Consider the following 114,755-nt stretch of genomic DNA (forward strand, 5'->3'; position numbering starts at 1 on the left):
TTCTTTTGCAATAAAATGTATTTGTATAAGCTATTAGGCGGGAAAGACGCTACTTGGACTTCCCCATTAGGTTCAACAGAATATAATGAGCTGGTGCTGTATCCAGTGTGAAATAGGTGTTGCATGTTGCTACACAAGACCACTTAATCTGCAAAGAAACTTACAATCATATTTTAAATATGATTAACAAATACTATACAGGACCACCTAATCTGCAAAGAAACTTATAATCGTATTTTAAAGCTACACAAGGCAAAATTATTCCAATTTAAAACATGAAGAAACGGGGTCATACTTACCCGGCAGGGGAGATATCGTGATCACGAAGGTGGTTTTCTCAGGGCGAGGCTTATCCATTGCACTCCGGATGTGCTGACCCCTGCAATTTCCCCAGATAAAAAAAAGAAAGAAAGAAACAGGGTCATCATGAAAACCAAAATCAACTGAGGATACGAAAAGGGGTACAGGACAAACGTGAGGAAAATCAGCATTTGCTGAGTTACAAATACAGGTTTTCTATATGACAGACATTAAAGAACTCAGTGACATAGCTTGAAAATACAAAGTAAAACCCAAGTCAGTGGTCATAGAATTCAAAATTTACCTCAGAAAAAGCAAGGCAAGCGGGTGCAGTGGCTCATGCCTGTAATCCCAGCACTTTGGGAGTTCGAGGCAAGCAGATCACTTGAGTTGGGGAGTTTGAAACCAGCCTGGCCAACATGGTGAAACCCCATCTCTACTAAAAATACAAAAATTAGCTGGGCTTGGTGGTGGGCACCTGTAATCCCAGCTACTCGGGAGGCTGAGGCAGGAGAATTGCTTGGACCCAGGGGCGGAGGTTGCAGTGAGCTGAGTTTGCACTACTGCACTCGAGCCTGGGCAACAAGAGCAAAACTCTGTCTCAAAAAAAAAAAAAAAAAAAAAAAAAAAAATCTTTAGTGGGTAACTCTAACTAGTCGGGGCAGAGAGGAATTTATCCCCACCAGAATTGTTAAAAGGGCTGAATAAGCAGGTCCAGGCAAAGCTTCCAGAAACAACGCACTGGGTAATTGCCGTGGTGAACCCCAGAAACACTGCTGCTGCCGCTTCCGGTACCAGCAACAGACCACCTCCGCCCAGCCTGCTCCACGTTGCTTCCAAATCAGAGCCTCCTATGGGTGCATCTTGAAAGCATTATGCCTGTGTTTAATTGCCTTCATTTCCTCTTATTGGTCCATAAAATAATTGTGCCTCTTACAACTGATGGCAACTTCGATTTAATGAACTACCTGTCAACAAAGCATGGGAAGAGCACAAAAGATTCTAGGCAACCCTGGCACGTGCCTGCTGCATTCACGAATAAGGCAATGAGGAATGGTATCCTTGCCCCTGGCTACTGGAGGCAGCTGTGGTTCTCTGATCTCAGCTGGGGGTGAAGGCGATGTTTCTCCAATATCAGACCATGCTCAACAGGCAACAGACAGACACACCGTCCATGCTTTTGGGTAGGACTGAACCCAGGGAAGAGAAGCAAACATTAACAGAGTACCTAGTGCGTGTTTGGTGCTGTACCGGGCGCTTCATTCACAGTCTCTCCCGTGAGCCTGAAAACTTCCCTGGAAAGTAGTCCCGTTTCACACGGAAGAAAGTCGAGGGTAATGAGGTTAAGACTCTCATCAAGGGTAGGTGCAGTGGCTCATGCCTCTAATCCCAGCACTTTAGGAGGCCAAGGTGTGTGGATCACTGGAGCCCAGGAGTTTCAGACTAGCCTGGGCAACACAGTGAGAGCCTATGTCAGGAGTCTCCTTACGTTATGTTCAGTAGTGTACGGGAGGGGGTGTTGACATTGGCACGATAGGGTGATCTGGCTGTGCTCTTTCACTGGGGAGCCCCGAGTGTGTCAAATTCTTCAAGAAAATTCTTCCAGCTTCTTGTCTGACCTGTCCTTTCAGCAGATGGGGCCTGGGTTTTCAAGCCAGCAGACCACCCTGGGCCCCGTCCTGGCTCTACCGCCCTACAGCTGTGCAAGTCTGGACAAGTTGCTGGATCTCAGGGGCCCAGTTTTCTCATCAGTGAAATAGGTATGATGACATCTACCGCCCTAGGATGCTGAGGGTTAAATGACCCGATGAATGGGGAGGACTTGTGTTTTCTCCCTCCTTGGCCTCAGCCATGCCCGCCGCAAGAGTCTCTCTGTAGTCTCACTCACTGCTTTCCTCCATTTCTCTGGAGCAGCAGCCCTGGGTTAGAGGTGCTCCCCATGACCCCTGCAGAGACTGGCACCTGTAACAGGGCGGTTTGCAGAAGGAGCTGTGAAGCAGATAACAGGGTGCCTTTTTGGCCCTAGAGGGAGGGCACCGTGCCAAAGTGCCTGTGGGCGACTCCACCCAGGGCAATTCACCAGGACTACTGGGCAGGGAGCAGGGCAGCCCTTATCCGAATGAGAAAACTTGACTGCTGCCGGAAGGACTGATGGAAGCAGTCTTGGCCAGAGAGGGAGCAGGTGGACAGTCAGAGCAGGGTCTTGCATGGGAGGGACTGGGGTTCAAGGCAGAAACGTTGCTTGAGGCCAGGTGTCAACACCAGCCTGGGCAATACAGTGAGACCCCATGATATGGTTTGGAGCTATGTGCACACCAAATCTCCTGTCAACTTGTAATTTCCCCGCACCCCAAGGTTGGAGGTGGGGCCTTGTGGGAGGTGATTGGATCATGGGGTGGAGTTCTCAGGAATGGGTAAGCACCATCCCTTCAGTGCTGTTCTCGTAAGTGAATGAGTTATCACGAGACCTCTTTGTTTAAAAGTGTGTAGCAGCCGGGTGGGGTGGCTCATGCCTGTAATCCCAGTACTTTGGGAGGCCAAGGAGGGCAGATCACAAGGTCAGGAGTTCGAGATCAGCCTGGCCAACGTGGTGAAACCCCATCTCTACTAAAATACAAAAATTAGTCCAGTGTGGTGGCGTGCTCCTGTAGTCCCACCTACTTGGGAGGCTGAGGCAGAAGAATTGCTTGAACCCAGGAGACAGAGGTTGCAGTGAGCCAAGATTCTACCACTGTACTTTGGCCTGGGCGACAGAACAAGACTCTGTCTCAAAAAAAAAAAAAAAAAAAAAAAAGGATGTAGCGACTCCCCCCTCTCTGTCTTCCTCCTACTCTGGCCACTTGAAACGTCTCACTCCCCCTTTGCCTTCCAGGATTGTAAGTTTCCAGAGGCCTCACTGGAAGCCAAGAAGCCATTATGCTTCCTGTACAGCCTTTGGAACCATGAGCCAATTACACCTCTTATCTTTGGAAATTATCCAATCTCAGGTATTTCTTTATAGCAATGTGAGAATGAGCTAACACACTCGATCTCTTTCGGGGGGTAATATATACATACAAACATATGGCCAGGTATAGTGGCTCATGCCTATAATCCCAGCACTTTGGGAGGCTGAGGCAGGAGGATCATTTGTTTCCGGTAGTTTGAGACCAGCCTGGACAATATAGTGAAACCCCATCTCTAGAAACTAAACAAAATTAGCCAGGTGTGGTGGTACACGCCTGTAGTTTCAGCTACTCAGGAGGCCGAGCTGTAAGGATTGCTTGAGCCTGGGAATTTGAGGCTGCAGTGAGCAAGCTCACCCCAGAGTGTACTTCACAATCCAGTGCATTCTCTCTCTCTCTCTCTCTCTCTATTTTGTCATGCACCAAATAGCCCAGACTATCTCTCTCTCTCTCTCTCTCTCTCTCTCTCTCTCTCTCTCTCTTTCCCTCTCTTTCCCTCCCTCCCTCCCAATCTGGGAGGAGTTGCTATACCCCCAAGTAGGTAGGGGTATATATCTATATATGTATGTGTGTATATAATACATACATATATACACATATATATGTACGTATAATTTATATACATAAAGTATATATAGGCTGGGTGTAATGGCTCACTCCTATAATCATTTATATAAAGTATATTCATACACACACACACACAGTCATATATATAAAGCATATATAGGCTGGGCATGGTGCCTCATGCCTATAATCCCAGTACTTTGAAAGGCCAAGGTGGTCAGATCACTTGAGGTTAGGAGTTCAAGACCAGCCTGGCCAACACAATGAAACGCCATGTCCACTAAAAATACAAAAATTAGCCAGGTGAGGTGGTGGGCCCTTGTAATCCCAGCTGCTCAGGAGGCTGAGGCAGGAGAATCATTTGAACCCAGGAGGTGGAGTTTGCAGTGAATGGAGATGGAGCCATTACACTCCAGCTTGGGCAACAGAGCAAGATTCTGTCTTAAAAAAAAAGTAAAAATATTAACTGGTAAAATTAATTTTCATAATATATTGTATTTAACTGAATGCATTCAAATTGTTATCATTTATTATGTGATCTGTATAAGAATTACTGAGGGGTGGCCGGGCATGGTGGCTCACACCTGTAATCCCAGCACTTTGGGAGGTTGAGGTGGGTAGATCACGAGGTTAGGAGTTTGAGACCAGCCTGACCAATATGGGGAAACCATGTCTCTACTAAAAATGCAAAAATAAGCCGGGTGTGGTGATGCATGTCTGTAATCCCAGCTACTCAGGAGGCTGAGGCAGGAGAATTGCTTGAACCCGGGAGATGGAGGTTGCAGTGAGCCCAGATTGCACACTGCATTCCAGCCTGGGTGACTGAGCGAGACTCTATCTCAAAAAAAAAAAAAAAAAAAAAAAAGGAATTACTGAGGGCCTATGTTCCATTCTTTTGTCATATACAGGTTTTATATCTCCAGCATGTCTCCAGACCAGCCAGCTCTCAAGTGCTCAACAGCCATATGGGCCTCGTGGGTACCCTAGCGGGTGACATGAACTCTGGACTTCTGGAACTTGAGAGAGAAACAAGCCTCTATCTCTTCTTACTTACAGAGAATGTGATCCTTAGCAGCACACAGGGCTTTTGATGAACCACATGCTGTTGGACAATCAAGAAGAAATTAAAGTGAGATTGCCGACCCAAAACTGAAAAGTGAAGTGCCTTCGAGAAGCCAGGCGAGCCTGCCTTGCACGCCCTATCCTGTCTCTCTCAGTGCTCTCAATGCTCCCAATGGCTCCATGAGGGAGGCATCATCTTTATTCCACCAAGATTCTGAATTTGGACAGTGTGGTGGGTGCTGTCATGTCCAGCCAAGCTGTTTCCTCTCCAGCCGCAGCGCTCAGGCCCCTGCTGCAGGGAGCTTTGGCAGGTGACAACACTGATAGGTCCCTCTCCAGGACTCAGCTGAGCCGCTTTGCCCAAAGTCATGTCCCTTCCCCAGGGCAACCACATCTGTCCATGACTGGTCAAGGTGATCTATAAAGGCCTGAACCCAGCAGGGCGTGGTGGCTCACGCCTGTAATCCCAGCACTTTGGGAGGCCGAGGCGGGTGGATCACGAGGTCAAGAGATCGAGACCATCTTGGTCAGCAAGGTGAAACCCCGTCTCTACTAAAAATACAAAAATTAGCCCGGCATGGTGGTGCACGCCTGTAGTCCCAGCTACTTGGGAGGCTGAGGCAGGAGAATTGCTTGAACCCAGGAGGCGGAGGTTGCGGTGAGCCGAGATTGTGCCATTGCACTCCAGCCTGGGTAACAACAGTGAAACTCCGTCTCAAAAAAAAAAACAAAACAAAACAAAAAAACACAAAAATTAGCTGGGCGTGGTGGTGCGCACCTGTAGTCCCAGCTATTCAACAGGCTGAGGCAGGAGAATCGCTTGAACCTGGGAGGCAGAGGTTGCAGTGAGACGAGATCATGCCATTGCGCTGCAGCCTGGCCCCAGAGCTCACATTGGATCTACTGAGGCCTCACAGCTGAACTCTGTCCTCTGCTCTCTGCTTCCTTCTTTGGAAGCTGTTGATCCCAAGAGCATCCAACACTGTGATAAACATGTTTGCATACACTTTCCCTCTGGCTAAATCCCGACCTCTACCTTGGCCATCTTTCACCTCCTGTTCATGCCTCAAAACCATCTTCTCAGACGAGACGCCCCAGTCTTCATTGTGACCTCTTCCGAAAGCAGCTGGGAATCCCTGTGGAGCTGCTAAGGAGGTGACTCCTGAGTACTCAGTGGAGCCCTTACCGCTGCCTCTGCAGGGACCCTGGGCTGATCCTGGGGGCAGAGGACAGCTGGTCACAGCACCGTTGCCCAGTGTGGGGTGAAGAAAGGAATGCCGGGCCTTAAGACAGGAATGGATGAGAGTCAAAGCATGGTTGCTGAATTCACAGACCTGGCCTCAACTCCCAGCTGTGGCAGTGAGCCTCCCAAGCCTGTCTCTCCAATCGTAAGGTGATGTTTCTACTTCTCAGTGTCAGGGGACCGCAATGCATGGCTCCGGGTCTGGGGCATGGTAAAAGTCAGCGTTCCCACCATGGGAATTGGGAACATTCACAAAATAAAAAGGGGACCGGCAGGCCATCTCCTGCACATTTGTCTTCTCCTCCTCCTCACCAGACTGTTCGCCCCAGGGGTCCAGACTAGTCCTTACCGTGCCCTGTAACACCAGAGAGTCAGGGGCAGAACGATGCATTTTTGTTCACACAGTGTGACTCAAATGCTGTCTCTGTAGAATTCTATTCTCACGTTGTTAAAAACCTACAAAGGGAGAGAAGGAAAAAAAAAAAAAAGGGAGAGAAGGTAGGCAGGCACCCAAAATACACAGATAGAGTCATACTTAGGTCATGAGAGCCGTCATTCCTGAGAAGCTAAACTCACCTGAACCTAAGCTTCACCGCAACCATGAAATGAGGCCTTATTATTCCCAATAGCAAAACAGATCCAGTGTGTCATTTTTCCATTTGTACGAAACAAACCAGCCCACACCTTACCGGTGTGAGGCCACAGCCATCTGTTTGCTCACGAGGCCGCATCTTGGGCAGGGCTTGCTTCAGTTCTATGAGGTGTGTTTGGAGGCAATTCACTGATGTATTTTAGATGGGCTCTGCTGGGTGGCTGGAGGAATTAGACGCTGGCCACGTCTCTCTCTCCAATAGGGCATGTGGATTCTACCTGGTGGCTCAGAGCTCTGGGAGAGTTAAGAGAAGCTGCTTATCACGCCTGTCATGCCAGCACTTTGGGAGACCGAGGTGGGTGAATCACCTGAAGGTCTGGGGTTCAAGACCAGCCTGGCCAACATGGTGAAGCCCCGTCTCTACTTAAAATATAAAAAATTGGCCGGGCAAGGTGGCTCAGGCCTGTAATCCCAGCACTTTGGGAGGCTGGGGCGAGCAGATCATGTGGTCAGGAATTTAAGATCAGCCTGACCAATATAACGAAACCCCATCTCTACTAAAAATACGAAAATTAGCCAGGTGTGGTGGTGCATGCCTGTAGTCCCAGCTACTCAGGAGGCTGAGGCAGGAGAATTGCTTGAATCCAGGAGGCAGAGGCTGCGGTGAGCCATTCCACTGCAGCCTGGGCAACAAGAGTGAAACTTCAAAAACAAAAAAAAAAAAGAAAAAAAAAAGAGAAGCTGCCTAGGGGCCGGCCCAGAAGGGAAGAGCATTGCTTCCTTTCCATTCTATGGTTAGAGAAAGTCACAAGGCCAGCCTATACAGAAGGGGGAAGGGAAGGAAAGAGACACCATCTCTTGCTGGGAGAAGCAGCATGAGGTCCACTTCCTCCACCCAAGGTCACACATTCAGATGTAGCCATTATAATATTGACTTCCCTTCCTCCAGGCCTTTGCAGGAGCCTCTACTATCTGTCCATCTCCACAGACTGGTTTCACTTCCACTCACCCATCCGTCAGGAGACATCACTTCACCTGGAGCCTCTTCGGATCTCCAAAGTCCCCGTGTTCTCAGGGCAGCCTTTACTTCCCTGACCACACTGCACTGTCTGCTGCTTACCCACAGGCCTTTCCAGGCCATTCCAACTCGAGGATGAGGCCAGCAGAGGACAGCTTCTTTCCAGAATGCCTCTGATTTAAACAGTGGGTTTATCGTGGCCCCTGATGGTGTGGGGTTCTGGGGGTTGGTGTTAAGGATGTTTCTTTGGACGTTGCCTTAAGAGTGACCCCTGAGCAAGGAACTGGAAGGAAGCCGGAGGGAGACTCTGAGCAGGACACAGGTCCTGTGACAGCTTCGGCTGTCCTTATGAGGAGTTCTGGGTCTAAAATACCACATCAGAGCTGTCTTTAATCGGGCAGAGAGAGCCAGACTTTTATACTCCTGCCGGGATAGTCACGGAAAGTGGGTTATCCCAAGAGGGACATGACAGAGGGCGAGGCTGCTCTCTGATCAGGGGCAGTTCCTGGAGAAGCCGATGGTTGGTGACTGTCTGGTGACAGCGCCACCTGTAGCTGGGGAAAGATTTCCATTCTCCTAACAGGGCAGAACAGCGGGGAGGTGGCAGTCTTTGAGGGCTGTACAGAGGAAGTGGTTTGCCAGTTGTGACCTGTGGCTGGAGGGAGAGGGGCAGGAGCAGCAGAGTGAGGGAGGGTTTGACTCACATCCACGGGTAGGGGAGCGGGAGTTCTGGACCCAGGTCTCCAAGGGATGTCATTTGACTGGGTTAATACGGAGGGACAGAATCCCCATCTCCTCTGGGCTAGGTGCTGTGCCATGTGCTGGAGGACTGGACAGCACCTGGACATGGGTCAGGGCTCCATGGAACTCCAGTCCCTCCTAATGGTCCTCCCCTCCACCCTATGACCCACCGTCTACACTGCTGCCAGACTGATCTTTCCAAAAGGCAAATCATACATGTGACATGTGACTCCTCTGCTTAAAAAACAGAGTAAAATCCCAGCTCCTTGTCCTGGACTGCCAGGCCCTCTGACCTTCCCCACCCTTCTCTCCTCATCTTCTAAGCTCTCCCCAGGACCAGCCATGCCAAATAGGTCTTCCTCAAGGCCTTGGTAGTTACCGTTACCCCTGCCAGGAACTATTTTTCCCCTAGGTATTGTTCACAGAGATGCTTCCTCAGCATCCATCAGGCCTTAGCTCCATGTCACTTCCTCCAGTAAGCCTTCTCTGATTACTCCCCTGATGCATTCCTTTTTTTTTTGTTTTTCTTCCACGTTTACTCAACAAGTATTCATTTTAACTATGTCCCATGCACTGTTCTAGGCAGTGTGGGTAATGAGGTGTTAGGGAGCCAGGCAGGCCCTGTCCCCTTGGAGCTTACAGTCTAATAGGAAAGACAATCAATACACAAGTTTAAAAAAAAGAATCCTGGCTGGGCTTGGTGTCTCAACATTTTGGGAGGCTGAGGTGGGCGGACCACCTGAGGTCAGGAGCTCGAGACCAGCCTGGCCAACGTGGTGAATCCTCTATTAAAAATACAAAAAGGATCCGGGCGTTGCGGAGGGCGCTTGTAATCCCAGCTAGTCGGGAGGTTGAGGTAGAAGGGTTCATATCTTGAACCTGGGAGCGGAGGTTGCAGTGAGTGAGCCAAGATCGCGCCACTGCACTCCAGCCTGGATGACAGAGCAAGACTCCGTCTCAAAAAAAAAAAAAAAAAAAAAAAAAAAAAAAAAAAAAAAAAGCCATGATTTCAGAGGGTGTGAAGTGCTATGAAAAAAGAAGAGCAAGGAAAGGGGGCAGAGATGGCCTAGGCTGGAATCTCCGACATCAAAGCTCTGAGCAGCCTCTCCCCGACCACGGAGCCGCTCGGGAGACTGGCTCTGGGCGCAGAGTGGGGAGCAGAGGGGCAGAGGGGCCGCGTGGGGCGGGTTCGGGGTGGCAAGGGGCACCCGGACCCCACATCGGAGCTTCGGGGAGGGCGCCCGGCCCCGGCCCCTCTGGTCCGGCCGCCCCAGAGGCGCGCTCGCGGTAAAGGCACGTGCACCGTCCGCCAGGTGCGGCGGCCGCGAGGAGCCGCCCTCTCGGCCGCGCTTCCTGCGGGGCGGGTCTCGCTGCCGTCCCGCCCTCTGGCCGCACATAAATGCGCCGAGCCGGCCCGCACCGCGGGTTCCGAGCGCGGCTTTCGGGTGCCGGTGGGATTTCGGCGCGGCTCGCGTCTGCGCTGGCTGCAGCTCCCCGGTGGGCGCGTGGGAACTCCAGCCATGCTCTTCTGGCACACGCAGCCAGAGCACTACAACCAGCACAACTCCGGCAGCTACCTGCGGTAAGGGCCGCGCGCCGCCTCCCCGGGGATCGGGCCGGGCCGCCGGGCCGGGCGCCGTCGGACGTCCGGGCGCTGAGAGGGGGCGCCCCCCCTGGGCCCCGGCCTCCCCGCTGTCGCCCTCTGGGGACTGAGAGACCCGCCCAGCGTCCCGCCTAGGGACTGCCAGACGGACGCCGGCGGGATCCGACCTGGGAGTTGGGGGCCAGCTCGGGAGGCGGGCGCGCAGAGCCAGATGTCTGCGAGGGCTCCTCCCAGACCGCAGGGAGGGCGCGGGGCGCGCACCTGCCTGGCCCATCCGCCTCCCGCGGCCCTCCTCCTCGCCCGTGTTGGAGAAGTCGGGAAACTTCCTGCCAGCAGTCTGGTGCCCGTGTTCGTCTCCTGCTCTTTGCCCATGTCCGCCGGGGCCCCTCTCCCTGCCTGGCGCCCTCTGGAGTGCCCTTCGTGGGACCGGGGAGGGCGGCGAGCGCGGACCTGCGCCCCAGCCTCGCGGGCGGGTGGCGGCCGCTGGCGGCGTGTTCGGAGAGGCTGGACGCCGGCTCCCCGCGATGGTCTTGCGCGTGTTCGCCCGAGGCCTGCGTGGTTATTGCCCTTGATGGAAATCTTTCTTCTTCTGCAGGGATTTGAGTAGTGCCCTTCAGAGGGGAAAGTAAGTCTTGCGTGTTTTGCACGGTTCCCCACAACCCCCTCTTACCAGTAGGACCCCCGTGTGCCCTTGCTCCCGGAGGATTGTTTTTCTCTGCTCTGCTGCCGGCCGGGACTAATGGGCAGTCATTTCACTTTGTGAACTCGCCTGAACCAGCTTTAGCCTGTCCTTATTTCCATCCTAGTCACAGTTTATGAAATGTGCCTAATTTAACCCAAAAGACATTTGATACCGGCTCATGGAAGATAAATTATGAGGGTGAAGGAGTCACAGGCATTTGACAGCCCCCGTACCACAGCTACCTTCAGTACTCGTTTTGGCCCCAAGAAGTTCCCATGTAGATTTAAAAATGTTATTGGTCATTCCTGGCTGCTGGTAGGTATTTGTCCTCCCTGAAGACAATCCCTTGTTCCTGGAGGAGGGGGAATGATTGGGTTTAGCCGATGTATCTGCTGTTTTTATTCATGGGTCAAAGCAGTAGGAGATGGCAAAAGTCTAGACCCTTAAAGGCTGACAGCCACCTGGCAGACCACGGGGATGCCACCAAAGGGAAGCTGCTCTGGGGGCTGTTGGAAGCCCAGGGGGAGATGTTAATCACCCACAGATGAAGTGTCCGTTCACTTATCAGGAATGCTGCAATGGAATACATTTTTGCTGTACTGAAGTTTGAGTTGTAGTTTTGCCTAAATTTTAGTTTGTAGCCAGTAAGCATGTTGCCATATCTTAAAAATGAGTTTGAAGGTGACCCTAAGTTGAAGGTGAGTGTACTTAAAACTTCCCAGATACTTACAATGTCATCACCCTGTTAGAGAATAATTCTCCCTTGCGTGGAAGGTACAGTTCTGCCATTTGCTACCGAGATGGAAATTTGTCTGGAGTACCTCACATCACCTTTTTAGGATCTGGTGAAAGGCGGAGCGCCATCGTTGGGAGTGGATGGTGCTGTAAGGCCATATTGGTTTCTGGGGTCATTGGGGGACCACGGATAAAGAAGTCCATGCCCTTTTTTATTCCACTTCTTGGAAGCTGGGGCTTTTGGCCTCAGTGAGGGCAAAGGTGGGAGTTTATGCATATGCCCCTGATCCTCTGACTCTAGAGGGAGGGCCTTGTCCTTTTCCTTGGGTTTTCTGTGTTTTATTTTTGGTCATCTCATTTCACAGATCTTCTGCAAGCCGTCTGACCTCACCAGGGGAGACGCCTTTACTCCCTCACCCCTTTCTGTTTGATGTTCTCGTGACTTTTATTCCTTGGCAAATAAGGATGCCAGATTTGAAACAAGTTACTGTTGAGTGACGGTACTTAACTCCCTCCGCCCTCCCGCCCCTTTTTAAAAAATGTAAAGGCAGCAGTCCATGGATTATTAACTTGACATGGTCTGGGCGAACATAGAAATTGTGCAGTCCTCAGTGTTCCTAGAGCATCACCTGGGCTGGGAGTGTGCTCTGCTCACACAAAAGGAAGACACCCTGTCGGGGAAGCTGAGACCCCCTTGTGCCCTTATTTTTTGGCAGTGAATGGTGACATAGGAGGCCCTCACAGGGCAGGTTTTCCAGGTGTATGTTCATTGCCAGGCTTTTTCTCTTCTGAAATTGATTAGACCTTGTTGGGGTGTGTGCCGGGTTTATGTTGTAGAGACGCTGGTTTATGATGTGCGAGGAACAGATTGTACCAGTGACTCTATTTATGCAGAGAAGTGGGGTCAGCCAGTTGGATTCCTAGGCAGGGACACACGAAGGGAGGAGGGTTATCAAGATAAGGGTACTGGCACTTTTTTGGCAGCTGTTTCTGTGCTGCTCATAATTTAGAGGGCTTTAACAAGCCTTGCCTGCCTGTAGGTCATTCATGTTCTCAAGGAATTACTTGTCTCTTGCGAGCGCATTTTAAAAAAATGCTGGATTTTTGTTTCTTTTTCTTTTTTTTTTAAGAGATGGCAGGGGGAGGTGGTCTCACTATGTTGCCCAGGCTGGTCTTGAACTCCTGGCTTCAAGCAGTCTTCTCACCTCAGCCTTCCAAAGTACTGGGATTTCAGACATGAGCCACTGTGCCTGGCCTAAATAGTACATCTAGAAGCAAGTTCCTCACTGAGTTGTAGGCTGATGTGAGAATGATATTTTTTCCTTTTTTTTTTTTTAATATGGGGAGTTTTGTTGAGAGGTGGAGGAAAAGAAACTCAGAGCAAGCATTTCAAGATTTCCCACTTGGATAAGAAAACAGACTTGGGCCGGGCGTGGTAGGTCACGCCTGTAATCCCAGCAATTTGGGAGGCAGAGGCGGGTGGATCACCTGAGGTCAGGAATTTGTGACCCGCCTGACCAACATGGTGAAACCCCCGTTTCAACTAAAAATACAAAAATTAGCGGGGCGTGGTGGCTCATGCCTGTAATCCCAGCTACTTGGGAGGCTGAGGCAGGAGAATCGCTTGAACCCAGGAGGTGGAGGTTGCAGCGAGCCGAGATCGTGCCACCGCACTCCAGCCTTTGCAACAAGAGCAAAACTCCATCTCAAAAAGAAATAAATAAATAAAACAAAAAACACAAAACCAGACTTGAAGCCAAGGCCTTTCCGTCTTGTTTGCCTTTTGGACAGATCTGTATGGCCCTGAAAACAGTGTCCAGTTGTCCTGTCTTTAGAAGGGATGGAGGCGGGCCGGGCGCGGTGGCTCAAGCCTGTAATCCCAGCACTTTGGGAGGCCGAGGTGGGTGGATCACGAGGTCGAGAGATCGAGACCAACCTGGTCAACATGGTGAAACCCCGTCTCTACTAAAAATACAAAAAATTAGCTGGGCATGGTGGTGCATGCCTGTAATCCCAGCTACTCAGGAGGCTGAGGCAGGAGAATTGCCTGAACCCAGGAGGCGGAGGTTGCGGTGAGCCGAGATCGCGCCATTGCACTCCAGCCTGGGTAACAAGAGCGAAACTCCATCTCAAAAAAAAAAAAAAAAAAAAAAGAAGGGATGGAGGCGAGTCTCAGGCTGGGTGAGGCAAATAAGTTCATTTGCACAGTTAACAGAACCTGGAGGATAGGGTTGTAATGGTATGAGAAATGGCTGGTAAGTAGAATTGTTGATTAAAAAATAAAAATTTTTATTTAGATTTTTATTCTAAAAGTAAAACTTCACCAGAGATCACTTGTGGATAGACACCAAATAAATGTCTTCTGAAAGTCACTCTTCTGCTAGCCTGTGCCTGGCTTGAAGAGGATTTCTGTAGATGTTAGGTAATTTTGCCCTTTTACCTCCTCGATGGGCTGATTGAATCAGTGTTTGGGGGTCATTGAGCGAAACTAGAGTCGTGAAGGAGCGGTTTTCTCTGTTTTAAAGCATCTGGAGTGCGAGGGTTGCAGGAGTGCAGCAAGCACCCCGCGATGTATGTGCTGTGTCTCCCTGGGCCCCGGTGGTCTGTGTCGTCTCTCCAGCTTTGCGCTGGCCCTGTGCAGGAGCCCCATGGGGCTCCGCTTCTGACCTCTGCTTCCTGTGTGTTGCAGTGATGTGCTCGCTCTGCCCATCTTCAAGCAGGAGGAGCCCCAGCTGTCCCCTGAGAACGAGGCCCGCCTGCCGCCCCTGCAGTACGTGTTGTGTGCTGCCACGTCCCCAGCCGTGAAGCTGCATGAAGAGACGCTGACCTACCTCAACCAAGGTAGCGGCCGGAGGCCCGGGCCAGGGTGGAACCCGGAATCAGTGGGGAATTGATGTGAAAGACCCATTTGGGCCTCATGACTTTGTCATGGCGCTGAGGTGGGGCTCAGGAAAGAGAAAACAGGTGCAGGTTCAGGCTCCACTTCCCAACTCTCTGACCCCCTCCAGCCTCACTGTCTTCATCTGAAAAATGGAAACATCAGATGCCTTAAACGTGGGTAACAGGGTAATAGACCTCATTCCTCCTGTAGCTCCTCCATGGAGCAGATGCTCAGTGATGGTAGCGTTATTACTGTGCCTTTCTTTTTTTTTGTTTTGAGGTGGGGTCTTGCCTTGTGGCCCAGGCTGACACGCAGTGGCATGATCATGGCTCACTGCAGCCTTGACCTCCTCAGCCCTTGCACCTCAACCTCCTGAGTAGCTGTGATCACAGTTGTATGCCAACATGCCTGGCTAATTTTTAAGTTTTTTTGTAGAGTGGGGCATCTCACTATGTTGCCCAGGCTGGTCTCAAACTCCTGGGCTCAAGTGATCCACCCGGCTGGTTTTCCCAAAGTGCTGAGATTATAGGCCTGAGCCAATGGGCCTGGACACTTTGTTACCATTTTTTGTGACCACGATCGTGTCCTTTGAAGGCATAGACTGAGCACCGTCAGCACCCCAGGTCCTGGGTCCTTTCTGGAACTGCACCTGGCAGTGGTGGGGAGGCTGGCCCACGTCCTGCACAGCACAGGAGCAGGGTCCCATTCATGCTGGACAAAAGCCCTCTGTGGCGATGGGGACAAGTTCCCTCACCATGTCCTGAGAGAAACGGGCTTCGGAGTTTGTATTCCAACTCTGGCACTTCCTAGCTCTGTGACTTTGAGCTGCCTTTTCTTTTTCTCTGAGCCTTGGAGTTCTCATATGTAAAACAAGAAGTATAATTTTGTGGCGTTTAAAAGAACGGCGGTCTGTGAGGTGCCTGGTGTGATACTGGTTGCTCAGTTGCTGGTTCCCTTTGTCAGAACCCATGGGCAAGTGTCCTGATGGATAGTGTTTTTATGACTCCTCTTGTGATTACGAGTGTGTATTTTTTGCACTTTCTTCCTGGGTCATCTCAAGACCACCCTAGCATCATGTGGATTTGTCACCTTCTACTTTGACTTTTATTGTGTGTGTGCCCCGGACATGAAACAGTTCTGGCCACCCACCCAGGCATCCAGCAAGGATGAGCAAAGGACTGTGGGTCTGCTCTACCCCTGACTCATATGATAGTCCTGTACTTTAAAGGGGCAGAGCGGAAGGGCAGAGGAACGCTGGTTTCTGTAGGGTCCCACGGAATTGCGGCGGAGCTGCAGTGTCTTAGCAATGCGTCTTACATGTTCAGCTGCCTCTCCACGAACTTTGACTCCTCAATTTGGGGAGCCAGCCAGGGTGGAAGTCCAACGTGGTCATCGGGCTCTCTGCTTACTGCTGAACTTGTCAGCTTCTGGGCCAAGAAACTAGCTGAGAAGTAGCAGCTGGCTCTGTCTGCCTTCCTCTGGGTAGAAGCAACCCCCTCTCGTTATAGAGGCAGCGCAGTGGAAGGTGATGCTTTATCCGCGGGGGCAGCTCTGCTGGCCTCAGTTGGTCATGCTCAGCCTAGCGCCCTCAGCTTTAGAGCTTCCAGCTCAGGCCCTGAGACCTGTGTTCCATCTGCAGCAGACGGTGGCCGTGGATGGTGGGTGACATGGTCAGGTGTGTGTATGTGCTGCTGTGTGGAATGCTTTCCGCCCTTTGCCTTTCTCTTTCATGGAAGTTCAAATGCCACCAACTAGTTATGCACCTTTGAGTACTTTTCTTTCCTCTTTGGGCCTCTGCTTTCTTGCTTAAAATTAGCAGGAAAAAAATGAGATGTCTATAGCATCCATTGAGGTTTGATATGGTTCTTCTTTTTGGCTGTGTCCTGTGGTGCTGAGGAGTGGGTCCAAGGTCTGAGGTCTCGCTCCTGGACAAAGATATTGTGCGTCTGTCCCTGCTCTGTTCCCTGTCCCAGTTCGTCAGGCCATTAACTGAGTTCCTTACCTTTCCTCCACCTCTTCCAACTCTTTTTTTTTTTTCCTTCGAGACAGAGTCTCACTCTGTTACCCAGGCTGGAGTGCAATGGCACGATCTCGGCTTACTGCAACCTCTGCCTCCTGGGTTCAAGTGACTCTCCTGCCTCAGCCTCCCAAGTAGCTGGGATTTCAGGCGTGTGCCACTATACCCAGCTAATTTTTGTATTTTTAGTAGAGATGGAGTTTTACCATGTTGGCCAGGCTGGTCTTGAACTCCTAGCCTCAAGTGATCCACCCACCTCGGGCCTCCAAAGTACTGGGTTTACAGGCTTGAGCCACTATGCCTGGCCACCCCGTAGATTTTTTTTTTTTTCTTTTTGAGATGGAATCTTGCTCAATTACGCAGGCTGGAGGGCAGTGGTGCAGCTTTGACTCACTGCAGCCTCTGGTTCAAGCAATTCTCCTGCCTCAGCTTCCCGAATAGCTGGGACTATAGTCACGTGCCACCACGCCCAGCTAATTTTTGTATTTTTGTATTTTTTTTTTTTTTGAGACGGAGTTTCACTCTTGTTACCCGGGCTGGAGTGCAATGGTGCGATCTCGGCTCACCGCAACCTTCGCCTCCTGGGCTCAGGCAATTCTCCTGCCTCAGCTTCCTGAGTAGCTGGGATTACAGGCACGCGCCACCATGCCCAGCTGGTTTTTTGTATTTTTAGTAGAGACGGGGTTTCACCATGTTGACCAGGATGGTCTCGATCTCTTGACCTTGTGATCCACCCGCCTCGGCCTCCCAAAGTGCTGGGATTACAGGCTTGAGCCACCACGCCCGGCCTTAATTTTTGTATTTTAATAGAGACAGGGTTTTACCATGTTGGCCAGGATGGTCTTGAAGTCCTGACCTCACGTGATCCACCCACCCTGGCCTCCCAAAGTGCTGGAATTACAGGTGTGAGCCACCGTGCCTGGCCTTCTAGGTTTTTTAAAAAAGAATTTAAAAACTTTATCCTCTCATAGCTCAGTAAAAACAGAGAAAAAGGAGTTACCCCTGTGGTCTCATCATCTTATGTTAATTTGGTGTATTTAGATATTTTTAAAATTACATTTTCTAGATTATTAAAATCCACTTTCTTTACAGAAAGTTCAAATAATTTAGAAAAGCAAAAGGAATAAAATTAAAATTAAAATGCCCTCCAATTTCACCAGAAACTACTGCTAACCTTATTTCTACATGTTTGTATAAGTATCTTCTGTGATTATGCTGCAGACATCTATCCTTTTTCTTTCATTTACTCTAATTGTCAGCTTTCTCATGTCATTAACAATGATTTGAGGATTTACGTTTTGTAATGGCTGCATAGTGATACATTGTACATTCTATGGCTTTAACCTGTTTCTTATTATGGCCACTTAGTTTCCAGTTGTTAAAAATTAAATACTGCTATGATGAGCAACATCCTTGTATATAAATCTTCCTGTGAAATGCTGATTATTTATTTATTTTAAAAGTAAATACCTAAGAAGCAGAATTTCTGGATCAAAGGGTTTGAACATTGAGGCTTTTGATGCGTATCACCTAATTGCCTTCTCAGAAGAATGTACCAATTTACATGCCAGCCAGCAGTATACATTTTATTGTCTCTTTTCTAATATTAGTTATTGTTTTTTGTCATCTGACTAGTGAAACATGGAATTTAATCCTAAACTAGCATTTTTTTTTTTTTTTTTTTTTTTTTTGAGGTGGGATCTGGCTTGGTTGGACTCAAATTTCTGAGCTCAAGTGATCCTCTCTCTTCAACCTCCTAGGTAGCTGGGACTATAGGTGTGTACCACCACCCTTACCTTAAAATTAGCATTTCTGTGATTGTTATGCAGTTGAATATTTTAGAATACATTTATTGGTCTTTTTGTTTATTATATTCCTGTTCTTTGCACATTTCTCTGTTGGGGTATTTATGTCTTATGGATAAGGGCATACTGTTTTTGAAGAATACATCCCAACCTTTTCGCTGCCATTTGTTGCAAGCATTTTTCTCTGATGGTTGCAGGCCGCTTAACTTTTATTGTGTGATAACTATATTTAGGGTGTGAGGTATATGTTGTGATTTTTTTTTTTTCTGTAGAAACCTATTTTAAATGTCTATAGTCAAATCTTTCCTTCTTCGAAAATAAACATTTCTTTTGTGCTTAAAAGAAAATGCCTGCCCATCCCCAAATCAATTAGCCGAGTAGTTTTCTGAATTTCATTTAGAGGTACCTAAATGTTAACACTTACTGAAATGTATTAGGATTTATGATGTGTTATGAAAATCTGAGCTTATTGATTTTCCTAGTTATTCCCTGACTTTTCCTACCTTTTTCTCACGAATTTAAAAAGTCAATTCTGAAACTTTTTTTTTTTTTTTTGAGACAGGGTCTGGCTCTATCACCCAGGCTAGAGTGTAGTGGCACTCACTACAGCCTCTGCCTCCCAGGCTCAAGGATCCTCCGACCTCAGCCTCCCAAGTAACTGGGACCACAGGTGTGCACCACCACACCTGGCTAATTTTTGTAACTTTGGTAGAGATGGGTTTTTGCCATGTTTGCCAGGCTGGTCTTGAACTCCTGGGCTCAAGCAGTCCTCCTGCCTCAGCCTCTCAAAGTGCTGGGACATTTCTGAAACATAAAAAAACCCTTCATTCTCAGCAAACTGACACAGGAACAGAATACCAAAACCTCATGTTCTCACTCATAAATGGGAGTTGAACAATAAGAACATGAGTGGCACAGGGAAGAGAAATCACACACTGGGGCCCGTAGTGGGGTGGGGAGCAAGGGGTGGGGGATAGCATTAGGAGAAATTATGTAGATAATGGATTGATGGGTGTAGTAAACCACCGTGGCACACATATACCTGTGTTAACAAACCTGGACATTCTGCACGTGTATCCCAGAACTTAAGCATAGTAATAAAAAAAAAATTCTAAACTGACCCTCGTATAGATACTTTTCCCGTACCACTGATGTTCTTGCCGAATTTCTCATTGAATTAATTTTTGTAGCTTAGAAATAGGTTTCCTATGGTTGGAGAGGTTCCTTTTATTATTCTATTTAACCATTCCCAGTAATTTATTCTTACAGAAGGATTTTACAACCATTAAGACATCCTTCTCTGGGCACGGTGGCTTATGCCTGTAATCCCAGCATTTTGTGAGGCTGAGGTGGGTGGATCACCTGAGGTCAGGAGTTCAAGACCAGCCTGGCCAATGTGGTAAAACCTCATCTCTACTAAAAATACAAAAATTAGCAGGGCGTGATGGCGGACTCTGTAATCCCAGCTGCTGCAGAGGCTGAGGCAGGAGAATTGCTTGAACCAAGAAGGCAGAGGTTGCAGTGAGCCGAGATTGAGCCACTGCTCTCTAGCTTGGGTGACAAAGCAAGACTCTGTCCCAAAACAAAAACCAAAAACCAAAAAACAACTTCCTCCTAAACTTTTTTTTCTTTTTTCTTCCTTTTGTACTTTTTCTTTAAAAAAAAAAAAAAGATGAGATTATATGTTTTATGCAGTCGTTTCTTGATTTTGTTAAATACTATTATTATAATAACGTTTTCCATTATTATTAAAAGTATCCTAAACATATAAAATGTCTGCATGTTATTTCACTATTTCCGTTTGTTATTTAGGGGAGAATATTGTCAGAACTGCTAGAAAAAATACACAATGTAATTGTTTTAGTGTCTGCCTCTTATAATAGAATGGAAGTTCTATAGGGCTAAGCCATATATTAAGTTTGTTTTTTTTTGGAGACAGGGTCTTGCTCTTTCATCCGGGCTGAATGCAGTGGCACAATCATGGCTCACTGCAGCCTCCACCTACCGGAACAATCAAATCCTCCTGCCTCAGCCTCTCAAGTAGCTGAGACAAACATGGGCTTCCACGCCCAGCTAATTTTTCTATTTTTTGTAGAGACAAGATCCTACTATGTTGCCCAAGCTGGTCTCAAATTTTTGAGCTTAAGCAATCTTCCTCAGCCTCCCAGTGTGTTGGGATTACAGGCATGAGTCACTGCCTGGTCCCTGAAATTTTAAAATACAGGCCCAATACCCCTTTTCCTGAATGCTTGGCACTGGAAGTATTTTGGATTTGGGATTTTCTTGGATTTTGGGATATTTGCATATCTATAATGAGATTTTTTGGGGGGCTCTGGTGCACATTTAAACACGAAATTTTCATATACATCTTAGGGACGTGGTCTGAAGATAATTTTATACATTATTTTAAATAATTTTGTTTATAAAACAGAGCTTGCATACATTGAGCCATCAGAAAAGATGATTTCAGCCACCCATGTGGATAATCTGTGGGGTCACATCAGCACTCAAAAAGTTTCAGATTTTGGAGCATTTCAGATTTTGGATTTTTAGATTAGGGCTGCTCAGCCTATATTGCATACTCAGTATTAAGCTGGGTACCTTGAGAGTACAGTAGTTGTTCTCTAAATATTTAGAAAATCTAAAAATAGGCATGATTTTATGACCCCCATCAGTAATGCTGCACTAGATATCTTTTTCAGTGTACCTCATTTAAGTGACCTATGCTACACATATGACCAAAAGGCATTTATACAATTTTTCTTTTTCTTTTCTTTTTTTTTTTTTTTTTGAGATCGAGTGTCTGTATTCCCCAGGCTGGAGTGCAGTGGCGCGATCTTGGCTCACTGCAACCTCCGCCTCCTGGGTTCAGGCACTTCTTCTGCCTCAGCCTCCCGAGTAGCTGGGATTACAGGTGCGCACCACCACACCCAGCTAATTTTTGTATTTTTAGTAGAGACGGGGTTTCACCATTTTGGCCAGGATGGTCTCCATCTCTTGACCTTGTGATCGACCCGCCTTGGCCTCCCAAAGTGCTGGGATTATAGGAGTGAAGCACCGCCGGGCCCGGCCTAAAAGGTAGTTTTGACACATCATTCAAGATCTTTTTGGTTAATTGAGAAGTCTGTTATTAAGTGTTTATGAGGCTCTCTGGTAGTTAATGCATTATTCTTGTGAAGCCATTGCATGTTGTCCTCTTCCTTGTAATGACGTGTTTAAAGTTCTCTGAAAACATGGAGAAGATGCTATAGGTTTAAATTAAAAGTCACTGAAACTACTGGATGCCCATTTCTCAGTGCAGTGTCAAACCAATGACTTGAGGACCGGTGGCTGGGGCCAGGTGTGTTTCATGGGGGTGTGCCATCACCAAGCTCAGTGGCCAGTTTTAGATACGGTAAAAATGGTTTGAAAAACAAAATCTGTCCTCTTCCTCTGAGAAAGTCCTTCCAAGGGGTGGATAGCTTTGAATAGAGGTTTGCAAACTTCTAGATAACCTCTTTGTCAGTGGCCAAAGGTCATTGTAGACAGATCTTTCTGAAGGCTGGAGCCTGAGGGAAGGGTTGAGGAGGGTGTGGAGGGATGTGGAGGGATGTGGAGGGATGTGGAGGAGGAGGAGTCCTGGAGAGCAGAGAAGAGAGAACCCCAGGCAATCTATGTCGGGAATTCTGGCTTTGAGATAAGAGACAACATTGCAAGAATGGCTTGCAGTGGGGAATGCTTTGATATTTTCCATCAAAACAACTCTTAAGTAATGAATTTTCATCATGTGCTTACTTTCATTCATTCATGGAGTTAAATTTCCTGTTGGTTGGGGGCGAGTGGTGGCTCACTGAGAGGAGAGCAAAGGTAAGCATGGGGGTGCAATTGAACACTCTTTCTAGCTCAGGAATCCTAAGTGGTTCAGGATGGCAAGGGTTTCAAACACAAGGGGAAATATGAATGATAGAGCTGGAGAGGTAGACCAGATATCTGACTTAGAAATCCATCTGCCTTGCTGTGGCTAAACCATCTGCCAACCACCTGTTGAGGTCACTTAACCTTTCTTTGCCTCCAATTCCTTATCTGTAAGCTGGAGGAAGTAAACTCCCTACAGGTGCTGCTATTTGGGTAAAATGAGCTAATGCACGTAGAATACTGAAATGCCTGGCACATAGCAAGCACTCGCAGGCCAGCCATTGTTATTAATAAAGAGGAAATGTCTCACCGATTCTGTTTTGGAAGTTAACAAGATCATCGAGTTGGGACTTTAATAATTTTTTGCTGGTTTTGCCCCTTCTTTTCCCAATGCAAAGATTAACTCAGGGTTGGCTCTCAAGCTAAGAACTCCGTCCATCTCTTAGAGTTGAATGGCAGTAGCTTAGGGAAGGTCTGCTTCACTGTTCTGTTCTTTTTTTTTTTTTTGAGATGGAAGTTTCGTTCTCATTGCCCGGGCTAGAGTGCAGTGGCACGATCTAGGCTCACTGCAACCTCTGCCTCCCAGGTTCAAGTGATTCTCCTGCCTCAGCCTCCTGAGTAGCTGGGATTATAGATGCCCGCCACTACACCCAGCTTAAGTTTTAGTATATTTTTTAGTAGAGATGGGGTTTCACCATGTTGGCCAGGCTGGTCTTGAACTCCTGATCTCAAGTGATCCGCCTGCCTCGGCCTCCCAAAGTGCTGGGATTATATGCGTGAACAGCCACCGTGCCTGGCCTTCTTTTCATTCTTCACTCACTGTACAACCACATGATGGACATAACCCTGAGGAGAATTTCTTCTGCCAGGTGTTGAAATAATATTTTAGAAATAAAGATTACAGAAAGCACCGAACTCTTAAATGCCCTAAACTGTTGGGTTAAGGAGGGTTTGTATTACCTGGTGGGTGAGAACCTCAGCCTTTTGTTGGCACTTGAGAATTTGGGAAGCACTTTTCTGATATTCTCTTCTGAGTTACTCTCCCAAAATGCATTGTTCCTATCTTACAGATGACGAGCTGAGAGGTGAAGTCAGGTTCCCCTCTTATATCACTTACGTTTGAAAGCCAGGGGAGTGATTGAACTGGGATGCAATAATAAATGGAGTTCTAGAACGGGAAGCACCCTTTCCTTCTCTGGCTGCTTTTCCTTGGAGTTCCTGCAGGCAAGATTCTAGGCTAGGCACTTGGGTGAAGGGGCTCTGCCACCTACTACTCCTGATGCAGCTCTGGGGAGGGCGTATGAAGCTTTCTGGGGGAGAGGAATGGAATGGGGAGAAAATGCCTCCTTTTAGAGGAAAAAAAAATCCATTATCAGTTGCTCCTACTCTACTCCAACCCTCCTGTTTTCCACCCACAGCAACCCTAGGGAGAGAGATAAGAGTTCCAGGGGAAAGTCCTGTCTTCCCCGCTCCTAGAACCCAGCAGATTTGCAATTCTGTCTTTTTGACCAGCTTCTGCTCCAGGGAGATCACTTGATCCTTTGAAGCCCTAGTTTCCTCATTTATGAAACCAGGACAGTTTCACTTTGTGGGTTTCACTTTGTGGGTTACATGAATAACAAATGTCTGGCAAACAGTAAGTACTCAGTTATATTTTTCCTTCTTCCCAATTATATCAGTGACTTTGAATTTAAGGAATGAGGCAAAGGATTCGTTTGTTGTCTTTTCTCCATAGCTGAAGTTTTCTTTCCAGATTAATTTTTAGCCTGAAATTTTGGAATATAAATTAAGTAAACCAAATGACTCTAAAACATATTACTTTAAAAAAGTTTTTCCCTTATTTTTTTCCCTGAGTATAAAGTAGTACATTCTTATTATAAAATAGAACAGCCAAACCATATATATTCTAGAAAATGTGCCATAGTCCTTCCTTTCAGATTTTTCTTAGTCATACCTTAACCCATATATGTCCATTTCTATAGACACACATGCATATAATCTTATATACGTTCCCATGTGTACCTTGTACCTTATGCTTTTTAAGAGAAATGGGATCATGTTTTATTTACTGTTTGACAGATAGCTTGCTTTTTAAAAATTATTATTCTTTTTTTCTTTTTTCTTTTTAAGATGGGGTTTCACCATCATGACCAGGCTGGTCTTGAACTCCTGACCTCAGGTGATCCACCCACCTTGGCCTCCCAAAGTGCTGGGATTACAGGCATGAGCCACTGTGCCTGGCCCCATTAAAAATTATTACTTTGATTTTGAGACGGAGTCTTGCTCTGTCGCCCAGGCTGGAGTGCAGTGGCGTTATCTTGGCTCACTGCAACCTCTGCCTCCCAGGTTCAAGCGATTTTCCTGCCCCAGGCTCTTGAGTAGCTGGGATTACAGGCACCTGCCACCACCACGCCTGGCAAATTTTTGTATTTTTAGTAGAGATGGGGTTTCACCATGTTGGCCAGGCTGGTCTCGAACTCCTGACTTCAGGTGATCTATCTGCCTTGGCTTCCCAAAGTGCTGGGCATGAGCCACCATGCCTGGCCAACAACTTGCTTTTTTTTAAAAAAAAAAATTTTGTGTGTGTTTTAGAGACAATGTCGCTTAGTTGTCCAGGCTGGAGTGCAGTGACACAATCATAGTTCACTGCAGCTTAGAGCTCTTGGGCTCAAGCAATTTTCCCCTCCTCAGCCTCCTAAAGTGTTGGGATTATAGGTATGAGCCACTGTGTCCTGCTCCTTTTTTTCCCCCCCCCAAACAAAATCTCTTTGATGTCTTTCCATGTGGGTACATTAAAAAATATAATAAGCAAAATCAGATCTTTACTGGTTACACTACATTGTATGGATGTCGTATAGCTTGTCCTGTTGAGGAACATGAGGCTGGTTTCCATTGTTTTCATAGTTATAACCCAGTGGCTCTAGTAATCCGCGAACGTCTATGCACATCTTTGTGTTTAAGCGGGAGTGGAAATAGCTGTAGGGTACACATCTAGAAATAGAATTGCCAGCACCTCGTTTTGGAAGATACTGCCATATTGCCTCCCACTGAGGTTGTGCCAGTTTGTACTTTGTGAACAATAATGATTTGAATATTTGTTTATTTCCTTCTCCCTTATCTTCTTCCAGTCTCTACCACACCTGAAACACAAACTCCTTGAGGGCAGAGAACTTGGCCATCTTGTTCACTACGAGGCCTAGCCCAGCGTCTAGCATATATAACTTCTTTGAATGACTGAAGAAAGTCTGTTTTTTTTTTTGCCTTTGCCAATACTGTTACCCTTTGGTAACTGGTGGGGGAGAGATAGGGGTTTCTTGTTTTAATTTTCCTTTCCTCAGTGATGTTAAATATTTTTTCATTTTATTCTTCTTTTTGCCTTTCATGTGATTTACCCATTTTTCTTTTCTTTTCTTTTTTTTTTTTTTGAGACGGAGTTTCACTCTTGTTACCCAGGCTGGAGTGCAATGGCACGATCTCGGCTCACTGCAACCTCCGCCTCCTGGGTTCAGGCAATTCTCCTGCCTCAGCCTCCTGAGTAGCTGGGATTACAGGCACCCGCCACCATGCCCAGCTAATTTTTTGTATTTTTATTTTTAGTAGAGACGGGGTTTCACCATGTTGACCAGGATGGTCTCGATCTCTTGACCTCGTGATCCACCCGCCTCGGCCTCCCAAAGTGCTGGGATTATAGGCTTGAGCCACTGCGCCCGGCCCAATTTACCCATTTTTCAAGTGAGGTTTTATCTGTAAGAGTTCCTTGTATATTTGGGATATTATAGTATGTACTGGAAATATTTTCCCACTTTTTCATTCCTTTTTAAATTAATTTGATTATTTCTTTTACAGATACATACATATTTTTTGTTGATGGAGTCTTGCTCTGTCCCAGGCTGGAGTCTCGTGGCACAATTTCAGCTCACTGCAACCTCCGCCTCCCAGGTTCAAGTGATTCTCCTCCCTCAACCTCCCGAGTAGCTGGGATTACAGGTGCCCACTACCACACCCAGCTAATTTTTGTATTTTTAGTTGAGTCAGAGTTTTGCCATGTTGGCCAGGCTGGCCTCGAACTCCTGAACTCAAGTGATCTGCCTCAGCCTCCCAAAGTGCTGGGATTACAGATATGAGCCACTGCACATGGCCTCTTTTACATCATTTTTGTTTTTTGTTTCTAATTATAGAGACAGGGTCTCTGCGTTGGCCAAGGTGGTCTATAACTCTTGGCCTCAAACCATCTTCCTGCCTTGGCCTCCCAAAGTGCTGGGATTGTGACCATGAGCCACCACACCTGGCCCATAACAAAATTTTCTTTCTTTTTTTTTTTTTGACAGAGTCTCACCTCTGTCACCCAGATTAGAGTGCAGTGGTGCGATTATGGCTCACTGCAGCCTCAACCTCCTGGGCTCAGGTGATCCTCCCATCTTAGCTTCCCAAGTAGCTGCGACTACAAATGCCCACCGCCAAGCCTGGCTGATTTTAATATTTTGTAGAGACGGGATTCTGCCATGTTGCCCAGGCTGGTCTCAAACACTTGGGCTCAAGCCAACCACCTGTCTCAACCTCCCAAAGTGCTAGGATTACAGGCGTTAAGGCAGCATGCCCGTCCGTAAAAGTTTTTAAGTTAAATTTTTATTATCAGGTTTATTGGGCTTCATCTTAATTATTTTTGTGTTTCACGTCCCATTTAGGAAATGCCTTCCCCACTTTAAGATTTTAATAATATCTGTCTTTTTTTAAATTAAAAAAGACTTTCCCCAATCTTTGATACTTTGACACTATGATGGTGCATAAGGAATAAATTAGGGCTGCAACTCTGTTATTTTTCATATGGCCATCATCGCTTTTCCTACAATGATGGACTCTATGTGAAACCTTGACGTAGTGGAATAAGATACAGCCATAACAAGAATGAAGAAGGTCCTTTTGTATGTCCATGAAAGAAACCTAGTATGTGTTACTAAACCTTTCCCGCCAGGTGCGGTGGCTCATGCCTATAATCCCAGCACTTTGGGAGGTCGAGGCAGGTAGATCACGAGGTCAAGAGATCGAGACCATCCTGGTCAACATGGTGAAACCCCATCTCTACTAAAAATACAAAAATTAGCTGGGCATGGTGGCGCGTGCCTGTAGTCCCAGCTACTCAGGAGGCTGAGGCAGGAGAATTGCTTGAACCCAGGAGGTGGAGGTTGTGGTGAGCCAAGATCGCGCCATTGCACTCCAGCCTGGGTAACAAGAGCAAAACTCCATCTCAAAAAACAAAAACCACCTTTCCCTCATTCCCTCAAAGGTCAGCCTGAATGACACTATTAATTAGCCTTTCCTAGAAATGGAGTGGCACATTGAAAGTGGTGAATGTTGGAGTTGGGTGTTCCCAGCAACCAATTCTGGTTCTTCTCCTTTTTCCCAAGCTGCTGAACCTGTCATCTTCATTTTCTGTAAGATAGGCACAACACTCACCTTAGTTTTAAATATTTTTTTTTTTTTTTTGCCATATAAGGATACTTTATTTTGGCCATATAAAATTTAGAAATGTTAGCCAGGCATGGTGGTGCACGCCTGTAGTCCCAGCTACTTGGGAGATTGAGGCGGGAGGATCACTTGAGCCTAGGAGGTCGAGGCTGTAGTGAGCTGAGATCGTGCCACTGCACTCCAGCCAGGGTAATAGTGAGATCTTGTAAATAAATAAATAAATGGGAAAGCTACCATAGGCCAAAACTTAAAAAAATCATTTAAAAATGTTTAATTGGCAAAGAATGTGGTAAACCACATGCAAAGGTTTAAAAGAAAAGAACAACAAAGAACAAATGCTTTCCAAAATGTCAGCTCTCCACAGTTTGTGAGTCTCAGGCTAAACTAATAAAAATACCAATAAATTAACAGGGAGTGTATTTTTGTCATTGTTTTTGTTTGTTTGTTTTAGGGAGACAGGCTTTGCTGTGTCACCCAGGCTGGATGGAGTACAGTTCTGTGATCATAGCTCCCTGCAACCTTGAATTCCTGGGCTCAAGCAATCTTTAGCCTGGCTAACTTTGATATTTTATAGAGACAGGGTCTTCCTGTGTTGCCCAGGTTGGTCTTGAACTCCTGTTTTGGCCTCCCACAGTGCTGGGTTTACAGATGTGTGCCACCATGCCTGGATTTCTTAGTTGTTTTAAAAACCAGTCGGTATGTGTTGAAATAAATGAGGTTACTTGTACAGATTGTTTTTCACAGCTTATAGCACACAGACATGATTTTTAGAGCCAGGCATGGTGACGCATGCCTGTAGTCTCAGCACTTTGGGAGGCCAAGGTGGGTGGATCACTTTTTCTGGAGTTTGAGACCAGCCTGACCAACATGGTGAAACCCCATCTCTAGTAAAAATAGAAAAATTAGCCAGGTGTGGTGGCGTGCCTGTAATCCCAGCTATTCAGGAGGCTGAGGAAAGAGAATTGCTTGAATTTGGGAGGTGGAGGTTGCAGTGAGCCGAGATTGTGCCACTGCACTCTGAGTGACATAGCAACACTCCATCCCCCCCCCCCAAAAAAAAGATTTTCAGTGTTTTATAGGTCTCTACATGGTTATGTCAAACTGGAATTATGTATTAAGTAATAATGGGCCAATTAATTAAAACATCATGATTGAATTCCAGACAGTCCAATGCCTGGGAATAATATGTTCTTAATAATCACATTACTGAGTGTGATGGTTCATGCCTGTAGTATGAGCTACTTGGGAGGCTGAGATAGGAGGATCCCTTCAGCTCAGAGTTCAAGACCAGCTGGGGAAACATTGCAAGACCCTATCTGTAAAATAATAAGTAATATGGCCGGGTGCAGTAGCTCATGCCTATAATGCCAGCACTTTGGGAGGCCAAGGCAGGTGAATCAACTGAGGCCAGGAGTTTGAGACCAGCCTGGCCAACATGGTGAAACCCCATCTCTACTAAAGACACAAAAATTAGCCGGGCATGGTGGCACACGCCTGTAGTCCCAGCTAAACCTACTTGGGAGGCTGAGGCAGGAGAATTGCTTGAATCTGAGAGGCGGAGATTGCAGTGAGCCAAGCCAGTGCCACTGCACTCCAGCCTGGGCAGCAGAGCGAGACTCCATCTCAAAAATAAGTAAGTAAATAAGAATTATATTAAAGCCATCTATATTCTAGAAGTACTTTAAAGGAGAAAAAGAGCCATCCGAAAGATCTTCTGTCCAAGTTGAAGTGTGTCGTAAAGTCTGTGAACGGGTTAGACTCAGCACAGAAGCGTTGGAAGCCCTGGCGAGTCACTCAGCAACACTTATTACAGGCCCGCAGGGCAGGTCACCTTTTCACTGGGAGATGGGGTAGATATCCTCAGCTGAAGACAGATTGAAGCAAGTCCCTAAAATTTCATTTCATGACTTGATGGTGACCCATTTGGAAGGACAGACGCAACAGTCACTCACTGAAGCATCAAAACATTTCTAGTTCCAAGTGACTTCAGCTGCCTGCCTGGAACCCTGCTGGTGTCCACCCTAAAGCAAGCAGGTGCCTGGCAGTCAGGACAGACCATCAGTGGGGCTTGGGGAGGGGACCCTTGTTTAATAAACTTTGTGCTCCTCTTTTGCTCCGGTCACTGTGGAAACAGGGTTATGATTTATATGATACTTTGCGGAAAAATCACATTAACAGGCCAGGTGCATCAGAGGGTCTCAGTAAGTGCAACTTTTTTTCTGCCACTAACTTCAGCAATTTTTTTGTGGATATTTGGAGGAGAAGAGAGAGAAGGCAGATCAGGGGTGGGAAGACCCACTTTGCTCTTAGTGAAATGGGCTCTGGAGTCAGGTTTCAGAGGCCACGGTGCTACGGTTAGAATTACTACTTAGAAAAAAAAAAAAAAAAACTATCAAAAAAAAAGGATTAAATCCCAGCACTTCGGGAGGCCGAGGTGGGCAGATCACTTAAGCCCAGGAGTTCGGGACCAGACTGGGCGACAAAAGGAGTCCCCGTCTCTAAAAAAAATACAAAAATTAGCCAGGTGTGGTGGTGCACACTTGTGGTCCTAGCTACTCCGGAGACTGCCGTGGGAATATCGCTTTCACCTGGGGGGTCGAGGCTGCAGTGAGCCGAGACTGCATCACCGCACTTCAGCCTGGGCAACAGAGCAAGACCCTGTCTCAGAAAAGAAATTACTACTTGGAAGAATGTGTAGAGTCTCTGCTCTGAATGATGAAGGTGTTTTGCGGTTTGTTTTAAAGGAGCCACTCTTGGCCAGGCATGGTGGCTCATGCCTGTAATTAATCCCAGCACTTTGGGAGGCTGAGGTGGACACATCACCTGAGGTCAGGGGTTCGAGACCAGCCTGGCCAACATGGTGAAACCCTGACTCTACTAAAAATACAAAAATTAGCCAGTTGTGATGGCTCATGCCTGTAATCCCAGCTACTTAGGAGGCTAAGGCAGGAGAATCACTCAAACGTGGGAGGTGGAGGTTGCGATGAGCCGAGATCGCGCCATTGCACTCCCGTCTGGGTGACAGAGTGAGACTCTGTCTCAAAAAAAAAAAATAAATAAATAAAGGAACCACTCTATACAAGTGGCTACCATGATTGTTCCAACCCCATCATTTCACAAGAGGAGAAAGGAAACTCAGGGTAAAGATGGAATGTTTATGTGTCATACAAGCTGTGTTGGAACTGGGAAGAGGCGGGAGTCTGTTTTCACTAGGCACTGCAGTGATCAGTTCTTAGGTGCACTAAGACTTGTTAGCCACTGCACTGAGGCTGTGACAGTTGATTTGCTGTTCTTCACCTCTTTCTTTCCACGGGCAAAGAGGATAGCTGTGCAAAGACGATAGCTGTGCAAAGACAACGCCCTGGCTCTGTGCTTTGCGGGTTGGGGACCTCTCATTTGCCCAGCCAGGTGCTCTGTGCTTGGGTGGATTTGGGAGATTCTTGACCTTCTGCTGCCATTCTCCGGCCAGTGACTCTGCCTGGCAACTTCCGTTTGGGTGCTTAGAGGACCCTGTGAGTCCTGAGTAGTACAGAAACCACACGTGCTCTAGGAATTCACAGAGTGGGCAAGAGTAGATTCCAAAAGCATGAGAGCTGGAGGGAACCTACTTCCAACGCCCATGGACCAACATCGCCTGAGAGTTTGTTAGAAATGCAGAATCTCGGGTCTGCTGCAGGACAACTGAATCAGAACCTGCAGGTTGCCAGGCGATTATAAATATGCTGCAGTTTGAGAAGCACTCATTTAGCCTTTCTATACACCCTCCCACTTTATAGGTGGGAAAATTCAGGCTCAGAGATGCTATGTGACTTGTCCCAGAACACAGAGTGGTACTTCAGTCTTTTTTTTTTTAAACTTTTTTTTTTTCTAATTTTAATAAAAATTTTTAAGTTTTAAAAAAAATGATGGGGTGTCACCATGTTCGCCAGGCTGGTCTCAAACTCCTGACCTCAGGTGGTCTACCCACCTCGGCCTCCCAAAGTGTTGGGATTACAGGTGTGGGTCACCACGCCTGGCCAAAACTTTTTTTTTTCCTTTTAAGAGATGTTGTCTCGCTCTGCCTCCTAGACTGGAGTACAGTGGTGTAATCAGGGTTCACTGTAGCCTCAAATTTCTAAGCTCAAGCAATCCTCCTGCCTCAGCTTCCTGAGTAGCTGGGACTATAGGAGCATGCCACCATGTTCAGCTAATTTTAAAATTTTTTGTAAAGACAGGATCTTGCTGTGCCTGCTGGTTTGAACTCCTGGGCCCCTATCTCATCCTCCTGAGCAACTGGAATTACAGGTGACAGCTGTGCTGCCTGGCTTAAAACATTTTTATTTTTATTTAAATATATATATATATATATATATATATATATATATATATATATATATATATATACATATTTCCCCAAAATACAGGGTTTCCTTATGTTGCCAAGGCTGGTTTCCAACTCCTGGGCTCAAGGGATCCTCCTGTCTCAGCCTCCCATGCTAGAATTACAGGTGTGAGCCACCATGTCTTTTAAAAAAACAGCTTTTTTTATAGTCCCAGCTACTTGGGAGGGTGAGGTGGGGAGATCACTTGAGCCCAGGAGTTTGAGGCTGCAGTGAGCCTGAATAGCCACTGCACTCTAGCCTGGGCAATAGAGCTAGACAGCATCTCTTTAAAAAAAAAAAAAAAAAAAGCAGGCCAGGTACAGTAGCTCACACCTGTAATCTCAGCACTTTGGGAGGCTGAGGCAGGCAGATTGCTGGAGTCCAGGAGTTCAAGACCGGTCTGGGCAACATAGTGAGACCCATCTCTACAAAAAAATACAAAAATTAGCCAGGTGTGGTGTGTGCCTGTAGTCTTAGCTATTTGGGAGGCTGAGGTGGAAGGATCACCTGAGCCTGGGAGGTTGAGGCTGCAGTGAGCCATGATAGTGCCACTGCCCTTCAGCCTGGGTGACAGAGTGAGACATTGTCTCAAAAAAAAAAAAATAGCTTTATTGTGATATAATTCACATACCCTACAATTCACCCATTTCCTATATAAAATTCAATATTTCTTAGTATTCAACTATGTACTAAACCATCACAACTAATTTTAGAACATTTTTGTCCCTTCTTAGAGAACTTCTGCGCCCCTAGCGGTCATTTTCCATTCTCCCTTCCCCCACCCTCAGGCAACCAGTAATCTACTTTCTATCTCCACACACCTGCCTTCTAGACTTTTCATATAAATGATATCACCCAAGTGGTGGTCTTTGGTGGCTGGCTTTTTTCTACACTTGCTCTTAGCCAAAAGGCGGAGAAGCCATCGTGGCTAGCTTTTTTTCTATCACCATCTTACCATCATGTTTTTAAGGGTCTTCCATGTTGAGCATATGTCAGTATTTCATTCCTTTTTTTATTACTAAATAATTCTCTACTGTGGAATGGACCACGTTTTTATTTAAACTAAAAGTTGCTGGACATGTGGACTGTTTCTGCTCTTTGGCTATTGTGAATAGTGGTGCCGTGAGCCTTTGTGGGAAAGGTTTTGTGTGGACCTATGCTTGCATTTCTCTTGGTTACATTTGTAGGAGGGGAATTGCTGGGTCAAATGGTGACTCTGTTTAATGTTTTGAGGAACTGCCAGGCTGTTTTCCAAAGCAGCTGTACTGTTTCACATCATTACCAGCAGTACAGGAGGGATCCAGCTTCTCGCCGTCCAGCACTTGTTACTTGTTGTGATTTATTGTTTGGTGTCTGTCTTCATGATGGGGAGGGTATGGGTAATGGACTAGTGGCCATATACCAGCCTCGTAAAGCAGGGGTCCCCAAAGCAGGGTCCCAAAGCTGGGCCCTTGGAGCACATTGGAACCAGGGGCTCAAATTCCAGGAGGATTCTTTGACTCTTCAGTCTGTTCCTCTCTGGGCATCTGCCTTATGCAAGCTCTGCCTACCACCTTCCCTGCCCCTGTGGCCAGACAGCAGACAGCATGGCCGGCAAAGCCGCCTGAGAACACAGGGCCTCAGCTGCCTAGAGAGACAGGTGCCGTCATTCCCCTCTTCTGATTCCACACTCAGAGGTGGGGACTGCGGGTCTGGCTTGGTCACCTGCTTACCTGGACCAAAGTGGCCCAAGAGGTGGGCCCTGTGTAACTAACCCTGGCTGCCCCGCCTTCCCTATCTCCGCTCTGCAGCCAGAGGCTGGGAGTAGAGGAGCAGTTCCAGAGAGGGTCCTTAGATACCCTGGGGATGAGGGAGAAGCAGGCTCTGGTGCTTTAGTAGAGACTGCTCTGGAAAGGCCTTATTACCCGCAGAGGCTGGGACACAAAATGGGGCTGCCAGGGACAGGCAGGTGGTAGGAGTTGGATATGAGCAAGTGGAAAGCCAGCGCCAAGTGGGCTGGGCCCTGCCTTCGAGACCTGGGGCCAACTGATGTGGCCATGTGATGGCCCTCAGCCTGGCACACGGGTCCCCCTTCCTAAGCCCCAAGCCCTTATGAAGGTGGCGGGGCTTGGAGGGGAGGTGCCTGAGTGAGTCACGATTCTGACCTTATCTTGAGAGATTTGGGTTTTCTACTCTTCACTGTCCTTTGTCCTACTAACTTACAGAGCAGGTTTTCTTTTTCTTTCTTTTTTAACTTTGTGTTTTCAAAATTTATTTTTTGGCAAGTTAATGCATTTACTTGGTTCAGAATTTAAGTCGTAAAAGGGTTTGTGGCAAGTCTCCCACCTCTGCCCCGGGCACCCATGCCTCTCCTCAGAGGCAGCTGATGTTATCCCTGGCTTGAGTATATTTTCATGCATAAACAAGCAGAGATGCTTATCTGGCCTTGTCTCAAACACACACACACGAATGGCAATGGTACTTGTGTTTAGGGTTTCCATAGGCCTTGTCAAATCACCCTCAAAGAGGCAGTACCTGTTTATACTCCTGCCTCTTGTGCAGGACACGTGTCTCCACACTTGGTATTGTCAGCCTTTTGAATCTTTTCTGATCTGCATGGAGAATAGCAGCGCCTTATTTTAATTTGCGTTCGTTTGATTTCTAGTAACTTATAAGACAAATGACGCATCTTCATGCGTTTGTATGCCCTTTGTATTTCTTTTGCCAGAAACTGACATTTATATGCATTGCCCATTTTTCTTTTGGCTTTTTGCTTATTGTTCTGCAAGAACCATGATTTTAGGTTGAACCAGATACACTTGCCATTTGGTAAATCAAAATCAGTCAGTTATCTACAGTTTCATATCGTTCATCTGCTGTGGATACAAATTCAACATGCAAAACTAGTGAATTCCTGTGTACCAGCAATAACCAAGTATAAAATAAAATAGAAAAAAGAGATAATATTTGCAGCACAAGAGCAAATCAAACAATTTTTTTAAAATGCATATTGAGTGTCCAGGTACTTATGAGCATGTCAGTGTTCATCTGGGGACCCAGAGTATTTTGTGGAGGGGGTAAGTAAATTGAGATGTAAAGAAAGGTGTCAAAAATAGTGAGAGTTCTGGGTACCCTGTCCTCAGCTTCCCATAATGTTAACCTGTGACATAACCATGGTCCAATTACTGAAATCAGGAACTGACATTGGTGTAATTCTGTTGATTACTGCAGTCCTTTTACCAGTTCTTTTTTTTATCAGTTACAGTCATATTACCAGTTCTCCCACTGCTGTCGGTGACCCACGCTGCAGGGGAGCTGGCAAGTCTCCTGACTCTCCATCAATCTGTGACAGTCTTATAGTCTTTTCTTATCCTCCAGGACCCTCAGAATTAAATAACTTTATTATTATTATTATTATTATTATTATTTTTGAGACAGAGTCTCACTCTGTCTCCCAGCCTGGAGTGCAGTTGTGTGATCTCAGCTCACTGCAACCTCCACCTCCTGGATTCAAGCAATTTTCTTGCCTCAGCTTCTTGAGTAGCAGGAATTACAGGCACCACCACACCTGGCTAGTTTTTCACCACGTTTCACCATGTTGGCCAGGCTGGTCTCGAACTCCTGACCTCGTGATCCATCTGCCTCGGCCTCCTGAAGTGCTGGGATTACAGGTATGAGCCACCGTGCCCGACCTATTATTATTTTATTATTATTTTTCATAAATAAGAAGCGAGGTCTGTCTGTGTTGCTCAGGCTGCTCAATCCCAGAGCTCAAGCCATCCTCCCGCCTTGGCCTTCCAAAGTGTTGGGATCACAGGCATGAGCCACCATGCCTGTCCAAGAGCTTGATTTACATCGTAGAATGTTCCCCAGTTTGAGTCTGTCCGGTGTTTTTTAAATGATGAGATTGGGGTTATACATTATTGGCAAGACTGCTGCTGAAGTGGCATTGTGTCCCTGGCAGCGCACTGGGGATCGTGATGCTGATACGTCTTTTGCTCGTGCTGTTAACTTGGCTGATTCAGTTAGGGTAGTGTGTGCCAGGTTTCTCCACTGTGAAGTTACATTTCCTCCTTTGTAATTGATACATATCTTGGGGTGGGAGAGATGACTTGGAGACTGTTTACAGCTTGATTTTCCCCCTCAGTCGTTTGCCCACTGATTTTAGCATTCGTTGTTAGATTGTGTCTACACCAGTTATTACCGTAGTGTTTGCCTGTTGGTGATTTTCTGTTGATTCCCTCTCCTTTCTACATTTGCAATTGGAATGCTACTACAAAATGGTTTTTCCTTCTCTACCGTTAACATATTCACTTCTTATATCAGTACTCATGGATATGTTTTTTATTCTATCGGTAAAAATGAAGTCATTTTCTTGTTAATTTTCTTGTTTACATTGTTCAGCTGTGGCCCTTTGGGTAGGTGCTCGTGTTGCTCTGACATGGCTTCGTTCTTTTTTGAGCATTTCCTCACTTTTTGGCACTGCAGACTCTTAAGTCTCATCTTGTATTCTGCCTGCCCCAGCCCTGTAAACAGTCCTTTCTCTATGGGCCTTCGGTAACTATCTTGCAAGTGTTTACCTGGATTCATCTATGCCTGAAATGATGCCTAGCCCACGGCATTCATAAGCAGCTGCAAGGAGAAGGTCACGTGCCCTGCCCAAGGTCACGCAGGTGATAGTCCCTCAGGCTCAGGGTTAGGGTCTGTTGCTGGCAAAGCTGTTTCCCTGAAGCATGCTGTCTTATGTGTGAGTGCTCTGTGTCAGTGGACACTTGCATAATATTGCACATGTGCAAGGGACAAGGTAAGCCATGCGTGCCGGGCATGATGAGTTCAGGATTGTGCCTTCTGCCTCTACCATTATTACGGCACTGCTGGCATCCAGCCCTCCTTTCTCAGTGGTAATGATGGCCTCCATCATGTTTTATGTGGCATTAATTACCCAAACCAGTAACTGTTGGAAAGTAAACAACCTGTAAATCTTGGCTAGCTTGGGCAATTGCCTCCTGTTCTTGGGAACACTGTGATCTGGGCAGGAGGCCCCGCGCTGGGTTCTGCTCGCTGGGGCACAGCCGCTCGGCTTTCCATACTGCTCTGCAGGAGCACCTCGTGGGCACAGGCCAGCTGGGAGAGGGACAGCCTGCCCTGGATGTTGCTGTGGTCGCAGCAGCAGATCCTGGAAGATACTCAGATGGCCTGGTGGAGTTACTGCTCCCTGGGGGTGTGTCCCAGCTGGGTTGCCTCTTGGCTCTGTGACCTTGGCAGCCTGGTCACTTGGCATGTGGAGCTGTGTGAGGGCTGGAGGAGAGTTTCTGTATCTAGCAGAGTACAGTGACCTGTGCGTGGGTGGGGCTCAGTAGGAGGGTGCATATCATACCTGTTGTTTGTCAATGGTAGCTGGGGCTGGCCCTTGCTGAGTACTTACTATTAATACATGTGGGCAGGAAGTATATTATCTCATTTAATCCTCACAAGACTTCTGCAGAAAATATTTTGCAGATGTTGAGAATGAGATGCCGAGAGGTTTAAGAACTCACCTGTGGTCCTGCAGCCAGAGTGTGGGAGGGCCTGACTCAACCTTGGTCGTGTAGCTGATCTGACCCCAGCTCCCTTTCTCCTCTCGTCCTGGGCCAGGGCGTAGGCTACTGAGTCTTTGCCATTAACTTGCACTGTGACCTTGGGCACGTCAGTACCTCTCTGGGCCTTAGTTTCTTCATCTCTGAAATGGGCATAGTGATAGTGTACTGTGGGTTCTTCAGGGTGATCTCCCAGTGAGACCCTGGGTTGATGGGGCCTCTGCCTGTCTTACATGATCTGCATGTGTTTGGTGTACTATAAACTGGACTGTCTTCCCCAAATACCTACCTGTCTGATTGGCTTTTGGGTACCAGCGTGACACTGGGAAAATAAATACCAATCACTGTCGTCGTGAATATCCGTTGTGTACTTGGAACAGTATGGCGTACTTGCCCCTCTTTGGTTTGTATTTTTCAGATTCAGATGCAGTATATCCCTGGTTGCTTTTTATTTTTTAAGCCAATACTGAAGCTGTATCTAATTTAACAGAGAAAAGTCCTTCTCTGCCCATTGTTAGATGTATGTATTAGACTTACAAATATATGGATTTTTTTTATTTTTATTTTTTAAATATATGGATTTGAGTGTAACTTATTTTAAAACAAAAGAGCAGTTACACTGTATACATACCCAGCAACTTGCTTTTTCATGTGTGTGATGGTGAACGACTTTTCACATCTATAACGATCTAGGTCTGCCTAAGTTTTCTGGTAATCTTAATTTTAAAATTATTATTATTATTTTTTGAGACGGAGTCTCACTTTGTCACTCAGGCTGGAGTGCAATAGCGTGGTCTCGGCTCACTACAACCTCTGACTCCTGGGTTTAAGCGATTCTTCTGCCTAAACCTCCTCAGTAGCTGGGATTACAGGCTCACGCCCTCACTCCCGGCTAATTTTTGTATTTTTAGTAGAGACGGAGTTTCACCATGTTGGTCAGGCTGATCTTGAACCCCTGACCTCGTGATCTGCCTGCCTTGGTCTCCCAAAGTGCTGGGTTTACAGGCATGAGCCACTGCACCCAGCCTTAAAATTATTTTTTAACTTCTAATTCAAAGTAATTTTAAATTTCAAACTATGGAAGAATTAAAAAGTTATTATGGTTTAAATTTTAAACTATAGCAGAATTAAAAAGTTAGTATGTATATCCTCCATCAGATTCACCAGTTTTTAAATGTTCTGTTACACTTGCTTTATGCAGTCTCTTTCTCTATATAATACATATATAGATACAGATGTACCTATGTGTATGCGTATCTATCTATAGATGTATATATATTATAGCTCTACAGTGGGATGTATAGCTAGAGATAGCTATTGATGTAGACATCTCTATTATGTATATTTTTTCCTCTGTGAATATTTAGAGAGTTAGTTGCAGACAATGTGATTTTTTTTTTTTTTAGACAGAATTTCTTATTGCCCAGGCTGGAGTGCAGAGGTGTGATCTCAGTTCACTGCAACCTCCGCCTCTCGGATTCAAGTGATTGTCCTACCTCAGCCTCCCAAGTAGCTGGGATTATCCACCTACTCCCAGCCTCCCAAGCCTCCCAAATATCTGGGATTAACCTGGCTAATTTTGTATTTTTACTAGAGATGGGGTTTCACCGTATTTGCTGGTCTCGAACTCCTGACCTCAGGTGATCCACCAGCCTTGGCCTTCCATAGTACTGGGATTACAGGTGTGAGCCACTGCGCCTGGCCAGACAACATGGTCTTTACTTATACTTTCACGTGTATTTCCTCAGAACAAAGACATTCTTTTGTATAACCGTAAGTACATGATCACATTTGGGAAACTTAACATCATATAATACCCTCACCTATCATCCGTCCCTATTTTAAAATAGGGCCAGTTGTTCTGATGTCCCAAAGTAGGTTTTGCCCGACCCAGACCCAGTTCAGGACTGGACGCTGGGTTTAGTTGCCCCTCTCCTCACCCTACTTGAGTCTGGACAGATCCTCAGTCTCCCCTCGTCTCTCATGATGTTGATGCTTCTCAAGTGTACAGGCCAGGAGATTGTAGGTGCTCTCTCTGTTTGGGTTTGCCTGTTTCCTCGTGATGAGATTCAGGCGGTGCTCTGTGGGCAGGGACAAGAAGTAGGTGAACCTGGGTCCTCAGTGGTCCACGCAGGAGGCGCACATGCTAACAGCAGTACTGGGTGAAGGCGTGCACCTCTTCCTCTGTGATGGCTCCGTATTTAAGTAATAGCATGATTGCTGACCGTTTAGTTCATTTCCAGTGTGGCGCTGTAGCAGTACTGCTGCTGTGAATAGCCAGCCTTGTGCAGATTTTTTAAGCATGTAAGTACTGTAGACTGGAGTCCTGGTGATGGGATGGCTGGGCCCTAGGCTGGGCGCTTATTAATATTGATGGATACTGCCAAAATGCCGCATAGGCTGTAGCGTGCTATCTGCCAGCTCCAGCATGTGTGAGGCGAGGGCCCATTTCCCTACATCTCTGTCCTGGTGGGATACCAGCGATCTGTTTGTATTTTGCCATCTGACAGGTGATCAGGTGCTGGCTGCGTTGCTTTCATTTGGCTTTTCTTTACATTAGTGAGGTGGAGTTATCTTTTCGTGCTCTTCATGGTTTGGCTGACAAGTTCCAGTTCTGTTATTTGCTGTAAGGAATTTAACGTCAAATTCTGCTACTGTTAACTAAAACCTGACCACATCCCAGACTGTCCATGGCTCCGGGGGTAGGGGTGACGTGGTTCGGGTGAACTGGTGGCGGGCCTGTTCTCAGCGCTTTCCATGGTCTGTTGGAGGGCTGTGACTTAGCCCTCATTCAAGGAAGAGGGCAGGCAAAGTTGCAAAGCGCCAAAAGAAGTTGGGAGGAAGGAAGTACGTCAGCAGGAAGAAGAAAAGTTACATGAAAATTCAAAGTTCAGTGTCCAAAAGCACCGTGTTTGAATGGATCACAGCCGTGCCCATTCATTCCTGTGTGGCGTGTGGCTGCTTCCTGGCCGCAGGGGCAGAGTCGAGTCGTTGTGGGTGATCTTATGGCCCACAAAGCTGAAGCCCGTTGCTGTGCAGCCCTTCACAGGGAAGGTGTGCTGATGCCTGGGCTGGAAGGTGTTGGACATATGGGTTGCAGGTGGGAAGAGGGAGAGTACAAAGGTGCATTGAGTCCTTCCTGCTCCCTGCTGCTCCTCAGGTGGGTAGACGGCAGGTGGGGCAGCGGGGTGGAGCCTGAACGCTGCTGTAAGATTGGAGAAGTTTCCACACCCGTTTGTGTGACTCAGGGCCATTGGGCAGGACCCAGGCCATCCTTCTGGGAGGGTGGTTGGGTGTGGCAGCCTAAATCCAGCTGAGGAGCCCCACCCCTCCCCTGGGTAGGGAGTGCTGCCTGGACGCCCTCAAGCTATAGCTGGAGGGGAGGCAGGAAGGGGAGCACTGGGCTCAGCCTGCGGTGGGGGTGGCTGGCGGGTGGAGCCTGCCACTGTCCCTCCCTGGCTCCTGCCACTCCCAAGGTCACCTTGGCTCCTCTGGGCTGGGCTGGCAGCTACCTGCTGGCAAGTTTTCATCACAAAGCAACCTAGGGCTCCTACCCTGCTAGCTTTTAAAAGACCTTTAACAGTTGATGGTGTAGGGTTGGGCCGGGACTTTGGAGGGAGTTGCCTTGAAGCCTTTCCAGGCACTTCGTGTCCAGCATGCTTCTACCTCCTGCCGAAGCTCTTGCTGGACCCAGAGGTTTCCTGGGGCCATTGTGAGACCTTCGGTACGCCAGAGTCTCTGCTGGGTGCACCTTCAACCCTCCAGCAACCTGTGCTGCACCTCCTGGGTTCAAGTGGTTCTCCTGTCTTAGCCTCCCAACTGACTGGGATTATAGGCACCCATTACCACGTCCGGCTAATTTTTTGTGTTTTTGTCTTTTTTGTGTGTGTGTTTGGTTGGTTTTGTTTCTGAGATGGAGTTTTGCTCTTGTGGCACCAGCTGGGGTACAATGGCACAATCTTGGCTCACTGCAATCTCTGCCTCCCGAGTTCAAGCAATTCAACTGCCTCAGCCTCCTGCGTAGCTGGGATTACAGGTGGCCACCACCGTGCCCGGCTAATTTTTGTCTTTTTAGTGGAGACTGGGTTTCACCATGTTGACCAGGATGGTCTCAAACTCCTGAGCTCAGGTGATCCTCCCACCTCGACCTCCCCAAGTGCTGGGATTACAGGTGCGAACCACTGTGCCCAGCCCACCCAGAAATTATTAGATGTGTGATGCAGTCAGGGTTGGTTTTTTCATATGGATAACCAGTTACCGCACAGTACTGAGAAAAGATGGACCGATCCTCATTTATAGTGTCCTATATGAAGTTTCCCAATAAAGTCTAGTCTGGCTTCTTGTTCTTTCTTGTTGTTTTGTCTCCATGCCGAAACAGCATGGCTTTAGTTGCCATGACTTCACTGTGTTCAGAGTATGGCAACATGTGTTTCAGGGGAACTAATGTATCGCACGGAAATGAATATCAAATCGTATGCCACATCCATGAGACTTCTAAGGCATGGGGCAGGAGGGATTGGAGCCTTAGGAGAAGTGGGAGGGTTTAGATGAATAGAAGAAGGTCCTGAAATCAAATGAATGTCAAGAAGTTCAGGGGAAATGTAATAGATACACTCCTTGAATATCAGAGCCAGACAGGACCTTTGCAGTCACGAAACGTTGTGTGCAGAAGTCTACCAAGTGTGGAAGGGGTGGTCTAATGGCCACGTGCTCCACCTTTGGCATCAGATAGACCAGGTTCAGTTTTTAACAGGACACTTCATCTCTCTGGAACTTAATTTCCTCATCTATAACATAGGGCAACAATGAACTTTTCTTATAGGGCTGTTGAGGACTGAGTGAAATGGTGTACATACAGGGCTCACAGTGTACTTCCACATGGCTACATGACAATTCAGGTTTGGTTATTTTTAGCCTATTTCCTTGATTCTAAGACCAGCTTCCCCTGCCCCTCACCCCCATTTTACAATTCTTAAATTAGAACGGGCCATACTGCCACCTTCTATAATGATTTGTTTTCCCTCCTGGATCATTGTTGAGAAAGTAGGAAACAAACAAACAAAAATCTTACCTTGGGGAGTTGCGCCATACGACATTTGGCACACTTTAACCTGTGTGCAAAATGGAAGCAGGTGCCTTCCAGAAAGGAGCGGTTGAGAGGGAATCATGGACAACTACAGCTGTCCTGTGCCCAGGAAATGACACCCAGCAGGTGGAGGTGGCGAGTATGGTAGGTTCTGGAAACTGACAGATTCTGATCCGGGCTCTGCCACTTACGAGCTGTGTGAGCTTGCCCCACACAAGAGAGGTAACCCTCTCTGGGCCTCTGCTTCCCCCATCCAGTAGGGTGGGTGATCCTAACGGTTGCTGGAGAGCCAGGGGGTGACTACTTGAGTGGGCTTTGCCACACAGAAGCGCCCTGTGAATGGAGCTGTTTGCTGCTGTTCCCTAGAGGCACTCTGCCCCCTCTGCCTGGCTGTGTTTTGCTTTGGGATTTCTTCCTTTTTTTTTTTTTTTTTTTTTTTTGAGACAGAGCCTCGCTCTGTGGCCCAGGCTAAAGCACGGTAGCATGATCTTGGCCCACTGCAACCTCTGCCTTGTGGGTTCAAGCAACTTTCCTGCCTCAGCCTCCTGAGTAGAGTAGCTGTGATTATAGGCGCCCACCATGATACCCGGCTAATTTCTGTGTTTTTAGTAGAGACAAGGCTTTGCCGTGTTGACCAGGCTGGTCTCGAACTCCTGACCTCAGGTGATCCATCTGCCTTGGCCTCCCAAAGTGCTGAGATTAGAGGGGTGAGCCATCGCGTCAGACTGGCTTTGGGATTTCTTTATCATTTTCCCCCCGAATTACAAAAATCTTGGCCACTCTTCAAAGCCCATGTCACATGTTTTCTCATCTCCTGTTCAAGCCTGTCTGATACTCCCTGCCTCATCCTGGATGCTTATTGCTCACTTTGGGGCCTCCTTTGCCTCTTATGGAATTTTAAATGTTATAGTACGGCTCTTCCGATACTGTTTGATATACCCCAGAGGATTGCCAACCCTTTGAGGGCAGGAATGTGTCGCTTTGGCAAACCCTGTAATTCTAACATAGAACAGCTCTGTCGCAGTGTAAAGAGGGTGAAATGACATGGAAGCATTTGCTGAGTGCCTACTGTGTGCCAGATAGTGCACTGATGAGCAGAACAGATACAACCCGCACCTTGTCACAGTCTACTGTGCTGGCTCCACCCACGCCCAGCAGTGATGCTGGCCAAGCAGAAAATGCCCATGTGCCCTAGGTCAGTTCAACCTGTGTGACCTTACTCATCAGCCTGTTGTGTGACTGTGGGTGGTGGCCTTCTGCATGGCTTTTGGGATGGCACTGTGCTGTGTGAGTTGGGTGGGAGGTCAGCCTGGGCCCACTGTGTTGGCATAGGGGTAGGAACGCAGAGGGTGACTGGACGTCCATCTGCATGGCTAGAAAGGAAGATTTGGTGGTGAAGTGTGTGGATCGGGACCCCGCTGCTGATGGAGAAGGCTCACGTGGCCACGATCCCTGGCCCAGGAGAAGCTGTGATCCTGGGCATAACGCCTCATTCGATGGCTTTAGTCTCCAAGTGGCTGCCCCTTCTGTGCAGGCCTGGAAATTGCTCTCTACAGGACAGGAGGTGCCTGCTGTTTGGCGGGAGCTGAGGTTCCCTGCAGAGCCTGGGGTCAGTGCCAATTGTGCCTTAGGGCACTCGTAAACTCTCTTAATGACCACCTGGACTGTGGTTGGGCCGCTGTCTGCATTCTTTATCTACCGAAGGCAGAGGACACTGGAAAAACCAGTTAGGGTGTGTGAGGCACATTTTATGTTGATGTCAAAGAAGTGTTGGACTCTTGGTTTAGAAGCCTGGAAATGTGTGCAATCTGGCTTTTTCAGAAAGTTGGCCATGTTGAATAGGACAGAAGACCCTTTTAGGAGTCACGTCTCCTGAACAGGTAAGTGGATAGGACCAGAGTTTGGGGTTTGGTCCTCTTCCCCCTGATGGGAAAGGCGCCCAGCACATCACCATGAGCAGCGCTGGCGTTTGTCGTGGTCAAGAGGTGTTTACTGGCATGTGCCCAGAGACTTTTGTAATAGCTGAGATGGAGTCTGGCCCAGTGGGCCTGGCTGTGCCTGGCCAGCATCGTGGCTGGTGGGGAGCTGCGGTGAGAACTCCAGGAACGCGCCATGTGGCTCCGCTGCCTTCCCTGTTTTAGGATTCCCACCCACCGCACTTGGCATAAAATTGTTGCTCAGCAAACTTTATTTTTGTAGAGACGGCAGCTCACTGTGTTACCAGGGCTGGAGTTGGAGACCAGCCTCCCTCAACCTCCCAAAGCACTGGGATTATAGGCGTGAGCAAACATTTGGAATGAATGATTTAATGATTTAATTTCGTATTCTTTGTCCATTCTATTATTCGTTGGTGAGGGTGGGAGGCTATTTGCTTTTTGTGGCTGCTGTAACAGGTTGCTACAAACGTGTTAATTACAGATGCATTAACTTAAAAACAATTATTCTCTCACGGTTCCGGAGACTAGCAGTCAGAAATTCGGCAGGGGGATCTTGGGGAGACTTCACAGCTTCGAGGTTTGGTGGCCCCGTCACTGCCGTCTCTGCCTCTGTGGTCACATGGTGCCTCCTCTCTTCTCTGTCTCTGCTCGTGTCTCTCATAAGCACACTTGGATTGAGGGCCCACCCAGATCATATAGGGTGACTTCCTCATCTCAGACTCTTAATTACATCTGCTAAGACTATTATTCCAAATATAAGGTCACATTGCTGGGTTCTGGGGATTAGGTTGTGACATATCTTTTAGGGGACCACCATTCAACTCACTACAGGGGTATCTTAGTACTTCTATCAATTGCTTTTTGAGCTATATAATGACTCTTGGCCAGGGATGGTGGCTCATGCCTATAATCTCAGCACTGTGGGAGGCCAAGGCAGGGGGATCACTTGAGCCTAGGAGTTCGAGACCAGCCTTGGCAACACAGTAAGACTCATCTCTACAAAAATAAAAAGTTAGCCAGGCATGCTGGCATGTGCCTATAGTCTTAGCTGCTTGGGAGGCTGAGGTGGGAGAACAGCCAGAGCAGGGAGGTTGAGGCTACAGTGAGTCTTGATGGTGCCACTGCACTCTAGCCCAGGTGACAGAGCAAGACCCTGTCTCAAAAATAAAATAAAATAAATGGCCCATAGCCGCTGGGTTTGCTCTTCCTAGTTTGCATTAAGTTTTTCACATTCATGCATGTAAGTCATTTTACATTTTATGTAACCAGATATCCTTTTCTTTCCATTGGTTTTAGGTTCAGAAAGTTCTTCCTTATTGAGTAAATAGTCATTCATGTTAAAATAAAACCTTAAGAAATTGACTTTTAAAAACATTGACTAAGAAGAATTGTGTATATTTTTTATGTGCAACATGATGTTTTTGAAATACATATCCATTGTATATTGGTTGAATCTAGCTAAGTAACATACGCATTGCCTCATTTATAATTTTTTTTTGTAGTGAGAGCACTTGAAATAGATGGTTAGCAATTTTCTAGAATACAATGAATTGTTATTAACAATAGTCACCGTGTTGTGTAATAGATCTCTTGAACTTACTCTTCCTAATGGAAATTTGTATCCTTTGATCAACATCTTCCCTATTCCTCTGCAAGAAATTGACTTTTCAATCCCGTGATAACTTGTTTTGATATTTGCTGTGAGGGTCTGTACTGTGAAAGAAATAGCTAGTCTCCACGTTATAAAATTTCATGGACCTATACACATACAGGCCTCCAGAAAAAGGGAGAGGGAATGTGCAAAACCCCCAGAAATCAAAGAAAGGGCTATAGTTTTGGTAATGTACCATGGTTCCATCAGGCACTGCTGTGGAGGATGCTGGCACAAGGTACGCATCCTCCATGGCACAAGGTACTATTTTTTTTTTTTTTTTTTTTGAGACCAAGTCTCCATTGTGCAGACTGGAGTACAGTGGTGCGATCTTGGCTCACTGTAACCTCTGTCTCCCCGGTTCAAGTGATTGTCCTGTCTCAGCCTCCCAAGTAGCGGGGACTACAATCGCATGCCACCACGGCTGATTTTTGTATTTTTAGTAGAGATGGGGTTTCACCATGTTGGTCAGGCTAGTCTTAAACTCCTGACCTCAAGTGATCGACCTGCCTCAGCTAGGTGCTGGGATTACAGGCATGAGCCACCACGCCTGGCCATATTTTTATAACTTTTATTTAAGAGTCTATAATTTTTAAAAATAAAAAAGCTAAAAAGCTAACTAGATTTACCATACAAATTATTAAATAATTTATTGTATTATTTCTAAAACACCCTTTATTAAGTTATGATATAAGTTAGAGTCTTGTAAAATTGTAGTTTAACATTTAATTTGGGGAAAATTGGCAGTTATATATATATAATCTATATATAATGGTCTTCCCTTCTGGGAGCATGGTGTATCCTATTTATTCATGGTATATTTTATATTTCAATAAAATGCATGTAGTTTCCTTCAGGTTTCATAGATTCTTTTAAATGTTCTGTTGTTATGGGTGGACATTGGTTTCATTTATATCCTTTCACCTGCCTGTGCTGGTTATGTGTCCCTGAATATAATCTCCATACCCTTTCAAATACATGGAATTCTTTTAACTGGGGAACAGGCTTTGCATTCTGCCATTAGCGACAATGTTTAACAGGCTTCTTTATTCCTTCGGACTTACTCTCAGAAAGGGTATGGTTGGACATTTACCCTGTAATGTGAATTTAAGTAGCTGTGGTGTTTTGGGGGTTTGTCAAGGCTTATGAGTTTGTGTTCAGTGATTTTAATGTTAACTGTATTTTCCTGGATTCTGTTTCTTTGAAGATTGTAGAGGTGCTGTCTCTAGTAGGGTCACACGGTATGTTGCCTGGGGTATCCTAGGCCCGACCAGGCAGGGTGGACAGACTGACGTCAGTCCAGAGAGTGAGCTGAGCTGGCTGTGGACTTTCTTCTCTGCCTTGCTTCTTAGGGCCTTGAGGCCTGGGTGGGCACTGAGGGTGTTGAGAAGGCTGCTAGCTGGATGAACCCCAAATTTAGAAACACTCAGAAATGGAAAATGTCCCATTCACCTCCATCCAGGTCAGTCCTATGAAATCCGACTACTGGAGAATCGGAAGCTGGGAGATTTTCAAGATCTGAACACAAAATATGTCAAGGTAAGCCTCCCAGGCTGTTCGTACCACTTCGGGAGAGGGGCTTGGTAAGGGTCTGGGTCCTGGGCTTGCTGGGGTTGGGCATGAGTAGCTGGAAGGTTAGGGAGAGGCCGGGTTCAGCTCAGCCCTCAGCGGTGAGACGCAGCGCCTGATGTCCAGGTGGGGATTAGATGGGCTGGCAGCATTGAACATCTCTGAGCTTCGCTTTGCTCATCTGCACAAAAGGGTTAATACATTAGACATAGAGCACTTAGTGATACTGGGACAAATGGTAGTCATCACTATTGTTGCTATCGTTCGTGTTACTGGGGTCTGTGGAGGGGGGAGGTGGGATGAAGCTTGAGAACTGGGACGGGAAACTCCAGGAGGGAGGGGCCTCCAAGGTGGGAGGGTCTGCTGTGGCTCAGGGAAAGCAGGTGGGTTCCTCTTGGCCCCCACAGTCACGTGTCCCCTGCTGGCCTCCCTCCCCAGAGCATCATCCGCGTGGTCTTCCATGACCGCCGGCTGCAGTACACGGAGCACCAGCAGCTGGAGGGCTGGCGGTGGAGCCGGCCCGGGGACCGGATCCTGGACATTGGTGAGTCTCCTGGCCGGGAGAGGCCAAGCAAAGCTCGAGTCACCCAGGCCACGTTGGGTTCTTCCTGGATGCCACTGGGACCTGTGCCGACAAGGCATTTTAGCTCATGCCTGCTCTGTGTAAAAACCCACGGGAGCTTGCAGAGCTGACCATACACTGGGTCCTGCCCTCAAGGAGGACCTTTTCCCTTTTTCAGTGGAAAAGACAGGTCTGTGGAATTGGCCGGGTACGGTGACTCAGGCCTGTAATCCTAGCACTTTGGGAGGCCGAGATGGGTGGATCACCTGAAGTCGGGTGTTCGAGACCAACCTGGCCAACATGGTGAAACCCTGTCTCTACTAATAATACAAAAATTAGCCAGGCTGTACACAGCTGTAATCCCCGCTACTTGGGAAGCTAAGGCAGGAGAATCACTTGAACCCGGAAGGTGGAGGTTGCAGTGAGCCGAGATTGCACCATTGTACTCCAGCCTGGGGCAACAAGATAGAAACTTTGTCTCAAAAAAAAAAAAAAAAAGAAAGAAAGGTCTGTGGAATTTAGAGACCTGCTCACAGGGAGTTCCAGGAAGGCTCTGCGGAAGGATGGTGCCTTAAAGGATTGTGGTAAGTGTTGAAGAGAACTGTGAGCATCACAGAGGTAGATTGGCAATGAAAAGGGAATTCTAGGGGCTCAGGGACCAGCCCACAGTCCTTTATCCATAATCCTTGGGGCCAGGTGGGTTTTGGAATTCAGAAGCTAAAATGACAATACGGTATATGTACCCAGAGCATCAGGGAACATCCCCAACAGGCAGCCACACACAGTAATATTTCTGTAGCAAAATAAAATGACGGTTCATACAAAATAGGGTGAAGACAACATAATGCTTGTGGTTCAGGTCAGGCTTTCCATCGAATAAGTTCCGCAAAACTTTTTCAGAGCTTTCGGCGTTTGGAATTGGGGTGAACGAATTGGGACCCGTAAGAAGGGTCCTTCTGTAAATATTAGGGCGAGGCTGACATTTGCCCTTTTGTGTATGTGTGTGTGTATGCAGATATTCCACTGTCTGTTGGTATCTTGGACCCCAGGGCCAGCCCAACCCAGCTGAATGCCGTTGAGTTTTTGTGGGACCCTGCGAAGAGAGCTTCGGCATTCATTCAGGTGGGCCACAGGGAACTGCCCGCCAGGAGAAGGCCTAGTCTTGGGGGTGGCCTGCTTGCAGTTTCCCAAAACTCACCTATCTGGATGAGCTTCTGCTCCCTGTCACTGCAGGAAAGAGAGAATGGGTGTTGCGAAGGGTCACAGAGCTTGTTGGTCCCTACTTAGGGAAAGGAGTTGGAAGGTTTTAGAATTCTATCTGGGTTTTGCCCGTAGAATATATGTTTTTAAAAAACGAGTATTTTCCAACACAAATCATTTGAAAGTAAACATTTTTTCTATTAGAGTTTCCATCGTTGAATGAATTTTGTTACCAGTTACTGGTGTATATGCCATGTGAGATCGAGGTGGTGAGGGCCGTGGCCGTGGCGTTGTGCTTGTGGTTCTGGCTTGATCCCGGCTCTCTCGCTTCCTGCGTCTCTTCCCCTTTCGGATACTCTTAGTTTTCTAACCTCCCATCTTAAAAATCAGATAAGGAATACAGAGCCATTAACAGGCCAGGTCTCGAGGAATCACTTAGTAAAAGTTAGCGATCTTTTCTTTCTGTCACTCTTTTTTACAATTACAATATTCTTAATATATTTAAAAATTATTACATTGTTATTATTACAATTGTAGATTAGATTCTTATAATATGATTCTAGTATTATAACAATACATTGATATCGAGTGCCATTTATGTAGCAGGAATCTACCAGAAATACAGAAATGGTTCCAGCCTTCTGGTTAAGCTTCCAGCCTGGCCTGAGTAGCTTGGACACGTTAGAGAGCGGTCAGGGTGTGCTTTAGTCCTGGCCCTCAGTGTAGGATTTGCCAAGGGAAAGAAACCTGGGTGAGGAGTTAGGTTGATGTTATCAGGGTCAGTGGCCTGGGGGAGTGGTGGGGACTTAGCTGGTCAGGCGGAGCCTCCACAGTAAAGAGATAAAGGTGGGTGGGGGGTGTCTTTTGCAGGCAGGGGAGCAGGGAGGCCGTCAGCCTGATGGAGGGGACAGAGTGTCAGGGAGAGCAGGGAAGGCGAAACCGGCCCGCGCTAACCAAGCAGGGAAGGACACCTCCACATAGAGGGGGCACGTGGGTGATCCAGGGTCCTGCCGGGTACCGCCTTGCCACCTGCCCAACGTTTCTGCTCCCAGGTGCACTGCATCAGCACAGAATTCACCCCCAGGAAGCACGGGGGCGAGAAGGGAGTGCCCTTTCGAGTGCAGATTGACACGTTTAAGCAGAATGAGAATGGGGAGTACACGGAGCACCTGCACTCAGCCAGCTGCCAGATCAAGGTGTTCAAGGTAAGATGGCTTCGATGCCCTGCCCTGCCCTGTTCCTGGCCTGGCCTGTGGTCATATTCATCCGCAGAGACTCTGGAGACTCCTCTTGCCCAGCAAGGAACACAGCATCCCTTTAGCACGTGGCTTCTACCTGGACTCCGAGTGAGCAAGAGCTGCACGTCCAGGCATCACAGGCTGCTGCTGCCCTGCCGGGGGCATCTTGTCACCTGCAGCACCTGCTCAGCTTCTGGCAGAAGCATCGGCATGGAGGTCATTCTGGCTGTGGGTCCTCAGCGCGACTCTACTAGAATGATTCAATTTGCATATTTTAGGTTTTTGTTTTTTTTTTTTTTTCTCTCAAGCACATTATAATTGCCCACAGGTCCTCACATCTGAATTCTCCTTAAAAATCAAAGCAAGAGTCCCTCCCTGCTGGAGGCCTGGCCTCGGATCTTCCTGTTTAGGGCTTGTCTCCCTTTTCCTTCCTTGCTTCACTCCCTGTAGTTGCCTGTCACTGTTTTCCATCTCTTCCATCTGGACTGATTATTTCCTGAAGATAGTAGCCAGCAATACAGCTCAGTGTCCTGTGTGGCCTCAGGGAGGTGTGGCGGGCTGCATGAGCTTGCATCACTCTCAGGGCGTGAGGGCAGCCCATGTTCAAGCAGGCCCCGGCTCCCCAGCCCCCAGCCCCTGTAGGCCCTGTCTGCCGAGGCCACCTTGGCAGGTATCTGCAGAGAAGGAGTGGACCTACCTCCTGGGCAGGAATTGCCTTGAGTAAGCAGCCCTGGTGCTCATTCCATCTTTCTCTCTTTTCACACACAAGTGAGTTTGGAGCCTGCTGAGAAAGTTTCATCTGCCGGAGCTGGAGACCCAAGAGGGAGTTGCTTTAGATAGGGCCCATTAGAAAGCTGGGTATGTGCTGATCTTTCCCTAGACCGAAGGCACGGGCCTGTGGAAGACCCAGGCTTGGAACAGATGTGGGAATAAATGCCCACAGGTTGAACCATCAACCTGGTGGCAACCCTGGGAGACAGGGATGGTGCCGTTTCTCACAGCCTGGCCCGCAGTGAGCACCCGGCCGTGATCTGCGGATACGCCATCACAGCTGCAGTAGAGGAAGCCGAGGATGAGCTGACAGAGTTTGCACTCAGGAGACCACACAGCCGGGCTGCCTGCCTGAAGGGTGTGGGCACGGGGTTCTGAGGCGCTGGCCCAGCTCCGTGGATTGGGACACCTTGGTCAGTCAGTGACGTGGGCCAGGGTGGGAGGGACGTGTGTTGTCTTTCCTGCCAGAGCAGTGGACTCCAAGGGGAGCTGTGCTCCTCCGCTCTGCTCGTTTCCTATGCTGCTGTCACAAATGACCGCAGATTTCGTGACTTAACGCTTTGTGCGTTGATTATCTTCCGGTGCTGGCGGTCGGAGTCTGGAATGGTCCTCACTGGGCTAAAGATGCCAGCGGGCCTGTGTTCCTTGCCTGAGGCTCTCAGCGGAGCTTTTGCCTGTTCCAGCTTCTAAAGCCATTTCTAGGTTCACAGTTCCTCCTTTGTCTTCAAAGCCAGGAGGAGCAGGCCGAGTCCTTCCCACATGGCCGTCCCAACCTCCTTGTCTACCTCCCTCTTCCTTTTTTAAGGGCACTGTGATTGATTACATGGGGCCCCCCCAGTTAATCCAAGATAGTCTTCCTATTATGTCAGTTGTGTAGGAATCTTTTTTTTTTTTTTTTTTTAAGATGGAGTCTTGCTGTCGTCACCTGGGCTGGAGTGTAGTGGCACGATCTCAGCTCACTGGAACCTCCGCCTTCCGGGTTCAAGTGATTCTCCTGCCTCAGCCTCCTAAGTAGCTGGGATTACAGGCATGTGCCAATATGCCTGGTTAATTTTTTTGTGTTTTTAGCAGAGATGGTGTTTCATCATGTTGGCCAGGCTGGTCTCCAACTCCTGACCTCGTGATGCACCCACCTCAACCTCCCAAAGTGCTGGGATTACAGATGTGAGCCATGGCGCCCGGCCTTACATAGCAATCTCAGTTCCATCTGAAACCTTGATTCCCCGTTTGCTGTGTTAGGTGACATATTCACAGGTTCTGAGGATTAACACACAGCCATCTTTGGGAACCATTAATCTGCTGGCCACTTCCACCAAGCAGTGGGCATGGCATGGTGGTATTTCTGCCCGCTCTGGGATCTGACCATCCTGCATGGCTGTGTGCTGTGGTCTTTGTCTAGCCTGCAGTTCACTGTTGCTCTGTCCACTCCCAGCTCATGTACAGACTGTGTCTCTGGTCTGCCAGCATTGGCCCCCCTCAGGTAGCTGTTCACTCCCTCACCTGGGATGTCAGGTTAGTTCTGCTGCTCTCAAGGTGTGTGCCCTGGGGGAGACACTGTCCTGGGCAGTAGGAGAGAAATGAGATAGGCATCTCCAACCCTATGGGGTACGCTGTGTACCCCTTCTACACCTTGGGTCAGAAGCTTAGGAGTGGGGCCTCTGTCTACCAGGCTCCTCGACCCACACCAGGCATTGCTTGGGGAGTTGGGCCAGAAGCTGCCTGGTCTCAGTGCCCCGAGGAAGGCCTTGGCACCTCCTGCAGGGAGCAGGGATAGCAGGAGCCCCTCGTCACCCAAAACTGGCTCTTCAGAATGCCAGGGGTGTGTCCTCCCACTTGCCTGCCCCCATTCCCAGAACAGATGCAGTTGGTGTGCGTGAGCCAGGCTGAGCCAAGCCAAACTGCCTGTCACCCCTCCCTCGGCCAGTCACCCCCGTTCCTGGGAAGCCTGGCTTGTTGGAGCCCCTCCCTGGGACTCTCTGTGGGGTGTCAAGGTCTCTGAAGGGAAAGACAGGGCTCCTCTCTGAGCAGCCAGCTCCCTGCAGGCCTCATCAAGGCCCAGCGCATGCCGGGCACACAGGCTCAGCCATGGTCTGGCTGTGACCCTGCCTTGCCTGTATCCTCTGTGCAGGGAGGAGGGGTCTCCTGAGGGACAGGAGCCAGAGGTGGAGCAGGGATGCCAGGTCATGGGGGTATGGCTGCTACACCCCCACTCTCACCCAGGACACTGGATCTGTCACTTGCATCCCTGTGTGACCCCCGCCAACCTGCTTCATCCGGGCAGGCATCACTCCAAGGCAACGGGTCCCCAACCTTTTTGGCACCAGGGTCCGGCTTTGTGAAAGACCATTTTTCCACGGAAGAGATGGGGATGGTTTCGGGATGATTCAAGTGCGTTTCATTGATTGCGCACTTTATTTCTGTTATTATTGTGTTGTAATTATATAATGAAATCATTATACAACTCATCACAATACAGAATCAGTGGGAGTCCTGATCTTGCTTTCCTGTAACTTGATGGTCCCATACAGGGGTGACGGGGGAACAGTGACAGATCATCATAAGGAGCATGCAACCTAGATCCCTTACACGTGCAATTCACAGTAGGGTTTGTGCTCCCGTGAGAATCTAATGCCGCCAGTGGTCCAGCGCGGCAGGCAGAGCTCAGGTGGTGATGTGAGCAATGGGGAGCAGCTATAAAGATGGCGATGAAGATGAAGCTTTGCCCACTCACCTCCCCCTGTGGTGCCCAGTTCTTAAAAGGCCATGGGACCAGTAGCAGTCTAGGGGGTTGAGGACCCCTGCTCTAAGAGATGCTCCCTAAAAACACTTGATTGGGGACCCAAAAGCCTGAGAAAGGTGCCCCCTGGAATGAAAATCCCTGAAGGTGCCATTGAGCTTGAACCGCTGTTATCATTACCTGCCCACCACACGTCGCCTGCTGTGTGCATAATAAAACTGCTCAGTTCTAGCGCTGCTCAGACTCTTTACATCTGGCTTTGTGGAGTAGGCATGAGCTCATAAAGTGTAAATGCCAGGAGACTACATAGCGAGGTTGAGAAGGCCCCCCATAGTGGCACCTGTGGGGCCAGCCTGCAGTGCAGCACACTGGGCACTGTCACTTGGAACCTCTCAGATCCTGATGAACCCCTTGAGCCTCAGTTTCCCACTCTGTAAATGAAGGGAATAATAATAGCCATGAGGCCTGCACACCCTTTGTAAGTTGCTCCAGTTGACAGGGCACCCACAATTGGCAGGCTCTCTCTCTGGATGGAGACGTTCCCCTGCAGACAGAGTGTAAGCTGGGGCTCAGCAGGAGTCCTGAGAGTTGGGGTAAGGAAGCCTTTAGCTTATGGCCAGGATTTCACAGGTTGCAAGCACAGACTAAATCCAGACCAGCAGCTTGTACTTCTTCCACTTCCCTTGGCTCTACCTGGGTAACCCAAGGAATGCACTGAGATTCCTTGTGGGTCCCCAGGGTTCTTATAAGCAAGTGGCCATGGGAACAATCTTTTCCCCATGAGCAGCAGAGCGCAGAACCCGTGGCAGGTTCCGAGTTCCTCGGATGGGGAAGCATTCAGGCGGATTGGCAGAGGAGAGAGGTGCCTCCTGCCTCTGTGTTCCTCCCTGCACCCCAAGGCCCTGGGTGAGGTGGGAAGCAGGAGAGGGATCGGGGGCTGGGGCCTTTGTTGGTCTGGGACTAATTGGACTCTGTACTCTGTGCTTGTAGCCGAAGGGAGCCGATCGGAAACAGAAGACTGACCGGGAGAAGATGGAGAAAAGAACTGCCCAGGAGAAGGAGAAATACCAGCCATCCTATGAAACCACCATCCTCACAGAGGTGAGCCGGCTGGGTGCGGGGACAGAGCCTCCAAGGGCTGGTTTAGGTTCCTGGAAAATCGCCCATCTCGGGTGAGAACTTCTGAGAGCGCTTATTCCGTTGTGGTGGGTTCCAGTGTCTGGAGCTGGTGTTCATCTGATAAGGCCCAGTGGCCCGGGAGCTGTTTCAAAAATAACTTCCAGCTCTGCTGCCTTTGAATGCATCTGTGCTTTCCCAAATTAGGTTACTTTTTTTTTTTTTTTTGAGTAGGTAATGTATTCACATGGTTTTAAATTCAAAAGGTACAACAGAGTGTACAACAGAAAATGTCCCTCCCAGTGCTGTCCCAGCCTCATGGTTTCTTCCCTCCAAGGCAGAAACCTTGTGTATCCGGCCCAACTTTCTCTGCAGGTAAAGTCAGTGTAGACACGTTTGCCCCATTCCCATATTTATACACCAACAGTGTACATCGCCACACCTTGCTTTTTTCGATTATTAGCTTAGCTTGGTGCCTGTTCCCTACAGCTTTCTCGTTCCTTACCTGGCTGCATGGCGTGGTGTATGTCGGCCTGTTGGTGGGGGCGGAGTCATTTCTGGGCTCTCGTAGTTTCAGACAGTGGTGCGGTGAATCACCGCATGCGGGGGTCTGCACGTGGGAAGAAATCTGCAGGTTTCCATTCTCAGTGGGATCTGTGGGTTGGAGGGTGTAACACTTGTTATTTTGCTGTTTGGTTGCATTTTTTATTAATCCTAAAAGCAGCACCAGCCTGCTCCAGCCCTCCATATGTCCATGGGAACTCCTGAGATCGCTCTTCCTCTCCCCCACCTCCACTTTTTTTTTTTTTTTTTTTTTTTTCGTGAGACAGAGTCTTGTTGTTGCCCAGGCTGGAGTGCAGTGGCGTGATCTCTGTGGCTCACTGCAAAGTCCATCTCCCGGGCTCAAGTGATTCTCCTGCCTCAGCCTCCCCCAGTAGCTGGGATTACAGGCACGTACCGCCACGCCCAGCTGATTTTTTTGAGACAGAGTCTCCCTCTGTCACCAGGCTGCAGTGCAGTGGCGCGATCTCGGCTCACGGAAACCTCTGCCACACGAGTTCAAGCGATTCTTCTGCCTCCTGAGTAGCTGGGATTACAAGTGCGCACCGCCATACCCAGCTAATATATTTGTATTTTTAGTAGAGACGAGGTTTCACCTTGTTGGCCAGGATGGTGTCAGTCTCCTGACCTCGTGATCTGCTGGCCTTGGCCTCCCAGAGTGCTGGGATTACAGGTGTGCACCACCACACCCGGCCATTTTTTTGTATTTTTGGTAGAAACGGGGTTTCACCATGTGGGCCAGGCTGGTCTCGATCTCCTGACCTCAAATGATCTGCCCACCTCAGGCTCCCAAAGTGCTGGTAACACTGTCCAGAGTGTTCTCCACCTCCTGATACTGTTCTCTCCCTAACTGAGCTGCTCCCTCTCCGCGGCTCAGCTGTCTGCCCCTGGGAACAGAGGTCCTGGTGAGCCGCATGCCAGGCCTGTCCAAACCGTTGCCACAGTGCTGCGTAGTTGCTGCGAAGCCCACCCTGGGAGGGGCCTGCTGCCTCTTCTCTCAGCGGTTCAGCTCTCCTCCTTGGCTGCAGGATTTAGCACTAACAAATTTGAGCCCACACTTTCAACGTTTAAATATTTACCAACCAGGTAGTTTGGTGGGTGATAGTGAATCTTCAGGAATGCTTCAAACTGGCCCTCTCTGAAGAGGCGTCACTGCAGGGAAGGGAAGAGATGAAGTTTTTCAGCTGCCTGGACTTGCTCCAGCAGGCAAAACCTGCAAATCCTTGCTTCCTTTGGGAGACTCCACGTGCATTTGTTTTTGGCTTCCATACTAGAAAGTTTTTGAGGACAGGGATCACATCTGTCATGTTTGTATATCTCCCATAGCCCCCAGCAGAATACCTGAAATGGAATGAACACCCATCGAATTTCACTGAGAGGAGCTGCTTTTGGTGATTGTACAAGAGCCTCCGTCCCTGTCGGCAGGTTCTTTTTGCAAATAGCACGGGTTTTAATACTGACTCTCACTGCTTATTTTTGTTTGGAAGTTGCCTGTGGTCCGGTGCTCCCTGGAACAGGCATTTACACGAATTTGTCTCTACCAGGAAAAGCTGTTTCTGGGCAACTGGCTGGTTTTGTTTTTTCTCTCTCCTGGACCCAAGAATCACGTGGCTGTGATGTTTCCCCTCTGGTTTTACTGCCACAAAGCCCAGAGACACCCATTCCATGCTTCACTTGCTCCAGGGGTGACTTACTGAACATTTTGGCTGGCTTCCTTTGTGTGGTCCTCGTAACCTGCCTGGCCGGGGCTCATTAAGGGCAGTGGGTAACGCGGGCTGCGTCGGACAGGTCAGGGATCTTATGCACTGGTCTCAGTGCATGCCTGCTTGGGAGGACCTGCAGCCCGCGGCTCAGCAGCTCTCCAGATCCCAGCTCGGGCCTGTGCTCTCTCCTGCAGTGCTCTCCGTGGCCCGACGTGGCCTACCAGGTGAACAACGCCCCGTCCCCAAGCTACAATGGCTCGCCAAGCAGCTTTGGCCTCGGCGAAGGGTACGTCCCACCTTTCTTTCTTTGGGTTCCCTGGAATGAAGACAAGTATAGTTTCCTTTCTTAGTCTTCCTTTCTGGGTCTCCTCCCCTTTCTGTGTGGGTTTCAGGGTGGCTAACTCGTGTTGAAGCCACGACTGTCGTTAGCCTTTACACAACTTGTACTTCTCAGAAACACCCCTGTAAACATTGTCGGGTGAGGCAGCAGCGCAGAACTTACCTAATAATCAGGACTGGCTTGAGGGTGCATTGGGACAGCCGAGCCTCTGGTGCCCTCTGGGGCAGAAAGGCCCTCCTGACAGTGGTGCCTTAGGAAGCAGCCTGGAAGGCCCTTCCTGGTTCTTCGTCCCACATATTCACTGAGTGTGGGGCTGTGGGGGTCTGGCTAGGGTCATCCCTGCCTTGGGTTTCAGGCCTTACAGCACAGAAACTGGCTTCATTGCTGTCCCCACACAGCTCTGCAGACACACAGGCCACGTGGACCCTGAGGACATGCGACGTGCTGGAGCTGCAGGCAGTTTCCTGACTGTTGTGGGCTGCACGGCCCGGGGCCGTGGGTCACCATGATGGCTCTGCCTGCCCTGTGCTGGCAGCAGGGGTGGAGGCAGGGGAGTGCCAGGTGGGAAGCTGCCTGATACCTGGCTGCAGGTTTCTCGGAGCTCATGCTTAGCAACAGAACTTTTCTAATGGGAAAGCGAGATTGTCTGTGAACTTGATTTTACCAAGGAGTTCCCCGGGGGAGTGGGGATAGACACAGAAACAGTGTTAGATTTAGATTTAGGCAGACCTAGTCTTCAATCTGTACCTTTTGGGGGGTAATTTCCTTAACCTCTCTGAGCCTCAGTTTCTCTGCTACGAAAGGGGAGTAAGAATTCCACAGAGTCGGGAGGAACAAGCGTACGATGCGTGCACCCTGTAGACACTTGGTGAAAAGTGGCGTCTGTCTTCACTGATTCCAGATCTGGGGATCAGCCCTGTAAGGGGGTCTCGTTTTCCCATTGTAGAAAAATACACGTAGCACAAAATTGACCATTTCTAAGTGTGCAGTCCGGTGGCGTTAAGTACATTCACAGTGTTGTGTGGCCCTCACCACCATTCACCTGGAGAGCGCTCAGGTCTGTGCCTCTTCCCCAAGCCAGCCCCCGAGGAAGCATGTGTACCCCCGCGGGAGAAAACAGAACAGTGGATGGATATCAAGCCGCGGGTGCTTGTTCCCTGCAAAATCACTCCCCGTGGGATTCCTCTGTCCTCTCCTGTCACCACCTGGCAAAGGGTTTGGTGGAGGACCCTTGGGTTTGGCTGCAGCCTTCCCGGTGCTGAGGCACTGGGTGCCCTTGGTCAGTCTGCCCTTCCCTGGGGCTGGAGCTTGAATCTCCAAGTTTAAGACCAGCAGGGGTCAGCCAGCAGGGGCCTGGGATGTGCTGCCAATTACTCGATTACTCGGGGTAGAGGAGTGTCATTGGCTGGGGCAGTGTAGCCTATCAGAACTTCCTGTCTAAACCGAAGGCTCAGTTAGGGACTTCGAGGGATTGGCCATTGGCTCCTACTGTGTTTCTACGACTCAGGAAATTCTTGAGGACTCATTTTGCTTAGAACAAGTCCTGCACCTGATGGGAAGTAAGCTCGCCAGGCTGGGGGTTGGGACCTTGGCCCTGGGGGTCCCCTCTGTCTTCATCACTGGGTCCTTTTCCTTTGCAGCAACACCTCTCCGACCCACCCCGTGGAGGCCCTGCCCGTGGGCAGTGACGTAAGTGTCTGAGCAGGGCTCTCTGGCTGGTGGTCCCTCATGGGCCCTGAGCCACCATCTCAAGGCCTGTCCCCTCTGCCCGCAGCACCTGCTCCCATCAGCCTCCATCCAGGATGCCCAGCAGTGGCTCCACCGCAACAGGTTCTCGCAGTTCTGCCGGCTTTTTGCCAGCTTCTCAGGTGAGCGTCTCCGAATCGCGTTTAAAGCCCTTGGGCATCTTGGAAACACTTAGCGAGGCCGGTCACCTTCCAGGACTTGCTCTCAACCCAGGCAGCGCTGTGGTTTTGGCTGGGAGACCCAGGGTAGTGTGGGTTTACTCGCCCACGTGCCCAACCCTGGGCCAAGTGCTAGACAGAGGAGATGCTGCCCCCAGAAGGTCCCGGGTGAGTGCGACTTTATGGGGACCACCTGGGTGACTTGGTCAAGATCCCCTCACCTCTGGGGGAGGGCGAGCTCTGGTCTCTCCAGGAACAGTCCCCTTAGCCCAGCAGGGGGATGCAGAGCTCTTGCTGCTTTTCCTACCCAAGAACTGCTCCTCACACTGGCTCCAGAGCCACGACCTGGGAGATGGAGGTGAGGCCACAGATGAGACAGAAAGTGGGCTCTTCCTTCTTTAAATGGTTTCAGAGCCCTTACTCGTGGGCCCTCAGACAGAAGTCTCAAGCCAGGTATTGTGGGGTGCAAAGGTGAACTGAGCAGTGAGCCTTGCCGCTGCATAGAGGTCATCTACAGTGACAGAGTAGAGGCTCGGCCACACCTAAAGGAGCGGGTCCCACAGACATCTGTGGCAGTGGAAGAGAAACGGCGCCCACTCACGCTCAGCTCGGCACTGCTGAGAGCCTGTTGGAGGAAGGCCCCTTGGTGGGGTTAGACAGTGACCCCTGTCTTTGGGAGCTTGCAGCCGTAAGTCAGCACAGATGCGGAACTTGCTCATTCAGTGCGGTGTGACGTGTGTGATTGGGGTGGGGGGTTCAGAGGGGACCCTGAGCTGGACTGGGTGGAGGAGGGGAGGAGTGCTGGCCGTGGTCTAAAGTAGAGCAGTCAGCCGCCATGTGGGCACCTGCCTTGTGTGGTCACGCAGCAGAGGACTCAGGTGGGGTGGAGTGGAGCAGGCCCAGGGAGGAGAGGTCAGAGAGGCACCGAGGGATGCAGACAGGATGGGGACCCTGGAAGAACTCTGACTTTTACTCCCAATGGAAAGGAAGCCATTATGTCATAGAATTGTCCCTAAAACAGTATCTTATTGTGGCAGGGGGAGGGGGTGGGAATTGTGGCCTTGGGCATGCTTTCGACTGAGGCTGATGTACTAGTACCTTGGAGAGTATGTGGGACCAGGCTCTCGGGGGCCCCTTGAGCTTTGAGGAATGGGTAGCCCTCACGCCATGCTTGCTTCTGTCCCCATAAGATAGTTGCCTTCCTCTGTTCCTTTAAATGCGGCCCCATCCTCACGTGCTGCGGTGGAACTGTAGGTGGATGCGACCCTCTGGGAAACTGTTGGCAGTATCTGCCAGGACGAAACACACCCTGTGACCTGGCAGCCCTCTCCCGGGCTGCACCTGGCAGACACGCCCATGTGTAATGAACAAGGATGTGTATGAGAACGTTCAGAGAGCCTATTTTTAATAGCCCAGATCGGAAACACCCCCAGGGCCCATCCACATAGAGTGGGTATGTGGACTGTGGTGTAGTCACACAATGATGATAGATAATAATGGGCACGAGCAATCCGTGACTACATTCAACACAAATGCCCCGTGAAACACGACTTGGAGAGAGGAAAGCCAGACCAGGAAGAGTGCCTACCGTTCAATTCCATGTACAGAAACTTTAGAGAATGTGCAAAACATGTCTGCACTGTAAGAAGTCAGGATAGTGGCTCCCCTGGATGGGTGTGGGGTGGTGACTAGCGCGAGGGGCCTGCAGGAGGCGGGTAATGTTCCACGGCTTGCTCTGAGTGCTGGGTACAGGGGTTTATTCAGATGGTCAGCATCCAGTGAATCGTCTACTTCCGTAAACAGACAGATGCACATGTGGCCAGTGCCCTGTGCTGATGACATCTATGCATACTGATTATATGTCAAAGAAAAAGAGAAGAGGCCAGACTCAGTGGCTTACGTCTGTAATCCCAGTACTTTGAGAGGCTGAGGTGGGTGGATTGCTTGAGCCTAGGAGATCAAGACCAACCAGCCTAGGCAATATAGAGAGACCTCGTCTCTTATAAAACAAACAAACAAAAAAGACTAGGCATCTGTAATCCCAGCACTTTGGGAGGCTGAGGCAGATGAATCACCTGGGATCAGGAGTTCCAGACCAGCCTGGCCAACATGGTGAAACCCCATCTTTGCTAAAAATACAAAAATTAGCCAGGTTTGGTGGCGGGCACCTGTAATCCAGCTACCTGGGGGGCTGAGGCAGGAGAATCACTTGAACCTGGAAGGCAGAGGTTGCAGTGAGCCAAGATGGTGCCACTGCATTCCAGCCTGGATGACAGAGCAAGATTCTGTCTCAAAAAAGAAAAGAAAAAAAAGAAAAGAAAAGAAAGGGGGGGCAGGCAGTGGGGACCTGTTCTGCTCACTGTTGTGAGCACTGGCAATTCCTGGGCTGTGATCGATCTTCTGATATGTTGAGTGGCTGTGATTGATCTGATATGTTGAGTGTTTTGCCATTTTCTCTCTGTGAGATATCTGGTGCCTACCACAGGTGCAGCTGGCTCTTCCCCACCCCGTCCCCCAGTGCTCTGCGGTCTGCAGGTGCTTGGGGACAGAGCCCTTTCTCTATGCTCCATGTATCAGGTGTCCCCGTCTTCCTGCTCAGGTGCTGACTTGCTGAAGATGTCCCGTGATGATTTGGTCCAGATCTGTGGTCCCGCAGATGGGATCCGGCTCTTCAATGCCATCAAAGGCCGGTAGGTGTTGGTTTCTCTGGGAAGCCAGCCGAAGGTTTGTATACGTGGCATCTGGCGGGAAGCCCCTACCTCAGCCTCTTGGATGGCAGGTCGTCTGGCTGGTGGGGACAGGACTCCTGAAATGTGGGGTCAAGAATAGGAGGAGGTGTGACAAGAGGGGCCCAGGCCACAGCAGGGGCGTGAGACGCTGCAGTGGGAGATGTGGCCCATGTGGCCAGCTGCTGCAGACCCCGCCTGGAGACCCCTCCCTCTTCTTGGTTGGATGAGAACCTTGGCCTCTGGATCTTGGCCTCTGAGCCACTTGCCCAAGCTCTCACGTGCTTGTGTGGTCCTGGGCTCTCAGCTGCCCCCTCCCCGAGGGGAGCTGTGGACTGGGGCTGGTCAGATGGCATTGTGCCGCAGTTTCAGGGCAGACTCCAGAGCAGCGCCGCCCTGCAGACCTCCCTGCCACGGCAGAGATGTTCCACAACCACGCTGACCACGTGTGGCTGTGGAGCTGACCACGTGTGGCTGACGTGATGGGTGACATTTTTATTTAACTTCAGTGAATTTAAGTTTTAATAGCCACTCATGGGCAGCATGGTTTTCGAGTGAGAGCCAAGGTTTGAGTCCCAGATCTGCCTCTTAGGTGCTGTGCAGTGAAGGGAAAGCCTTTTGCCCTGCGAGCCTCAGTTTCCTCAAATGTGAAATGAGAGCGATGGTCCTAGCTCCCTCGCAGGTTGTGTGAGGATGAAATGAGCTATGCATGTTCCGAGAACAGTACGTGGTGTACAGCAAGCCACAGACAGTGCGCGCTCTAATTGCTGCCTGAAAATGTCTCATATGTTGAGCTTTGTGTTCTGGGACAGAGTACCCCTGGGCAGGCTGTGGGACCTGGGAGGATCATCCACCGCCCCATGACAGCCACTCCACATCCCTACTGCTGTCTGTTTTCTTCCCCGAGTTCTGCCCACTGTTGTTTCCATCGTGGAATGTTGTGAAACAGCCGCGCTTGATCCACCACACCTACTCTGTATTTTCTCCTCTCCTGCCAGGAATGTGAGGCCAAAGATGACCATTTATGTCTGTCAGGAGCTGGAGCAGAACCGAGTGCCCCTGCAGCAGAAGCGGGAGGGCAGTGGAGACAGCAGCCTGTGTGGTGAGTTGTGGGGAGCAGAGCTGGGACCCACACATCGGGCGCCGCAGTCACTTTTGAGCCTGCGGTCCAGCCTCTGTTCATTTCCAGTGAATGGTGCAGGACAGTCTGGGGCTCCCGCACACCCACGTGTGGAAAGGGCAGCCCAGTGCATACTCCTTGCATGGTGCATAGTCTGACCGCGCAGTGTGGACGCTGCCCCAGTGCACACCCTGAGGCTTGGGAAGGTGTTGGGATTGCCCCAGGTGTTGCTTCCAGTGAGTGGCAGTCAGGATCAGAGCCAGGAAGGCCCACTCTGGAGCATTTTGTTTCCCCAAACTGATCCCCATGCAGCTCCTAATGAGAGGAGGCTCTCCAGAACCTCAGAGGTGTGGCTGTCCGCCTTCCTGCTGCCACCAAGCACTCCCGGTGGCCATGGTGAAAGGTGCCAGCCTGGGCTCCTGCTACTTCTTTTTGCTAGCAGCTTGGTTTGTTTTAGGAGCAAAATTATGGCTGGGTGTGATGGTTCACGCCTGTGATTCCAGTACCTGGGGAGGTAGGAGGACTCCTTGAACCCAGGAGTTCAAGGCCAGCCTGGGCAATATAGCAAGACCCCATCTCTAAATATTGAAAAAGTAGGCCAGGCGCAGTGGCTCACGCCTGTAATCCCAGCACTTTGGGATGCCGAGGTGGGCAGATCACTTGAGTCCAGGAGTTCGAGATCAGCCACGAACTGAAACCCCGTCTCTACTAAAAAAATTAAAATTAGCCATGCATGGTGGCGTCTGTAATCCCAGCTATTCTGGAGGCTGAGTCAGGAGAATCACTTGAACCCAGGAGGCAGAGGTTGCAGTGAGCCGAGATTATGCCATTGCACTCCATCCTGGGCCACAGAGTGAGACTCCATCTCGGGAAGAAAAAGGAAAAAGAAAAGGATAAAGAAGGAATACAGTTAGAAAAAGTAGAACTGGCTCGGAACAGTTGAAAAAGAAAAATACACAAATAGAATTCTCTTACGAAAAAGAAATCTTAGCACAGAGGGCTGGGCTTCTCACCTGGTGTCATACTGGAAGGAACAGTGCACAGTACATGGCGATCTCACTGTGGTCAGGATCTGGTCAGCAGCTGGAACCCTGTGGCCTCTGCTGCCCTCCTCTCACAGAGCCACCCTGTGTGTGTGGTTGTTTTTGAGACAGGGTCTGTTGCCCAGGCTGGAGTGTAGTAGTGCATCCCTGACTCACTGTATCCTCAGCCTCCTGGGCTCAAGTCATCCTCTTGCCTCATCTCCCTGAGTTGCTGCGACCACAGGTGCACACCACCACACCTGGCTAATTCTTGTATGTTTTTATAGAGATGGAGTCTCACTCTGTTGCCCAGGCTGGTCTCAAACTCCTGCGCTCCAGAGATCCACCTGCCTTGGCCACCCAGAGTGCTGGGATTATAGGCGTGCGCCACCATGCCCACCTGTGCATGCTTTTAAAATATTGGGCCTCTGATCAGGTTTATCGAACCAAGGGTTTCTCAGGTGACGAAAAGGCTGGAGAACCTTGAATCTGATGCAGTCGCATTTGCTTTTGAGGAACTCGAGGACTTTTGAAGTTGAGTAACGCACCCTGGGTCGCGGTGGCGTTTGCTCCTGCCCAGCTGGTGCGGGCTGGGTCTGCGTCAGTGTCCCTGTTATCTTCCCACTTGCTGACACTGTGGTGGCCTCCTTGTGTCCCCTTCTATCCTTACGGTCACTGTGCTCAGGCTGAGTATGGTCTGTGTTGCAGGGAGGGACAAAGACCAGGCCTTCTTTCTGCTGTCAAGTAATAGTTCCTTTTGACTTTTCGTTCATTGACCTCCAGCTATCCAACAACCCTTTAAACAGTGAAAAGAGCTGAAAAGGGACAGGATTTGTTCCTTTCTTCTGAAGTGGGTTCACATCTGGCTGCATGTCAGAATTGCCTGACTTCCCTGCAGCCCAGCTGGGTGTCACTGGGCCTGGGATGGGTCTAGGTAATCTCTGCATTTCACATAAGCACCTCAAAAGAGACTGAGGAATCAAGAGTAGCAGCTTGCTGGGCACGGTGGTTCACGCCTGTAATCCTAGCACTTTGGGAAGCCAAGGTGAGCGCATCACCTGAGGTCAGGAATTCACAACCAGCCTGGCTAACATGGTAAAACCCTGTTTCTGCTAAAAATATAAAAATTAGCAGGGCATGGTGGTGCACACCTGTAATCCCAGCTCCTTGAGAGGCTGAGGCAGGAGAATCACTTGAACTCAGGAGGCGGAGGTTGCATGAGCCAAGATCGCACCACTGCACTCCAGCCTGAGCGACGGAGTAAGCCTCCATTGCCAAACAAAACAAAACAAAGAGAGTGGCAGCGTGGTCCCACCCCGCCACCCTGGGCATGGCATCCGGACAGAGGACTTACTGCTTTCTCAGGATGGGGTGGGAGGGCACAGGAAGGCTTGTGCTAACGGAATGACCACTTGGAAAGCGATGCTTGGTCGTCCCTCCCCCAGTATACCACGCCATCTTCCTGGAAGAGCTGACCACCTTGGAGCTGATTGAGAAGATCGCCAGCCTGTACAGCATCTCCCCCCAGCACATCCACCGAGTCTACCGGCAGGGCCCCACCGGCATCCATGTGGTGGTGAGCAACGAGGTGAGCACTGCTGTCCGGCCTGCCCTCACAACGCGCTCTGGGCCCCGGGAGGAGCTTCAGAACCCCTGTCCCGGAAACACACTTGGGTTTGGGAGTGACAGACAGGTTCGTCTGCACGCCACCTGCTGCTGTGGCTGTCTGGGGCTGTGAGAGAGAGTGCTGAGGCCCTGTCTGGGTCCGACAGGCTGACATGCCGAGTAGCCACTCCTTACCCCTCCTTGGCTGGGTGCCCTGTGGGAGCCCGGAGCACACACTCCACTCTCTGCCCAAAGTGCTTACATCAGGGTTGTGGAGGTCAAGAGAGTGGCGTTCCCCCAGGGTGGCTGACAGGCCCCAGCGAAAGGTGAAATGGACTCGGGGGCAGGTGATGGTGAGGCTGTGGCTTGTAGGGGAGGAGAGCAGAGGCCTCTGCCACGTGGTGAAGGGTCCACAGCCTTCCTGGGTGGCCCAGGGCTGTGCAGAGCACACGCAGCTGCTGGCAGAGGGCTCAGGTGCTGTGGTCACCAGGTATCTGACCCCACCCCTGGCTAAGAAGGGGGTGTTGAATATGCTTGCTGACATATTCAGACAAACATTCCTTGCATGTTGTAGAACAGAGGCTTTTAAGTTTGTTCTATACTGGACCCCTTCCACCTAATAACACAAATGTGTGCCGTGTCCCGGCTGTTGTTTTAAGTGTATACATAGCGACTCATTTAATCCTGCCTGTCTCTCTATGTCGTGGGTGCTATGGTTATCCCATTTCACAGATGGGGAACTGAGGCACAGAGGCTTAGTAATTGCCTCTGGTTACACAGCGGGTAAGGGGTGGAGCTGTGGTGGGAATCCAGGGACTGCAGCTGCAGGGCCCAAGCTCTGAGCCTGCAGATTTCTAGCCCTTACTGAAGTCAAGCCTTTATTTACTTATTTAAAAATTTGTATTAAAAAAAAAAATGGAGACACGGTCTCATTTCATTGCCCAGACTGGTCTTGAACTCTTGGGCTCAAGCAGTCTTCCTGCCTCAGCCTCCCAAAGTGCTGAGATTATAGGTGTGAGCCACCATGCCCGACTTTTTTTTTTTTTTGGACAGACTCTCGCTCTGTTACCCAGGCTGGAGTGCAATGGTGCCATCTTGGCTCACTGCAGCCTCCACCTCCTGTGTTCTAGCAGTTCTCCTGTCTCAGCCTCCTGAGTAGCAGGGACTACAGGCACATGCTGCCATGCCTGGTTAATTTTTTTGTATTTTAGTAGAGAGGGGGTTTCACCGTGTTGTCCAGGCTGGTCTCAAACTCCTGAGCTCAGGCAATCCACCCACCACGGCCTCCCAAAGTGCTGGGATTATAGGCGTGAGCCACCACACCCAGCCTTTTTTTTTTTTTTTTTTTAAATTTTTGTGAGATAAGTTCTTGCTCTATTGCTCAGGCTGGTGTGATTTCAGCTCACTGCAACCTCCACCTCCCAGGCTCAGGCCATCCTTCCATCTCAGGCTCTTGAGTAGCTGGGACTACAGGCACTCACCAACACGCCTGACTGATTTTTTGTAGACATAGGGTTTTGCCATGTTTCCCAGGCTGGTCTCAAACTCCTGGGCTCAAGCGATCCACCCACCTTGGCCTCCCAAAGTGTTGGGATTATAGGCGTGAGCCACTGTGACTGGCTGAAGTGAAACCTTTAAACAGGGCTGTGCTGGTGAGAGCAGGGATGGGATCATGTGCCCGCAGCTCAGACCCCAGCAGACCCCGAGCACTTCGGAGAACTCTGAAGTCCTCTGTATAGAGGATTATAGAGCCCCGCCCTGGACCAGCCAAGGAGTGGTAGCACACAAGGACAGCATTTGTGGATTAAGACTGATTCGTTTCTTCCCATGCCTGGTCCTTGCCTTCGCTGGTGGCGCTGCCAAGAGTGTTCCTGACCTAGTGACATTGAGTACTGAAACGGTGACTGGGAAAAGTAGAGGAAAATGCAGGCTTTGGAATTGGACTGGTGTCCAGAACTGCCTCGTAGTTGGTGAATGACTTTGGGGAAATTTGCTGAACCTGTCTGTGCCCCAGTTTGCACATCTGCAGAACAGGGATGTGTATACCTGTGGAACAGACTGTAGTGCAAAGTGAGGGAACAGGAGCCGGGGCCAGGAGACACTCAACGAGGGGTGGGTGTTGTCCTTGACCGTGAACCTGCCGGGCTCTTGTTATTTTGGGAAGTTAGTGGTAGAGAGATCTTAACAGATTTCAGGATGTATAAAAACGTCACGCTTTGAAGGGTTTGTATATTTCGTAGGTTGACATGAATAATCCTCTTGGCCCTTGTCATTTCAGCCGCCAGAGCCCTTGTGTGTTCACGAGCACTTCATCTCAGTCTTGCAGGTCATGAGAGGGGTATTCCCCCAGGGTGGGCGACAGGTCCCAGGGAGAGGTGAAATGGACTTGGGGGCACGTGATGGTGAGGCTGTGGCTTGTGGGAAAGGAGAGTAGAGGCCTCTGCCAGGTGGTGAAGGTGCCACAGCCTTCCTGGGCAGCACAGGGCTATTCAGAGCACAGGATTTGTCCTGCCTTTTACATTCAAAGTGATTTGTAATTAGTATAAGAAGTTAACTTAGAACAGCAGAAGGCAGATGTGAAAAACCCTTATCTGCCCCCATTTTTTTCTCCTGGAAGAGTTATTAGGTTTAATGTGATTCTGTGCTCTTGTCTCTGTATGTGCCCTAGTGTATGTAGATGTAGGTTTTTAAGACATGCAGGCTGGGCATGGTGGCTCACATCTGTAATCCCCACTCTTTGGGAGGCCGAGGTGGGTGGATCACCTGAGGTCAGGAGTTCGAGACCAGCCTGGCCAACATGGCAAAACCCCGTCTCTACTAAAAACACAAAAATTAGCCAGGCGTGGTGGGCACCTGTAATCCCAGCTACTCAGGAGGCTGAGGCAGGAGAATCACTTGAACCCTGGAAGCGGAGGTTTCAGTGAGCTGAGATCGAGCCACTGTACTCAGGCCTGAGCAACAGAGCAAGACTCCATCTCAAAATAAGATAAAATAAAATAAAATAAAATAAAACATGAAGCAAACATCCCGCCGTACATTTATCTGCAACTTGCTGTTTTTGTCACCTGTTCAGAATTACTTTTATCTCACATTCCAGATTTTTTGGGGTTTTTTTTTTTTGAGACACGGTTTCACTCCGTAACCCAGGCCGTAGCGCAGTCATGGCTAGACTCATTGCAGTCTTGACCCCCTGAGCTCAGGTGATCCTCCTCCCTCAGCCTTCTGAGCAGCTGGGACCACAGGCATGTGCCAACCACGCCTGGCTAATTTTTTTATTTTATTTTTTGTAGAGACAACATTTTACCATGTTGTCCAGGCCAGTCTTGAACTCCTGGGCTCAAGGGATCCACCTGCCTCGGCCTCCCAAGGTGCTGGGATTACAGGCGTGAGCCTCTGTGCTCAGCCTAGCTATTTTCTTTCACTCCCATTTTACAGATGAGGAAAATGAAGCTTGAAGTTCCTAACCTGAGAGCTGACTTTAGAATAGCCAGGAAGGTGAATGTGCCGAGAGCAGTGGACAGCCGTAGTGTCACGGAAGGCTTGTCACTTTGCATTTCAAAATGAATTTCCTTTTGGGAAGACGAAAGCCAAAAATGTGGGAAACCCTTGCAATTTCACGGGTCCCTGAAGGCAGTTTCTTCCTCAGCTTGCCCTGTGTGCTCAAGAGTAGGCAGTGAAGCAAGTGAAGCAGAGAGCAGAACCCAAATGCCACCTCGCCTAAGTAGGCGATTCTCATTCCCCAAGGTCTCCTTGCCTGTTAACCCGGAATGTATTGGAAACCTTTGGTTCTTAATTGCCCAGAGTGCTGGAGGCAGCCTGGGCAGCCGCAGAGCCGACCCCTGGGGTGCAAGGGTACTTTATTAAACAAGTGAGTTACTGATTAAGCCCATGTGGGCTCTGCTTAGGGCTTTGCATGCCCAAGTGGCTGGGCTGCCAAGAGTCCTAGATGGAGCAGGCCAGCAGAATAGAATAAATGTACTTCACGCATCATTAGGCCCTGCAGGAGGGGCAGGGGGCGACAGGTGGATGCATTTGCAAGGTTCGAGGCAGTAATCTACAGCAGGCCATAAAATGTGGATGGCATTTTTTCAGTTTGAAAAGGGGGTTTTGATATTGTGTTAGCTAGTGTGTGTATTGTGTGTAAGTTTATATATTTTATTTTTTGTTATTTTGGAGATGGAGTCTCGTTCTGTTGCCCAGGCTGGAGTGCAGTGGTGTGATCTCGGCTCACTGCAACCTCCACCTCCTGGGTTCAGGCGATTCCCCTGCCTCAGCCTCCAGAGTATCTGGAATTGCAGGCACCCGCCATCAGGACTGGCTAATTTTTGTATTTTTAGCAGAGACGAGGTTTCACCGTGTTGGCCAGGTTGATCTTGAACTCCTGACCTCAGGTAATCCACCTGCCTCGGCCTTCCAAAGGCTACTGGGATTACAGGCGTGAGTCACTGCTCCTGGCCTGTTTATACATTTAAAAAATATTCTTTAAATGTAAACTGTGAAATTCAGCATAAATATGGAAAGAATATGTAAAACTTATTTATACAGTTAAAGAAGCATTGAAGTACCCATGTACCTGCACTCCGGTTACCAGAATGTTTATGTTAGAAACCCCTTTGTGGACTGATTTCATAACAGCCAACCAGCTAGTATGAATTTTCTATTAAGCATTCCCTTGCTCCTCCTCCATATATTGTTTAATTTTGCTATTTAAAAACTTTTTGTAAGTAAAATCATAGTGTATTCTTCTGTGACTTCTTTCATTCCACATTTTGTTTGGAGGTATACAGCTGGAGCTTATTGGCACTGCCGAGATGCTTGATTCCATCACAGCTGGTTCATGCTTCTGCTGTTGATTGACTGCTGGTAGGAGTTTCATGTAACTGCAGACGGCGCTGTGCTGACCAGTCTCATACCTGTGTTCGTCATGCAGGAGTTTGTCTAGAGCTCATGACTTGTAGAATGCAGGAAAAGTTCCTTGCTGGAAATGCATGGCCATTCTTACTAGGTCCCATGAACAGTGTTAGAGAGCTTGACATCCCCTCCAGTAGTGGACACAGTGCCTGTAGCTCTACATTCTGGTTATATTTTTGTCATTAAATCAGCCCCATTTTACAGATAGAGCCATGGATTCAGGAAGTTAAAAAGGTTGGCTTGTCCAAGGTCACTGGGTAATTAGTTCATCAAATTTAGAACTGCAGAGAAGAGGCTGCTGAGCAGTGTCCTGTCCCATTTAGAGACACAGGTAGTGGAGCCCTCCTTTATATTTCGTCCCTGTAGGACGCTAATGTGCAGACCCTACTGGATTAGGCCCTGCGGGAGGGGCACGGGGCAACAGGTGGATGCATTTGCAAGATTCTCGAGGCAGTAATCCAGAACAGGCCATAAAATGTGGATGGCGTATTTTTCAATTTGAAAGGGTTTTTGTTATTGTATCAGCTTATGTGTGTGTGTGTATTATGTGTATGTTTATATATTTTATTTTGTTTATATATTTTTTTGGAGACAGAGTCTCACTATATTGCCCAGGCTGGAGTGCAGTGGTGTGATCTCAGCTCACTGCAACCTCCACCTCCCAGGTTCAAGCGATTCTCCTGCCTCAGCCTCCAGAATAGCTGGGATTATAGACTCCTGCTATCATGCCTGGCTAGCTTTTGTATTTTAGTAAAGGTGGGGTTTCACTATGTTGGCCCGGTTGGTCTTGAACTCCTGACCTCAGGTGATCCACTCACTGGCCTTACCGGTACCAAAGTTTCTGTTTCTAAAAACATTTTATTTAGGTGTTTTTATCTGTTGCTATTATTCACATACACATTCCTACAATGTGTCCGTTATAGGGATTGGAAGAATCAGTAACTAGGAAAAAGCAAAAAGTGCAAACAAACAGAAATCAGTGGCCCAGTATTAAATGGTAACATCTCGATTCCCTTTTGGGCCTCTTTCCATCCTTCATGTTCATACTAGCTGTTTGGGGTTATGTTCAGGTTTCTGTTACTTACACTGCAGTCATGTTACACGTTGATTGTGTGTCCTCGTTTTTCGGTGAATGTTATAACAACCATGTTCCTGCTGCATTTGTAGACACTGTGGCAATGGTGTTTACCCTGTTCCTGTGTCTGTAGACACTGTGGCCGTGGCGGTTACCGTGTCCCTGTGTCTGTAGACACTGTGGCCGTGGCGGTTACCGTGTTCCTGTGTCTGTAGACACTGTGGCCGTGGCGGTTACTGTGTTCCTGTGTCTGTAGATGCTGTGGCCGTGGCGGTTACCCTGTTCCTGTGTCTGTAGACACTGTGGCAGTGGTAGTTACCGTGTTCCTGTGTCTGTAGACACTATTAGGCACTGTGGCAGTGGTGTTTACCGTGTTCCTGTGTGTGTAGACACTGTGGCAGTGGCGGTTACCATGTTCCTGTGTCTGTAGACACTGTGGCAGTGGTGGTTACCGTGTTCCTGTGTCTGTGGACACTGTGGCAGTGGTGGTTACCCTGTTCCTGTGTCTGTGGACACTGTGGCCATGGCGGTTACTGTGTTCCTGTGTCTGTAGACGCTGTGGCAGTGGCAGTTACCATGTTCCTGTGTCTGTGGACACTGTGGCCGTGGCGGTTACCGTGTTCCTGTGTCTGTGGACACTGTGGCCATGGCGGTTACCGTGTTCCTGTGTCTGTAGACACTGTGGCAGTGGCGGTTACCATGTTCCTGTGTCTGTAGACACTATTAGGCACCGTGGCAGTGGTGTTTACCATGTTCCTGTGTCTGTAGACACTGTGGCAGTGGTGGTTACCCTGTTCCTGTGTCTGTAGACACTGTGGCCATGACGGTTACCGTGTTCCTGTGTCTGTAGACACTGTGGCCATGGCGGTTACCGTGTTCCTGTGTCTGTGGACACTGTGGCAGTGGCGGTTACCGTGTTCCTGTGTCTGTGGACACTGTGGCCGTGGCGGTTACCATGTTCCTGTGTCTGTAGATGCTGTGGCAGTGGTAGTTACCGTGTTCCTGTGTCTGTAGACACTGTGGCAGTGGCGGTTACCGTGTTCCTGTGTCTGTGGACACTGTGGCCGTGGCGGTTACTGTGTTCCTGTGTCTGTAGACGCTTTGGCAGTGGTAGTTACCGTGTTCCTTTGTCTGTAGACGCTGTGGCAGTGGTGTTTACTGTGTTGCTGTGGCAGTGGTGTTTACCCTGTTCCTGTGTCTGTAGACACTGTGGCCGTGGTGGTTACCGTGTTCCTGTGTCTGTGGACACTGTGGCAGTGGCGGTTACCGTGTTCCTGTGCCTGTAGACACTGTGGCATTGGCGTTTCTGCAGCTGCGCGAGGCTGGGCTCAGTCACCGCAGCTTTCCAAATGATGAACTCACGGTTGAAGAACATGTTCTCTCTTTTGCCTTTCAGATGGTACAGAATTTCCAAGATGAATCCTGTTTTGTCCTCAGCACAATTAAAGGTGAAGCCCTCCTCCCCTGCCTCTTCCCCCTTGTTTAATGGAGGTGTGCGGGCTGCCGTTGTGGGGGCAGGTGGGAGAGGGACCTGGCCGCAGGCTGGGCCCTTCCAGAGAGTGCTGACCTGGAAAAAGCCTCTGGGAAAGAGAAACACAAACTCCCTGTGAAAGCTACCTTTAAAAATGCAGAACTAGTGAGACTGGCCCCCAGGGTCACTTCTGAAAGGGAAATCCTGGGCCAGGCAACCTGTTCTCCGTGAACTCAGTGTTGAGTAGAAGCAAGAAGCAAATTGCGCATTGCCTGGGGTCCTCCAGGAAGACCAAGCCTGGAATACAGCCATGGAGTCTGTGGGCAGCGTGGGTCAGGGATGGGGGCGAGGGGGCCCACCTGACAGCGTGCCTGTGCTCTGCCAAGGAAGAGCCTGTGGGCCAGGAACATGTATTTACTCATAAAAGGTAGAGAAAGACCTGCTGTGGCCTTCGTAAGGGCTGGGGTGCATGTATAGGGTGTATCAGAACAAAAGCCCTCTGACCGACTCACATACCCCGGACCATGGTGAAGCCATTTCCCACCTTGTCCTGTTTATCCTGCCACTGAGTATCTTTAGGGCCTGGGGGCCATAACATCCCTGAGAACCACAGTTGTGCAAATCCTCCTGGGAATACAGGCTTTCATCCTTGGGTCTAGGGCTATGGTGGAAAGACCTGTTGTCAAAAAGACACTAAAGATCTCAGGGCATGTGAGATCTCTGCTTCTGCCAGCACACTTTGCTGATACCCTAACAGCCTGCCTTTTGGGACTCCCCGATACTGTGGCACTGAACCTTTTTTCCTGTGAAATATGCCCCGTGTCTCTCTCTTGCAGCTGAGAGCAATGATGGCTACCACATCATCCTGAAATGTGGACTCTGAGCACGAGTGGGCCCTGCACCTGCCTCCAGCTCCCAGCTGTGTGGATCCCTGTGGATGTAGAAATTACCCCACTGTAAGCTGTGGCCTCACCAGGCAAGCTGAGGCCAGGAGGGACCCTGCCCAGTCTGTGAAAGCTACAGAGCACCAACCAGCAGAAGCCCGTGGACACCAAGTACTGTGTGCAGAAAGCCAGTGGCTCCTTTGTCCCTTCCTCTTGGTCCAGATTTTGAATGGTTCCTTGTTCTTTTCTGTTGGTCCAACCCTAATGTTCGAAAAGGGCAAAAAGTAGAAACGTCTGCTCTGAAACCCTTTGTCCCTTAGTTGGAAGCTTCTTGGGTGTTTTGGTTGGTGCTGCCTGTCTCGGTCCCTTCTGAGCACTCTCCTGCCTCCGGAGAAGGCTCGGCTTCCCCCTGGAAGCTGGTACCCTTACCTCCTCCTCTGGGAGTCGGCTGCATGGCCCGCACTGTTGAATTGACGGGAGCCGTTTGCTCTCCTCTTGCCTTCACGTTGGCTTCCCTTCTCGGTGACCCTGGCGAGCATCCGTCTCTCCTGTTCTTGGATGAATTGATGGGAGTGGGGCTGTTGTGTGCCTTCTACCTCTTCTCTACCTTGTTTCTAAGGATCTGCTGCTGCGGAACCCAAAGATGAGCTCCTGTCTCTGCATCAGCACTTTGGAGTGGTCGATGCCACAATGTACGTGTACAGCCTTTCTCTTTTTTGTATTTTTCTTTCCCCCACCAGATCACAGTTCAACCGCTCTTCTCAAAGATGTTAGTTCTGAGGCCCTTTGTGGGGAGGTTGAGGGGATGGTAATAGAAAAGACTTGTATTTCCAAGGCAATCGTGAGTAAGGAGGATTAGGAAGGAGCATTCCATTGTATCATCAGCTGACCTTGACCACCACAACACCAGGCCCTGTTGGATGGACTTACGGAAAGTTAGAGAAAACCTTGGTGACCCACTGCTAAATTTGTCACAGGAGCATTGTATTTTCTCAGGGTGCCCCTCACTTCAGTGTTTATCTTGGTTTGTTTGTAAGGGGTACGTTTAGGGTGTTTTGCCTGCATCGGAATGGGTGTGTCATCTTGCCTAATGGCCTAACTGTGGGGAAATGTGAGTGTCAGTGACTGTGGTAGAAGCAGAAATCCGTCTTTGTCTTGCCTCTGGTTCCTGGGATCCAGTGGTCTCTACTGGCTAGGGCCTCAGCTCTTTGTTAATTTAGTTTTATGGGGAATGCTATGGCCACGTGAATGGGATATCATAGCTTCTGAATGGAGCTTCTGTGGAATGAAGTGCTAGACGGAAGGATTATCAGAATAAAACAAGGTCTACAATGGGTAGAGCTTGTTTTATAGATGAGGAAACTGAGGCTCAAAGGGGCAAAATCACCTGCATGGTAGCACATAGTGATAGGGTAGCGATATAAATTTCTCATAAACCAGGATGTTTCAGAATAAAAGGGGCCTTGTTGGTCATTATTTTGGGTAATAGCCATGGCATTCCTACAGAGCAGAGTGAAGACAGGCTCCTGATTCCTCCTTTTTTAGAGGGGAAGCGGGGAGTGGGTTACCTAACAGCTTTAGGCTGACTTCATTTTTGGACTCAGCCCACCCACACCCGGGTGAATTTAAAAAAAAAAAAAAAAAAAAACTGACAGCTTTATGGAGACGTAATTCACATGTCATGCAGTTTACCCATTTCTAGTGTCCAATTCTGTTGTTTTTAGTAAATTCACAGAGCCACAATCAGTTCACAGGATTACAGTCAACGTTGTGGGTACATTTTCGTCACTCCCAGTAGAAACCCCGTCCCATTTGTCACTCCCCTGTTTTCCCAACGCCTGCAGTCCAGGGCAGCCGTGAGTCTACTTTCTATGTAAGATTGACCTACTCTGGACATTTCATATGTCTGGAATCATGCGCTATGGTCTTTGTGGCTGGATTCTTCCACTGAAATGTTTTTTAGGGCCATCCAAGTTGAGCATGGATCAGTACTTCATTACTTTTTCTTTTTTCTTTTTTTCTTTTAATTGCACTTTAGGTTCCGGGGTACATGTGCACACCATGCAGGATTGTTGCATAGGTACACACATGGCAGTGTGGTTTGCTGCCTCCATCCCCCCGTCACCTACATCTGGCATTTCTCCCCATGTTATCCCTCCCCAACCTCCCAGTACCCCACTGTCCCTCCTTTGGTCCCCCTGCAACAGACCCCAGTGTGTGATGCTCCCCTCCCTGTGTCCATGTGTTCTCATTGTTCAACACCCACCTCTGAGTGAGAACATGCAGTGTTTGATTTTCTGTTCTTGTGTCAGTTTGCTGAGAATGATGGTTTCCAGTTTCATCCATGTCCCTACAAAGGACATGAACTCATCATTTTTTTATGGCTGCATAGTATTCCATGGTGTATATGTGCCCCATTTTCTTTGTCCAGTCTGTCATTGATGGGCATTTGGGTTGGTTACAAGTCTTTGCTATTGTGAACAGTGCCGCAGTGAACATAATGTGTGCGTATGTCTTTATAATAGAACAATTTATAATCCTTTGGGTATATACCCAGTAATGGTATCGCTGGGTCAAATGGAATTTCTATGTCTAGGTCCTTGAGGAATCGCCACACTGTCTTCCACAATGGTTGAACTAATTTACACTCCCACCAACAGTGTAAAAATGTTCCTATTTCTCTACATCCTCTCCAGCATCTGTTGTCTCCAGATTTTTTAATGATCACCATTCTAACTGGTATGAGATGGTCTCTCAATGTGGTTTTGATTTGCATTTTTCTAATATTCAGTGATGATGAGTATGTTTTCATATGTTTGCTGGCCTCATATATGTCTTCTTTTGAGAAGCGTCTGTTCATATCCTTCACTCACTTTTGAATGGGTTTGTTTGTTTTGTTTTTTGTAAATCTGTTTTAGTTCTTTGTATATTCTGGTTATTAGCCCTTTGTCAGATGGGTAGATTGCAAACATTTTTCCCCATTCTCTTGGTTGCTAGTTCACTCTAAATGATTGTTCCTTTTGCTGTACAGAAGTTCTGGAGTTTAATTAGGCCACATTTGTCTATTTTGGCTTTTGTTGCCAATGCTTTTAGTGTTTTCGTCATGAAGTTCTTGCATATGCCTATGTCCTGAATGGTTTTGCCTAGGCTTTCTTCTAGGGTTTTTATGGTGTTAGGTCTTATGTTTAAGTCTTTAATCTATCTGGAGTTAATTTTAGTGTAAGGTGTCAGGAAGGGGTCCAGTTTCTGCTTTCTGCACAGGGTTAGCCAGTTTTCCCAACACCATTTATTAAACAGGGAATCCTTTCCCCATTGCTGGTTTTTGTCAGGTTTGTCAAAGATCACATGGTTGTAGATGTGTGGCGTTGCCTCTGAGGCCTCTGTTCCGTTCCATTGGTCTATATCTCTGTTTTGGTACCAGTACCATGCTGTTTTGATTACTGTAGCTTTGTAGTATAGTTTGAAACCAGGTAGCGTGATGCCTCTGGCTTTGTTCTTTTTGCTTAGGATTGTCTTGGTTATGCGGGTTCTCTTTTGGTTTCATATGAAGTTTAAGGTAGTTACTTCGTTCCTTTTTATTGCTGAATAATACTACATTGTATAGGTAGACCACATTGTTCATTGATTCATCCATTGATGGACATTTGTGTGTTTTTACTTTTTGGCTACTCTTAACGATGCTGCTATGAACATATTTGTATAAGAGCATGTGTGGACATATGTTTTCATTTCTTTTAGGAATATATACAGGAGTGGAATTGCTAGGTCATACGGTAACTCCATGTTTAACTTTTTGAGGAACTGCCAGATGGTTTTCTACAGCAACTGAACCATTTTACATTCCCACCAGCAATGTATTCAGGTTTCAACTTCTCAACATCCTTGCCAACACTTGCTATTATCTGTCTTTTTGATTATAGCATCTTAATGAGTGTGAAGTGCTATCTTGTTGAGGTTTTGATTTGCATTTCCCTGATGGCTGCTGATGTTGAGCACCTTTACCTGTGCTTATGGGCCATGTGTCTATCTTTGGAGAAAGGTCTAGCCAGATCCTTTGCCTATTTTTAATTGGGTTGTCTTTTTTTTTTTTTTTTTTTTTTTTTTCAAGTTTTCTGTTTTCCTAACCACCAGACTACCAGGGATGAGCTTTCTTTTTATTATTGAGTTGTGTGAGCTATGTGTATTCTAGATGCCAGTCGTTTATCAGGTATATGATTGGTAAAATTGTTCTCCCATTCCGTGGATTGTTTTCACGTGATAGTGTCCTTTGAAACAGAGAACTTTTTAATATTTTCTTTTCTTTTTTCTTTATCCACCATCTGAATTCCAAAACTTTTTAATTTTGATGTCTAAGATACCTATTTTTTTCTTTTGTCACTTGTGCTTTTGATGCCATATGTAGAAAACCATTGCCCAATCCAAGGTCAGGAAGATGCATGCCTGTGTTTTCTTCTAAGAACTTTTATAGTTTTGTTCTCACAATGGTCTTTGATCCATTTTGAGTGTATTTTTATATATGATGTGAAGCAGGGGTCCAGCTTCATTCTCTTGTTTGTGGATATCCAGTTGTCTCACTGCTTCATTGAAAAGAATATCCTTTTTCCACGGACTTGTCCTGGCGCCCTAGCTAAAGGCCCCTCGTTCTTATTGGATCTTGTTTCCCGGGACGTGGTGTTGCCATGGGAAGCTTACCCTTTTTTTTTTTTTTCTTTTTTTCACTCAGTCCATGTTTGGCTGCACCATTTTTTTTTTTTTTTTATTCAACACTGACATTTTATTTTCTGAAGTTTATCATTTTTACAAAACAAAACAAAAAGCAGGTATGAAAAACAGCAAAGTGTTGATAGGATTTCTGCACCAGTTTTCACCTAAGTCAGTGATGACAAACTGGTGTCCAGTGTAAATACTGATCACAGGCTTTACAGCTAGCTGCCTTTCTATTCTGTTCTGGCTGTCTCCTTCTTTACCTGACTCAATGGAGCCAGGTCATGTCACTCTTTGATGCCCCCAGGCTTTCTTGGTGCCAGTTCCAGCTCCACACACTAGTTCTTGGGGGAAGGTCGAGACTGGTGAATTCCTTTTATGAGTCATGAGGAAACTGAGCCATCTAGAAGTGGAATAATGTGCTCAGGGTCACACAGCCCATTAGTGGAAGGACCAGGACTAAACCTTTGGTCTTCTGAGGCCCAGCCACTCATGCTGTCTGTCATCACTGTACCCAAGTGATGTCACTACCATGACCAGATGATGGTGGGTTAAATTTTAATTCTCAAAAGTGTAGGAGGCTAATATTTTACTTCTTAATTCCAAAAGAGGATCTAATAAAAGTCTGTTGCCTTGGTGTGCTATTAGTAGAGGCTTCCATTTTTTTTGGCCTGCCCCCGGCACCTTCTCTCTTTATCTTCTCATATTTATAGTTAAAGCTTATAGCTTATGAAAGAATAGAAACTAACAAATACCAAACAAAATACACATGGTTATTTGGTACCAAAATGTCTCAGGTGCCTGATTCAGCAGCTCATCCCTTCCACAGCGGTCAGATGAGCTAAAGCTCCAGGCTTTATTTTTCATTTGATTGACATACAAAAAAGCCATAGGCGTTCCCACACCTGTCCAGGGTCTTTCCTGTGAGCTCTGAGTCCAGAGGTCCTGGACTGTTGAGCAGGACAGCCCTTCCACCAACCTGTGGCTTCTGAACTGTAGCAGTTTTTTTTTCTTTATTTTTTTTCTTTTTCCTTTCTTGTCGCACCCAGAAATAATGCCTTACCATGCAGCAGTTTTTAAAAGTGAACCCCAGAGGGAAGTAAGATGGACACATGTGCTCAGGCCTCCATCTTGAACGGGAAGCCCAAAGCTGAGTTCCTAACTCTTAGGTCATCACGGTTTTTGCTGGGTATCTGTTTGCCAGGTTGAGATAAACCCTTTAGAGGCTGTTGAATGGGGGAATAATAGGATTTGCTGGGAAAGGGGCAGGGTATGCCTGTGGAAAGGACAGGATGGGGTGGGGAGGTGAAGGCTTTGGCTTGGGGTCCTAAGCAAAGGTCAGGTGTTGCCCTACTGACCTCTTGGCTGGGCAGCCAGGATCCCCTTACACAGAGCTATTAACCTAGAGAGGGCTTTACCAGCAGCGGATGGGAGCCAGCCAGGGCCACAAGTTTCCAAGTCCAGCTTGCTTCAGGGGCTGAAGATCTGAAAATCATTAACAAGTCAATGAAATAAATGGAAAAGCCTCTTAGGCTCTTGTCAGTGGAGCAGAGGGAAAAAGCCCCTAGGTGCTCAGAGGGGGTGGGAAACAGAGGATGATGGGCTGGGGTGGGGGATTTGATGTTGGCACTGCCTAGGGTTCAGGAGGAGGGACAGGGGACCAAGAATCGGGGTCCTAGATCCCATACCCTCGCTCAGCATGAGTCTCTTTGCCTCTCTGGGTCTCTGTCTCCTCCTTTTACAAATACAGGCCTGGCGATCTCTGCAGGCGGCACTGACCTGTCATGAAATGAATCTGCGGGGCGCCAGGGCCTTCCCATTTTTCCCTCCATTAAAATTGTACGGAAAGCTGGGAATGGTGGCTCACTCGTCTCATCCTAGCATTTTGGGAGGCTGAGGTGAAGAATCGCTTGACGTCATGAGTTCGAGACAAGCCTGGGCAACATAGCGAGACTCCATTTTTTAAAAACAAATAATCTTTAAAAATTATACAACAGGCAGGAGACCTTTCTGTGTGCCCATCCTGCTTGTACACAGTGCCAGCGGTGCTCCTGCAGTGCAAGGTGGCATGCTTCTTGACAAGGGTCAGATTATCTCCGTCATGTCTTTGGGAATCAGCCCTAGCCCCTAACTGTGCTGACTATTCCCTCAGCAAACTTACGGGGGCCCCCAGATGTTCCTGGCCAGCCGGGGACCAGACACAGTGTGGGCACAGTCTGTGTCATCGGTGCACGTGTGTGTGTTTGGTGGGTACCTGGGTTCCTTCCCTTGCTCCTGAAGTTGCCTGAGCATAGCCAGAGGCAGCCTCAGCTTGGCAGGGTGTGGAGATGGTTGCTGTTCCCTCGGCATTTGGGGAAAACAGGCTCCCCCGGTAGCCTGATGATTCCCTTTTGATCTTGTGTGACCTTCTGGAGGGTGGATGAAGCTGGTGGCCTTAGCTCTTCTAGAGAGTGTCAGTGGCCCTGGGCAAGGCCCCAAGAGCAGGGCAAGGCCCCTGGAGTGGGTCTTCCAGACGAGCAGCGTCACACAGGCACCTCCCCTCGGGCTGCCTGCTCTGTGTCATGCTACCAGTCCAGGGCTGCAAGCAGGAAATGTGTGTACCCTCTTCTGATTGCCACCTCCTTCCCACTGCCCCTTGGGGACAGGGCTTGAAGGCCAGTGGGGTGCTGGTCAGGCACCCCAGGCCTCCTACTGGGGACCTGCTCAGGGGCACCCTGAGAGCTCCTGAAACCCCCACTTAGCTTCCAGACCTTTCTGCAAAAGCTCCTCCTGGCTTTCCTCCCTTCCCCAGTCTCCATGGGTCACAGCTAACAGATCCGAGGGCGGCTGCTGTGCTGGTGGCCCAGGGCTGCACCTGCCATCCCCAGTGCTGCCGGTTTAGGGCCTTCTAGAGGCAGTGTCCCTAGGCGGTAGCTGGGAGACATGGGTGTTCTGCTCTGTGCAGGGCAGCTGAAGGGAGGAGGGGAGGAGGGGCGGTCGCTGCCTGGGCCTGGGCTGGCCAGCCCTGCGATTGGGCAGCCAAACCATGTCCCCCAGCAAAGGGCCAGAGTGGGAACCTGTCCCGTGCCCTTTGTCCTGAGGAGCCCTGGGGTGGGCAGCAGGGGCAGGGAAAGTTTTCAGGCCTTCATCAGAGACAAAGATGTCATTAGCCCCGCACCCCTCATCCTGTGTCAGTATTTGTGAGCGTGTGACTGCCCTGGTCAGCCGGCACACGATTGGTTCACCCGGCCCACTGACCGGTTTTGCCATCCACTTATGATCAGGAATGTTATCTTTGAAACCAATTAAGTGTTTTCTCCCCCATCAAAAAAAATTTCTCCTTATTAGTAGACATGTATTTACCAAAATATGTACTCAATTGTTGTATCTTGGATTTTATCAACTTAAAAATCATAGAAATTTGTCTGCTCTTATGCCAACATAATATTGATTTTATCTCTTGGCTCTGAAAGCCCAAAATATTTACCATCTAGCCCTTTACAGAAAAAGTCTGCCGACAGCTGAGCCAGACCTCCATCACCTCCATCCCCGCTGGATTAGTTAAAGAAAGTCTCAGACAATAAGGGCTTTGTAAAAATAATCGAATGACTTGGTTTGAGCTTGGAAGCAGGGGGAGCATTCAGATGAGCAGTTTCTGCATTAACCCTGCCTGTCGTGTGTCTCGTGTCCTGCGTGGCCAGGGAGCCCTCCTTGGAAGGTTCTGATGCTCCAGCCGGCTCCTGCAGAGTCTGCCCTGCCATGCGGTGGGAATGTAGAGCCCTTTGCTTCCTTCTTTACCGCCTGCTTCCTGTTCCTGGAGACCCCTCAGGCCTCTGGACTGCATCCCCTGGCCAGGCCCCGAAGGGTTGATACGTGGGGAAGGCCTTTGAGCAGTGCGCGGTGGCGGTAGCCCCCTGGCCAGCTCACGCTCCTGTCCTGGGAGGGGCAGCCTGATCTCACCTCCGCCTAGTGCCTTGGGGACTGAGGACCTTTTGGCTTCTCTGGAGCCTGCAGACCTTCCCCCATGTGTCCAGCTGATCTTCCTACTACAAAGGGGACCGCTCACAGTGGCCTCAGCTTGGTGGTTTTGCAGGGCAGCCCCCTAGGCCTGAGATTTCTGCGTCTGGAGGATGAAAAGCTTCAAAAGGAAGGAGTCCCATGGTATGGGTCCGAGGTCCCAGCTGTGGTCATCCAGCCCTCTGCAGCTTGCCCAGCCTCCGCATCCCTGATGTCTTCACTCCAGGGGCAGTCAGCAGCCACTGGAATCCCTTTCCCTGTAGTAACAGCAGCGGTAGCAGCGGGGGCTGACCCGCCTCTCCTAGTGGCCAGGCTTTGTGTTCTGCACATGTGCTCAGCTTCTCACTTGATCCTCCCTAAAGTGATGGGGAGGCCCTGGTAGCCCAGTTTTCCAGGTGAGGAAGTCGACAAGGAGGTTAGATGGGGCCCAGGGTCCCACAGCTGCTGATGCCCCCAGCCAGGCTGAGCTTCCTGAAGTTCCGCACGGATCCCACACGCAGACCTCGTGCTCTCAGATACGTGGGAAGAGTTCCTTTGTCACAGCGCCGGCTCTGTCCTGAGGCCTCATTGCTGGTCTCACTGTGCTCTGCTGGGAAAAGCTTTGTGGGAGTTGCTTGGTTAACCACAGAAGAGAAAGGGCATGTTTGGGGTGCCTCCCCACAGCCCTGCTGTGCTGGGTGGAAGTCTGGTTACTGCCTTTTCTAATGTTCATGTATTTAAAGTGATTTATTTCTAAAGATGTAACCTCCGCACCTTTCTCCCGATTGGGTGACTCTTTTCTAAGGGTGGTGGGAGTGTCTGTCCGGGTGGTGTGGCCCTTGGATGGGTCAGGTGGATGTGAGGGGTCCTGGGGAGGTGGGCGTCCAGCTCAGAGTTGTCCTACTGCCATGTTTTTGTACCTGAAATAAAGCATATTTTGCACTTGTTACTGTACCATTATGCAGACGAGAAGTCTGTATGTGGGATCTGTGCTTGGGTCAGAATGCAAATAAAACTCACATTTGTAAGAAACCTCTGTGGCTCAGGCCTTGACTTGTTTTGTTGTTTTGTCTGTTAAAATATACAAAACATAAAATTTGACCATCATAGCTACTTTAATTGTACAGGTCAGTGGTATTAAATACACTCACATTGTTGCGTGGCTGTCACCACCATCCATCTTCAGAATGCTTAATTTTTTGTAGAGACAGGGTCTTGCTCTGTCACCCAGGCTGGAGTGCAGTGGTATGATCACTGCTCCCTGCAGCCTCAATCTTCGCAGGGTCAGGTGATCCTCCTACCTCAACCTCCCAAAGTAGCTGGGACTACAGACACATGCCACCATGCCTAGCTAATTTTTTTGCATTTGGTAAGATGGGGTTTCACCATGTTGCCCAGGCTGGTATTGAACTCCTGGCCTCAAGCAATCTGCCTGCCTCAGGCGTGGTGGGTGACACCTGTAAGTGCTGAGATGACAGGTGTGAGCCACCATGCTCAGCCCAGAATTCGTTTCATCTTGCAAAACTGAACCTTTGTACCCATGAAACACTAACTTCCCATACCCCGTGTCAGTCCTTTGCATCGCTATAAAGGAAGACTCAACACTGTGTAATTTATAAAGAAAAGAGATTTGGCTCATGCTTCTGCAGGCTGTACAAGCATGACCTCGGCATCTGCTTCTGGTAAGGGCCTCAGGAAGCTTACAGTCAGCATAGAGGGCAAAGGAGAGCCAACATGTCACAGGGTGAGAGAGAGAACAAGAAAGAGGGAGAAGGTGCGAGGCTCTTTTAATCAGATCTCGTGTGAGCTCGCAGAGGACTCACTCATGATCACGAGGATGGCACCAGGCCATTCATGAGAGATCTGCCAGACTCCTCCCACTAGGCCCACCTACCACAGTGGAGGTCACATTTCAACTTGAGGTTTGGAAGGGATACATGCAAACCACATCACCCTCGTCCCAGCCCCTCGCAACCATTATTCTAATTTCTGACTCTCTGAGTGACATTAAAAGTGGAACCATATAGTATTTGGCCTGTGGCCAGCATGCCCTCAAGGTTCATCCATATTGTAGCTTGTGTCCGAATTTGTATTTTTTTTTTTTTTTTTTGAGATGAAGTCTCACTCTGTCACCCAGATTGCAGTGGTGCAATCTCCGCTCACTGAGACCTCCACCTCCCGGGTCCAAGTGATTCTCCTGCCTCAGCCTCCCAAATAGCTGGAATTACAGGTCCCAACGCCACACCCAGCTAACTTTTGTATTTTTAGTAGAAATGGGGTTTTGCCATGTTGGCTAGGCTGGTCACGAACTCCTGACCTCAAGTGATCTGCCCTCCTTGACCTCCCAATGTGCCAGGGTTACAGGCGTGAGCCACCGCGCCTGGCCAGATTCTCCTTCCTTTTTAAGGCTGAATAATATTCTCTTACATGGATAGCCAACATTTTATTATCCACTCATCCTTCAGTGGACATTTTGGTTGCCTCCATGTTTGGCTATGGTGAATGATGCTGCGACGCACCTGGCTGTGACCAAATAACTCTTCGTGTCCCTGCTTTCAGTTCTTTTGGGGAATGCCCACAAGTGGGACTGCTGGGTCAGTTCTGTGTTTAATTCTTTGAGGAACCAGCCTCCCGTTTTCCACAGTGGCTGCACCGTTTTCCTCCCTCCAAGTGCACAAAGCTTCCAGTTTTCTTGCCAGCACTTGCTACTGTCTTTGTTTTTTGATAATAGCCATTGTAACTGGAGGCCTCAGGTGTTTGAAGCTTGAGCAGTGGGTGGGCTGACTGAATGCTGGTCAGCACACTGGCAGTGCTGCCACCCCAGTCTCTAATCAGGACCTCTTACCAGGACCAGGGCTGCAGCCCATGAGCCACCCACAGGCCTCCCTACAAATCCCCTACCCTGCTCTGAAACCTTCCTACCTTGACCACACCTTTCCCAGGCTCATCAGTCTCCAGCGTCCATTCTGACCACTCACAGCTGTGGCTCCTCCATGCCTGCTGCCCGTGTTCTCCCCAGTCTTCCAAGCCCCATGGACGGCACCAGTCCCCCCCCACACACTGCAGTAAAGCACCCCTCTCCTCCCAAGTCGCCTGCCCACATCCCTATGAGAGGAGCAGAGGGTATGCATGGTGGGAGGTGCTTCAGGTCTTGGGTTGGAATCCTGGATCCACATGATTTTGAGCAGACTACTTAACCTCCCCGACCCTCAGTCTTCTCATCTGTAAAATAGGAATACCACCTGCCTTGCAAGTTTGTGGGGCTGAAATGAGACCACGTACACGAGACAGGGAGCAAAAGGCCTGGCACAGGACGAAGCTTCTGGGGAAACGTGGAGTGGCACTGGCAGCGCCTCTTGGCTGGGAAACGGCTGGGGATTTCTAGGGTCCCAAAGAAGGGCTTTGTTGCTGAAGGAGGATGACACCAGGGGAGGTCAGAGGAGGTGGGGATCCGGCCAGATAACAGAATGATCCTGAGTTTTCAGCGTTCCGAGTACACACCCGCGTATTAGCAAGTGTTTCACAAAACGATACTTGGACTATTCAATTTCATTTTTTCTTGAGGAATGCAGCTCTTGACCTGTGGAGCTGACCTTCTGGCCCGCTGGTGGGCTGTGCCCTACGCTTTGACTCTCCGGACACAGGGCCTTGCAGACCACACGGGGGCAGGAGTTCTGTGCTCTAAGTGCAGTGGAGAGCAGTGTGCCAGGTCCTTAGGCTGAGAAGGGACCTGATGGCTGCCTTAGCCCATGTGAGCTGCTATAACAAAATGCCATAAGTAAACTAGGTGGCTTACAAACAACAGAAAGGTATTTCTCTCGGTTCTGAAGGTGAGACGTCCAAGGTCAAGGCGCTGGCAGATCCAGTGGCTGGAGAAGGCCTTCCTCCCAGGAAGGGGCAGACAAGCTCCCTGGGGCCTCTTTCACAAGCGCACTAATGCCATTCATGCGGGCTGCATCCTCGTGGCCTCCCTCCCAAAGGCCCCACCTGCATGTGCCATCACCTTGGAGGTGAGGCTTCAACATCGGAAGCGTGGGAGGGAATACAGGCATTCAGTCAATAGCTACCGGATTGGGTTCGAGAGCTCAGTGGAACAAGGGAGCCTGGCAAGCTCAGAGTCTGAGAGTTCCCCTGTACTCTAGCTGGGCTGCTGGCTGCCCCACCCGCCTACACAGCCTCTGCCCCTGCAGGGAAACTAGACGTGAGCCAGGACACAGGAGCCGGATGCATTCGGGAGCACTTCGCCGTAGAGGAGCCCCGGAGCCGCAGGGGCCCACAGCAAACAGAGCTCGGCAGGCCAGAGTGCATGTGCGGCTCTCAGGCCACGGTCCTCCGCCTTCCGGTGGGCAGGAGCCGAGGAGCAATGCAGAGTGGCCCATTTCCAGAAAACACCCGCAGCCAGCCATGACGCGAGCGTCAGGCTTTCCGGCTATTTCCTGGGATGTCTCTTCAGGCAGCGGACTGCAGTGCTGCGGTTCTCAAACTGGAGGCCTTGTTCTGCAGATGACTGGGCCCCCGCAGAGCTCGGGCTCAGCTGATCCGATCGGTGGCTTGGGAATTTGTATTTCTTTTTCTGTTTTCTTTTTTTGAGACAGGCTCTCACTCTGTTGCCCAGGCTGAAGTGCAATGGCGCGATCTCAGCTCACTGCAACCTCCGCCTCCCTGGTTCAAGTGATTCTCCTGCATCAACCTCTGGAGTAGCTGGGATTACAGGCACGGCCCACCTCATCTGGCTAATTTTGTATTTTTAGTAGAGATGGGGTTTCACCATGTTGGTCAGGCTTGTCTTGAACTCCTGACGTCAGGTGATCCACCCACCTTGGCCTTCCAAAGTGCTGGGGTTACAGGCGTGAGCCACTGCGCCCCGCCGGGAATTTGTATTTCTAAGAAGTCCCCAGGTGATGCTAACACTGTTTGTCCAGGGACCACATTTCATGAGCCCCGATATAGCAGAGAACTGCCTAGCTTCTCATTCAGCGCCTGGTTGTGTGACCTTGCGCGAGGTTGCCTAACTTTTCTGTTTCACTTACCTTATCCGTAAAATTAGTCCATGAGGACTAATACTCATGCCCGCCTCGCAGGACCGTTATAATGAGTAAATGAGCTGAATTTACTTCAAGAACTTGGAGTGGCCCTGGCGGTGACAGGCAGGAGGTTTTATTCATGGCTTGTAGTCGCTGGGTGGTGTCCCCCAGTGCATTGGAATCTTCAGGAGGACTGGAAAGCCACCTGCACGGGGTCCCTGCCCACAGTCTCCCATTTATGGTGGCTTGCGGGGCTGAGAATGTGCGTTTCTAACAGGTTTCCCAGGGGACTATGGCTCCTGGCCTGGAGGCACCTGCCCTGTTTCTGGGAGAAGCCTCTAAGAGCAAAAGTCAGTCACTCAGGTGGGGTAGGACAGAGGGGGACTAGAGAATGTTAGGGTCTGCTGACACAACGGTGACCCGGAGCCTGACAGCTGGCTGGTAGCTGTGGTCCTCTGTGCCTCCCTGTAGGGGAAGATGATTTGAGTAGTGAAACTGTTGATGAGCCCCTCGCCCAACAACAGACACCACACACACACACACACACACACACACACACACACACACACGGAACCAGAGGGCCCTCCTGGGTGCAGGTGTGAACGCTGCTGGCTCTCCACCCACTGTCTGCTCTGGGCCAGGGGAGTAGCTGCACTCAGCACTTCTACTCCTGGAACTCCTGGGCTGCAGCTGCTCCCGCAGTGCTGACTAGGGCTGTTCCCATGGAAGCCCCGTAAAAGTCACCCGTGGAGGCCGGGCGCGGTGGCTCAAGCCTATAATCCCAGCACTTTGGGAGGCCGAGGCGGGTGGATCACGAGGTTGAGAGATCGAGACCATCCTGGTCAACATGGTGAAACCCCGTCTCTACTAAAAATACAAAAAATCAGCTGGACATGGTGGCGTGTGCCTGTAATCCCAGCTACTCAGGAGGCTGAGGCAGGAGAATTGCTTGAACCCAGGAGGTGGAGGTTGCGGTGAGCTGAGATCACGCCATTGCACTCCAGTCTGGATAACGAGCGAAACTCTGTCTCAAAAAAAAAAAAAAAAAAAAAAAAAAAGTCACCCGTGGGAAGCAGGTGCATGCACTGTTTGAGCCTCTACCAGGTGGCTAGAGATTCCACGTGGAGTGTGTCAGATGGCATAGGCCCTGGGAGGCTTACTCACGAGGACCAAACCCTGAGGAGCTTGAGAGAATTGGTCCCTGTGGGTAAGAGGAGGAAATCAACCATATGGCTCTGGGGGATCCTGGCAGCTGAGGACACTCTAAGATACCTCAAGGGAAGGGTGTCTGGCAGGTTCTCCCAGCTGAGCCTCTGCTGGAACAGAGCTGGCTTTCCCCTGGCCCTCCAGCCAGGGAGCACAGGCCCCGAGGCTTGGCTTGGACAGGGTTCCTTGGACCCTCCAGGGTACAGCCAGGTTTAGACAGCCCTTTCCCACCCCCCATTCCCAAACCCTCTGATACACACGTATTGGGGAAGACTGCCTGTTCTATCCCTGCTCAGCCCTCTGTCGCCTCACCCAGGGAAGAATCTGGTGGCTGGGAGGCTTCCAGACTCGGTTGGGTTGAATATTAACCTGGCTTGATTGGGTGGATCAATATTTAAACTCCATTACAAGGGAAAGGGGTTATCTGGAGAGGGCTTATCGGGCCAGAGCAGCTATTGGAATATCTGATAAGCCCAGAGGTTGACAAGGAGTCGGGGGAGGGCTGGCCCTAAACACTAGCCAGAGAGGAGAAAGGTGGATGGAGGAGAATCAGTCAACTGCCCTCCCTTCCTCCTGTCCTCCCTTCTTTCTCCCCCATTCCCTTCATTCCCTTTGTTCACGTGTGCTTTTTCAGTATCGGGGCAGGCCCAGCTGTTTCCTGGCACCAACAGGTCACCGAGCTTGCCAGGCCCTACTCTTCCTCTGGGCTCTTCCTCTGAGCTCCCCTGGGCTCCTGTGCCTAGGCTGTAACTGTGGGTTTGTCCGTCTGCCTCTCCCACTGGCTGGAGCTCCTAGGGAGAGTTTGGTCTACCAGATCGCTGCCACTCTGGAGTCCAGCCCAGGGCCTGGCGGGGAGAAGCCTGCTGGGAGTGTTTGTTGAATGAGTAAGAGATAGCAAGAGATGCTGGGCAAGTGAGGGAGTGGGACCTAGAGGCTGTAGTGAAGGGAGCCTGTGTTGGCTGGAAGCAAGCTGCCGTGTGGTGACATGTGTCAGCTTAGCATGCAGAGAATGGGGACCAAGGACGGTGAGTTCAGATGAGACAGCAGAGATTGGGAAGAGGACCAAACGGGCACAGTGACGTGGAGTGGGCCGGCAGGAGGAGGCCTGTGAGGGGCTCCCCAGGCGGGTACTTCGCCTGCCTTGTCTGAAGGGATCCAGGGTGTACCACTCTGAAGAGGATTTTCTGTTTGTTTCTTGCTGAATTTCCCGTAATCTGTCTAAAAGCAGAGGCTCTCAAAACAATTCAACTGCTATAAATCCTTTCCCTGGAAGTTTCAAAACTGAGAAGGTAGACTCCTATCACCAAAGACTAGAATTCAAGAAGTCAGCACTGGCACCAGGACAAGAAATCACCAGAACGGACATTCTTGCAAAACTGTCCTAGCTGCCATCTGTTCTCCTAGGGGCCATTGATCTTTTCTACAAGTAATTCTTTTCCCCGTAAAGGGGCTCTGCTTCCCTCTTCCCCTGTTAACACGCTACATAAGTCCCAAATTATAACCACCTCCTTGAGTTGCATTCTTCTTTTCTTTTTCTTTTTTTTGGAGACAGGGTCTCACTCTGTCACCCAGGCTGGTGTGCAGTGGTGCAATCTCAGCTCACTGCAACCTGAGGACACTCTAAGACACAAAGCAGAACCCTCAAGGGAAGGGCGTCTCAGGTGATTCTCAGCCTCAGCCTCCCGACCGACTTGCTGGGAGAACAGGCGCCTGCCACCACATCCAGTTAATTTTTATCTTGTTTCACCATAGTGGCCAGGCTGGTTGTGAACTCCTGACCTCAGGTGATCAGTCCTCCTCAGCCTCTCAAAGTGTGGGATGACAGGTGTGAGCCACCACACCCAGCCACGTTTTTCTTTTCATTTAGATTTTTTTTTCTTTTCTCCTTTTTTCTATTTTCTTTTTCCTCCTTTTCTTCCTTCTTCCCTCCCCTTCCCCTCCCCTCCCCCCTTCTCCTTCTCCATTCTTCTTCCCTCCCCCACCCCCCCCCTCCTCCTCCTCCTTCTTATTCTTCCTCAGTTCTTCGCTTTGTCACCAAGGCTGGAGTGCAGTGGATCACAGCTCGCTGCAGCCTTGAACTGAGTCACGTTTTTTTGTGAACTCCCCCCTAGGTATGAGAATAAAAATCCATATTTTTTTCTCTAGCGAATCTCTCTTTGGTCAGTTTAATTTGCAGGCCTCTATTCACCGAACATAAGAGGATAAAGGGAAAGTTGTCCCTCCCTGTTATCTTGTCCAGCACTCACAGCACCTTTTCTTTTTTTTTTTTTTTATTGCATTTTAGGTTTTGGGGTACATGTGATGAACATGCAAGATTGTTGCATAGGTACACACATGGCAGTGTGCTTTGCTTCCTTCCGTCCCCTCACCTGTATCTGTCATTTCTCCCCATGCTATCTTTTCCCACCTCCCCACCCCCCCGACCCTCCCCCATTTCCCCCCAACGGACCCCAGTGTGTAGTGCTCCCCTCCCTGTGTCCATGTGTTCTCATTGTTCAACACCCGCCTATGAGCGAGAATATACGGTGTCTGATTTTCTGCTCTTGTGTCAGTTTGCTGAGAATGATGGTTTCCAGGTTCATCCATGTCCCTACAAAGGACGTGAACTCATCGTTTTTGATGGCTGCATAATATTCCATGGTGTATATGTACCACATTTTCCCTATCCAGTCTATCATCGTTGGGCATTTGGGTTGGTTCCAGGTCTTTGCTATTGTAAACAGTGTCACAGCACCTTTTCAAACAGTTGTTAAAATCTCTGCTTTGCCCACGAGGACACCGAGCCTCAGAGAATCTAGGCAGCGTCCTCAGGGACACACAGCTAGTCAGGGGGCAAAGCCAGGCTTCTGACCTGGGTCCATCAGCTCCAAAGACTGTGCCACCATGCCATGTGGCTGTGGGGAGGCTGATGCCGGGGAGCAAATGGATCCCGGATAAGGAGTTGCTCAGAGCTGGGAAGGAGGATGCCAGGATGTCTAGGTCGCTTGGGAGATGCCCCTTCCGGCAGCTCTTCATGCCCATGGGGAAGCATGCCTTTAGGACAAGCTATATACCATAGTTATCCCCACTCCATCGCAGCCCTGACCCAGCTGTGTCCTTGAGGCCTGTGCAAAGGGGCGAGGGAGAACCGCCTCCTCCTCCCCCATGCTGCGCCCGCTGCCCCACTGGGACAGGGAGGGTGGGATGTGCAGCCAGGGCACTGGCTTGGTGAGTCTTCAGCTCACAGCCCCACCCCAGCCAGGGGATCCTGGGTCCCCAGCTCGTTTATGGACCCTACATGGGCATCGTCCCCAAGGCTGCGAATGTCCCTCTGGAATGTGGGCCCCAGGAAAGGAAACCCGTCCTGGGTACCTGCAGGTGCAGCTCTTCCTCTGGGCTGCTGTGGGCTGCTGGGTGCCAGGGTTCTGCCCCAGCATTCAGGCCACCTCCCCAGGAAGGGGTACTCAACCCTCTCCAGAGATGGCACCTTCCGCTGACCGTCCTGCCCCTCTAATGCGAATGCATTGGGAGGCCGGTCCTGTGCCTCACCGCCTCCTGCCTTCCGCCCTCGTCTCCCCCTTTCATTCATTCTTTCCCTTTTGAAGAGAAAGTGGACTCAAAGTTCAAGCTGATCTAGAAGCTGTCAGGCCTGGCTCTGACACCTGTAGGCTGTTTTCCTTTTTCTTTTTTTGAGACAGGGTCTCACTCTGTCAACCAGGCTAAAGTGCAGTGATGTGATTTCAGCTCACTGCAGTCTCAGCCTCCGTGGTCTTAGGTGACCTTTCCACCTCAGCCTCTCAAGTACCTGGGGCTACAGGTGTGTACCACCACACCTGGCTAATTTTTTTTTTTTTTTTTTTTTTTTTTCTATTTTTAGTAGCGATAGGGTTTTATCATGTTGCCCACGCTGGTCTCAAGCAATCCACCTGTGCTAGTCTCTCAAAGTGCTGGAATTACAGATACGAGTCACCGCATCTGGCCAGCTGTTTGCCATTTAATCTCCCTAAATTCAAGTCTCTCTGTCTTTTTTTTTTTTTTGAGATGGAGTCTCCCTCTGTTGCCCAGGCTGGAGTGCAGTGGCATGATCTCAGCTCACTGCAACCTCCACCCCGGGTTCAAGCGATTCTTCTGCTTCAGCCTCCCGAGTAGCTGGGACTACAGGAGCGGGCCACCACGCCTGGCTAATTTTTGTATTTTTAGTAGAGACAGGTTTTACCATATTGGCCAGGCCGGTCTCGAACTCTTGACCTCGTGATCCGCCAGCCCCAGCCTCCCAAAGTGCTGGAATTACAAGTGTGAGGCATGACACCCAGCCTCAAGTCTCTTTTTTTTTTACAAAATGGGGACTAGTTATACCTACTTAGGACAAATGAAGATGAATAAATATATTTATATATTCAAAATGAACAGAGATTGAAAATGTATTGCTCAGGCTGCTTGGAGCCTTTCTGGCCTAGAATTCCCCAATATGGCCACTGTCATTCTGTGGAAAGCCACTGCCCACAGGACTAGACTCCTGAAAATGACCTCCAGGGAGAACTGTGCTTTTTCCTTGGGGCTGCAAGAGCTCCCAGCTGAGGAGTAGCCAAGGGAGGAGAGGTAAACCCCGTCCTCCCTGCTGCGAGTTCTGCCGGCATCCCCTTGGCTTCAGCCTGACTTGTCCATTTCAAAGCAGGCTGCTTCCCCATGCCCTGGAAGGGAGGGGAGTCTGTTTTGAAATTAATCTGACCTTGACTTTAGGAAGGGGCCATGTGGGCCTTGCGCAGACCATGTGTTCTAAGTAGTGTTTTGGGTACTGTTTTATTTGTTGCTAGTGACTTAAGAGTTTGAACTGGGTCTAAAGACCAACTACACTGTAAAGTATTCAAAAGAAGATGACATTAAAAAGTAGACTCCCAAGAACATAGAATAATACCACTAAGGCAATCATTTTTAGAAACAGATTATTAAGTTGGAAATATCCTAAGAAGATTGAATTAAAATACAATATTCTCACCTCTTGGCCACATTAGGTAAGTAATACTGGCCGCTGTGAAGACAAGCTCCGAACATCCGCAGCTTAACGTAATAAAGGTTTATTTCTCCTTCACGTCTCAGGCCCGCAAGCGCTGCCAGGACTGCCTCCCACAGGGTCACTCAGGGACCCAGACTCCTTCCATCCGGTGGTTCTGCCATTTTCTAGGGTCTTAGAGCCTTTGCTCCTGCCAGAGGAAGGGACAAGGGGGACCCTGGAAGGAGAGGTTTTGGGGACCAAGCCTGGAAGTGACACCCTCACCTCCGCTCAGATGACGCTGGGCAGCCCATTTACAGGTCTCTACCCAACAGCCTGGTTGGATGGTTGGGAAATGCAGTCAGCGATAGGTCCAGCCTTCTCTGCCGCAGTGCCATTTAAGACATCAATAAATAGACTGGGCGTGGTGGCTCAGTCCTGTGGTCCCAGCACTTTGTGAGGCCCAGGTGGGTGGATTGACTGAGCTCAGGAGTTCAAGACCAGCCTGACCAATATGGTGAAACCCTGTCTCTACTAAAAATACAAAAAAATTTAGCTGGGTGTGGTGGTGGGCAGCTGTAGTCCTGGCTACACGAGAGGCTGAGACAGGAGAATCACTTGAACTTGGGAAGTGGACGTTGTGAGCTGAGATTGTGTCATTGTGTTGCCTGCCAGGGCAACAGAGCAAGCCTGCCTCTTAAAAAACCCAGCTGGAATGAGTGAATAAAGAAATTGCCAACACCTACGGTGTCTTCTCTGTGCCAGGCTTTGTCCTTAATCTGTGAGTACCAATGCTCACTCTAACTCTGTTTCGATGTCAGCATCAACACTACTTTCAGAAGCAGGAAACTGAAACCAGGAGGGGTTCATTAAGTTGCTCAAGAAAGGTGTCTGCTGGCCAGGCCCGGTGCCTGTAATCCTGGCACTTGGGGTGGATTGCTGGAAGGCCGAGAGTTTGAGACCAGCCTGGGCGATATTGCGAGACCTCATCTTGATTCTGAAAAAAAAAAAAAGAAAGAAAGAGAGGAAAGGGAGGGGGGCGGGGAGAGAGAGAGAGAGAGAAAAGAAAGAAGGAAGGAAGGAAAGAAGAAAGGAAGGAGGGAAGGGATGAAGGAAGGTTAAAGAAAAGGTCAAAAGTGGGCTGATCTTTAGGGGAAGGAAGGGAGGGAGGGAGGGAGGAAGAAAAGAAAGAAAAGAAAGAGGAGAGAGAGAGTTAGAGAAACGGTCAAAAGTGGACTGATTTTTAGGGGTCCTGCATATTTATTCATTTTTTTTTAAAGCCGATAGTCATTCTGAGCTCACACTGGTGTGCCCCGCGCTGCTGTGTGGGGTGGTGCAGGGTGACTGGCTCCACCAAGCATAGCTATCAGGTGACACCCAAGAGTTAAGAGGGGGTGACTGTTGTCTCCCAGCTCCTCCAGATTCTTCTTATGGCCTCTATTTGCCTGACAAACCTGAAACTGTGCCCCGATGCCTTTAAGAAAAAAAGTGCATTGTTGTTGGAAAGACAAAATTGGCCCGCAGGTTTCCAGTGCCCCACCATGGGTGTTTGTATACAAAACAGAGCCTGGGCCTGGGGGTGGCCAGGGGCTGGGCTGCACACAGAGGCCCACTGTCAGCCAGGGCTGGGGCTCCGGTTTCAGTCCTGAGTCTCTGGCACAGAAGTGGATGGAGACTGGGTGGGAAGACATGGCTCCTGTGTGACATAGCTGTGGCATCTTGGCTGAATTCCAGCCAGACTCCAAGTCACGCAGCCCTAGAATGAAGGCTGCAAGGAACCCTGGAAATCCAGGCCTGTGGTCTTCAAACTTGCCACTCCAAACCTTCTTTGAAGGAAACAGAGTGTAACAGCACATTCAGAACCAAGAGCCGCTCTGAAGGGCCAGATTGGCATGAGTGGGGCTGGGAACCCACGGCTGTGAGGGCCACGGTGGGAAAGCTCTGAGCTTCTCCAGCCTCTTCTGCTGCAGCTACTGAGGAAATTGAGGCCTGCAGAAAGGAAGCAACATGCTTGAGGGCACCTGGTGGCTTGGTGGCCTGTCCAGGCTGAGAAGGAACCCATCAGATGCCAACTGCAAGTACGGGGTCCCAGCTTACCCTTATTTCATTGTTATTTGTTTTGTTTTTTTAAATTTTAAGACAGAGTCGAGTCTCACTCTGTCACCCAGGCTGGAGTGCTGTGGCTCGGCTCACCGCAACCTTCACCTCCTGGGTTGAAGTGATTCTCCTGCCTCAGCTGCCCAAGTAGCTGGGACTGTAGGCATGCACCACCATGCCTGGCACATTTTTGTATTTTTTGTAGAGATGGGGTTTAACCGTGTTGCCCAGGCTGGTCTTGAACTCCTGGACTCAAGTAATCTGCCTACCTCAGTTTCCCAAAGTGCTGAGATTATAGGTGTGAGCCACTTCACCTAGCCCTTACTCATACTTCTGTCTGACTTGGCCATAAATGTAGGTTCTTACCATCCCCTCCTCAACTTCAATAATTTGCTATTTTGGCTCACAGAACTCAGAGAAACTTAGATTTATTAGTTTATCCTCTGATAAAGGGTGTGATAACGCACACAGATCAGAGCCAGATTTTAAAAAGTACATAGAGCAAGGCCCAGAATGGTCCCAAGGGCAGGAGCTTCTGTCCACCTGGAGTTGGGGCTCACCAGCCCCAATGCTCTGACCCTCCTGCCTTAGAAATGTGGGTTTTCTTCTTTTCTTTTCTTTCTTTCTTTTTTTTTTTTTTTTTTTTTTTTTTTTTTTTTTTTTTTTTTGTGGTAGAGTCTTACTCTGCCACCAGGCTGGAGTGCAATGGTGTGATCTCAGCTCATGGTAACCTCTGCCTCCTGGGTTCAAGCGATTCTCCTGCCTTAGCCTCCCAAGTAGCAGGGATTACAGGCGTGTGCTACCACACCGGGCTATTTTTTTTGTATTTTTAGTAGAGGCGGGAGTTTCACCATGTTGGCAAGGCTGGTCTCGAACTACTGACCTCTGGTGATCTGCCCGTCTTGGCCTCTCAAAGTGCTGGGATTACAGGCATGAGCCATCACGACCAGCCCTTAGGGATGTTTATGGAGGCTTCATCATGGAGGTGTGGTCAAATATTAACTCAGTCTCAAGTTCCTCTCTGGAGGATGGGGCTGGGGCTGAAAACGCCAACCTTCTAATCAGGGGTTGGTCTTTCTGGTGACCAGCCCCGTCCAGAAGTCCCCCAAGAGTCACCTAGTTAGAACAAAAGATGCTCCCATCACCCAGAAAATTCCAAGGGCTTTAGGAGCTCTGGGTCAGGAACTGGGGTTAGAGACCAATTATTAGAACAAAAGATGGTCCTAGCTCCTCTATCGCTTAGGAAATTCCAAGCGTTTTAGGAACTCAGTGCCAGGCAACACTGGGAGATCCTGGAGGGCGGCTGATGACCAACATTCATCAAGGGTAGGAGGTTCAGGAACTTGCCCAGTGCCCTGCAGTCAGGACATGCCAGGGCCAGGACTGGTGGGTTCCAGAAAAGCCTCACCAACACTCTGGATGTAAACATCAGTGAAGAAATTCCAGTAACCAGCGCATGATAGCCCCACACAATATGGATGCATATCTGACAGGATAGCGACAGAAAGGAACCAGAGAGAAGGCAAAACCTAATGGAACAGCCTCCGTAGCTGCTAAGAACCCTAAGGTGGTAAAGTCATATGGAAAGGCAAACACACAATCAGCGTGAATGTCAGTGGAATAGTTACCTCTGGGGGAGGGAAGGCCAGCCGTGGGGAGGGGATTGAGGCTGGTGATGCTTCTGGAAGACCAAAATGTGCCATTTCTGGAGCCAGGTGGTGACTTCTTGGGACTTCACTTTGTGATAATTCATTGAGCTGTGTGCTTCTTTTGAAAAATAGGCCCTTTTCCATATGCCTTTTACATTTCATAATAGGATAGGTTTAAAAAAAGAGGCAGAAATGCCCAGGAAATAAAGTGTGTCACCCTGCAGAGGAAGGACCTGCCCTTGGAGAGCCACCAGCTTGAGCAGGCAGCACCTGTGGACCCAGGGAAACCTCTGCCTTCTCTTTACCCACCGATGTGTCTTCCAGGTTCTTCCACAAACTGCTGTTGGTGGCACTTGGTTGTGGGCCCCCGTTCCTAGTGCTGGCGTGAGCAGGTGACGCAGCCTCCTCCCCCGGGTGCCCGACTCCACCACACACCCGGCGGTCACACCAGGCAGGGGCTGCAATGGTCCTTTCCCCCTTGAAGCCGCTCTGGCTGAGAGCTCGGAAAAATGAGGAGGCCTCACAATAGGCGGGAAGAGAAGTGGACCTTTGCCTTGCTGGCCTCCTGCCACCTGGCGCCCAGCCTTAGGAGGCAGCCTCAGGAGGCAACACTCAGCTGCCCAGCCATGAGGCATTTCAGCCCACACCTGGACCAGCTGGTGCAAGGATGGACTCCGGTGGATCTACCCTCAACCACTTCCTTGGGCCTGGCTTCCACCTGCCTTCCGAGGATGGTTGCCTGGTTTCAATGCACTGAGATGTGAACAGCACGAGGCACTGCACTGGGATGGGAAGGACCCGATCACATCTCTCTTGCTGGGGACCGCCTTCCCTCCTTGATCCCTCCCAGATGCATCCAATGCTACCTTGACTGTGCTGCTTTCTGGCTTCCATTCCTCAGTTTTCTCTCCTGCCTTAGGGTACCCTGCTGACCTCCCCTAAGCCCAGGTAGGATAATGAAGACTTTCCCGGCCTTCAAGGCCCCCAGCTTGCCCCAGCAGCCGTGCGTGACACTCCCCTGTCCTCCCACTGGGCAGGAGCCCTGGAGCACAGGGACTTGTTATATTCAGCTCTGGATCCCAGGTGCTCCAGCACCTGCCCAGAACCTGGACACAGCAGGAGAGTGACCCACGGTCCTCAAGAAGTTCCAGAGTCCCAGAAGCACCAGCAGTATGGAGGCAGCCACCAGCTGTCCAGAGCAGTCCCAACACGCAGTTGGATGTCTGGTTCGGCTGATTAATCTGGACACAGCTCACTTTAAACAGCAGCAATGTTGCTGAGGGCAAATTGAATGTACTAGTTTAAATGCATTGATGGGACTCACCATCTGAAGAAAACCTGTGATGAGTTAGTACTTCCCAAGAGTAAAAGGTTCTTGTGTAATGCAGTGAAGCCCATCAACCTTCCCCCCTTATATAAATTCAGATTTGGACATTGGGAGAGCCGGGGTTCTCTGGAAACAGACTGGGATGGCAATCAGAATGTAGGACATTTAATAGGAGGTGCTCTTGAGACGTACAGGTGGGAATTGGGGAAGCAGAGGGGGCAGGATGAGCAGAGGGAGGAGTTGGGCTGTGAGACAGTCTCCCTGGAGGCCTCGGCTGGCCCCACTGGGACTTGTAAGCTTGAATCACACTTGAGAGTTGATCCCTCATGGGGTGAGGTGGCTAGACCTTTATATCCCCTGTCAATCAATCTTTGGGTCACCTCGAATAAGGCAGTCCTTGTATGGACAGCCCAGGGCTCACTGTGGCACCCCCAACCCAGCAGCTGGGGGAGTAAGTCCTTCATTCCTGAAGGGGAATCTGGATGCAAATTTTCTTTTTTTTTTCTTTTTCTTTTTTTTTTTAAAATTTAATTAATTAATTAATTAATTAATTATTTTCTTTTTTTTTTAAATTTTTTTGAGACGGGGTCTCGCTCCGTTGCCAGGCTGGAGTGCAGTGGCACCATCTCGACTCACTGCAACCTCCGCCTCCTGGGTTCAAGCAATTCTGCTGCCTCAGCCTTCCAAGTAGCTGGGACTACAGGCACGTGCCACCATGCCCGGCTAGTTTATTGTATTTTAGTAGAGATGGGGTTTCACCATGTTGGCCAGGATGGTGTTGATCCAACCTCATGATCTGCCCGCCTCAGCCTCTCGAAGTGCTGGGATTACAGGCATGAGCCACTGCGCCCCGCCCTGGGTGCAAACCTTCACAGGAAAAAAAGGAGGACTGCCATTGCTTGAGGGCCTACTACGCACTTGGCCCTGTGCTAGATGCTGTCTATCCATTCTCCTGCAAAACCCTCGTGGTGGCTCTGCAAGGTGGATGTTGTTACACTCATTTTTCAGATGAGGAAGCAGGAGAGAAGGCAGGTAGGTTATCAGGGGGTGTGCCAAGCGTGGTCCCACCTCCTGCTGCTGGTTCCCTGCAGAACGCACTGTATCCTCAACACCTACCCCCACCCCCTTGCTCTGGGACTGACTGCAGGTCTCCAGGTTGTCCAGAGACTGTGTTCATATAGGTGCCATGGACACACCTCCCCGCTGGTCAGCTCTCCACGTGCTCCTGCTGAGTGGGAGGTGGAGCCTGGGGTGAGACCTGGAGAGGCCAACCACAGGGATCCAGGGCCCAGCAAAGGGTCCAGGGCAGGGCAAAGCCAAGACTGTTCCCAGCCAGTTCCCAGGCTGGATTGGGCAGAGACCGGCAGAGTTAGGCTCTTCTGGAAACTGCCCCAATGCAGATCCGAAGGTGGGTGACACTCCAGCCTGTAAGGACACTCACTCACAGACACCAAGCACTTCCCGTGCACCAGGACCAGTGCTTAGCCCTGGAGCCCAGGAACAAGCAAGACGCCATCCTTGGCTCAAGGGGCTCCTGGCTGGTGAAGATAATTGCAGAGAACAACCAATCTGGGAACACTGCAACAAATCGTCTGAAAGTGAAAATGGCTGTTGTCGGTCCGGAGGCGCCCTGTGCTGGGCACCGGGCTGGGCATCTGGGGTGCATTAGGACTCATGCTCATGAGTGACTTTGCAGAGCAGATGTCGTTATCTCCATTTTTGCCAAGGAGGTGATAGAATTATAAGGCTCACTCAAGGTCAAAAATCATGAAGGGCCAGAACTGGAACACAGGTCTGTCTGACTCACTTTCCTTCCTCCCAGCTTTGGCTTCTAATCCTTGCCTGAGGAGCCTCTGAAGTGCCTTATGCCAATAGCCAGCAGGGTGGGAGGCCCCAAGGGCATCGAGAAAAGCATCTTGCCTATAGCCCAGAACCTGGACACAGCAGGAGAGTGACCCATGGTCCTCAAGAAGTCCCAGAAGCACCAGCAGATTGGGGGCAGCCACCAGCTGTCCAGTCCTAACATGGGTCTTGGCTATGACTGTAGGGAAGACCACAGATCTTGTGTTTTGGGGGTGAGGTGTGTGACTGGGGAAAGACAGCCCTGGTGGGGGGTGGGGGATGGTAGTAGGGGACCCCTCTGAGGTCCATGGCTGAGCTTACTCTGGCCTTTAATCATAGTCACTGGGTAACTAGAATGTCACATCGTAGTGGGGGTGGAGGACCCAGGTAATTTCCCTCCAGACCAGGGCCACGGGTGTCTTTCAAAGGAAGCCGGGAGGGCCCACCAGCACCAGCTCCCTGGTAAAAACTCAAGAATAGATCTTGGCTCTGTGTCCCTGCTGGAGGCCACCTTTCTGCCATCTGCTCAGCCTCTTGGGTCTGAAGCAGCGTCTTCTGTTGATACTGGAGCTCACTTCATCAGTCATCTTCTCACTGCGGCTAGGGCACGCTCAGCATTTCTCTAGGGCATCCTTCATTGATCGGGGAAGCCTTCTGCCTGGAATGCGCTCCTCTTGTGCGCTGTCTGCCTGCCTTTCCCTGAGGTTCAGCTGAAGTCTCCCTCTGCAGAAACGTTCTCTGACAACTCGGTCTGGCCCCGCGTTTTCACACTTTGCATCCTGTCTCAGGCGAGTTGCAAGTCCTTCCAAGGCAGGGAGCAGAGACTCGCAGGGAGCAGAGACGCACACAGAGCTGCCAGAGCAATGATGGCCACCGTAAGCCTACACAGCAGGGTCCCGGTGGCACTACTAGCTCTGTGCTCAGTGCTCTACAGCAACACACAGTGGCTCAGGAGCTACAGGATCCCACAGCCACAACGCTCACGCTGGCCAGCCCCCTGGGAGTGCCACACCCTGCCCCACTGCCAGAGCCTCGAGGCCTCAAGGCCATCCCTTCCCTGTCGCCTGGCCCACTGGCAGCTAGAAACATACTGAGATGGAAGGCCAGGGCTCAGGCAGGTCAGGCTCTCTGTGCCCGATGAAGTCACAGTGGGCGTGTGTGAGGCAAGAGGCTGGTGGGGAGGATGGCAAGCTGCAAGTGGAGCCGTCAGCCACGTGGGAGCCCCGGAGGGCGTGGTAAGTGGCTGGACCGTAGGAGATGCCGTGGGAAGGAAGCCCGCAGCCCCAGCTTTGACCCTCTTCCTGTCCCCAGCTCCAAGTTCTCCTGGAATGCCAGCACTAGGTGGGGGACTGGGTGAATCTCCATTACTGCATTCCTCAGGCCTGAAGTGGCCCCTGGCACTGAGTGCTGCCTGGGTCCATGTCTTGCTGCAGAGCGCTGAGCACAGAGCTAGAGGCGTCACATCACACAGATCACAGATCGGAAGGAGATACTGTCCCATCCTCCAGGAACTCACTCCTAAAGTGGCAAATGACATGGAGACAAGGTGTGATGGAGACAAGGTGTGATGGAGACCGCAGTGGCGAGGTGGGGAGGCATGTCTGGAAGGAACTGTGTGGGGAAAACTCTCTTCAACCCGTGTTCTCAGGCCAGGTGTGGTGGTTCATGCCTGTAATCCCAGCACTTTGGGTGGCCAAGGCGGGCGTATCACAAGGTCAGGAGATCAAGGGCAGCCTTGCCACACAGTGAAACTTCGTCTCTACTAAAAATACAAAAATTAGCCAGGCGTGGTGACAGATGCCTGTAATTCCAGCTACTTGGGAGGCTACGGCAAGAGAATTGCTTGAACCATGGAGACGGAAGTTGCAATGAACCGAGATAGTGCCACTGTACCTGCAGCCTGGGCAACAAAAGTGAAACTCTGTCTCAAAAAAAAAAAAAGAACAAACAGCCTGGGCGTGGTGGCTCACGCCTGTAATCCAAGCACTTTGGAGGTCAAGGCGGACGGATCACCTGAGGTCCGGAGTTCAAGACCAGTCTGACCAACATGGTGAAATCCCATCTTAAAAAAAAAAAAAAAAAGCCGGGCGTGGTGGCTCAAGCCTGTAATCCCAGCACTTTGGGAGGCCGAGGCGGGTGGATCACAAGGTCAAGAGATCGAGACCATCCTGGTCAACATGGTGAAACCCCGTCTCTACTAAAAATACTGAAAATTAGCTGGGCATGGTGGCGTGTGCCTGTAATCCCAGCTACTCAGGAGGCTGAGGCAGGAGAATTGCCTGAACCCAGGAGGTGGAGGTTGCGGTGAGCCGAGATCGCGCCATTGCACTCCAGCCTGGGCAACAAGAGCGAAACTCCATCTCAAAAAAAAGAGCAAACAGAAAACATGTTCTTCCTGTACTCTCATGCCGCAATCATCAATACAGAAGACTTCTGTGATCAGATATGTGGGGGCTTTCCCACACACCAAGCAGCGGACTTCAACTAGGTGTCCTCTAATTCTGACACCCAACCTGGAGATAGTGTGAGACCCCACAGGTGGAGAGCTCAGTCCCCAAGACTGCCTCCACCCCTGACTTCCGGCCTCCAAAACTTCTGACCTACCGGCTTCAAGTTGGGGTTCCCACGACTCTCTTTGGGTTTGATAATTTTCTGGAGCGGCTCCCAGAACTCAGGATGATGCTCACGTTTACTGTTTTTTTTTTTTTTTTTTTTTAGACCCACCCCAAACACGTTTACTGTTTAATTATAAAGGATTTGCAAAGGATACGTGTGAAGAGACGTGTAGAGCAAGGTATGGGGGATGGGCGTGGGGGTTCCATGCCCGCCCTGGGCACACCCTCCACCATCCTCCGTGTGTTCAGCTGTCTGGAAGCTCCCTGAACCCTGTTTGCTTGGGTTTCTATGGAAGCCTCTTGATGTCTGCATTCCTTCCCCAGGGTAAGACTGTGGTCTTAAGACCCACGGTCAGAAAGGCAGGGAACAGGAGAGTGAAGGGAGGGCAGGAGAAGGTCAAGGGCTAGACATAGGGCCTAACACACCCAACACTATACCCCAAGCCTGTACCAACCCCTGTGAGAGTTATCAGCCAGGAGCCGTGGTCGAAAACCGAGATCATTATCGTAACACCATAGGACCCCTGATCCCAGCCTCAAGGCTCTGGGGCGCTTCCTGGAGATGAGGCTTGAGGTGAGTTAGGTTTTAAAACTTATTTTCTTCCCAAGTTTTTGTAACTTAATTTTAATTTAATTAATTAATTTATTTATTGGAGACGGAGTCTCGCTCTGTTGCCCAGGCTGGAGTACAATGGTGGGCTCTCAGCTCACTGCAACCTCTGCCTCCCGGGTTCAAGCGATTCTCCTGCCTCAGCCTCCCGAGTAGCTGGAATTACGGGCATGCAGCACATCACCCGGCTAATTTTTGTATTTTTAGTAGAGATGAGGTTTCACCATGTTGGTCAGGCTGGTCTTAAACTCCTGACCTGGTGATAATCCCACCTTGGCCTCCCAAAGTGCTGGGATTATAGGCTTGAGCCACCGCTCCCGGCCTAATTTTATTTTTTTTAGAGACAGGGTCTTGCTCTATCACCCAGCCTGGAGTGCGGTCATAGGTCATCGTAACCTTGAACATATGAACATAGGTCACTGTAACCACGACCTCTGGAGCTCAAGGGATCTCTTCCTCCTCAGCTTCCCAAAGCAGGGAAATACAGGCATGAGCCACCACGCCCAGCTATAAATTTTAGAAATAATTTCAAACTTACAGAAAAGTTACCACAGTCTTACAAATAATCTCCGATATGATTTGAACTCCTTAAAATGTTAATGTTTGACCACATTTGCATTTTCTCCCCATCTCTCTCTATTATTCTCTTAATACATTTTTCCCTAAAACATTTCAGGGTAAGCTGCAGACAGGAAGCCCTTTTACCTCTGAATATTTCAGTGAGTATTTCCTAAAAACACGGACGTGCCTTCGCGTAACCGCAGTACCATAATTCGTGTTAGGAAATTGCTATAACACCACTAGCTAATTTGGATTTTATTTTGAGGCGCTCCTGTGGTCAGACCTCTGGGGCACACTGATGGTGTGTGGCGCGGGCAGGCCGGGGTGTGGGGTGTCCGGCCGCAATTCTGCGCTGGCACCCAAGAGGGTAGGGGACACGAGATTGCAGAGTAAGCTCATCTCAAAGGCCTAGGGCTTAGTTGATGGTTGAACCTGACCCCAAAGCACTGGGGATTCGGCAGATTGTCAGGCTGGCCGGGACAGGCTTGTCCCTCTTGGACCCTTCCCGAAGTCCTGGCCTGGCACCCGTGATTCCAGTCGGCCCTCAGTCTATGGGAGAAGAATTGAGGTGCCGTGTTCAGTGAGAAGTTCAGGAAGAACAGAGTGTACTTGCTGTGCCCAGGGAACAGGGAGTGGAAGGGCAGGGGAGGAATAAAAAAAAGTAACCGAGAGCGAGTGTCTGGCAGGAGCCTGGCCTGTTTTGTAACCACCAAGTGTCCTGGTGAGTCATCACTCTTCTCCGAGGCCTGATCCTTCCGTGTCACCCCATGCTGGTCTCGGATTCCAGGACCATTCTCCTCCCAGCCTGCTGCTCCTGGGGCACGTGAACTCGGGTTATTTACAGCTCGGTTCAAATTCAACCATGGCTGGCTTGTGAGCTCAGAGAAGGTACGGCCCTCTCTGAGCCTCCTTTTTTTCTTTTTTTTTTGAGATGGAATCTCACTCTGTCACCCAGGCTGGAGTGCAGTGGTGTGATCTCAGCTCACTGCAACCTCCACCTCCCAGGTTCAAGTGATTCTCCTGCCTCAGCCTCCCAAGTACATGGGATTACAGGCACCTGCCACCACACCTGGCTAATTTTTGTAGTTTTTTTGTAGAGATAGGGTTTCACCATGTTGGTCAGTCAGGCTGGTCTCGAACTCCTGACCTCAAGTGATCCACCCACCTCAGCCTCCCAAAGTGCTGGGATGACAGGCATGAGCCACCGTGCCCGGCCACCTCATCTTGTAGGTTGTGGCAAGAGCTCCAGGTGGGATGGCAGGTGTTTTGCACAAAGTGGACCCAATGCAAGCCGGGGTCATCTCTCACTGGCCCCTGAGTCTGTTCGTGGGTAAGGCCCATGGCTTCCGGGCATTCTTTTTCCCCAGCTGTGAGGGAACCCATGTTCGACAGCGAGTGCCTTGAGAGCAGTCCTGGGCCCATTTACCTCAATGCTTCTGCCCAGGAGCATGGCGCACAGGTGTGTTCAGTTGTTTGCCAAGGCTATGAGGAAGATAAACCCAAAAGTCAGCACCTAGCATGCAGCAGAGCCTTGGGAAGCATTGTAGTCTAATGTGAGGTCTTTAAGCCATCCAGAGTTATGCCCCAGAGCCCAGTGTGCCGCAGGTGAGGGGTGTTCCCATTCTGAGAGTGCACCCCTGCAGTCAGGGAGGAGACCCCTGCCTATGGAATTACCGGGGCTAAGGAGGTGAGAGGCGGGAGCTGCAGCTGGGGCTGCAGGATATCGTAGCTAGGACTGCCAGGATGCACTGGGTGTGGGATCCTGGGCAATGTGTTAGGCAGGAGTGGATGTGGGTGTGTGGTCAGGGGACAGGGGTCTTCCTGCAGCCCTCAATCCTGCCAAGACTTTCCTCTGCCCCTGGGGTAACCCGACACCCAGCCATCCACCTGAGGTGCAGGTGAGGGCTGCTCCAATTGCATGTTGAAGGTGTTGCAAATTGCCCTATGATGTTCTGGGGCCAAACCATGTCCCTGGCCCACAGCCCAACCCCTGGGGCTTGGCATCGGTGACATTGTCCCTGGAAGACAAGCTGCCTTTGAGGGTTTGAGGGTTTGGAGGTTTGAAGGCTTTGGTTTGGCGGGCCTGGTCCACAGGGCTCCACCCGGCTAGGTCAAGCAGAATCGGGGCGGTGAGAGGACACAGCCCTAGGCCACCCAAAGGTGCCCCAGTGATGAACAGTGTAGAGGTTTGGAGTGCGTGCTCTGGTGTCAGACAGCCTGGCCTCCACTTACAAGCTGTGTGACCTTGGACAACTGACTAAGCCTCTCTGTGCCTCAGTGTTCTCATCTGTACAGTAGAACTGCTAAAAGTCCTTGCCTCCTAACAGTGTGGTTAAGGTGGAATGAGCTTATACGAGTAAACCACTCAGAGTATCCCTAACTTGTGTGAGCACCACACAGGCAGAAGCCACGATGATAGAAGAAAGATTTGTCTGAGGGCAGAATGAGGCCAGCCTCCCCTCTCCCGACCTTCCAGCCCTTTGTGATCTGGCCCTGATCGTGGTCCTGCCTCATGTCTTAACCACCCATGCCTCTCCACAGCAGCTGCACTGGGTCACTGGTGCTTCTCTTGAGCCTACTCAGGCCCCTGGTCCCAACAGGTGCCCTCCTCTGCCTGGGGCAGCCTTCCCCACCTTGTCAGGTCAACACCTACCTTGCACTTCCCTTCACGACTCAGCTCAGGCATCACCTCCTCCAGGAAGCCTTCCACTTAATGCTGTGACACAATTAACGTCACTAAAGCCTGCAAGGTGTGAGGAAATTGAGGCTTCTCTGAGGGAGAGCTGCTTGCCCAGGGGTAGCTGCAGGAGTGGGGAGTTGGGACTCGGCTCTAAAGATGGTGGTCTTCCCCCTAGCCAGACTCCCTCTTGCTGTCAGCATTTGTGGGGACACTGGCTCCCTCAGCCAAAGCAATGCCTGGACACACTGACAACCATTGGTCAATGTGTCTGCTTTTATGACAGCACCATGCTGTTTGGATTACCATAGCTTTGTAGTAGATTTGGAAGTATGGTAGAATGATGCTTTCAGCTTTGTTCTTTTTGATCATGATTAATTTGTCTATTCGAGGTCTTTTGTGGTTCCATATGAGTTTTGGAATTGTTATTTCTATTTCCATAAAAAGAAGCATTGGAATTCTGATAGAAATTGTATTGAATCTGTGGATTATTTGGGGTAGTATGGACATTTTTAACAATATTCATTATTTCAATTTACGATCACGGAATACCATGGGTATTCCATGGATCAATTGGGTTGTTTCTTCTTCCGTTTCTTAGTTGTTTGCAGATTTCAGTATACGGATCTTCCACCTGACGCTGCTTCAGGACTGAGTAGCTTAGTCCCTAGCTGCCGGGAGGCTACCCATCAACCTTTCTAGGCATTGCTTTGGCTGAGGAGCTTCATTGCCCAAGGCCATCTTCTTGCTCAGAGGATGCCCATGTGTGTGTGGTGGAGCCTCACGTGCAGATATAAAGGCTCAGCCTCTTGCCCCAACCTGGGACAACTCAGGGCAATGCCAGTTGCCAGCTGCCTGTGGAATCAGCCCAGGCCTCAGCTGAGGCTGGTTCACAACCCAACTTCTCCCTCCACTCAATCCCACCTTCATCCCCCACCCCAACATGGAGTCCCAGCACGCTTCCTAATCACGGTCCTGCACGCTCATCTCCGAGGCAGAGTCTGCTTCAAGGGAGCCCAGCCTGCAGCAAGTTCTTGCCTGGAGGCATGTGAATCTTGCCGAAAGGGATTCTGGAGATCCCCAGAGCCTGCAGGCCAGGCTCGGGTGCTGTACAGCAGGAAACGCTATCGGGTCCCAGGGATGAGATGGGCCAATGCTCCCTCACTGCTGTGGCTGCTCCCAGGGCCAGATGCCAGGTCACCACCACACTGCCCCCAGACATGTGGAATACCTTCAGCACTTGAAGGGTTGAACTTGACCCCAAGTTCAACCTGGTTTATGGCGTGAGGGATGGGCTAACCCAAGAATGAAAGGGGAAGGATGGCTTGTGTTTGCAAAGGAAGCTTCCTTTGAAAAAACCAGGCCACCTATACTTTACTCCAGAGAAACAGTCTCTTAGATGGACTAATTAAAAATTCCTGGCTGGGTGTGGTGGCTCACACCTGTAATCCCATCACTTTGGGAGGCCAAGGCAGGTGGATCACAAGGTCAGGAGTTCAAGATCAGCTTGGCCAAGATGGTGAAACCCAGTCTCTACTAAAAATACAAAGATTAGCTGGGTGTGGTGGTGGGTGCCTGCAATTCCAGCTACTCAGGAAGCTGAGGCAGAGAATCGCTTGAACCTGGGAGGCAGCCGTTGCAGTGAGCCCAGATCGCGCCACTGCACTCCAGCCTGGATGACAGACGGAGACTCCATCTCAAAAAACAGACAAAAACATTCCTGAGGGCAGCAATCACAGACAATTCAATTCTTTCTCCAGGGTCTGACACTGGCTTGGGAACTTAGGAGCACTCAGTATTTATTGGGTAAATGAATTAAAGAAAGTGGCACTAGGTCTGACCCTCCACTGGAAGATAAGCTCATGAGGGCAGGACCATATCTGCTTCGATTACTGCCCCACCCCCGTGCCCAGCACAGGGCCAAACACATATTTGTTGGATGAATGAGTCAATGAATGAATGAATGAATGAGTGTATTACCTATTCTAGAGTTTCCTAAACTGTGGTCCATGGCTAGTCTTTGTATGTCACAGTCAGTGTCCAAATAAGTTTGGGAAATGCTGTACACGGTACTTTCCTGTCAGAGTCATTCCATGCTAGAGCACACTGAAGGCTCTGAGAAGGTCTGCATGAAAAAGACTATTACACCCTCTTGTATCCAACAGTTACCAAATGTATTCCCTCTGACTCTCCAATAGCTGAGGGACACCAGTGTACCAGGGAAAACATTTTTGGGAATTGCTGTTTTAATCTGAGAATCTGAATTTGAGATCGTTTCATCAGGGATGTCAGAAATTTGTTTGGGATGGAGCAAGGCGGGTGGGGGGCAATGAGATCGAACACAGAGGCGGGAGAGGCTGCCCCTTGGACAAAGGATGTCACGATATGTGCAGGGTCTGCCCAGCAGGGGTTCTGCAGGAGCGTGAGGGCAGAGTGACCACCCATTAGGAAAGGGACTTGCTGCAGGTTTTATGAAGCCCGTTAACCACAGGACGATACCCCTCCCTGGCTTTCCTGAGACCCAGCTCCCCATGCTGACGCTGACCTCTGCCCTCCATGCCACTTCACGGTGTCCCTTTGACCCCTTTGAATGCCTCTCCACTCTGCCTGGTGGGCTCTGGGCTAACATGCCTGTAAACAGGGTTTTCTCCTGGTCTGCTGGGGCTGCCCAGCAGGGGCTCGTTCTGGGTATCCGGCCAGAGTGATGGCTGGCCCTGCACCTCGCATGTCTTGGCGGGGGTCGGGGGAGCCTCCCCGAACTTGAAGGAGAAGAGAAAGCACTAAAGACTAAGGCTAACTTTGACCTCACAGGTTACGTGGGGACAGGCATAGGGAGCTGATCTGCGGCAGCCTCGGCCCGGTTCAGTCTGTGCTTTGGTAGGCATTGAAGAAAATAATCAGTGCAGGTAACATGTAAGGCAGTGACAGTTTCTGCTGTGAGGCCTTGGGTTGTGTTCACAGCTCATGCTGTGTTTAGGAAAGCTTGTGAAGGTGAGATTTGGGGCAGGGGGAGCAGGGGAGAGGAAGACCTGGCTGTCTGACTTGAGGAGGGGCAGAGTTTTGAGGGGTTGCAAGAAGGGAGTTTAGAGAGTAGAGCCATCCTGGAAGGCTTCCTGGAGAAGGTGAGCCTAGGTGCATGGGAAGGGTGGGTGCCCATGCATAGGTGAAGTGGAGAGCAGGGCACTGCAGACTGAGACAGCAAATGTTGGCATTAGGACCAGAAGCACCCATTCTTTTTTTTTTTTTTTTTCTGAGATGGAGTCTCACTTTGTTGCTCAGGCTGGAGTGCAGTGGCGCTCGGCTCACTTCATCCTCTGCCTCCTGGGTTTAAGCGATTCACCTGCCTCAATCTCTCGAGCAGTTGGGACTACAGTCACGTTCCCAGCTAATTTTTGTATTTTTAGTAGAGACCAGCTTTTACCATGTTCACCAGGCTGGTCTCGATCTCCTGACCTCGTCATCCACCCATCTTGGCCTCCCAAAGTGTTGGGATTACAGGCGTGAGCCACCGAGCCCGGCCGAAGCACGCATTCTTGAAGAGCTTGGAGAGGGCAGACGGCCGTGTGGTCAGCTCGCTCTCCCAGAGCACGCAGGGCACCTGCCTGGAGAAGGGGTCCTAAGTTCCTGGGATCCCTGATGAAGAACCCCTAGCAAAGACTGACTAACGCCAGGAGCAGCCCAGCTTCTGAGCACGTACTACGAAGTCCCTTGAAGAAGACACAGCAGCTCCCAGCCCCAAAAGGCTCTGCTGTACCCCGGCCAAAAGTTGTCACTTGTCTTACCTGTGACATACACTGCTGGTTGTTTGCCCGGCCTCCCACCCACTGCCACTTCTTGCCTTTCTCTGCTACAGAGGCCGGAACACGAAATGACTCCCTTGCTCAATTTCTTTTGAGGCCAGGAGTGGACCCGTGACACAGTTGTGGACACCAGGAATTAGACAAGAGCCCCCAGGAAGAACAAAGTTTTGATTTAAAAAAAAAATGTTTTTGGCCTTTTTACCTCCTATTTTCTGCTTGGAATGTGGCTGTGAGTCCTGGAGGGGCAGCAGCCGTCTTGTCACCATGCGTCAAATAGCATCAGGGAAGAGGCTTTCTTAGTATCTGAAGTCAAATGTCTTCCTGCTTGCTGCAACATTGAATGAAGGAATGTCTCTGCTACTGCCACGTAAAAAGGGAGAGTCACAGCGGTAAACCCTGGCAATGCCCATGAGGGGAGACTTCGCAGTCAGTGCATGGTCAGAACTCTGGACCCATTGGAAACACGGCTCAATTTATCCAGCTCTCTTTTTTTAATCATTTCTTTATTGATTTTTAATTTTGTATTTTTTTTTTTAGAGATGGTCTCATTGCATCACCCAGGCTGAGATGCAGTAGCTATTCTATTCACAGGTGCAATCCCGCTATTGATAACATAGGAGTTTTCCGATCCGGCTCTCTTTGCTCCATGTCCCTGCTCACTAAGCAACCTATACAAATAGTTACTAGTTTTCTTTATCTTTCTTTCTTTCTTTTTTTTTTTTTGTGACAGTATCTCACTCTTGTTGCACAGGCTGGAGTGCAATCTCAACTCACTGCAACCTCTGCCTCTCGGGTTCAAGCAATTCTCCTGCCTCAGCCTCCCAAGTAGCTGGGATTACAGACACATGCCATCAGGCCCGGCTAAGTTTTTGTATCTTTAGTAGAGAAGGGGTTTCACCATGTTGGCCAGGGTGGTCTCGAACTCCCAGTCACAGGTGATCCACCCGCCCTGGCCTCCCAAAGTGCTGGGATTACAGGTGTGAACCACCATGCCTGGCCCTGGTTATTAGTTTTCTAATGATGTTCTGCCTGGAATGTCCCCTAAATCAGGTTCCCAAACCTGTGGGCCAATAAATGCTGAGTGAATGAGGAAAAGCTTTGCCTCCCCCCGTGGAGCTGGGGTCTTGAGGGTAAGAGCTGCTTGTCGGCACTCCTTGTAGCCGAGTGCCCGGGACAGGGCCTGACCCATGCACGAGGCTCTCAAGCACAGGTTGATGGTCAATGACTGGCAGAGGGTGGGCAGTGAGGCGTAAGGGGGGCCACCCAGAGAACAGAAGTCCAGTTGTTCCTCTTTGCTGTCCCCAGATAACTCCAATGGCCTCAGGGCCTGGGGAACCCTCAGCCCATTTCCAGAGGCAAGGAGGGGCCGGTGTCTCTGGGACACCTGAGTCTTGGGCACAAGGCCTTGGGCTATGGGCAGGGGCCTAAGGTGAGTTTTCTACAATGGAGCCACTCTTTGAATCTGCTTTGTGTTTGCCAGAACCTTCTGTCAGAGAGTTTCTGAGTTCAGTTTGGCTCCTTGCCATCCAACTGTTTCTGGAGCCCTCTCTTGGGTAAAGACGAAAATCTGGGTTCAGATCTGACCTCAGCTAGGGTTTAGGTCAAAGTTAGGTTCCGATCCAGCCTCTGGGATAGGTTCAGGTTTATTTTTATTTCTATTTATTTTTACTTCTTTGAGACAGAGTCTCACTCTGTCACCCAGGCTGGAGTGCGGTGACATGATCTCAGCTCACTGCAACCTCTACCTCCCGGGTTCAAGTGATTCTCCTGCCTCAACCTCCTGAGAAGCTAGGACTACAGGTGTGCATCACCACGCCTGTCTAATTTTTTTGTATTATCAGGAGATACCAGGTTTTACCATGTTGCCCAGGCTAGTCTCCAACCCCTGAGCTCAGGCAATCTGCCTGCCTTGGCATCCCAAAGTGCTGGGATTACGTGTGTGAACCACCGGGCCCGGCCTGGTTCAGGTTTAGAATCAGGTCCATATGAGAGGGCTAGAGGATTAGCTCCAGCTTCGGGTCATGTGCTTGTGTGTCTCATGGGATGAGGAAGCTGGAGTTCAGAAGAAGTCAGAGTTTGAAAGGCCCCTGAGTGCTCACACAGGGCAGCTCTGGGGCAACCTTCTCCAACTCTCTGACCTGCTCGACCCCTCCTCCCAGCACCTGCTGCACTGCTCTTCGAAGGGCTGGTGGGCTCTTGTGAGTTACCCCCAGATGTGTCTAGTCTGTTGGGTGATTGCACCAACTTCCTGTGGGCAGGGCCCCAGCCTCCCCTTTACTAGGCTTTCTTTCTCCTTTGGACCCCCTGCAGGCTCAAAATAAGTGCTGACTGCATGAATAAAGTCAGCGTCCCAAAGACAAAACTATTCCTCTGATCTAGACGTTTCAATTCAATTTAATTATGTTCAAAGATTTTAAGAAGGAGGTAAGGGAATTTAGGACCTGTCTGCTATTTATGGGAGCTGTCCTTCATCTATCCATTCACTCATCCATCCATCTCAAACATTTTGTTTGAAATCTATGTTCTGAGACTTTGCCCAGCCCATAGGGGATAAAGGAGACACGAGACTGTCTTCAAAAAACTCAGTCACTAGGTGGAATCAGAACAGCGAGCAGATGGTGGGTATAAGAGGACAGAAAGGCATTCAAGTTCTGTAGGACCCAGAGGAAGACACCCAGCTTCACCTGGAGGCATCTTCACCATGCAAGTGTTTCTAAGGTTGAAGCCGAGTCTTGAAAGATGAGAAGGTGATCATTTGTCAAAGAAGAAAAGAGCATCCCAGTGAGCAAAAACAGAGTGTGCCAAGGCCTGTGGCCTTTGGGGAACGGATAGAGTGGGCATGGGAATGGCAAGGTGGCTGATGAGGCTGGGCTGCCAGGCAGGCAGGAGGCTGGAGGACGTCATTCTGAAAGCCTGGGGAGCCACAGAGGGAATCTGAGCAAAGGATCAGCCCTATGCAAGTCATGTTCCACACCCATCATCCTGGAGGCTCGTAGGGGTGGGCGAAGTTGGGTCTTGGTATTGCGGCGGGAGGCCAGGCAGCAGG

The 114,755-nt window shown here is 49.6% G+C and overlaps 1 protein-coding gene and 1 pseudogene across 1 annotated transcript; both read left to right on the plus strand.

Moving 5' to 3' along the window:
- Nucleotides 1-291: 291 nt before the first annotated feature.
- Nucleotides 292-441, plus strand: LOC120368168 (U1 spliceosomal RNA; annotated as a pseudogene).
- A 9,439-nt stretch (nt 442-9,880) lies between these two features.
- On the plus strand, nt 9,881-84,466 carry TFCP2L1 (transcription factor CP2 like 1). The gene is made up of 15 exons (XM_039479980.2): nt 9,881-10,047; nt 14,175-14,326; nt 47,601-47,677; nt 48,146-48,251; nt 49,285-49,391; nt 50,522-50,674; nt 55,206-55,316; nt 57,790-57,881; nt 59,576-59,624; nt 59,710-59,803; nt 62,439-62,529; nt 63,564-63,667; nt 66,153-66,295; nt 73,695-73,746; nt 74,606-84,466. The coding sequence occupies exons 1-15, from the start codon at nt 9,986-9,988 to the stop codon at nt 74,650-74,652; spliced, it is 1,440 nt and encodes a 479-aa protein (XP_039335914.1). The 5' UTR covers nt 9,881-9,985; the 3' UTR covers nt 74,653-84,466.
- The last annotated feature ends 30,289 nt before the right edge of the window (nt 84,467-114,755 follow it).

This window comes from Saimiri boliviensis, chromosome 5 (assembly GCF_048565385.1).
Source record: "Saimiri boliviensis isolate mSaiBol1 chromosome 5, mSaiBol1.pri, whole genome shotgun sequence".
NCBI lineage: Eukaryota > Metazoa > Chordata > Mammalia > Primates > Cebidae > Saimiri > Saimiri boliviensis.

What these genes read in the sequence shown, in the direction of transcription:
- TFCP2L1 (XM_039479980.2), top strand. Translation starts at nt 9,986, where the DNA reads ATGCTCTTCTGGCACACGCAGCCAGAGCACTACAACCAGCACAACTCC. An exon ending in GGACCGGATCCTGGACATTG is followed by an intron (nt 48,252 to 49,284) that starts GTGAGTCTCCTG and finishes GTGTGTATGCAG; the next exon opens with ATATTCCACTGTCTGTTGGT. An exon ending in TGTCCTCAGCACAATTAAAG is followed by an intron (nt 73,747 to 74,605) that starts GTGAAGCCCTCC and finishes TCTCTCTTGCAG; the next exon opens with CTGAGAGCAATGATGGCTAC.